At 34.3% G+C, this 125,514-nt stretch overlaps 3 protein-coding genes and 1 long non-coding RNA gene across 10 annotated transcripts; 2 read left to right on the forward strand and 2 right to left on the reverse strand.

Annotated features, from left to right (window-relative positions):
* Window positions 1-4,037: 4,037 nt before the first annotated feature.
* Window positions 4,038-31,741, reverse strand: LOC134236080 (chromodomain-helicase-DNA-binding protein 8-like). Its single transcript, XM_062718258.1, is given in 42 exon segments — window positions 4,038-6,610; window positions 6,936-7,040; window positions 7,202-7,315; window positions 7,572-7,729; window positions 7,848-7,986; window positions 8,165-8,230; window positions 9,181-9,314; window positions 9,446-9,509; window positions 9,956-10,153; window positions 10,360-10,464; window positions 10,635-11,407; window positions 11,626-11,741; window positions 11,983-12,196; window positions 12,530-12,741; window positions 13,273-13,290; window positions 14,854-14,963; window positions 15,347-15,602; window positions 15,919-16,027; window positions 16,218-16,318; window positions 16,461-16,553; window positions 16,783-16,957; window positions 17,141-17,331; window positions 17,763-18,031; window positions 18,203-18,313; window positions 18,443-18,622; window positions 18,979-19,140; window positions 19,291-19,486; window positions 20,852-21,059; window positions 21,242-21,401; window positions 21,725-21,805; window positions 21,964-22,125; window positions 22,487-22,718; window positions 23,531-23,847; window positions 24,077-24,298; window positions 24,479-24,599; window positions 24,713-24,795; window positions 24,922-24,996; window positions 25,100-25,231; window positions 26,842-26,959; window positions 27,052-27,677; window positions 27,785-29,956; window positions 31,657-31,741. Coding segments are annotated over 41 exon segments (10,107 nt in total). The 5' UTR covers window positions 29,852-29,956; window positions 31,657-31,741; the 3' UTR covers window positions 4,038-5,476.
* On the forward strand, window positions 25,795-26,546 carry LOC134236081 (uncharacterized). The gene is made up of 3 exons (XR_009985535.1): window positions 25,795-25,822; window positions 26,011-26,111; window positions 26,223-26,546. It is a non-coding gene; the product is annotated as an uncharacterized LOC134236081 (long non-coding RNA).
* Window positions 31,742-38,182: 6,441 nt separating the features above from the next.
* LOC134236082 (pleckstrin homology domain-containing family G member 4B-like) lies at window positions 38,183-81,943 on the reverse strand. 7 transcript variants are annotated; one of them, XM_062718261.1, is made up of 24 exons: window positions 81,542-81,943; window positions 75,120-75,302; window positions 64,219-64,669; window positions 57,628-57,810; window positions 52,985-53,108; window positions 52,504-52,603; window positions 52,229-52,333; window positions 52,021-52,137; window positions 51,602-51,852; window positions 51,039-51,177; window positions 47,821-47,943; window positions 44,679-44,873; window positions 43,544-44,427; window positions 42,303-42,461; window positions 41,817-42,066; window positions 41,586-41,675; window positions 41,304-41,447; window positions 41,062-41,139; window positions 40,776-40,949; window positions 40,350-40,524; window positions 40,129-40,248; window positions 39,682-39,858; window positions 39,214-39,353; window positions 38,183-39,121 (listed from the first exon to the last, which is right to left on the reverse strand). In XM_062718261.1, the coding sequence occupies exons 1-24, from the start codon at window positions 81,677-81,679 to the stop codon at window positions 39,116-39,118; spliced, it is 4,506 nt and encodes a 1,501-aa protein (XP_062574245.1). In that variant the 5' UTR covers window positions 81,680-81,943; the 3' UTR covers window positions 38,183-39,115. The 7 variants fall into 7 exon arrangements, with proteins under 7 accessions (XP_062574245.1, XP_062574246.1, XP_062574248.1 ...); XM_062718262.1 differs by lacking the exon at window positions 81,542-81,943 and adding an exon at window positions 78,874-79,050; XM_062718264.1 differs by lacking the exons at window positions 75,120-75,302; window positions 81,542-81,943 and adding an exon at window positions 71,669-71,683.
* Window positions 81,944-110,413: 28,470 nt separating this feature from the next.
* Window positions 110,414-112,664, forward strand: LOC134236083 (GTP-binding protein RAD-like). Its single transcript, XM_062718267.1, has 4 exons — window positions 110,414-110,934; window positions 111,055-111,140; window positions 111,775-111,958; window positions 112,077-112,664. The coding sequence occupies exons 1-4, from the start codon at window positions 110,493-110,495 to the stop codon at window positions 112,331-112,333; spliced, it is 969 nt and encodes a 322-aa protein (XP_062574251.1). The 5' UTR covers window positions 110,414-110,492; the 3' UTR covers window positions 112,334-112,664.
* Window positions 112,665-125,514: the final 12,850 nt, after the last annotated feature.

Below are 125,514 nucleotides of genomic sequence, written 5' to 3' on the forward strand. Positions count from 1 at the left end.
AATAATTTTTCATATCATAGGCGTCGGAACCGGGGGGCGGGGGGGGGGGGGGGGTTGTTAGCTCCCCCCACTTTTTTGCAAATATATACATTATATAGGCATTGAAAACAGGCTTTACCATTTTTTGTTGGTTAAGCCTCCCACCCCCACTTTCAATTAGCCCACCCCCACCCCCACCCCCACCCCCACCCCCGACCCACTTTCGATTTGCATCCGACGCCCATGCATATTCATCATAGACTTTTTTACATCGATAAATTCATTGGATGAGCAAATGCACTAAAATTTCTAGTTTAAAATATATTTTATTCATTGAATTGGATTGAACAGCAGGCATGATACCAAAATTTCTATCAAATTTTTAAAAATATTTATCTATTTATTTTGCTTTGAAGACGGCCTGAAATAAAAAATGATCACTATTTCAGCTTTGAATATCCTGTTCTTTTCTTGCATGAATGCTTTGAATTGTGAAATTTCTTTCTTGACAAGTTAAATATGTTAGCGGCCGATTTGATGCTTTGCATCAATTAACTTGTTATTACTGTACTCTTTATAGAGATCCTTTGCGATTTGGATCGTATCCAAATTGCGTGGCGGATCTATCCATTTTCAGATTATGGGGTGTGAAGGACGGTGTTCAGGGACGTAGCATCCGAGGGGCCAGGGCCCCCCCCCCACTTTTTTCCCCAACATAACCTTTACTATAGTAAATGTTCATTGATAGGATGGTTGCCCCCCCCCCCCCCCACTTTATAACCATGGTATAGTGATAGCAAGGATTATAAGGAAAAAATTGGAAGTGATAGTAAGTTGGCTTAGAAAAAGTTGGCCACTACCCCCTCCCCCCCCCCAACGAAATAGGATTTTCGAGTTTGGGCACCTTTACATTTTTTTTTTTTAGCTTGTCAACATTTTCAGGAAAGTAAAAAAAAAATTTTCTCGGGTTGGCCCCCCACTTTCAAAAACGATGCTACGTGCCTGGTGTTTTCAGTCTTTGATACATGTATGTCCATGGTGTCATACACTATATCACTATATAATTTTTAAAAATATTTCCCCTTATTGATAGTTCAATTACTATTTCGGGCACGTAGCATGAGGGGGGGTGTCCTGTCCCCTTTTTTCCAGACATTTGTTTTTAGATAGGAAAGGTTCATTGAAAGTTTATGCAGTGTATGAGTATAATTTAGTAACTAAATGAAACTTACCCCCCCCCCGGTACCCCCATCCACCACACGAAATAGGATTTTCTAATTATTTTCGAGTTTGGGCAATTCCCCTTTCACTTTTGCTTGCTTTTTTTTAAAGGCAAGTTAAAAAAGTGTGCAAGGGTTGCCCACTTTCAAAAACGATGCTACGTCACTGTATTTATAATTATTTATTAGTCTGTAATGATGATATTATAGTTTAAGTCTCCTTCCACTGGTAGCATCTTCTTTATCAATTTTGATCAGTGGTCCCGCCCTAGCATTGGGTATCGTAAAAAATTTCGTATTGTGATATATCACTACCCCCCCCCCCCCCAACCCCCCGATATTGTGATAAAATCACGATCTAGATTTTCACATTTTTTCTTAAAATAAGCTGAAAAACATTACTTCACTTTTTTAGGCCCCCGGATCGATCCCGGGGTATATTGTTTTTGTCCTGTCTGTTAGCTGTTTGACTGTCTCTTAAAACATATCTTGTTCACTTTTAATACTTTGTTAATCTGTCATTGACAATTTTTATGCGTCATGGTCGATAGATCGGGGGCGTGTATTGTTTTTGTCCTGTCTGCCTGTTTATCTGTTTTCTGTCTGTTGTCAACCTTAACCTTCGATCGCCCTAACTTTTGAACCGTGAGAGATGGAGACTTCATATTTGTTATGTATACTCCACTAAGTAAGCTCTTTCAAATAACAAGAGTTTGAACCACTTTTTAAAAACTTTAACCTTGGTCATAACTTTTGAACAGTTAGAACTAGAGCTTTCATATTACACAGGCTTATTCCTTGTAACAAGACCTTCCTTTGGGTACCAACACTTTTGACCTTGACCTTCGGAGTTTGACATACATTTGAGAGAATTCAGCTCTCGCCATAAGCTTCCACACGAGGGCATCAGTGTTTCACAAACACATCAAATGAAGATTGGAACTAATTAGATTCCGATAGTTACCGTTTAACAGAGGAAGACCCGGAGAGTTGTCGTTCTTTAATAGTGATCCTCTAATAAGAGAGACAACTCTAACAGTGATAAAACGTCATTCTTATCACAGGTACCAGATCAGTTTACCAAAATTTTTGGTAAATAAAATATTCATTATTATAGGTATGACGTATTTTTATGCCCCCGTAATCGAAGATTCGGGGGTATACGGTTTTTGCCTGCCCGTCTGTTTGTCTCTGTCTATTTGACCACACTGCCCATAACTTTGGAATGAGTGGCGTATTGGTATTCATATTTCACATGCGTATTCCTTGTGAAAGTCATTTCTTCGAGTACCACCAAATTTGTCCTCTTGACCTTGGAGTTTGATAACTTTTGAACAGTTGGTGCTAAGGCTTTCATACTTCATACGGTATTCATTGTCACAAGACCTTTCAATGGGTATAACTATTTCTGACATTTTGATCTTGCACTTAAGAGTTCAACCCACTTTTTAAGAATTTTAACCTTTGTCATAACTACTAGGGCGTTCATATTTCACAGGTAAGAACTTTCTCTGGATATCGACAACTTAATTTGACCTTGACCTTAGATTTTGACTCGCAGTTGAAAAACTTCAAATCTTCGGCATAAGCAGCCATATGGGGGCAGCCATCAGTTTCATAAACACATCTTGTTTTTATTTAGGCCTATCAAAAGTAGGTATGCAAACTCCTTTGGTATAAGTAATACTGAATATTTACATTTCCAATGTCTTTGTCCGAGATAAAATTACCAATTGTAAATGTAATTGATTTCCTCATGAATGTTTTGGCGCGGTTCCAAAAAAACCACGTGCAGGGCGGGACAACACCTAGAGAGAAGCAGGCTTGGAGCCCGTGGATTGGCGGAATCAAAGCATGTAAATATAAGGAATAACTGTCTTATTTTTCGAATTCATGAAGATGATCAATGGATTGGCTTGTGTGATAATTTTATGCATAAACGCCTTCGGCGTTTATGCAAATTATCACACAAGCCAATCCATTGATCACTTCATGAATTCGAAAAATAAGACAGTTATTCCTTAAATAAACACACACAGTTGGCTTAATATGCTTCTTGATCTTGCACCCAAAGGAACTTGTTTCGGAAATAAATTTTGAACCCGAAGTAATTATTATACTATGGGTTCATTTATTTCCGAAATAAGTGTCTGTGCTTGCACCGTATGACAAACGTTTTCAAACAAAATTACTCTGCATCAAAGTAGATCTTTATGATCATCGTACACCTAAATGCATTCTTTTTAACCTTTTAATTTTTTTTTTCTGAGGAAGTAAGATGGACTTGAAGAATTTAAGAAAGTGAGGAACTCTTAAATTGTAGGTGCAAAGAGGGAAGTTTTTTTTTTTTTAGATTAACCAATTCCAATGTCAAATATATGAACCTAACTAATGCTAACACCATTTAATGTTATCTACCTTAGTTAAGTTTACAGTCGAATCTCAATCTCTCTGGGAGTGAATAAGAGTTATCAGACAATTTGAGATAAAGAGGATTTAATACTTGAAGTGTTTTTGGACTTGCAAATCACTTCAATTTATCCATAGTATTTAATATGTGGGTGCACAAGATAGGGAAGTTCAACAGTACATACAGGGTCATAACTGTCAGACATGGAAGTGATGCATCTTTGAAAAAGTTTGAATGGATGTATCCCATTCAATATTATAGGTATTTTATTTTCATTTAATAAATGCCAAGTAAAGTTTGCAAAATGTAAATTAAAAACACGCATGCAAAATTTGCTAGTCCATGCTGTCATATGTCTTTTTGTCAACAAACTGCAATGTTCTAAAATTATTTAAGAGGTATATGTTAAAGACAAGGAAAAACTGCAGTTACTGAATTCATGTTTAATAAAAATAGTTTACATACAAAATTTCCTCAACAAATAAATACATACAATTCGTTATTTCACTAAACATCCACCCAACAAAATTATTCCGGGCAAGAAATCACCTGCAATTTCTTCTCTCTAAAGGAAAATGCCCCTACATTAAAGTGTAAAGAGCAATCATAATATTGGTGTAGACACCAGTTGCACCTAAATAATTGCCTGCCTTGCAGGAAAACTATTGATATGATAGAATAAAATGACCTTCTATCAATGTCATGGACAAAGAAAAATAGTTGAATTTCATTATTTGATCACCTCCAATTTTAACAAGATGAATTTGCACTACTATAAAATACATGGAGGCAATATCAACAAAACAAAGTGAACATAAATTCAAATGAAAAGCCTTTGAGGAATGTGCACTTTTTTCCCCACCCAGTTTAAGTATAAACACAATTTTTGTCAGATGAAGACACTTAATGTACATGTAGATAAGGACTTTGACGAAATCTCACCTTTCAGACCAATGGACCTGAGAAACATGTAAAGACATAGTAAAGCAGTATTTTCATCACAAATCACAAAAAGGTCATAATCAATGAACCAAAGCATAGGAAAGACAATATTCTGGTGCGTTTTGGAAACAGTCAATACTGTCATCAAGTCATTATTGCAGGTAAGTTATTTGATCTGACCTGGCTTTTTTTTTCTCAGAGAAATGCGATTCTTAAATTAAATTGCATATACACAACAGCAATGATAGCCTATGAAACTAATATCATGTGTAAAAAATGACAAGGAAATTCAAATCTACCATCCAATGTACAATTCTATCACAACCGTACTTGTCTTAACAAAGTATAACTTTGCTCGTTTGTGGCCTTATCACACATTAAAAAAAAATCAGTATTTCAGTGGTTTAGCCTGGTACATTTGAACTTCCGACAATGAATAAATTATATACAAACATGTGCGAGATGAATTGATTGTTACAATGCAAAAAAAAAAAAAATTGTTCCAACACATGTAATACTTGTTTTTTTTAACATTATTGCCCTGAGAACGAAAATGATGAGGTGTCTGCAGTGACTGTGCCCACCCCTCATCAGCAATCCGCCGAGGGGCGAGCAATCGGGGGAGATCTTTGTGAAACCATGGAAACCACACTTATCTCTATTTGGCAGACAAACATGACCTGGAATTTGTCAACACATGTACAGTACTTTATCATGAAGGCTATCCACTCACTCACAATGAATAAATTAAATCCACTAATAACAAACAAGTCACATTTTTTCTGGAACACATTCAACACAGCATTCCACTGTACAGTTTTCAAGTGGCCCTTCCAGATATGGACAGGTGACCTTTGATATGGTTTCACACACTGACGCACAGCAAAGTCTTGAAATGAACAGCGGTCACTCTTGATATTGATTATCATGACTGGTCCTCACTTTCGTTTGTCAACATTTCAGTTTCCTCTGATGAGGCTTCGCCCTCTTTCTTTCCCAATGATAGATCTGACCCTTCTGAACACTTGGTTTGGGATGTGTCTGAGACTGCCATAGAGTTCAATGTATTCACATCCACATCTTTCTCTTTGGCTATTTTCATTAAAATGCTATTCAACTTTGACTCTTTGTCTTTATCTTTTTTAACAGGTTTGTCTTCCATTTTGTTCACTTTGTCCTTTAGAGTGTCCAAAATTTTGTCCAATTTGAATGAACCCTGTATTTTGTTTTTGGTTTTTGAACTATCTTTTGGTGATTCTGAAGTAGAATGGGATCTACTTGACAAATCACTGGCTTTTGGTGAATCTTTTGGTTTTGATTTGATAGACAAGTCTAAACATGCTGCTTGGTCTTGATCGTCCCTAACACTTGCTGCTTCTGCCGGCCGAGACACTTCGTAACTTTTCCGTTTCCTATGGTGAGAATGGGCCTCTTTACGTCTGACGGACAGATCTTGGGCCATCTCCTGTTCACGGTGCTCTGCCTGGCTGTATCGTTTGATTTCTCCTTCTTCCAGATCAGAATCACCCTGTCCATTAACAAGACCTGACTGGGCCAGGGAGGCGAAAGACGAGGGCAGTGATGTGGGCAGTGAGAAGTTCAAGCCCTGGGCAGCCTGGGCTGCTAGGAGGGGGTTGAACAGAAGTGGATTATACAACATGGGGAATGAAGGGTGTGGAGTCTGAGAGCTGCTTGGGGACTTGGATTTGCTTGACTCCTTGCTACTGCTGGGGGACTTTTCTTTTCTGCTCTCACTTTCCATTGACTTGGCCATTGCAGATGGTGAAAGTCCTGGCATCAAGCCAGCAAATCCTGCCAGCATGGGATTTGTCAGTCCTAAATTAGGCAATGTGCCAAAGGGCATTCCCAGAGGCATTTTGCCAAAGCCTGACATGAGACCAAGGCCTGGAAATGCTGACATACTTGCAGCTAGAGAGGCAGCACTGTAGGGATTGTCTGATAGCAATGAAGTAGACAGGTCCCGCTCCCTTGGTCTGCCTCGTCGACGTTCTGATGATGGTGTGCTCACACGTGACAACAGAGTCTTTGGTAAATTGGCCTGCAAATAATACATACCATTTTACTGAAATCTTAAAAAGTTGATACCGTAAATCTGGAAAATTTTGCTGTAGATAAATTTTTAGCAAATTTGCGAGTGCATTGCATTCGCAAAAATATTTTTCTTAAAAATAAATCACCAATAAGAAAATGTAAACAAAGCAGTGGTCATTCGCAAAATTTTGAAACGTAAAAATTAATCAACAGCATTTTGACCCGAATTCGCAAAATAAAATCGACGTAAAAATTTCCAGATTTACGGTAAGGATTAAATGCATTTATCATTAGTTTGTAACTTGTAACACCAAAATAATAATAAGTCATACCTTGGATTTGACAATATCAATCCATTTGGGGTCTACATCATAAAGAGGATTTTGTTCTAACCATTCACTGAGATATCTCATAGGAGGAGCTTTAGCACCAGTAATCTGTAAAGGCAATCATATGAAAATATTCAACTTTTAACTTTTAATTTATGCTGAAACAGTAACAGATTCAAAACTTGCACCAAGACAGGCTACCACAACAATTTACAACCTGTACAAATACCACTCCTCTTGACAGAGATTGAAAAAATTCATGGTCTTACCCTCTTGCCAGTGATTCTATTGACCACAGCTACATTTTCCTCTCCTGTCAGTTTCATGGGGTCTAACATAGCTGGGTCTACTTTGGGTCTTCTTCCTCTTCTTCTATCTCCATGCTGACAAAAAGAAATCAACTATAAATATACATGTACATATAATTACACACATTTACATCCTCAATTAAATCATCTAAGCTTCGATGGTCAGCAAATATACAGCTTTTCAATCTCTAATTTCTACTTTGTTGGATGCATTTATACTGTACTAGTAAGAATTTAAAGTAATGCCCGGCTTCCCCCCCCCCCCCCCAAAAGAGTTTTCCTTTGCAAACAGACATTTTTAAATAGTATGCAATTCTAATACATTTTATACCTCTAGCATTTCTTCTTCCTCCATATACATTTCTGGAGGTCTGTCTACCATGTAACCTGGATGCTCATCCAACCATTTGTCGAGGTCACGCTTCAGTGGAGCCTCATCACCTGAAAGCCGGCTGCCATCCTCCAAGTTAATGACTGGAACACGGGACTCTGCAATTGGTTTAGAAATTTCCAAGCTCATGTAATAAACATCCTCAATTCAAGTTCTACAGAGGAGGGTGAATTATCTTCCTTTCAGAAAACTGGTTATTAAACCCTATAAATATACCAGGTTCAAAGCTGGCTGCTGCTCTGGCTGTGTTCCTCTTGGACAGTGCTTCAGCCATTGCAATCTCTGCCATTTTTTCTGCTTTCCTTTTGCGACCTCTTCTGCCCCTTCGGTCTCCAAAATAAAGTGCATGCTCCATCTGAATTATAAAGGAGAATATTTGTCATGATTCTTCCATCACATCAAACCATCCTTAGTCAAACAGGCAATTATACAGATTATTACTGTTTGTGAACTGACTTAATGTGGCCACAGAAACGATACATTGTGCATTTGAGAAGATTCCAAGTTAAAAAGATAGACTGTATGCAACTTACCATGCTTCTTCTTAGGAGCTCTGGGTCTAATTCTGGTCCAGCACCATTCAACAACTCAGCAGGAGTCTGAAATATTGACGTTCTGTTATTACTGGCTGTACAAGGATATTTAATTCAACTGCAAAAGGTTGTTCTTTTTTCAATTCTAATTTAGTAGTTAAGAAATTACATACAGTGTGTAAATTTTTTGAGAAAAAAACCTGCAAGTATTTATTTCACTTGCTATAAGATTATTGACAAAAATTTCCCATTTTCTTCCACAATATTTCATTACATTGAAATGGTCTACTTTTTTCCCAATGAAGATACATGTACAATACTTTCATCTAAACAACCAGTACCCCTTTTAAAAATGTACAGAAAGGAATCATACACAGTAGTTCATGCACACTCAAAGATTGAGTAGGTTTTGGTTAATAAATGTATCAACAACCTTGAACCTTAACATCAGAAATTACCAAAAATCACACAAGCATAGAACCCATTACCATTAAAAAGCGATTCACAAAGGTCATAATAATGTTATCAAAGTTAAATTCATGCTTAGAGAATCATTCAGGGGCTTGAACTCATGATGAAGAGATAGAAATTTATTTTAGAAAAAGTTAAGATAATTGATTCTCCGCACATGATTCAAGTCATTGCCAATGGTACCTACACAACTAGGCTACAAGAGCAAGATTTTCAATGTTTTAAATATATATCAAAAAAGGTGATATGTCCAAATAGAGTGATTGATAAGGAATTAGAAATTTTGCACATGTACAGTGTCCAACAAAATGTGCAAATAAAATTTTGAAATGTAATGTGATTTTTTCATAACATTTTTCACAACAAGCATGTACACTAACTATAAACATAGAGCATCGTTTTTCAATTCTTTCAATTATTTTTCAATTCAAAAAGCATCTTTGATCTAAATTTGACTTTATATTTTAATACTTTATTTCTTGCTTTAGGGGTGAGGGGTGGGGGTGAGGGAGGTGTAGGTGCCATGGCATGTGGGAGCCACAAACCTGTGAGAAGAGGTAGTGATGAGGGGAGTGTCTAGGAGACAGGTGACCAGGTACCTGAGATCGGGGGGTTTCAGACAGACTCTCATTGTCACTGGACGCCGCGCTGCGGCTCATCAGCTGCTGCATCCGACTGCCTGGAGAAGACAAAGTGACATGGACATTAATAACAGATTTCTAGGCTTAATCTCTAACTTAAATTTCTACAAATGATTGCAACATTTGAATATACAACTTGTGAATTTATTTCCAGAGGAAGTTGACAAACCTTCAAATTCATATTTACGACCTTGACCTCTTCTCTTGTGAAAGGTCATTTTCAATCCATCACCCTGGAAAAAAGATGATTTTGTTTCAAAACATGCATAATGTAAAAAAAAAAAAAATCAAGAAATCCTCAAAAATCACATTGACAGGACTCCACTGAACACAAAACTGCCAAATTCCAATTAAAAACTCACACAAAAAAATGCCTTTAATATAGTCATCTCAATGCATTTATTGCTTACCACCACCATCACCTTAGAAAAGTGTAAAACTTATAATTCTCCTCATATTTTAATGCAAAATCTCTGCTGAAAAAAGATCACCTATCCCTGACATATTACCACATTGTAAAACAAAACCCTTGCCATCACTAGTCAAACTGTCTGTCTGAACACACCCAGACCAAAATCTTCCTCAAACCATCAGCAGAAAACACAACAGCCCATTCAAACAATGGGTGTCCTACCTCAGATATCATAACTTCAAAGTCCTTATCTAAATCTGACATCACCTTGACACCATCGTACACCGAATCTCCAGCGTCTGATTGGCTGAGATCGGGGTCATCCTTAGGGGTCATGGATCCTACTGGTGTTCCACTGCGGGAGTCATAGTTCATTGGGATGTAGGACATTCTTTTAGGGAATGGCCATTCGTTGTGTTCTACACAGTAACAAATGTGCTCCAGTCGATGAAATAACACTCGGTCCTAAAATATAAACATGTGTACTAAAATAATAATGCACTGTTCGATAAAAACTCAAATATGATTTTCTCTAAGAAAAATATTTATTATTCCTTTCACAATTTATGAGGAAATTACAGATGCAATAAAAATACATTCAAAACTGAAACAAATGGTTAAACCATATACTTTTAGTTCAGTGTAATTTGTCTTGATCTACTATACAATACCTTTGGCCAGCTGATGGCTGCACTTAGTTGACTTTCAGGTAAGTAATCTGCTACCATCCCTTCTGCCTCCATCTCTTCTCTTCTGGCCAAAAATTTCTGGAGCTCCTGCATAGAACAAATTCTTTAGTATCTAAACAAGTAGCTTTATATACATGTAGTTACTGTTGAATACATGTAGTTACTGTAAATTGTTATCATACAAATTCATCAAAAATGAAATTTTAGTAAAAGTTTTTGTTTTCATGATACTGGACATAAATAAGACATAAGCATACCTCCTCCTCGTATGAACACTTGGTATCTTTTTCCCTCCGCCTCTCTAACTTGGCCATCTCCTCTGTTGTCTGTCTTTTAATGTCCTTCACTATATCCCTAACCTTCTGTTCAGTGTCATCCACATTTTTGATTTCTTCTTTCACCTCTTTATCACATTTTTCACCTTTGACCTTTTCTTTGATAGAGGTCAAGTCTTGGGGAACATCTTCTTCCTTCACTAATTCTGACAACTCCTTCTTCACAATGGCCTCCTCCTCTTCCTTCTTCACCTCCACCTCTTCCTCTTTCTTTTCTGATGACTCTTCTGCCTCTTTCTTGACTGGCGAGTCCCCAGTTTCCTTCTTCACCGAGGAATCTTCCACTTCCATTTTAACAACTGTCTCTTCATCTTCTTTCTTGACAGGTGATTTGTCACTGGTTTTACTGGGTGAAATTTCACTCGATTTACTTGGGGATTTTTCACCAGACTTACTTGGTGAATGTTCAGATTTCACAGCTGAAGTATCCATCTCAGTCTCCCCATTCACTTCTTTAGTTCTCTCACTTGATTTTTCTTCATCATGCCCCACAGATTTATCACCCTCTGTTTTGATGTCTTTGTCTTCCTCACTCAAGGTTACATTTTCTTTCGTTGGTGACTGGTCAGATTTACTCATGTCGTGTTCAGATTTTGAAGCATCCATTTCTTCTTTAATTTCTTCTTTTACTTTCTCTTTAACTTCCTTTTCTTTCTTCACAGGTTTTTCTTCGTCTTCATGTTTCACATCTTTATCTAAAAGATGCAAGTCATCAATTTCTTTACAAAGTAATATGACCATATTTCTAAGTTTATTTTTGCTTTTAAAATACATAATAGTCATTCTGCAATGGATTTTCGTTAGTTCCATGTATTGACAAATAATCAAGACCTCTAAATCCTTTACTTATTATGCTTAACATCAAATCAAACATTAAACACTAATTCCCTCTGTAAGGGGACATCACTGTTACCTTTGGTAGGCAAGGGAGAGCTGGAATGACTAGCTGTTTGTTTATTCTTAATGACATCAATAAAAGACAGAGTTGGATCAAACAAGATATGGTAGTCTGTCCTCACAACACCATGTCTGAAAGAGAGTGCAAGGTATTTATTTTACAGTGAAAATATAACTGTACATAATTCATACACCATGAAGTACCTGCATTCAAATTCTTCTTTTTTTCACTTTTGATGCTTTCATAAAAAGTATTTCAGACAAAAAATTGAGTTTACTTTACAATTAAAATAATCCATAATAAATGTACATCGGTACGACCATAATGTTTAGTTTACATTGTCAGCATCTGATACAGAATACTCATAAATACCTTGCTGCTCCTATAAGGAGGTCCTTGTCATGCTGACCACAGATCCACCAGGGTGGCAGGTCGTATGATGGCTGACACAGTTTAACTCTCTCATCCAGCTTGGGATGGTTCAGTGTCTCTGTGCGGATCTTGTTCAGCATGTCGATCCGAGCCAAACAACGGCTGGCTCTTTCTTCCGTGATGGGATCAACATAGATATTATTGGGTGGAAGAGCTGAAATGCATAACAAGAATTATGCCAAATATGATACAGCTACATGTACATCTTAACACAACTGTATTAAATGGACTAGTTAACAATCAGCATTGCCTTACATATATTTCAATTTACTTTAATTTGCATATTTGAGCAAAATTTATCCCCCCCCCCCACACACACACACGCAAAGTTTTAGTGCCAAAATGTGCTGGAAAAAAAAAATCATTGACAAAGATTTAAACTTCTCAAGTAAACTATGAACATCAAAACTTTTAGTACAAATGTTTGTGAGTCTTTGATTAGACAGAGTCCCACTACATACCCATATCAAGAATATCAAACTCTTACCATCGTCATCATTTTTAAACTTCTTGCACACCCTCATACACATGTGATAAAATGCTTGGAAGTACTCTGTCAGTGTGTCATCAAACTTCTTTTCTAGGTGTGCCAGCTGTCGGAATCGGTCCCATTTATAGCGGCCGGTAACGAGGTCAAACTCCACACCAAAGCTGGAAATGACCCTGTAGAAATCCTGTTCCTCCCGTCTGGACCAGCGGCTAGATATTCAGAGAAAATTAAAATTTGATTAGCATGCAAAAGCAACTGCACCCAAAGCAGATTTCCTTCAAATTAACACTGCACCCTTTTCCAATCAAACAAAAGCAGATAAAAAATCCGAGACAAATCAATCAAATGCAAGAAACTTTAACATTCAGTGTATAGAAAGAAATACAGCAATATACAAATTAAAATTTTTCAAGTGCTGATATTTTAATTTTCTTTCTAGAGCAATTTTAAAGTCTTTTATCTTCTAATAATTACACAGAATAGAAACAAGACATCACACAAACAAGCTTCATGCCGTTCTATTAATGACAGACAGGCAGAAGATGTAACAAGTATGACATTTAGCAGATAAAATAAAATTAAAAAAAAATAAAGTGTATCATTCACCCTCTACAGCAAGCCCACTAACATGCACAAGCTAGATGTTGTCATCATCACCAATGTCGAGGCAGCGCAGCAAAATTTCACATATATAGGTGTATATTAAAAGAAAAGGAGGTTTTTTTCCAGAAAAATCTTACCTTGTACTCTCTGACAAGCTAAACAACAGACAGGTATTCACATGAACAGCAATTCAATACTCAGAAACAGGCCCAAGGGCCACAACGCTCTCCTGACAAATGAATTTAACCATGAAAGTGTCCATAAATTCAAAGTCCATAGTTTAAAACTTTTTAGTGTACAGAAACACAATATTAAATTCATTAATTTAAATATCAATATTTAGAAGTAAATTTATATCTAATTGTAGCCCACCTGCATGAAAATATTTATTTCAATGCATGCTTTAACAAGATTTTTGTTTCAATAGGGGTCCTCAGAAATTTTCTGGATACCTGGGGTAGGTTAGATTTACAAGGATAATTTTGATCATCAAATTTTGGTCAGTCTGACAAGTTGACTCTCTAACCATCTCAAGCTGTGAAAATCTAGAGCAACTGCTTTCAGTTTGTTTTATGGCATATTGTTCAGAACTTTTAGCACTAATTAGAATATAGCATATTGTAGATATTACAAAATACACAGCTACATTTAAGAAAATTTGTAATGACCCAATTTCAACTCTACCACATTTGTCCAGACATGGAAATTTTTCACAGCTTATTTGTCTATCTTCTTTTTACCACATTTCTCCGATGACAATGACCCCCTATGCATCAGTGGGCAGAAAAAGTACATAAGTTTACCTACATTAAATTCTTATGTTCTTGTATGTAAAAAAAAAAATGAACGCTAATGGTGCCTTTCCTGGTCTAGAACTAATAGAAGGCAATAAAAAATGTGGATGCTAACGTTTGAAAATGACAACTAGAACTCTCACATGGAGCCCATTCTTGTGTCCTTATCAAAATAATCTCGTCCAGAAAGGTCAAATATACCCAATAATCATAACCAACCACCTTTTTTTTTTCTTTATCATTTTTTCCACTTATAAGGTAGCATTGTCCTTCATTGAACAATCTGACCTTTCCCCAAATTTGTCTTCTGTCTAATTTAGTTGAAATTGGCTCAAAAATTACTCAACCATTGAAGGTGTACAGACAACATACAACACAGACAGAACAGCCACTCTTTGATCATAAGAGCTCAAATGAGTTGAGCCTCTCGCTCAGGTGAGCTAAATAAAGTTGTAATCATGCAATTACTGACACAATAATGAAAGCAATATCAATATTCTGATTAAATCAAGCAGGTCTAAATGTATAATAAAATTAACCAGGTACATTGCATATAAATGTCTGATAACTAATATAGGTAAACCATCACCATGCCTAGGTTTATACTTTTATGCATGCAATCTTTTCTCTGTTTAAAAACATGTAAACTGAATACAAATATTGCATCCTTTTACAAAGAAAGGGTAAATTTTAACTTATATAGTCTATATATTCAATGTTAGTAGCTCATGAACTGAGCTTTTCCCCAATATAAGCCCCCACATAAACCCAAACCCTGACAGACATCAGTATTCAATCTGCACATCAATTATCTGATGCATTGACAGTAGGACGAGAATTTCTACAACATGACAGCACTACAGGGGAGGGGATGACAACACAGGCAGCACATGAAGCCGTAGCCTAGTGAAATAATGGGCTTACTGTTGGAGGGATAGACCATAGGGGTCTGGTACAGACCATTGCTGATACTGCATTCTCTGGCTCTCTCGCTCCTTAAGCACAGCTTCAAACCTTTCACGGCGCTCCATTCTCTGTAAAGATACAGAAAAACATCCAAGTCAGTCAAATGCATCTGAATTCAACAATAATGAAAAAGATACCAAAATAAGATATACACATATAAAGTATGCTACAAATAAAAGGGACCATTCTTAAATCATGAAGAACCACCAAGTATATTTTACAATAAATCATATTCATATGGACACCAATAACTAAACTACTGCTCATAACATAGTCAGATTTTGGTACCATGAAATTCTTCCAGAATCAAGCATGCATCAAAGATCAACTTGCTTCATGTTTGTGATTTACCCATAAAGTCTCTGCACTGAGATATTCTTTTATTTCAGCTGACACAAGTCAATAAGCACACTTAGTGATAATAATATTTCACAGCACTGTTTTTCAATACCTTGACTTTCTGGGCATTTTTAATCAGCATCCTCTTGTGATTACGCTGGAAGCCAGTGATGATTCTTCGTAGCCTCGTGTTGAGATCTGAGGATGATGGGAAGGGCATCTTGTCTTCCTCTGTACCCTCTCCGCCCTCCAACTTTTCAGGGGGTGGGGCACTAGTAGGGGTAGATTTTTTGCTGGACTCGGGTATTGAGCTCATTGATACATCTTCATCATCATCCTGTTTGATCTTAGACTCATCCAAATCATCACTGCAAAACAAGTTATACATGTACTTCTACAGTTTAATTCTTTATATTTGAAACAGAAAACCATGGAGACTTGATTTTCATACAAGAACTCTATCAGTTAGTGCTTTTTTCCACTCACAGAAACATACAACCAGCACATCTGGTCAAGGTATGCCCTCTGTATTAGCATGGCAAGTCATCATCAGTTCAATTTCAAATTAATCAAGTAGTTAAATCATTCAATAATTCATTGTACATGTATTTATGTATTGATTTACTTTAATTACAATAGGAAGTAATATACATGTTGTTCAAATCAACAGAACCGATCACTTACTCGTCATCATCGTTTTGTTCTGCTGCTAATGCAGCTCCATCTGGTGGTCCACATTTGCCCAGGAATATCAATGCAGGATCTTGTCTCATCATATTGTATTTCTCATAGCCTGAAATAAATACAGTAAAACAATCTTACACTAGATGTATAATAAACTAACATACTAATCTACAACAGTACCAAAAATTTTTGATTCAGATTTAAGAAAAAGTTAGCATTGCTTCAAGGATTAAAACATATATATATATATATGAAGTCTTGAATCAGGTCTGCATTAAAGTTCCAAGGCCTGTCCTTACCATGTTTATATACCCCTATTAGGAGGGATTTATCTGCCTCCTCGTCCCACCAGGCAGTGGGTGGGTCTCCATCTGGCTCAGCCTGGGGTATGTCAATATCACTGAAACAAACAGATGCAAAGTATAGACATTCAGTAATCATATTGTATTGTAGTTTAATTTTATTTCTTTCTTTTTTTTTTTTTTTTTTAAAAACATACTCATAAATTCTTTCATTACTTTTTTATTACAATATAGATGTACCTTGCATTTAATCCCTGAGTAACTTTTTCAGCAGCTTCAGGTCCAATGATTTCTTCTTTTAGATAGTACAGTAATCTAACCCTTAGTAGCACTCTGAAAAGAACAGCAATGTAAAAATTCAAGAGTGGTATAAAAATACATGTAAATACTTCCTTATTTGCATCTTTGCAGATGTTTCTAGTATGAAATCTTACTAATTAGCATGTGTACGTAGATGGTATAAAATTCTTCTTAATGGCATTTCTGTGTAGGTGTTTACAGTAAAATATCTAATCATGTATTAATGACATCTTTTTATAAGAAGATGTTTACAGTATCTTACTTGTTAGCATGTCTGTGTAGATGTTTGCGGTAGCCTGGATCTCGTAGCACTATTTCTGGATCACAGTTCTTCATTTTGTTGTACTTGAAAAGTTCACTACCACTGCCACCCTCCACTTTTCCTTCCTTCTTCTTGTTCTTGCCTTTCCTTCCTCGGGGAACAGGAGCAGACAACCCTGTCATTGACATGAAAATACCATTAATAGCAGAAATTATCATCCTTTGTGTGCATATTTTCAAAATCAATATCAAAGTTCAGTAGCATCTTCCATTTACATTTCTGCATATTAGCCCATTTTATTCAAGACATCTGTTACACGATTTTAAGTTATTTTCAGCAAGTCCAACATGGGACTCACCTGAGTGGTTTTTAAGAGACCCATCACTTGAAGGTGAAATTAAGTCCCATATAAATTCCTTAATCTTCTCATCTCCCTTGTACTGTTGCAATGAATAAATAAGCTGCAAAAAGAAAATTTAAATAATTAATCTCTCTTCTGAACAACTGAAATTCTCTTTTTCGATAATTCATATAAGTCAATTTCCATATCTTTTCAATTCTTTTTACGAGATAGTCATTGACTCTTGATTAGCGAGACAAAATTTTCACGAATTGTGGTTATTGGTTTATATAATCTTAAGGAATCCACATTTTCGCGAGCACCTTCTCCACCAGCGAATAAAAAGTGATTTCTAGAGCAATGACCATAACTTTCCATGGTCAATGACTAGGAGGTGTCGAAAATTAAGTGATCTACAGTAAGCCAATTTCCGTATCTTTTCAATTCCCACCTAGATATACAAACAGCATTTTCTTGGCAAATTTCCTATGTACCCCACCTACAAACAGAAAATTCTATGTTAACCAACAGCCATTAATCTAATGTCATATGAGAATATTGCTAATTTTAGCACTTCACTCATCATCACTATATTATTTTCTTTTTAATAACTCAATATGATATGAATTCCATTGCTTACCCGTAGACCAGAAGGTTTTTCTCCACTTTGAAGCAATCAGACCTTCCATAGCCCTCAGCATCATCAGCATCGTAATCATCGTCCGAGCCCCGTCTTTTCCTGCCTGGGCGTCCTCTCTTCTTCATCCCACCCCTGGTTTTCCTTGATTCATCGTCGTCATCGTCACTGTTACTAGAGGAGTCTAGGTCAGATATCTCCATCATGTTGTCGTCGTTCCCGTATCTTGTTGTTTGCTTCCTCTGTCTGGGCTCTTGTATAATCAACTCATTCTGCAGAACAAGATTTTCATTCACATTGTACATGTATATTTCATAAACAATATCTCCATTTCTTTTTATACATCTAATATACTAATTTTTTTTTATGTGATCTCTACTTGCCTGCAGTACAAGTGCAAAATTGTAATTAAGTAAATGTACATGAAGGAAACATCTATATACCTTGTGTTTCATTCCCTCCACATCTACATCTGCTTTTTTGGCCCACTTCTGCCAGAAATTTGGATCATTGATGTCGATATCCGTTCTGGTGCCTGACATTGAGAAACTTGCCTGCAAGATAAAAAGACATTCAATTGTGTTGATGCCCTGCTTAACTATAAACAATGTACATATATTTCATGAAATGTATTTGATTATATTAGCAAAGTTATCTATGATTTGTTATTTTGGAATAAATACCTTGGCAAAAGTTGATCCCTTTCCTTCGGATTCGATCTGGATGACCTGAGTACGGCGCTGGAGGATTTGGTCAATGTCCTCCTCACAGAATTCATCCCCAGCCTTATCATCATCCATCAGAGCTCCATAAGCTCCTTTACGTAACAGCTCCTCAATCTCCTTCTTAGTCATCTGAGCTTGCTACAAAGTAGGAAAGATGTGTTCATGAAACTTTGCAACTCATATTCCAAGTTAAGTCTTGTTAAAAATATTTGTCTATCAAACATTTAAATATTTTTGTGAATTTTGAAAATTCAAATAAATCAAGAGTAACCACTTTCTTTTTTTTAAATTTATTTATTTTAACAGAGGTTTTATTTTATCAGAATCCATATATTTTACAGTCTAATTTTAGTTATCAAAGGATTTTCAAAAGCATCTTCCCCATCAGTTTCACCAAAGTCAACACCCACTTAGCTTTTGAGCTAATGAGATTTCATCATTTGTTTGAGAATTCCCCCCCCCACCCTTCCTGGACCCATTCTTCCCAGACTTACCGGTGCTGCTTTATCTGAGCCCATGGACTGCAGGACAGCTTTGTCCAGACCCAGCTTGCGAGAAGCCTTGTCAAACATTTCACGCTCATATGAGTTTCTTGTCACGAGACGGTAAACTTTGACCTCCTTTGTTTGCCCTATTCTGTGACAACGGGCTTGAGCCTATGAAAAACAATAATGAAATTAATGAATCATTTACATTATCTAAGTTCTGATATTTTCAGGTTTACATGAATTGCAATTCTTGAACTGCATTTACTTGTTGATATATATATTTTTCAAATTTATGATTTTGGACATTCCCAACCTTACCTGTAGATCATTCTGAGGATTCCAGTCCGAGTCGTATATAATGACTGTGTCAGCAGCTGTCAGGTTGATTCCCAAACCACCAGCTCTGGTACACAGTAGGAAGACAAACCGATCCGACTCCGGCTTAGAAAACCTGTCTATGGCCTCTTGTCGCAACTTTCCACAAATCCTGCCATCAAGACGCTCAAACAGGTACCTGTTGACAAGCAAATATATGATTAAAATTCCGTTACTTAAAGCTCACATTTATTCATTCAAAATTCATATTTTGATAAAAGAAATCTTAGAACAATTTCTTAACAAGAAATCTGTGAGCCAATGCTCACTAGTAATACCCTAGCTCTGATGTAAATAAGCACTATCATGTTAATATACACAAGTTCAATTACAGGCAGATGCACAGAAAAATACGAAGTTGACATCAGATTCATATCAAAATTAATCCCACTATATGGTATGCCTCAACAAAGAGTGTAATAAAATTTCAAGCATCTGCTATGGAGAGCTAATGAGAAAACTGCGACAAAGATTTGTTATATAAAAAACGGACAGACGCACAGACACACAGAGAGTTGACATAAGATTTTAACAGAAATGTATCCCACCATATGGCATGCCTCAGAGAAGATTGTGTTAAAATTTCAAGCATATGCAATGAGTAGTTGCTGAGAACATTAAACTGCGACGAAATTTTTTATGTATGAAACGGACAGATGCACAAACAGGAAGTTGACATCGGATTTGAACAAAAATGCATCCCAATATATGGCATGCATCAGAGAAGATTGTGTTAAAATTTCAAGCATATGCAATGAGTAGTTGCTGAGAAAACTGTGACGAAAATTTGTTATGCATGAAAGGGACAGACGCACAGACAAACAGGAAGTTGACATCGGATTTGAGCAAAAATGTATCCCACCATATGGCATGCCTCAGAGAAGAGTGTGTTAAAATTTCAAGCATCTACGATGAGTAGTTGCTAAGAAAACTGCGATGAAAATTTGTTATGTATGAAACGGACAGACACACAGACAAAACAGGAAGTTGACATCGGATTCAAACAAAAATGTATCCCAACATATGGCATGCCTCAGAGAAGATTGTGTTAAAATTTCAAGCATATGCAATGAGTAGTTGCAGAGAAAACTGTGACGAAAACTAGTTATGTATGAAACGGACAGATGCACAGACAAACAGGAAGTTGACACTGGATTTGAGCTAAAATGTATCCCACCTTATGGAGAAGACTGTGTTAAAATTTCAAGCATCTATGATGAGTAGTTGCTGATATAACTGCGACGAAAATTTGTTTCGGACGGACACACGGACACACAGACAGACAGACACACTAGGGTAAAACAGTATATCCCCCTCTCCTTCGGAGTGGGGATATAATAATACGCATATAACAATTGTAATTTCAGACATGTACTGTGGAATCTGTATCAGTTTCACCATGGTCATCAAACATGCAATAAATTCAATGCATGTATGAGTTGGCTTGAAATTGTCATCATCTACAGAGATATTCAATCAAGAGAAGCTGGAGGTAGAGACTTACTGCCTATGTATGAGATAATCCTCCAAGATGTCCAGTACTCGGATCATCTGAGAGAAGATCAAGACTTTGTGTCCCCCCTGCTTCAGCTTGGGGAGGAGTTTGTCAAGTAGCACCATTTTACCACAGGACTGCACCATTGTACGGAACACAGATTCAGCATCATTTCCTTTGCTCTCCTTGCTCTCACTCAAAATCTTGTCTTCAGCACCTAGTCAATAAGGAAATACAAAATGTAAAATCTACATTTATATGCACATTTACATGTACTTGGATTTCATGCATCAAGGTTTATACATATCCTTGTACATAAATACACATTCCAACAAAACAACGTTATAGTCTTGTACTTATTGATATCTTCTAACAATAAACCACACTGTCTTTGCTTACCTTTAATAAGATAGGGGTGATTGCAGCATTTTCGCAACTCCATCATGGTATTAAGCAGATTTGGTACATTAGCTGAAGATCCTGTGCCTTTAGATAAAAATGTAAAGTTGCGCTCCAAAATGGCTCTATAATATTTCTTCTGGATGTTGGTTAATTCAACCTATAGAAAACAAAAAGCTTTTTATTATATATATATACATTTTCAAAATCACAATGCCTACCTCACTTGTTTTTTTTTCTGACCTTGACCTAAATAATGTCTATCTCCTCTGATTTAAACACTTTCGAGCTAACATACAAGAAGGCAACAATAATATCCTTCACAGAGTGAGAACAACTGTCTTATACTTTTATTTCAATCAGAAGCTGTGTACTCTAAATCTGGATGCATTTGTTTTAAATCAGAGGAAATGCAAGTTTTCATCAAGGATGTATTTGAAAGGGAACAAAAATCTCCTTTTAAGGTATGATGGAATATTTTACCTCAACTATGGTTTCTTCTTTGGCAGCTAGATTCTTTTCTACATCTTCCTTCAATCTTCTCAACATCATTGGCTTTAGAATCTGTAAAATTATCCATACTATATTCCTAAAACTTTTAGAGAAACATATATTATTGGTATCATTTCTGTTAAAAATATTTTCTTCAACTTTTTAAATATCCATAATAAATACTATCACTGTTAAAATATTTGATACAGTATTTTGCTGGATTGACATACAGCTTTAAGCTTCTCCACTTGAGCATCCGTTTTAAGATCCCCGAATTCTGCCATGAAGGCCTGGGTGGACTTGAATCTCTCCGGTTCCAGGAAGCTGAGAAGACTGTGCAGCTCTTCAGTGTTGTTCTGTAATGGTGTCCCTGACAGAAGGACATGGTGCTCCTGAATCAATATAGAGGATAATTAATAAGATGATAATTTATTATTAACAAGATGATAATGCTGGAGACTCAATGTAATAGACAACTGAAAATGGGCAAGTCATCAGTAACAGCAATATCAAAAGTACCATTCACTGTACTTTTAAAACCCCTCTCAAAGTTATCAACATATAAATAATAAGAAAGCTGTGAGCCTATGTTCACTGCAATTCCCCCTACTCTAGTGTATATATATATACTTCCATAAAAGGACAAGAAACAGAGATAAATAGCTGTCAATGAATGATAGTCAAAAATAATTCTTTTAAATACATTGACTTATTAAAGAGTGACTGAGTTTTGAAAGAAATGACAGTACTTACACAATCAAACATTTTTAATCCCTCCATTAGTTTACATTTGGCGTTCTTCAATCTATGAGCTTCGTCAATAATGAGGACTCTCCATTCAATGTCACTCAGCAACTCACAATCAGAAATAATCACTTCGTAAGTAGTAATCAGAGCATGGAATTTAAACTTGTTTGGAATTCGTTGTCCTTTTTCATCTTTGTAAAACATTTCATAGGCCTGGAGCATGTTACGGCTGGTAGAACTGCACAAAAGATAATGCCAAGAGTGAGTACAGAAAAATATAGTCAATATGACTTCGATATTTACTATTGTTCCCAAATCTTTCAGTTCAGTTAAAATGAATTCTTCAAGGTTTCTGTACAATGTCTAGAAAGTCTTTATATATCAACATAATGGGTGCGTTCACAGTTCTACCATTAGTACCAACTTTCAATATACCATTGGTGCAATAATTTGACAATGGTACCAACTGTACCAATAAACCCTGAACGGATATTGACATACAAATGTAATGATTTTACCAATGCTACCAATGGGAGTCCAATGGAAACATTGGTAATACTGAATTACAGATTTCTTTGTCTTCTATGTTATTGGCACATGCCAGAATCGCAAGAAAATCAAAGCAGACTCATAGCCAAGAAACAAACCACATCAGGATCACACTTCTTTAGTTGCCATATCTATGGGTTCTATATAATCCATTTAATGGATCATGTCTAAATCATACTTCAAAATCATGAATTTAAGTGTTTGATATGATTTTTTTGTGATTTTGGCATGATTTTTTAAAAAGGCTGAGAGAAAAAATCCTTTATATCATTGTGAATCCGGGATCCAAGTCTTTCTAGCTTGTTGCCATGTCGATAACCAGCTGTGACGTCATTTACCAACATTAACCACACTCTAGATTGTCTGCAGAAAAATATACCATTGGCAAAAAACATTGGTACCAGTGGCATGCCAATGGTAATTAATTTTACCAACGGCAACTTTTGTCTACCAACGGCAGAACTGTGAACGCACCCAATATTTAAAGTTGATGCCACATACCTTCCATGATACACGATAGCATTAATATCAGTCCAGGTTTCAAACTCTCTTTCCCAGTTTCCCAGGGTAGACAGAGGGACGACCACGAGGAATGGTCCCTTAATTCCGTACAACATGATTTCATTGAGGAAGGTGATACTCTGAATGGTTTTTCCCAGACCCATTTCATCAGCAAGAATACAATTCTGGTGGTTGTGCCAGCTGAACATCAGCCAATTCACTCCTTCTAGCTGGTAGTCTCTCAGGGAGTTGCCATTTTTATACTCTCGCGAGACTTCCTGTTTCACCCATTCTTCTGGTGTTCCTCTTGGTTTTATCTGTGAATTGATAATAAAATCTATATAGTTATAGTATAAAAAATCAGTAAAGCATGGGTTAAATCTATCATTACTATGAACCACTGAATTCTCACAATGCTATCACTCTGCCATTTTCTTTGAATTCGTCCAATTTTAAATTCACCTAATTGCGAAAATCTCCCTCTACACAGCATCCTAAATCAAATTTTTACTTAATCTGATGAAATAAATCAAATTTGATCTTAACCTCCTCATCTTCTGGTGGTTCCCTAAACTTGTAGAACTGCTCCACCTTGAGGGGGTCAACGTCCTGTTGTAGTTCCCAGGTGGCATCTTCGTAAGGCAGGCCCCGCCACTTGACCAGGAAGTGAGTAATATCGTCCCCACCATTGGGGTCACTTATGGTGGACACATCCAACACTCTGTGTACCTCGGTATAGTCAGGGTTAAAGAGTTCATCCTCATCCAACTACAATACAAGTAAGAAGATAAATTTTCAATCATTATAATCAAATGTTTTATTTGTATTCATTAGAAACTGACTGCAAGACAATATGTAGTTTGTGAACCTTATCTGATACCAGGTATATAGTTTGATTAAATGCAACTTTCATTTTTTCTTCTATGGCAAGATAACTTGTGACATTACCTCTGAGAACATACTCTGGTTCTGAGATTTCTTCATGAAGAAACGCTTGATTTTCTGATGGATCCTTTTATCTCCCTTCTCCAATTCCTCTGCAGTTTTCCACTCACAATGCAAGTAAGAGCTGGAAAATAATTTTATTTCTTAGTAAGCACATTGAGCACACACAAGAGATGCAGACTTAAGCATAAGCAATAAATGAATTGGACCAAAAATAAACTGTTAGCTTCTACTTACAAGTTTTTGAATTTGACAAAGAATTCCTCCACCTCCTCCTCAGTTGTAGCAGCTTGATCCTCATTTTCCCCGTCCACGTCAATCTGTAGATAAAAATATTTACATGTAGTCAGAGTTCAATAATGATTTCCAAAGTAAAATAAGACAATTTGATCAACTTCTGCTATGACTATCATCAGATTAGGTGGGCTAATATAACAATAACTTGCATCTTTGTCCATTTTTCTAGTTCTACTTCCCAAGATTTTGTCCACAATTAGGCTGTTGTCCTCCTCAACATTGTCCTAAAACAAAAATAACTCGAATTTTTAAAAGCATTCCACAATAATATATTAGCATATTACACAGTATCATACAATACTCATGTCACTTATATGGGTAACATACAATTTTGACGGCTGCTGCTGGGGTGTCAGCTAATGCTTCAGGTTCCACGTCTCGAGTATCGTCATCTGACAGATTCAAATCCACGTCATCCAAGTACTTCTTTCTTTTGGTGTTACGAGCAGAGCGACGCTTCTGAAAAATTAAGGAAAAAAATTGCAGGCCTGATAGGTCATTGTGAAAATTGATGTAATGCCAAATTTTTTTTATTAGTTGTTTTACGGATCCGCCGACCCCATTTTTGTAAGTTTTGGAAAAAAAATAAAAATTCCATTCCATCCTTTTTTTTATAATCGCCGATCGAACTTTACTTCAAACATATAAAATAAAATCCGGAAATGACCGTACATTGTTTGAATTCTACTTAGTTGTGATCAGAATCATGTAAACGCTTCTACTATAGACCCTTTTAATAAAAACTCTGCAAGCGTTTTATAGTCAGAGATGAAATAAGTATGACGGCCATGTGAAACAATTTAGGTTTTTTAAAACAGAATATAAATGTTTTAAGAAAAATATTAAATGTATAAATGTATGACGGTTTTTATGAGCTGATCAGGCTGGTGATTATTCTATATATGATGTTATCTGATCAGCGAATGGAGTGTGGTGGTTGAGGAAATTACAGTCAAAACCAACAAATCTGATGTCGTCACTTGCACTCCATCCGACACCCATAACTTTTCTTTGAGGGTTGGGCGAAGTTTTAAACAGTTATATCTAATGGTTAGTTAACAGTTCATATATTATTTATGACATTTTTAAAAGCACATGTTTGACTGTATTTTAAAAATCTGCAAGACGTGTTGTCAATTGTTAAAGCGTCAGAGAAACAAAAGATTTTTTTGTCACTGTACAGGTATGAATCTATCAAATGATGTGAAAGAAATGTTTCTTAAAGTTTTAAATTTTAGATTTGGAAAAGGAACTGACTCATCAGGATGTTCTAAGACAAAAAATGTTTGTATGAGAGTCATAGGAATGTGAAACCCTATGGGGATGACTTATCATTCTAGTAAGTTTATTTGTGTTCATTGATTGTGCACTGAATTTTAGTTTTATACTGTTTAATACTGTTTAAGAAAAGGTATTATCTGAATTTGATTAAACTTTTATTATTTTACAGGGGGTTGTGTAAAATTTGCTGAAGTGTGTTTTTCTGTGGCAATGTGGACGTAGCAGTGAGAGGACACCCGTATCCAGTCATAGACATACACAGAAAAGTTTAGCATTGTTCACATAATATGTCTCTCTGCTCGAAGAATCGTTCTCTTTTAGTGAGGAATGCCAAGAAAAAGACATTTCTGTGCAATGTTCTGAGGTTGATTTCCCCAACTGCTTTGATATGCTGCATATTAAAAGTTTTGAACATTGAACACTTCTTCTTCTTCTTCTTTTTTTTTTTTTTTTTTGTAGCCACCCAATGGACATTTTCCCCAAAAAAATCCGTAAAACAACTAATAAAAAAAAAATGGCCTAAGGATGTTTTTCAAGAATAAGTCCTTTTTTTTTTAAGTTACACTAGCAAAACAATATTAAGAACTTGTAATTTCTGCATTTTTTTTTCAGTGAATCCTAAAAAATTACAGATACAAACATTGTTTATTTAAGGGCTCAAACCACTATTAAAGAAAAACTTCCAATACAGAAACTACTTAATAAACTATAGATATGTTCTTCATTAACAAAAACACATTCACAAGACCTCCAATTAAATACAGCAGGGGACTGTAATAATTATCTACCTGAATAAGGTCATCATCTATTTCCTCAGTTTCTGCCACAGCATGCTTCAATTCAGTATCTGATTCCGATGACTCATGACGTTTCCTCTTTTTCTTTTTCAAAAATGTAGCAGGTGGTCTTAAATAAGGAAATAACACAATAAATTCATTTCCACGCACTAAACTTTTCTTTTTTTTAATTTCAAAATTAATTTCCTGTTTGACACTTACTTTTTCTTCTTTTTAATAGGAGTTTTCGCTTTTGGTTTGACCTTTTTCTTCTCAACCTTTTCTCCATCCATGGTGGATTCTCCCTGACTTTCCAGCTCTTGGGTCATTTCACCACTACTTAAATCTCCCTCTTTCTTCTCTTTTTTGGGAGTCTTTGGTTTTCGAACACGTTTTTTCTTCTTCTTAGAATCTTCCTCCTCATTATTTTGCACATCATTGACCGTGGCTGGAATATCTCCCGACATCAGCTTTGGCACCTCCCTCCCTTCTGCCTGAGCTCTCGCCACAGCTTCTGCTACGATCTTGTCTGCTTTTTCTTGTTGCTTTTTGGCTTTCTTGGCCTTCTTTGGTTTTTCCGCACTTCCAACCTTATTATCACTACCAAAGTCTTGTAACGGAGGAAAAGTGGTGCCTGGTGGTGGTTGGATAAGCTGGGGTGCAGGCTGAGTAACACCACCCATCTGAAGTTGCACGACACTTGATGGAATGTTTCCCTGCTGTGCCCCTACAGGTGGCATAGGGGCCATGACTTGAGCCACATTGGAAGGTATAGCATGAGGTAGATTGTTCACAGACTGAGGCACTTGAGGACTGATCATCTGAGGAGCAGCCTGGGTTCCCTGTGGCTAAAAGACAAAAAAAGATCAAATAAATGCTCTTTCATTCATTTCAATGGGAGTTTTGTCCAATATTAAAAAAAGTAATTTTGATACAACTTGAAATTTATACAAACCTGTAGAATGACTTGAATCTTTTGAGGAGAATTCATCACAGCATTTGGCATCTGTTGTTGCATCTGTGGTTGCAACAACCGCTGTTGATTAGAAGTCACTAAGAGGACATTTTGTGGGCGTTGGGGCTGATTGACAAACATCGGCTGTCCCATTTGAAACACTTGTTGTGGGTTTGAGGAAGGTTGCTGACTAGCAGGTTGCTGCTGCTGAACATTGGGCTGTGGTTGTTGCATGACAGGCTGTGTCTGTTGTATTTGGGGTTGTTGCTGTTGCAATGTGGGCTGTTGCATTGAAGCTTGGGGCTGCATTGTAGGTTGTGGTTGTACTGAAGTTTGTTGTGCTTGTTGGATGGTTTGCTGCTGTGGCACAGCAACCTGAGGTTTTGCCTGCATGCCGTCATTGCTAACTGGAGCAACACTGGTTGGTATTTGAGATGGTTGCTGTCTCTGTGGTTGCATTGGCCCATTTGTTGAATACCCACTCGGTTGACTTGCATGGGCTTTCTGTCTTTGTATTTCTTGAGATGCACGGAGAGAGCGGATTTTTTCCTGCACTTCTAACATTTTCTGTTGAGTTTGCTGGGTCTGTCCAGCTGCTTGCAGCTGATTTAACTGCTGCTGTAGGTATTGTATCTCACGTTCAGTATTTGTCATGGCTATTCTAGCATTCCCTGTATTCTTAACATTTGGACTAATGGGCCCTATACCATTGGAATTTGGGTGAGAAGTTGTTACTTGAATATCATTTGTGTGTTGGAAGTTAGGCCCACTATTTCCTACAGGTTGTTGATGGAATGGACTAGACACAGGTGTGGAGGCATTTGAACGTGGTCCTGGTGGCGATACAAGTTGCTCCATCTGCTGAATGGGAGCTGGTGTCCTAGGGTTGACTTGAGGGGTGGAAGGATGCTCAGGGGTAGTTGGAGGATGGGGTGAGGGGGTTGTTGCCCTTTGTGAGGGCATGCCTGGGTAAGGGCGATAGTTCTGGTTGGGACTAGTATTGAACTGTGCACCTGTTTCTCCTTGTTTATTAGGCGTATTGCTTGGTATCTGAGCATATGTAAACCTTTGATAACTACTTGTTTGAACATTATTCATAGGTTGTTGTTGTTGTTGTGGAAAACTGCCCTGAAATGGTATTCCATGTTGTTGAGGTACTGATTGAGAAGGGTTATTAAATCTTTGCATTCCTATGTTCTGCATTTGGAATGTTGGTTGATTTTGCATGGGCAGCTGTGATGGCTGTTGACCCATGGATTGCATGGTACTCTGCATGTGTCCCATGGTGCTATTAGGGCTTGATATTGGCACAGAGGGCATTTGATTTCTTTGACCCACATTCTGCATGTACATATTTTGTTGATTAGAAGATGGGTTACCTTGAAACTGTTGAAAAGAAGTTGAGGTGACAGGGCTGCTCTGAAAGAAATCTGAAGCATTGGAGGATGGCATTTGTGGGAAGTCACGATGAGAGAGATACTTTGTCTGCATGCTTTGTGATGTGGGCATCATCTGGGACTGCATCATATTCTGAGACTGGGGTAGGTAATGAGGGCGACTAGGACTAGACTGACCAGCATTCCACTGGGGCATACTCTGTTGAACTGGCATGTGCTGCTGGGGGTTAGGTAAACGTGGTCCAGCTTGCTGTGCCCCATAATTCCCATACCCACTCATGTTTGGACCCGCTCGGACAATGTTGGGTTGCGTGGGTCTGAACTGCTGTTGTCTATATGGGCTCATCATTGGCTGAGAAGAAGGCATGCCACTGTGAGATGTGTTCATATTCATTTGCTGTAACTTCTGGCTGGCATTAAACTGGCTGAAGCTGTCATTTGTATACTGTTCGGGAGCAGGACTGGCCTGTTGGTAAGGATTGAACTGATTCCCTGACATGTCGGACATCTGAACACCGTACCCTTGTGATTGTTGAAGCATTTGGTCACCCGTCATTCCCTGTCCCATGAAATTACTGTCCATAGTCTGTCCTCCTCCTGGACCGGTCAGGTCGTCCAGGAAGCTCCCACCGTCCGTGTCAAACAAACTCAGCATGGGGTCATCGGCCATGCCTGTCTTTTTTATGTTATACTTTGGTACAAACTACCTTAAGGAGAGGCATGCAATCCATTCTTGATTCATCTAATGGATATCATTTTCGGTATCATGATATTTCTACAAAAGAAAAACATATTTTAATTAAATATTTTATAGCATACCCGTGATAATACCAGGTGCATAAGTTAATGTCGGTAACAATGATGCCTTTGATCATTACATACTGTCATGAAAAATCCAGAAATATGGTAACATGAAACGTTAATCAGATTAACACTAATAAGGGTGTAATAATGATGTTATTAACATTTGGTCCACCAAAGTATGTGTATTACTTGCATAACAATATTAATGCATGCTGATGCAAAGGTATTCTGGAAACAAGGAGGGAAAAAAATCCATATTTTTTATTCATCATGTTTATGTACTAGATTCATCTGAATGTAAAATTCACATGAAACGAAAATGCATTATCCTCAACCTTTTTTAACCAAAAACTGATGCTTCAATTTTTGTCAATCTTACGATTCTACTTAATCTGAAAATGAATATAAATCCCCAATTTTTTACTGCATGCCTTGTACTTTTGAATGTAGTATTGGTTTATTTACGAATTAACAAGTAAATATTTAACATTTAATACAATACTTTGAGAGAAAACTCCGAATCTTAATTCTAATTATTTTGCAATATAAATTATCATAAAAAATAATCAAATTTTAAAAAAATCTAATGATTATGTTAATTTAAGTATTTCAAGCAGTGTGAAATTATTAAAAACAATTAATATTTCTTTTCTGCAGGACAGCATTATCATTTTATGCTAGATACATAATAAATCGTGTGTTTGTTGCCAAATAGATTTTCACCATTATTCTGTGTAAAATTTACATCACCACGAAGATGTTAAACTCATCAGTAGAATCAATATTTTCTGGCGTAAAAGTATCATGTAACATATTAATAATCAATATGTCAAGGTATATACATACATTATTAAAATTTTTCCATTTGAAGTTTACATCACAAAATAACAGTTTGAATACATATTTTAAAGAAACACATGTTAATAAGGGAGTAGGTTAGAAATATAACATAATTCATTGTAAAAAATCACACCCTTACATAAACAAAAATGTCTGATTAGTGGAATACATTCAATTTGGAAATAAAATTTTTTAAATGGTCTATTTTTTCCTCCAAAAATCTCATTTCTTATGGGGATTTCTATTTTTGTCGGAAGGGTTTTTCCTCGTTGTATTTTACAATTTCCTTTCCCCCTTTGGTGCCCCTTGCATAAATCACTCAGGCATGAAATACATCTCAAAAATGACAAAAATATCAAAATCTGCAATGCTATACAACACCATACTTTAAAAAGCCTTAAAACAATTATAATCATTCAAGCTTCCCCTCCATCGAAAACAATGTTTGATTAGTATGTTTCGGTCATGTACAAAGCACAAGGGCCCAAGGGAGGAGAAATTGAGAGGCAGAAATTTTTGTGATGGCACGTGCAACTCTTTTCTAGATAAAAACAAACGTACACTGGGCTTCAATGTTACTTACCATCGTCATATTTTAACATAACAAATACATATCAAACGCACTTTAAGTCCCAAATTACAAACTTGTCATGGAAAGTTTTGTTTGAACGCCATTTCTGTACGTAGTTTTTGTGAAATGAACTGCCGAAGTAATAACACTGGACGAGATCAGTCACTTGGGACAAATACAAAAAAATATACTCAAAATAGTACACAAGTGGCTGAGGAAACAAAATAACATAAAATTAATTAATAAATATAGCACATTACCTGTCCTTTTTTGAAAAAAATCAACAAAAAATCTTGCGGATAGTTTTGTTCAGTTAGACCGCTTATAACCTCAACATCATGCATCGTATGAATAGCGTTGTGGTTTTTCAAAGCGTGAATTTGATTGGCTAATCGCATCAAGGTGTATTAGAAAGTATTCAACTTTAGAAAAAAAATTACTGAACATATTTTAATCCAAGATACGCCATAATGTAAAACAAAACATTTAACAACTAATCTTTTTATTTAGAAACATAAAATATGTGTATTCATATGACTGTGTATCGTTCTTTCACTATCCACCTTGAAAGATTTCTGACCAATGAAAATGGCTCTACCTTTGTTCTTTGGAACAATAGATTATAACCTCGAAAATGAGAAGCCAATCAAATCCATTTCTCATGCACCAACTGCCCGGATGTGTGGATCAATCTCACTATTGATTAATTAATAAATCGCATAAGTTTTGAATTACAACATAGTTTTGAAGAATGAATCGATAATATGAAGTTTTTTTTTTTTAAATTCCTTTTGCTTAAAATGAATAATTGAAGGAAACAAAAATAAGTATGAAACACATATCACCCATATCATAGACAGATGATAGAAAGAAAGAGATATTCTTTTGACACAAAAATACAGTGGATCAGATTAATGCTTTTATTTAGTTATATTAAAGTTAGATTTAGTATCTGATACAACAACAAATTTGCACTTAAAAGAAATATCAAAACCCCGAAATCATTTGAAACCAAGGCACGTAGCATCGTTTTTTTTTTTGGGGGGGGGGGTAGTAGCCAGAGAAAATTTATTTTTTTTGCCCGTAAAGGTTGACAAGGAAAAAATAAGGAAAATTTCACTTCGAAAATCCTTTTTTTTTTTTTTTTTGCATACAATACTACATTTAGTTAATATCACTATTCCATGGTAAGAAGTGGGATGGGGGGGGGGGGGGACCAACCTTTCAACGGACATTTTCAATAGTAAAGGTCTTGTTGGGAAAAATGTGGGGGGGGGGGGGGCAGCCCCCCCCCCCCCCCCCTTGTTGCTACGTCCCTGAAACCTTTTAATTAATTTAATTTCTTTGCTAACTGAACTTTTTTTTCATTCATTAAAAATGCCAGTTAATAAAATAAGGAGCTCTATACTAATATACTTTCAAACAAAGTACACATGTGTATATAACGTTTAATAGTACCCCCTCTCATTTTGCAAGTGCTTGCCAGTGCAGAGCTCTGATCTGTGTGTGTGCACGGTAAAATATTAAGTTTATTTGAAAATAGGGTTTTCATTAAAGAAAAAAAAATCATAATGATGCCACAATGAATTTCACCAACATCACCGCTTTTTCAGTAGAATGTGTCGATGAAATAGTTGCAGACTTAAAGCCCCCTTTCCGTTATCAAAAGTATTTTCTGTTTAACACTGATTGAATACATGTTTTAAAAAAAAAATATGCACCGTAATCGAAGATTCGGGTATATATAGCCGTCCGTCTGTCTGTCTGCTTGTCTGTTAGTCCGCAAAAACTTTAACCATGCCCATAACGATTGATTTAGCACACTTGGAGCTGTGACTTTCTTATTTCGCATGTGTATTCCTGGTGACAAGACCTTTCTTTGGGTACCACCAAATTCGACTTTTGACCTTGACCTACTTTTACACAAAAATTCCAAACTTTTACTTTCGTCATAACTTTTGAACGGTAGATGCCAGGACTTTTGACCTTTCGACCTTTGAGTTTGACCTACCTTTCAAAATCTTATCCTTGAAAATAACTTTTGAACAGTAGTGGTAGGGCTTTCATATTTTACAGTTGTATTTCCAGTGAGAAGACCCTACTTTGGGTACCAATTTTTTAAAATTGCATTTAATAAAAGTTTATTCTTTGCTATATTGCCATACGGGGGCATCGGTGTTTCGCAAACACATCTTTTTTGTTTGTTTTTTTTTCTGCTGTACGGGGGCATCGGTGTGTCGGAAATACATCTTGTTTGGTCTTTTTTTAAATTTCTGCTACAAACGTCGGACTCGATTACATTGGATCTTTGCTTTTATTAGATATGAAGTATCGCATGCTAAAAGATGACAGAAACACTGGTGCCCCCATATGACAGCATCTAGCGATGGCTGAAGTTTCACAATTGCAATGTCAAACTTCAGGAGGGATTATGCACACACACAAAATTGACGATTCTCGAGTTATGCTTCTTTTAAAACAAAAGATGGTGAATTTTCGAGCTGTCGGATTGCAGAGGAACGACTACAAAATTGTATTATTATTCTTTATTAGCGTAAGACATACGTATAATCACAATTTTCTAATTCTAAAGAAATGCATAAGTTGATCAAGAGGGAAGTCAGAGTGGGGGCGTGGGGAGCCCCTCACTTGGAATTTTCAGAAGTATTAAATCGCCATGTAAAGGACACGATGTATGGTCTTCAAGCCCCCCTCTGCTCACACAACGAAACAGCAGTTTCATCTTTGGATAAATGGGGGGGGGTTGTCAAAAAAATTCAACTTTGACGTTTGTCGCACTTAATGTTGACTCTACCAAGAGGAATGAAAAAAAAGTCTTGGATATGCCCGCCTTTGCATTGCATGAAAACTTCAATTCATCTTTGGCATTTTTTAAAGCAAGTACATGAATTTTACTCCGTGGTATACGTGTACTTAAATATTTACAAACAAATGTTATTCTGACACCCATAAATTTTATAACTGCAGCAAAAGAACGTACACCGGACAAAGAGAATACTACGGAAGCCCATTGGTGCCACGTATGAAAATTATTTTATCTGGCGGCCGCCACTTATTAATTGGCGGCCGCCACATATATATCTGGCGGCCGCTACTTATTAATGTATTATTTGGCGGCCGACACTTAATTAATTGGCGGTCGCTAAATATTTATATGGCGGCCGCCACTTATATATCTGACGGCCGCCACATAAATTATTTTGCAAAATGTGAGTGTTATTGGATTCAGAGGATGGATGTTGACACAACCGCCTTATTGATAAAAAAGTAAATGATAAAAAACGAATGAAAAAACCATTCTTGGAAATCCAAAATGCAAAACTTCTCAACCAATCATAGCTTACAGCAAACACCATGATTTATGTCCGTGACCCATTTTTTAAAGCATAATTCAAATCAAATATTAATCTGCTCTATGCAAAAACATATCTATTAGAAGTGTGAATTTTACATAATAAATCTCTTACAAGTTTGGTTGATTGATGTTGCTATTATAATTTTTACACTGTAAACCACACATTAAAACATGCGCGCGATTCAGGAAATATATATAAAAACAAATGTAGCGGCCGCCAGATATATCTGGCACCCATAAATTTTATAACTGGCGGCCGCCAAATAATAACTGGCGGCCGCCAGAATTTATATAGCGGCCGCCAGAAAAATATGTGGCGGCCGCCAGATATTATATAGCGGCCGCCAGAAAAACTATGTGGCGGCCGCCATATAAATTATGTGGCGGCCGCTATATATTAAGTGGCTGCCGCCAGATATATAAGTGGCGGCCGCCAAATAATAAGTGGCGACCGCCACATAATTTTGTGGCGGCCGCCAGATATACAAGTGGCGGCCGCCACATAATTTTGTAGAAAATGGCGGATGTGGCGGGGGGGGCACCAATGGGCTTCAAATTATAACGACAAGAAGTGACCCACGTAGAAAATGGGGGGGGGGGTTCAAATTTCTACGGAGAAAAATGACCCTCGTCTATATTCCGAAGGGGTCATTTTTGGTCGTATATAACGGCCCCTTAGCAAGATGGTATCCAACAGAAAAGGGTGGTTGTTCAGCTTTCTTGCGAAACGGATATTAGTTTATTTGCGACGACTTTATTTCGCGATTTACCGAGAGTAAACTAGTTCGCGACGACTTTCGTGATCAAGCCTATATTGATAGACTGTTCTATCAATAGAGATTATATATTTTTCGAGAGAGCTATCGCGAAGAAAATTTCTCGCACGCGAATAAAAGTTGGTTTACAGTATTAGTTTATGACGTATCTTAAAATACTGTGTAACTTGTAGGAAATATCGACAAGATTTTAGTACTAATATCTTTTAAGCATGTGTGTGTGTGTGTTATGCCTCTGTAATGGAAGATTCGGGAATATATAGTTTTTGCCCTGTCCGTTCGTTTGCCTAGCTATTTGTCTGTTTGTTCGCAAAGCTCTAATCTTAACTTTTGAGTCTATGGCGCTTTGGCTTTCACAGTCGCCCGCGTGGCGCAGTGGTTAGAGCGTCTGCTCTACAGTAGCGAAGTAAGGAGTCAATTCTTACGTCGCGGGTTCGAATCCCACGGTGGGACGTGGAGACCAGTCCTTCGGATGATACCGTATAAACCGAGGTCCCGTGTCGGAGTAGGAGCTGGCACAAAAAAGATTCCTATAGCTGTTCAATGGCCCTGAGTGCCGAGTATAAGACAAAATTTGCAGCTCTCAAACGGCAAGTGAAGGCGTCTCCATATGAGTGAAAAATTCTCGAGAAGGACGTTAAACAACACACAATCAATCAATTTATAATATTTCACAGTCAGGTGTATTCCATGTAAGAAGACCTTTCTTTGGATACCAAGACCTCTTGACCATATGGCCATGGAGTTTTACCCATTATTGCAAAAAATAACCAAACTTTAATTTTTACCATAACTTTTGACTACTTCACATCATGAGTATTTACTGAGTCAAGACCTTTCAGTGGGTATAGATATTTTTGACCTATAGACCTTTACCTAGAGTTTGACCCACTTTTTGTCTACCGCTGAAAGTGGGGATATTAATTTCGGTTTGTCTGTCTATTTATCTGTAACCTTCCATTTCCACGCGATTTCGCGAGGCCTTTGAGCTTTTGCAATGAAAATTTTATACAATAACTACCTATGGCCTAAAGAAGATTCTTTTTGTCCTTGAGGTCATAAGGTCAAAGTCATAAATTAATTGTTTTTTAACACTTTCGTTTCCGCGCGACATCTGGAGAAGCCTTTGAGCTTTTGCTATGACATTTTATACCAGAGCTCTATGGCCTAAGGGAGACCCCTATATTGATTTTAAGGTCAAACGGTCAAAGGTCAAGGTCGTAAATTCATACATTGTGTGCGTGTGTGCAAAACTTTCATTTCCGGGAGATATTTCGGGAAGCTTTTGAGTTTTTTTTAAATGCAATCCCTATGCCCCTCTCGCCCTTCTTAAAGTGGCCAATCCCCACTCGACCCCCCCCCCTCCCCACCCCAGCAGGTCAGCACATTATCTTTTTTTCCTTCATCGGGGGACACAGGTTCACTGAATTAGATTGTTGAAAACTTTTACCTTCACCAGAACTTTTGAACAATACATAACAGAATTGTCAATTGTCATATTTCACAGGTATATTCCTTGTGACGTATTTCACAGGTATATTCCTTGCGACACGACCCTCCTTTGGATCTCAACAATTTTGACAGTTCGACTTCACTGTTGAGTTTGACCTACTTATAAAAAAAATAACCTTACCACAGCTTTTGAACAGTAGGCACTGGGGGTTATATATTTCACTGGTATATTTCATATTCAAGGTACATGGTGAATTTCCCTGGGTACCCACTTAAATAAAATATTAAGATTTTGGCATATAGTTGTATTATCATAAGTTTATCTTTTGTAGTCCTTCAGTGTATTTTTAAGGTATATGCTCCATGTTTTTTTTTAAATATATATTTTTAGCTACAGGACAATAAAGTGTAAATTTCAAACTTGCACTATCGTTTTTATTTGATTACTTTAAATTATTTCTAAAATAAGATGTTAAACTTACTCGCAAATTAATGTGATAACATTTTTCCAATAAAATGATTTATATGCTCCATGTTTTTTTTTAAATATATATTTTTACGCTTCTAGGTTTAATTAAAGTGTAATAGTCCGAGCATATGGTCATTATTTGATAGGGAAATTATTTCAATCTTTGTGAGACTTATGTAAAGTGTAGCAATTTTAAATAAAGTATATGTATGTTAATGTTGATGAAATAGAGAATTTTTGCCTTGACCTTTGAAATTAAATGCACAAAAACCATCCCAGGCTTATGTGCATCACCATCAAGAGACAATATGTAACAATTTATGATTTGTGCCTTGAGTTCAAGATTGTGTACTGATACTGTATACTGCTAAATGAGTCATTTATGTCAATGGCCTTGACCTATAAATGGAAGTCAGAGTGGTAAAAACTGTTACACATCCTTGAAAAATTTGCGATTGTGGTGTCAGAATCAAAATAATTCTTATTAATTGTAAGCCTTCATAACTGATCATAGGAAGTAGGTGTTTTTTTTACAGATATATCAGCAGACTTGTCAATGTGGTCATGTGGCTCAGTAGGTCAACCCAAAAAAGAGCAATTCAAATCACCTGGCCACTTTTCTTTGCAACTGAGACACCAACCACTCATTTAATAGCAGGTACATACTAGTAACCCACACATCCATCAATAAGATAAAAGTTAAAAGATGAATATATTGTACAAGTTTTTAAATATTTATTTGATATAATTTGTACAATTATTATTTTGGCAAATGCATAAGTATTGATTAAATAATGTTAATCTTGAAATATAAAATATTACATTGATAATAAATAACAACAACACTGTACAACTGCCATAATAAAGTATGTAATACACAAACAAGCAGTCATTATGGCCATACAAAATAAATGACAAATTGATTCCTTCAGTGTCTGTATGTCTGTCTATAAAATGGATGAGGTAGAAAAATAACGAGTGAATTTTCTGTTGAACTAGTGAAATTTGTTCAAACAAGCAAATAAAATGCTACTACAGATCTGTTCTCTTTGTTTTAAGTAATACAACCTAATCCTATAACAAAGATGATGAAAACAATGACAAATATAGCACCTTATTCAGCAGTATCAATGTACTTTTGTAGAGTTAGGACTCAACTGAGTTTTAAATCTTCCTATTTCCAATGGTCTTATGAAAACTCCAAAGAAATTTATTTGTTCCCATGTCAAATGAATGCTCCCACTAACTAACAGAATCTACAGCTTATAGAAGCCTCCAGTAAGCTGATGCATGTGCTTTTTTTTATGGATTCTATGCATGTTCATATTGGATCACCTTTAGCCACGACGAAAAAACGAAACTGACAAAAGAAAACCCTTCTTGTTATGCATTAAGTCCAAAATTAGCTATCGCAGTTCATACTGAAAATAGTATCTGATGTTTTAATTCAAAACCAACTGTATCAGTTTACACATGTAAAAGTCTCAACTGGTTCAGTTAGAGATGATTTTAGTCAGGAACTGTATCTTTTGGCACCAGTGTATTTCTCCATGGCTCTGTGCCTTTTTATTGCACAATTTATGCAATTTGGATTTTTAAGAATCTTCTTTCCTTTTGGTGAAAACTAAGAACAAATCCAGATTCCCTCACACCTGAAATGACAATAATGAGAATAAGTTTCAAATTATCCATTTTATAGAATTTGGAATTTCACAAGTGATTTTTATTAAAAATAAATTCTTACATCCGTGCTTATGGTGTCACTAAACAGTTCTGACTTATTGATCATTGGTTCTTTTGTAAGCATTATGCCTCTTTCTGATTGGTCATAATATTTAGCTCCATGGTCCTCTCCTGATGAAATATCTGTTCCTATCCCACTTTCTGAAAGTAAAAAGTTCAAAAAAATATCAATCTTGGAACAAAATTATACAAAGGCCACAAAAAAAAATCATTCAAACTAAAAGTATGAGCTTAGAATAATAAATCCACAATTTAAACATCCACTCTCTCCAATACACTGTACATTATAAGAATATTGTATAACAATAGCTAAAAGGCATTCAATATATATCCAGGATTTTCTCCCTTATGACAAGAATGCTGCTAATATGCATAACATGTACAAGAATATTGTATTACAATGCAAACAAATGCAATAAATATTCACGATTAATTATCTCCCTTTTGATAAGACTGTAGCTGAGTTTACCATTGGAGAGATAGTTGGTCCTGGAGCTGTCCTGGGTCAGGTGCTGGGGGTAGAAGGCCCCCGAGTGGCTACTACTAGAGGAGGAGGTACTGCTGACAGAGATGATGGAGTGGGGGCGTTTGTTGTTCTGGTACATGTGATCAAAGGAGGATACAGCTATGGAGTTCCTTGTACGTGCTGTAATAGTATATATACAGATGAATACATCTGAGGGTACCACATCAGAGGTATGCAAGGCAGATATTTTAAATACAATGCAAAAACATAATTCATATCAATAATGCATAGTTATTGAATCTTTATACAGAGACTTATGGAAAAAATTAAATAGTATATATCTTCAGATAACTTTTAGAAACATTTGATTATAGAAATATACATTATACAGAAAAAAAATACGCTAACAAATGATGATAGGAAAAAGTACATGCTAAGTTTGAAACTTACACTGGAAGTTGCCAGATGCCACATTAATAAATCGATCGTTAATCTGGTTTGCACTTGGTTTGATTTCCAAACATGGTTTGTTTCCTATTCCCATTGTAGCCATCTCAGACATATGCTTTTCTGAAAAAAAGAAAAGCAAATTGTTTTAACCTTTTTCAAACACATTTGAATTTAATATTTCTAAGAGTTTTTCCACACTCCACTGATCCTGTTCTACCTACCCCTGTTTTTAATGGCTTGATTCCACAATACTCTAGAGATTTCCTTCACCCAGTGATGCCTGACGTCAGAGCTCTGGGCCTGCAGGATGTAGCTCCCCCGTGACCTCTTACGGAACCAGATCTCAAACTTGTATCCTGTGTCCCCGTAATTCTCTGTCAGTCCCACTTCTGCCATCTGTCAAACAAAATCAACCAATATTTACATTTAATGAGGACACATGTATGTGATAAGTACTACCAGTAATAAAGGGCTTTAAAAAACCACCAAGGTGTAAAAGTTTTCAAAATAATAGGCACTCCCATCTAAAATTGGTAATTTTGTTTTAATAAATGCCAGTACATTGTATTTCACTATCATCTTAAACCACAAGTATCTGTCATTTCTTTGCATAAAATGTACATGTAGATATAACAAAATTTGCCTACCTTTAAGGAAAATTTGTAGAGATAGCTGTCTGGTCCCCCATTTCTACCCCTCCTTGTTTTACTGAACAGAATAAGATCTTCAAACAGGAAAACATGGCGTAAGGATTTCTTTCTCCCCTGCCAAACAATAAACTCATCTTGTCGCAGTAACCTCCCTTGCTCTTGCAGATTTACCTAATGATTCAAAAAGATTGAAAAATGACATTTTAATTTTTTTGTTTTAATCTTTTCTATTTTAAACTTTGATCTATGCATGAACAAATATCTGTATTCTTAAAGTTCTTACATCACATTCTCTCAGGGAGTCCATAGCTAGGAGATCATTTCCATGGCGTAGTTGGAACTTGACCATTTGTTCAGCTGCCTGTAATACAAATGTAAAAGGTCATTGAATATGTTCAAAGAGAAACATAGAAAATTTGCTTTCAAAATATTTTATTCCAGCAAAATAGAAAAATTTTCTGTTCATGCCTTTTAAATAAAAGAGGTGTTTAGTTTCTACTAGTGAATGCTTTAGTGAAAACTGACCCTGAGATCCTGGAATTCTTGGTCTGATGGGGGACATTCCTTCATGATCTGTTTCAGTAGGAGGGCATATTTCCCCATTCTCTGTACTGGCTTCAGCAGATAACTGCCTAGGTCCATCCTGTCCCCTAATTTTGCCTGTTTATCCTGTTATAAGAAACCAAAAATCCATGTACCCACAAGCACATAAACATAATAAATAAGTAAATATACAAAAAACGTACATTTCATAACAGTGAATTTTTTTTTTGTAATGTCTCTTAAAGAATGACAACAGTATCTTACCTTGAAGAAGTGTTTCCCATACTCTGCCATCAACATATCAGACTTTGGTTTGTTTTTGTTGTAGAGAGCATAGAGGTAAAATTGTGCCTCCTATAAAGATTAAAAGAAAATTTAGTTGTATGTAAATCAAGCATAGATATGTATATTAAAATCATCAGATCAATCAATTTTGATGTTTGACACAAGGTGAAAAAAGAAATCCACCTTGAATGAAACATTTTATAATCTTACATGCATGAGGAAGTAATGTGAGATTTGGAATGGGTTTCTCTCACACCGCTCCACCTCCCTCAGGAAGTACTGACGGTGGAACTGATAAATCTTCTCAATGTTCCCAAAAATGATGCTGCCCTTCCCCCTCAGAGCCTGTGGTACATCGGGCCGCTGAAGCTCGGGGATGTAGTTTTCGATGACGTACTGTAGGGAAAGGACATAATCCCTCTCGGTTTGTACCATCTCTCTCATGATGTGGCACAAAGTCCTATGTGAACAAAGAAAATTTGCACCTTAATTCATCTGGCATTAAAATGAAATTTTAAATGTACAGCCTTCTTGCATTAAACTTTAAATTTACACTAATATTAGACATCTTTAGTCAAAATTTTGAAAATTAAATTGCAATATGCAATGCACACTTGTTTGTGAACTTATCAGTTAGAAAAGAAGAAACTTAACAACTATTTACTTATATTCTAGCGCTGTTTATTTTGTCCCTACCTTTTACTTTTCTCCGTACTGGACAGCTTAAGTTCTGATACAGCTGGCATGGATGTGAGGTGTGTGTTGACAGGAACAGGGGCCCAGTGCTGGGGGAGAGGGGGGACAGGGGGTGGGTTGTCCCCCTCAGGGGCCTGGTTCTCTTCCTCCTCAGGGAGGCTAAAATTAGAAAGATACATATAACAACCTTGAGAGGAAAAAAATCATATAGGAATGCTGAAGGATTTTTATCAATAATAAAAAATTCTTTTGATGTGTGGAACAGACAAATTGTTTTTTGCTGCTTTTCTACCAAAAAAAAATTTGTATCAGGCAATAAAAAGAAACCACTGAAGACTCTGGTGAAAATGAACACTAATCACACCACATGAAGAGAATGTTATTCCCACTGGTTGGCCTACTTTGAGATAACACAAACTTCCTCTAACTCTTTAGCTTTGGTATACAGATCAATAGAAAGAAAACGCCTCTACTCCAATAGAGATGGAATTGTTATTATTTTATAGACAAGCAGCTCTGTCAGTATGCTATACTGGATTTAAGTGAGATTTAAGCCGTAATGATTTCCTCTGATAAAATCAGATGATTGGTTGTATAAGTTCATAAAAACACCAAGAAATATCCTGTTAGTTGCTTTCATATCATTTAATAATTATCTTAATATTTTTAATTGCACATTTTGTTGAACATGCTAATAACTTTGCCTGTGGTTCATAAAAACTTGGAGAAAATAACCTGTACGTTGATATCATTTAAAATGTTTTTGTTTTTATTAATTGCACAATGTTTACCAAACATTTTCATAACACAATAATCCTGATCAATTTATGATTCCACTTCACAAGGCTACCTCTGGCTAAGAATTAATGTGTTATAAGTAGTTTTATGAACTTTCCAAATGATTCCTCATATAATACCCCGGTAAATCCAATGTGTAAGAAATACATAGAATGTAATACTTAGCTGCCACCATAGCAAATGACATTGCATAGTATTTTTCACCATGAAACATGAAGTAATAGAGATCAGGCCATTATTAAACATATACTATGTATAAACCGAACCTCAATTGTAAAGTTGTGTAGATAGGTAAATGTTTTTTTCCCTATAGATTGGTCAGCTGGCCTTTCAACCATGAAAATCCATTCAAATAACTAAATAAAAATTTTTAACATTTCAGTTAGAGGAGAACGGTAATGAAATATTGTCCTAGTGGTGAGAATAACTTTAGGGGTTCTTACCTTGATAAGCTGTCAGAACTGGCAGTGATCATACTGATGGGGCGTGGATCCTGGCTTTTACTCCACAAAGGACGGTTTCGGTCCATGATGAGGTCTTCCTCCTCCATGATGACGTTACCTGGTAAGGGCACGGTGGGGGCGCGCTTGATGATCTTCTTCTGAGGTCTGTTATGTAAGGGCAGGGTCGAGGTAGAATTGGCCAAGATGGGGGACATTGAATGAATGGGGGATGATTTGTAGGTATGACTGGGGGAGGCATTAGCCATGTCACTCGCAGACTCACTGAGATCCTCCCTGGAGGACCCCAGTCGAGAATCAATCAGGGACTTAGGTAAAGCCGTCACTATACGGTCTGACATGTCCTGTGTGTAGAAATCTTCCCGGGGTAACTGAGACCTGAGGAAACGATCTGACACACTTTTGCGTAGTTCAGGGTGGGGTTTCACTTGTCTGAGGGGGGTACTAGAGGACTGAGGCTCCCACACTGACTCCTGGGGTACGGGAAATTTCCCAGAATTCACAGCACTACCTGCAGGAGATAGTTCCCTCACAGAGGATTTCCTGCTTTCAGAGGGAGTGTTCTCCCTTTCTTCCATTACAAGTTTCTCTCTTGCACGTTTTAATGTACACTGTCTTAACGTTAATAATTTTTGTGTTTCATCACAGCGCTCCTTGGCCACACGACACTGTTCCAGCATTTTTTCACTTTGTAGCTTCTCAGCTAAATCAAACATGTACGTGAATGTTTCTGGTTTCATAACAGGATGATCCCTCAGATACAGATCCAAGCTCCGTAGTAACTTATCCAGTCCGCTCAATGTTTCACAGTGTTCCATTTTCATACTTGCTACATACTTCATAGCATCTAAAGCCCACTCATATGTCTGAAAAATCCAACATGATAATTAAATTAACACTTTGGAGTATCAATCATTATCATTAATTAACATTATCAAAAAATGTGTAAATTCCAATTTCACTCTTTTCTTTTCCAATAATAATTCCTTTAAAATTAGATGTGAAATACCGATAATTAACCTTTTCATTCTTTTTCACGCTCCCTGTTTTGACCTGCCTTTTCATCTTTACTAAGGCAATCTATAAATTGCATCTCAGTAAGCTTTACTAGACTCACCCTATCCAGGAGCTGGTAACATTTAGAGGTCCGTTCAATCTGTTCCCGGGTGTCCTCCAGCCGTGAAGTAAAGGACTGTAGATGTTTTTTGAGCGTGCGGGCCAGCTCCTTGTAACCGGTGGCTTCGTCAAAGTTTCCAGACTGAGCCAGCATGCTAGCCTCGTCCAGAAGATCATTGCCCTTTTCTATGTGGGTCTGAAATCAATAAAAGAGCTCCTCAGAATCTGGCCAAGACTGTCCACAAATAGATAAAAATTGTACATTTTGTTAACTGCTATAGGCTTTACTTAATCAAGGAGTATGGCATAAAATCTCTAATTTTTATGGTCAATGAAGTCACATGGGAAGGAAGTGTATTAATGCTAAGAGTCTTTAATATCATCAAAAAAATTTGTCAGAAATTAATATGAAAGGTTTATTAATTTGAAAGGTTTAATAATTTTGACGATTTCAGTATTTGTGATATATATTTTCTCGACTTGAATAATTGATGGTTCACCAGATCTTAGCAGGAATGAGAATGTTAATTAGTTGTTATTTTGACAATTATTAATTATTTTTCTTAAAAATATGCTAGAAAAACAAAATTTCACTTTTTTGAAATGTTTAGGTACATAAAAAATCATTTTTTGAACTTGCTGACATCACCTTTTACAATTATATTTTTTGATTTTCTATAATTGTAATTTGAAAGATGAAACAAATAAATTAATTTTAAACTATATAATATGTTTAAATACCGGTATTTTTTTAAAATTATATATAAAAATCGTGATATACCGGTATACCTGATAAAATCGCACATCCCTAAAAATCAAGAAGAAAATGTAAGTTTTTAAAAAATACATTGTTTGTGGTACATGTACTTATTTATATAGGTCTGAACATCTTTTTCTAATAAGTCATATTTATGTTGGTGTCAATACCTGGATATTCAAATTGAACATTGGTGATGATTCACTAATCTGCTTTACTTAAAGAGAAAAAAAACCCCAATTACTTTAATTTTTTTTTAATTCTTGTTAAATCATAAGGGAACAACTTTTCAACAAATTTTCAAAACACACAACAAAATAAAAATTTATTATTATTATTATTTTTTTTTTTGAAAAGCAGTATGTAAAAGACATACATATAATCAACAAAGAAGAAAAAGTTTTTTCAACATAAAAAATATCTTACCATCCCCAGGAATAAAATCCTAACTTTACATAAGAAAAGCGGGAAAAAAGAGAAAGACTTTTTAAACTTCTTTGTAATCCAATGTACAGGGAATTTTCCCATGGCTCTTTAATTAAATTTTTCACAAGAACAGAATATTTCCACAACAGAGAAACAATGAAATTCAATGTAATGACACAACACCACACACTATAGAAGAAATGCTCATCAACTCTAATCCAAAGTGAGTTTCTCCAGTAATGCACCTCTCACTGCAAGCATCCCAATGACTAATACTAAACATGCCTCATAGCTCGGAGCATTAAAAAAACTTATGAAAGTCTTCAGAACTCCTTGTGTTTATCTGAGAGATAATCAGGAACAGATGGAATCAAGATCAAACATTAAACATCAGATGTCCCCACCCATAGAAATTAGCAAAACTGAAAATTCATATTTCACCACCAGAGGGCAGTGTTGTCAGGGGGGAGGGTCTGTAATGCCAGCATCATAATGTGACCCCATGTGGAGTAGCCAGAAAATGTAAGCAGCTCAGGAGATAAGTCCAATAAAAACAGAGGCTCAAGATGTGGCAGCTTCTTTACAAGATTAGTTTTCACTCACTAATTTTGTGCCATAACTGTTTATTTTTCTTTTATGTAAACTCCACTTGATTTCTGATGCAACCGTGCAACCGTGAGGGAAACTTTCCTGTCTTTGTGTTTATCTGAGATGCAGAGCCAGACCAAACAGAGATTGTAAACAAACAAAATAATGTGAAATCACTAGTTTTTGTGGGGGTTTAATTTTCATTGTTTTTTGGGGTATTGAAAGACCCATGAATTTATTACCACTGCGAAATGTAAAATTTCATATGCATTACATACTAAACATCTTCAACCACGAAATTAATTCCCCACATACCAATATTTTTTCCTAAAACCTTGAAAATTTGACCCTTCGAAAATATGTGATTTTATGGTTCATGGTTCTTTGTTTTTAGATATAGATTGACCCTCAGAAAGGATTTTGTGCTCACAACACAATTTTTTCCTCCAAAAACTCAAAAAATGCCCCCTACTGTTAATAGTTTAGCTGCACATTAATTACACAGTAGGGAATATAGTGAAAATAAAACCCAGTAATTATTGTATTGTTAGATAAGCATCGCTGTAATTATAACAGCTTGTTGTTTCCTGCAATGAGTTTTGCTGGACCCCACACTGGGAATGATACTGCAAGCTGTTTTCTTTGATCAGCAGAATTTGAAAGACAAAATATAAAACCTTCTAATCCTAGCATGTATCAAAATAAAAATCCACAGAAAACATATGTTTTATAATGTTTTATGATTACACAACTGTTAAGTTTTGCAAATAAAATCTGCTAGATAAATCAAAGAAATAAATGCATTTAAACATATGATTCATTGCAACTTTCAATCACATGTGATGTTGATGAAATGATGCAAGAGAGAAAACGATGCTCTGCTGTCAACAAAAACCAAGTTTGCAGTGAAGAATAAGATGAAAAAAAATTGCAAAAATATTGCCAAAATTAATTTCAGTTTATCTTTAGAGGGTATGTGAAAAAAATTACCCAATCAGATATCAATGTATATCAGGTATGTTGCCCAGATTGTACAATACACATTACAGTCGTCAGTGCATGATAATAAAACAAACCATACTGCTGCCATATATAACTGACAATTTTTTTTTTAGAATATATGTGATCAGAAAGGTAATGTGGGAAGGAAAAGCTATTCTATGCAAGATCAGGCCAAGCTGAACAAATGAACATTAATAATGAGCCTGTAGCAAAAGATTGTCATTTTTATATCTGCCACTAAATTTCCTTGATGTATGACAAATTCATTGAAAGATTGATCCAATAACTTAAATCATACACAAAGTTAGATCAATTCATATGCTTATAGACAACATACAGTGTATCATGCTTTATATTTTTGAAGTCTTACCATTGCAGAGAAGTAGAATTTGTCAAACTCTTTCTGCTGCCCACGGATGGCCTTGAGGTTGTCCCCGAGATGGGCGTGTCTCTGGAGGGATTCCTCACCGGTCCTCTCTGTCCAGGTTATAATCTATAAATAGAAACGTAGTACCCTGATAAGTCTCATTCTCATCAACAAGCAAAAAATCATGATACTTACAAAATGGAAATAGTTCATTGTGTCTGCTACTTGGTAGTACTTAAACAATTTTTGTTTCTGATGAGAATATACAACAAAGATTAAAACACACTTACTATATCTTACACAAAGATCTAAGCTGCTTGAATTCCTATCCAAATTATAAGTAATATTTCTTACCAAGCTCACCACCAAGCAATAAAATATCTAACTAACATTAACAGCATTACACAGGTGGTTGTGTGTTCTTGGCCATTAGCTATAAACACACTGAGAGGTTTCATGGGGTTTTCAACATCTTTTTAAGAACACCTCTGGTATGAAAAATTGTGGTGCAGGGTTTCATAATCCACAGCTGATCTGCTACAAAGAAATTATCAGTTTCTCATTTTCCTCATCTCTAGGTCTCTTGATAATACATTTTCAGAACTAGCCAATAATTCTACATACCCACAATAAACTTCAATGTCCCTCGTAATGAGTAATCACATTTCTACAGGTATGTCCCTTTTCCCATCAATACACAGATAACTGTCTCCCTTCTTGCATCATAACCAGACCTCCTAACATCTAAACCTTCTCACACAAAAAATTCCAGAACACTGTGTCCTCTGTCCACATTTCTGAGTGACACCTGTACCTGATGAATACCTGATACAGGTGTTTCACTTCAAAGAGAACAGACTCTGTTAACATACAGCCTGGTATATATAGGAGAGGTCTATGCTGTAAGTGGCAAGCAAGATGTGTAGCCTTTTTGTTTCATTATTTTGACCTTTGACCAGATTGTTTAGAGTAACACACCCATTATTTACTACATCAAAGATAAAAAATACACAAAATATTTCATCAGCATCAAGGCATGTTTATATACATTGTTTGAAATCTTAACATGCTCTCATAATTGTCAGGCAGACTGGTAAATATCAATAACAACTCAACAACATTTGGTAATTCCACTGTGCAAACTTCAATTCTTTTCCACACAATTTTTTTTTTTAGAATTTTTTATAGAGGTTTCCCATCCTTCACCCAAGCTATCATTAAATCACAGATGGATTCCCTCAGACAGGTACATGCAGTATGTGCATGTGAAATTAACTATCTGTTAGAGGCCATCATTAGCACTTCTTGGCTCCCCTTCAGACTGATTGGCCGTATCAATGGCCATGTGTCCGAGCCTCCATGTTGTGTGATAAATCACCAGATTCATTAACGCATTCCTCAGCTTTTTACCTCAGATAAGATTTACCTAATGAGGTCAGATAAATCAGGAATTGATATCCTCTCTCATCTAATATACATTACATGGTATATTAAAAAAAATTCTTAATAAGGTATTAAACAATTTACAATAAGAGCATATGGCATTAAATGATTTTTTTACAAGTAGCAATAGCATATTTATTATGTATAATTTTAATTATTTTGTAATACATGTACTTATTCATATAAAACCCTCACCTTGTTTTAATTAAAAATGCTCCTGGGGAATCTGTTCAAAACACTAATTAAAATCTATTTCTTTAATAATTAATTTACTTATTGCGTGTAGAAAACTGATATTATTTAGTGTAAATGTATTAAAATTTTTCTAATCTAAAAATGGGAACAAAATTAATCCTACTTTTTTTTTTTAATGTTCTTTTATTTTGTTAACTGAAAACAACCTAATCAAGATATGAAAATGCACTATCATGTCCTTTCATCAAGATATCTACTGCTAAATGACATAAATGATGATAACTTTTTCATAATTAATATTAAATTTTTCGAACTTCCAATCATACAAATTTCATATCAATACTTAATATCACAGCAATATGGAAATAAGTTTATTTGAGAAAAATATGATCTTAAAAAAATGCAACATGAGGTATCTAAAGTTGAAACTTTCCCCCCTCATTCATTAGAATAAATACAATGTAAATTGTACGTATAGTTTATCAATAAAGAATGATTTCTACCTTTAATCAACATAGTTCCAAATTCATCCTATTTACTATCTGAAATCCCACCATGGCAAAACACTAATTAACTTTCTACCTAGAATTTTCAGGTAAGTAAACCATTTAATAATCCCTCTGAGCTATCAATTCCCTTTCCTTTGAACTCCAAATGTTCATCATCACAGTGATATAATAACAACAATTATCACTTGGTGGGATACCTATCTATTGTTTGAGGTATCACTTCTCTGTATACACCTTCACTGCTGCAGGTGCTTTTAGCAGGTGCTTGTTACACTTATATTCAGTTATTTTCTCCACAATCTGCCTTCTTCTTCACTTCTCAACAATAAGCCTGTACAAAATTACATTAATTCCTTTCCAACAGCCTACAGGTATTGGTAAAAATTACCACATGTCCCATGAAATGCATCCTTTTATACAGAAGCCCAGTTTTTAGCAACAATCAATATTTCTCAGTTTTCTGCTCTGTCACTTGATTAGCTAAATTTCCCCTGCACTGTAACCAAAAGACAGCTATTTCTTGGTGCAGAATCTACAGAGAGCTAGTTCTTTGAAAGAAATTGACAAAATAATATAATCCTAAAAATATAATTTAATTTGTCAAATTAAATTTTCTTTCACTACTGACCCCAGTCTGTTTCCCTAATTCAAACTGACAAAAATATAAAATTTTCAAAAGCCCTCAGAGTTAAAAATAATTGTAAGACTTCTTTTTATGAGTGTAGTGTACTGAAAGTATAGATCATCTTGGTACACTAATTAGCATCAAAGTTAGACAGGTAGCTAGTAACAAGGCCAAAGAATCATCTAATTTAGGGTACCTTTTTAATCTATTAATAAGCATATGAAATGCTTTATTTCTTCTACTTTGAACTGCAGATGGAAGAAATATCATTTCTTCTAAGCTTAGAAATTAAATCATAACTGCACATAGAAGGTATATAATAAGATAAACTTGAGTCATCATTAAAGTACACTATACAGCCAAATCCACCCTTTGTATATTTATTTCAGTTTTTTCCCAAGGTTGAATGATGCACATCAAACATCCAAGCTACCCCAATATGTACTGACCTTTGTGCACTCTTCTTCAAACTCTCTGAGCTGCTGGCAATGTTCAAGCTTGGAGAGCCGGTTATCAGCGATGTGAACCAGCTTCACCATGGTGCTGTTCAGGTTATCATACAATCGGTTCACAGACTCCATCAGATCCCTGAAAGAGGAAGACATATTGCCCTGATTTCTGACATGCAGGTAACAGTGACCTAGCCGACCTGCAGCTGGGTCAATTAATTAGTGACATATTCTCTGTATGTTCCCAATACTCTATAATTAATTAATCCTTAGGTGTGATTCAATCATGTTCATACAAGTTCTACAGATAGATTGAAAAAAGTGTTGAATTATTCCTTATTGATAAAATAAAAATAAATAGATAAATAAATAATTTTTTAGCTATTTTATCTGAAACTCTAATCTATATTTTCCCCATGCAGGCAGTAAAGATTTTAATTTTGTGTTGATTCAGCTCAAATTAGAAAAAAAAAATCTCTTAAGATTGTCATAAAAATGTAACAATATGATTTAGAAAACAAATCTTTTAAGAATAAAAATAGTGTCTCTGATATTTAGCTTACCTGTAGTCTTCAGAATGTCCCATGTGAGCATCCATCCTCCTGAGGCAGTTGATGACCGACTCGCCCTCATTCTGGAGTGAGATCAGTCGCGGATCATTGAACGCCGTCCTCATGGTCTGCTCGTGATGCTCAATGAGATGTCGAGCTTCTTGTGTGGAGACTGGCATGACCTGAGGCTCGCTGAGATCTTGCATGGTGACCATCAGATATTTAGCTACATTTCTTATTTTGCTCATAAATGGATCCAATTCCTGTATAAATGAAATATACTTAGTTTTAAGCTGAAAACAATTTAATTAATAAGCTAATTATTTTAAGATCCACTTAACTTTTGGCTCCCTGCTGATAAAACTTTCTCACACTTATAAATAGGGAAATGTGATGTATATGTATTTTTTCTATACAATGAGAATTCATACCACATGAAATCGGATCCACTCCTCATGATTATACATGTAAAGACCATCTAAATCTAATGGAAGTTGGTCCAAGGGAATGAACTCTTGTAGTAACTCGGGGGCTAGAAGAACATCCAGCTTTAAGAAACAAAAAATATGAATGAACACAAAAAGTTACACAATGCTCACATGAATTGTCTTTCTTGATAAAAATTTAAAGGGTCTTTACCTTAAATGGTGTCTGGGAGTCAAATACAGGTGACATCTGAAGTAATGGTTGAGTATAGGCATCTGCCAGGAAATGTAACACAGCGATACCACCAGGACAGTTCCCCTGTCATATAAAACAGAAGCTATAAGATTGCATAAAAAGTATCAACTTTCATAGGAAGAAATAGCACAGGAAATGTGAAGAAAAATGCACAGTTATCTTAATACAAGATAATATTTACAAAATTACTTTAGCTCTATTAGTTTTGACCATCACATTTATCAATGTTTTACCTCAAATAAGTATAGACTCTCCAGTAAAGTATTGATAATGGAAGTAGTTGCACCCTGTATCACTGCTACAATGGTTACCCCTCTCATACGAATTTCCTCCCTGTAAAGATAAACAAACAATTAGTAAATAGAAAAACTTATTACCTCTTTGACCTTTCTCATCATTTTTCACCACAGATGTAGAGATTTGTCAGTGTGTCATGGAGTAATTTAACTGTATATAAAGAAAATTTTGATACCAATATGATTTTAATTATTTTCAGTCAACTCTATATTTTAATCAAACTTTCAAATGAAATTTGCTCCCTACATTGATCTTAAGATGTAATGTCCACACTGTGACACACCACTTATTCAGTTTTGGTGAGGAGTGATTTCTTCAAAACAGATACATGGGTATCACATATCTTTACATGTGCACTGATTCGCAAGAGAGGAAGAGGGGTTGAGTGAATGGAGGCAAGCTGCCTTCCTGACATACCTGGGTACAGTCCTGTAATACATCAAGAGTCTGGCTAACTCTGTACTGGGCACCTGTTGGTTCTGCCACAAGGAACTATTGGTAAAGATGAACACGACTGGACGCTCCTCCGTATCTCGACTCCCTGAAAAAGCAAAATTATAATTAAACTTAAAACCAAAATATATTCATTTTAATTTATACATTTACATTAGAATACTGTAATATACTAATTTGTAGAAAGAAAATAGGGCCTCACAAAACAAATGCACGTTTTAAAGGCTAGAGAAATAAGAAAGATTCTATATGCAGTAAATCTAAAATAATCTGTTTATTCATTTATTAATATACCATATTAAAATTATGATATATTGTATGCAAATGATGTGACAAATGTTCACTCATTATAAATATAGTTCTCACAGAGCAAATCAGGTGCTATCCATTCTAGGGAGGAGATAGATCTTTCCTGACAAAATCATGCTTTACTTTATACAATCTGACAGTAAAACATGAAATTGTTGACATGATTCATACAACTATGTTCAAATTGCTATCATTTTCGAAGGTTGAACTTCCGAAAAAATTGGACTGACTCACAAAATACCATGAATATAAGCATTAGAAATAAAAGTATTGCTCACTGAATCAGTTAAAAAAAAAACAATGAAAAAAATCTTTCTTGTAAAAGAAACTACAAAAATTCTTTCTCTCTCTTTCTTTCTCCGTCAGTCATGCCTCAGTGTAAGGTTAAATAGTTTTTCTAGGTCACCTATGAGCAATAAAAATCAACATGACTGTTGCGCATAATCTTTTTTGAATAAAATACACTAAGTTGTTTATCTTATCTTGTGTACATAATTCAGAAGACATTTTATTCTAAATATCAACAAAGAACAAGATCAAAGGACAATAATTAGGTAAATATTGACATAGCAGTCCAGCGGACAGTGTTATGTTCAATGACCCCGTAGTTCCTGGACAAGTCCTTTTATATTCCTATCAGTACATGTTGATGTTTTTTATCCCCCCTTTCTTTTCAAGGCAAGCAAACTGTACAAGACAATCTGGCATTACGTGAGACATGTTGACTAAAGGGGTTCCTGCATGATCCCAAAATGTCTTAACGTTGCCAAAAAATTTTAATCTAAATAAATCAATTAAATTGATATCGATGGATTACTTGATTTGAAAAGATAATCGTATGCATAGACTTTATGGCTGATAACGGTGAAACAATGTATACAGGTTTCTAAAGATAGAAGTCTGTACTATAGAAGGTCAGTTCATTGACAAGGAGATGCAGTGCATTCGTAGGACATTACGTAACCGGGATCCTCTTACAAATGTTTTCTTGACTAGAGCCAGGCATTTTGAATAAGCCAAAATTTAATACATGAAAAAACTGCGAAAGTAATTATAGCTCAGATCTGATATAATGCTCTAGCTATGCTCTCCTTTCTTGATTTTAAATTTTCCTATTCTGCATATTCCTATTCTGCAAATTACGTAAAGGACAGTAAAGCAAAGTGAGAAAGTGCTATGTTGACAGTTATGACATAAGTTTTGGTTGCTTATTTTGGAGAGTACCTGATATATATGGTGATGGTGCCTGTTTAAATCCCAATTTTGTCATATTTTTTGATAAATTTTCTGCTAAGTCTTCAAGAGGTAATGGGAGATTTGAAACTCTGCAATCTTGATAATGTAGCACTTAAGCAAAAAGAATAATGTCACAAATTGTTTTTATCTATTTTTCCATTGAATCAGACATGTCTTTGTTTAATCTGTTTTCTTTCCAAAGAGGAAGAAAACATGCTTGCTGTGAACTACAGCCAGCAATTTAGCAGTTACAACTTTCCATTAATACAAGACTTCTCTGACACAGCTCCATATAATCTTGTCACCGTCTGCCAGACTTCCCTTAAAATTAATCAAGACCTAGTGCTTCATCCAGAGGATAAAAGGAGACACACAATTTTCTACCTCAGCTGCCTCAATCAGCTAGAGGGAGACAGAAACCTCAGGGTGACCCCCCTGTATCCTGGATTGACCCTACGTGACCCCCCTGTATCCTCAATTGACCCTCCAAAGTCATGTGACCTATGGAGGAGTCAAGCAGACCTCTAGCTGTATCCCAGACCACCCTGTGCTATGACATATGGTTGACATGCACTGATTTCTGGAGTGCATACAAACCTGTTACAGCTGATAACCTTGGTGTATTGTATAATGTGGTTTACACTAATGGGTGTGTATTTAGAGTCCTGCTGTGTTATGAACTCCACCTTCATACTATTAAACCAGGAACAGGCTACATCTAATTCTGATACACTGTGCTTAGTATGAGTTCAACTGTAAATTAAATGAAGATTAACACCTGTACCCTACCTCCTTTAAAAAAAAAAAAAATCTTAACAGTCATGAATTCATCAATTAAGAGCATTCATTTGAGTAAAATTAACAGTAAAGAAAAATCTGCTATGAAAATGAATTTAATAAAAATAGCCTTTGACTGAGTAAATAAGGATATCAGAAATGATATTAATAGGCATATGGTCTAAATAAAGAAAATATTCAATTTTAAACAAAAACAGAGTCACAATCATCAAACAAAGTGTCAAAAATCTCCCTCAATTCTCTAATAATTTCATCCAATTTAGAATTCTCCAATAGTTAATACCTTGAGTTGGGTAATATTTGACATCTGGACAGTACAAATGCCAATATCAGTGGGTCAAAAGCTCTACTGTCAATACCCAGCCCCGCTAGAGCCAGCAGGGCTTTGTTTACCCTCTATATTGTTCTGTCCATTGTAACAAATATTTGTGATATTGAGAAATTCTTTACAATTATTAGCTATCATTACCAAGATAATTTCATGGAGTACAACATATTTGTACAACTTGTGGCAAAGTATTTATCTTCTCAATATTTACTTCTGTCTTTAAATGGTGTTGTCAATATATATTTACGTTACTTTACATTTATGAAGAAACGATATTGCTTCAACAATTTCTTAATTCCTTTACACATATTCTGTTCTAATATTTGGTGACCAAAGAGTGAACTCTGAACCAATGAACCCTAACCATGAAGTTCACCGAACAGCCAACAAAAAGTCAAGTCACATTTTTATGTAAAATTCTGTCATTTGTGGAGCTTGGAACAAATTGAAAATCCTTTTGATAGAAGGCTTTAGAAATTCAAATTGAGTAAACTATGAAATCACTGTTTAATGTTTGCAAACTTGTCCTCAAGGGAATTAACTTCAATTCAATTATTCTGTTTAGTACAGTCAATGTTAACTAATGACACCACAGCAGTACACAGTTGAATTACCTGTTTTAAAATAAATACTGTCAAGCAGGAGTTTGAGTGGTCAAAGGGTACATTTTTTTCACATGAATTTACTAAGTCTGAATTTTGATGTACGCAAAGAATAATCTTCACTTTTTCCTAACTCATAAAAATCCCCATAACTGAAATTCCAAACAGTAAATTACCTATAGATCCCCATCACTAGAATCCCAAAAGATACTACAATTACTTTAGACTCCCATCACTGAAATCCCTAACAGTTAATTACTTATAGATCCTGGAATTACTAGAACCCCAACAGTAACATGTAACTGCATTGGAATCCCAAACCTTGCTTTCTCTAGAATGTAGGCACATAATCAAATGTGAGTTTCTAGCAATGTTACCACACCCTTCTAGTAAAATTATCTATGTGTGTAGTGAGAGAAAATAAGCAAAAATTCATCATTGTAAATAAAAATAAATATCCAGGATCAGAATAAGTGTCAACTGTGTATAACACCATGTCTCTATTGACAGCCAATACTGCCACAGCTAAAGGAAGTGAGATTCATCCCCAAAAATTATACATCTAAATCTTCAATCAATCAAATCTGTCAATAAAAGGATCAACACATTATTTTCTCACATCTCTCATTCATAACTAGCAGTGTGATCCTGCCCAGTCAGAACTAGCCATCTGTTTTGTTAATTTTATACTTGTTGTCGACATGTATAATCCCTTATTTCTTTTGCATGTGGACCAATCATGGGTTAATAATTCCAGAAGGCAAAACAAAACACCTATCTGATCAGAATTTCTATTTTCAAATGCATCTATTGTTATCTGACTACTGCTTGATAATGCACAAAACTTGTAATTGTGCAAAACATCAAATTTTTTTAACTTTCATTTACATTTGATATTTGTCCTTATATAGTGTGTATATACATGTATCAATGGGTTGTAAAAGCATATAGCATCCTGATCAATTCGAGTGATGACGTATTGTCAAAGTCCTGAACATGTTCTATAGACGGCTGTGCATGTAAATGAAAGTGTTGATTAAGGAATGTGTCATTAATATTAAGGAAAGGGTTCATTCAGTGTAATGTAAGAGACTCCAGAAATACATACTGCTTGTCAAATCAAATCGTACCACAGATTTACTACAGTGTATGTGAACGCAGAATTTGCCAAAGTCATTTAAAAAACATTAAAAAGATTTAAACTACAGAATCCCTTTATCTTAATTAATTGTTCAACTTGACACCTGAACGATATTCAGATGTCAAAATTAACAATTTCATCATCAACATTAACATTTTTCTACTTCCGTAAATGTGAATCCTTACTGCCTTACCTGGAAGAACTGCTATTCCTGAATTAAGAAGTTTATAATCCACATCCATTATAGTTTTAGGGGCATCTAAATTTCGATGTTTGTAGAATCCTGGACTTCTAGGGCTATTTGGCCTTTGCCCTCCTCCTGGCCCCGGGCCTGAGGTGGCCCCACCACCATTGGAATTCATCCCTGATAAGCCCTCTGAAATAACATGAAAAACTTGATGAAATAGGAACATTGCAAAAATGCATATGTTTCATATGTACAACCTCTCTTTGGCTACGAAAAGAGTAAGAAGGTGGTATGTGAAAAAAATGCCGAAATGACAACAGCATGAGATGTTTGGAGATGTATGTGAATGTTTTCCACGTTTGATACATTGGAAAGGCTCCATACAATTGTAAATTGTCGGACCTCCTTGATATAAAACACCAGTTTGAAATACCTGACACCTATAATCAAATGCCTCCATCAAGACAACTTCTCAAGAGAAAAAAATTTAAGAAAAAAGAAAATTAGGATAATATATCAAATCTATTGTCTAGACTGACCATTGGAAGAAATGGGATTTCTTATCTGTAAATTAAGTATAGAGTTATGAGGCATATATCTTACTAGTTATAAAAAACATACCTGTAGTGTTAATTTATCCTGTCTGACCAATGACACAAGCTAACAAGTGCACATCTTATCTGATCAATCTATCCTGTTAGACTGCACACTGTTTAAAACTACTCATTACAACATGCACTGGTATTGTCATTCACTAATGCTGTTCAGTGTTTGGTACATTACGTCTACATAAGCAAAGTTTTTCACCAATGTCACATAGCTCAAAGACGGGGATGTAATATGTAAATTCAGGTCCCCTTGTGTATAAACACTGATATCGCACTGCTCTGCCTAACTGCAGGTATATTGTGACCAAAGTTTAAGTCTTTAGTTAAATAAAGACGTGACTCATCATAACAAAGAATACCGCCAAATTTCGATTTTTTTCCCACCTTACCTGTGAAAGCACCTCAGAAATTGTTCCCATTTAGTCACTAAGAGTCTCATTCAATAATTCCAATCTTAACCATAGATCTGTGCTATATAGGTGGTATTTTAAAAGGGTTAAAATGTTTAACATGAGTAAATTGTTTTAAATCTTTGTTAACATTCATTGATTTCTTCCTAATATAAACTCTACTTTTAAGAAAATCTTTTTCCTTTGTCTCTGGTACCTCTGCTCATAAAACCACCTTAGTAAAATGATTTCATGATTTTATACAGTGTGTTTTGCAGGTAAATGCTAGATGAGTTATTTTTTTTATTTAACCTCTCTCTTTTTCATTTAGCCAGAGGTAGAAAGGAAAATTCTCCTGTTGTCAAGGTTATTCACACCTCAGTTTTTGTATGATAGGCTTATTTTTTCTGAATGAAAGAACAGTGCTTTATTTGCATAAAATTGCCTGCCATTCATGAGATCATGATATTCGAAATATCATGCTCAACTACAAAATCTTAATAGCTACCTGTATTTACTTGGATTGTTTGAATTAGATATTGTAACCACCACTGATCATTATATCTATCCAACTTAGCTAAATTTTTCCTAATTGCTTACCATTAAGGGCATCTGTTTCCTGGTGATGAATTTCTAAAGCATTAAACAAATCCAATTTTGAACTACAGAACTGCTCATATTTTGTTAGTATATCCACAAATCTGAGATGGTTTTTAATAATATCCTGAACTATTTGTGGGTATTCATCTATGTTCTCTTTCACAATAGCATTAGAGAGCGGCTCATTCTCACCGGTTGGGGAATTTTGAATGGGTTTCATTAAGCCTTCTTTCTCCGTTTCTTGGTCACTTTGAACATTGACTAATTTTCCCTGGTCCACATTTTTACCCTGTCCTAATTTTCTGAAAACAGACGATTCTGACCTTTCAGGCTCGTATTCATTTTCTGGATAAATGTCATTGTTAACGTTCCCATGTTCACAATTAGATTCATCTTCATTGAAGTTCCCTTTGTCACATTGTGATTCAATCATAGAAGTTTTCGAGGATAATGTTCCCGTATTTTCATTTGGAGGAGACCTCCCATCCTCCATGATTATAGTCCTGTCCCACTGTATGTCACGGCCACTGGAACAGTCACGAGACGACAAATTCTCAGTATTAACTCTGACATCTGCCTCAGTACTGCACAACTTGTCATCAGCAACACTACCATCAGCATTCACAACCAAACCCTCGATCTTGTTAGTACTATTTCCCTGGCTTTGATCAGTAGGGGCATTGTTCTCATTACTACTCACATTTTTTCTCTGTGACTTTTCTGCTGAATTGCAATAACCACCACATGTATCATTCATAGTAGAGTTACCTCCCATGATGAGCTCTTCGGCAGGTTTTTTCCCCAATACTAACACTGAGGGTGAGTCCTGTTTATTTGGAGTATTGTCTGCATCTGAGACACTCTGGCTAGAGATATTTTCTATGGTAGGATCTGAGTCAGAACTAGCAGATGTTTTTGCATGTCCTTGTGTCTTATCCTGAGCAGATGTAGTGTCAAAGTCAAAATCACTGTCAAAATCGCTAACCTCTGACCCTGTGTTTGAAAGGTCATCAGGGTTTAAGTAATCATACATGTCCTCATGACACACTTGACAATTTTCAGGAACCTCCCCACTCATCTCAGATCCAGTACTGAACAGGTTCCCATTATTTCCCGCAGACTTATCCTCTACGCCATGTGACATCCCAAGATCCTCAGACTCAATATCACTCACATCCGAGTCTGTGAATGGAAAATGCTCAGAATTCCTAGCACTGTGATATTCAGTCGGAGATGACAAGTTAGACTCTGTATAATCCCTGGTGTCCACATAATTTTCCAGCGAGGAGCTCGGACTTACCCTTCTCGATACCTTGTCTATATCAGTCCCTTTGATCGCTGTTAGTTCACTTTCAACCTGTTGTATATCCCTTTCTTCAACCTCGTTGATTTCAAAGTCAGCTATGATATTTCCCATGGTGAATATCTATCTACTTTGCAGAAAATTGCCAAATGATGAATAGTATATAACTATAATTGAGACATTAGTCAATACTCCGGTAATTTGTTTTTTGCACAAATAACAGCTTCTCCTATTTCCTCCACAACAAAATACAGGATCAAAATATACTGAGAATCCTTGACATTATCTGTTACAACAAAAGATGATGTTCCTACAGGACAGTAGGTATTTCTGTCATAACACAGCAAGCTATAATATATCTCCTCACTTGACATCTGCATGATCTAGGCACTACAAGTTGCTGAATAATTCAGTGTGATTTAACCCCTTTCCAACTGTAAGATGGCAATTGCATGCACAATTAAGAAACAATCCAATTGACTTTTTCTTGGAACAAATGCAGCATCTCTACCTCATCATGATGTAACATGTGGGAAAATATGAAACACAGGAGCCATATTCTTCATATTCCGTCACGCTATTTCACGTAGAGTCATTACATGTAAAGTCCTCTCTCCTTTAGTATTCGCCAGTGTTTTTTTTTTTTTTTACATGCACACAACTGTCAGGTCAGAGTATCACATTCTCAGCCCCTGTTTACACTGTCTCCCTGAACTGAAATCTATGACCACAACCCCTGTGTATGTAAAACGTCAGCCAGATAGTTTTTTTTCTCTCCTGTCCATTACTCTCAATTCAGTGGTCAGATGACATCCCATTTGACCTGAGTTAAAAATCTTCTGTCTCTCTATTAAAAATGAGATGGTATACTCCTGATGTGAGAATGATAGTCAAGGTAGGGTAATGACCAAGCTCCACAGAACCTCTCCTAAATAAACACCCTATCTATCATAGATAATGGTGTAGCTAGTCCTCTTATGTAATATGAAATTGATGTCATTTAGAAATGATTCAGTACAATAGAATCATAATAACGGCAGGGGAATATTCCACCATTAAAAGCTGGCCTCAGGGAAAAATGGCCACATGAAGAAAAGAACACATCCTCTTTTAAAAAAATATGCATATAATTGTTTCCTGGCATTAAAAATCTAAGCTGCTGCAAATTGCAGAGAAATCTGCACAATTATTGGATCTGCAAACTGTTCCTCTGCAATTTTCCACTCTTCTGAATGCATTAATTAATATTGCATGAAATCCATTATGGTCACTGACACGGATGTATTATATTGCCTTGATTAAGTACTGGGCATCTCTTGTCTCTCTCTCTTGGTGGTGTGGACAGTGGAAGGGAACACCCCTTGATTTTATCCTCATAGAGTCTATATATAACCTACAGGAGACAGGCCGGAATCAATACGAGACTGAATCAATAGTCACATTGTGATGCTGCAGGGGTGGTAACTCAACGCTGTACACCAAGCAATGACGGAAACCATGCTCTGAATAATCTTTGCGACCAGGATAAGGGGATAAAATACTAATGGGATTATCTTGTGTGTTAATTGGCAATGTCTTGATGGGATATGGAACAGTACCAGTTATTTGTCTCAATTTGGTTTAAAGTTTATAAATACATTAAAAAAGAACAATGAAATTTTTGTAACTAAAGCTGTAGTTTAATCTGACCTCAAGGGCAACGGGGGGTGCCACCAATTCACATTTTTCTACGAGTTTAAATAATTACATTTCAAGTGCATAGATTAAGAGTAAATCTTTTAAAAGCAAGATGTCAAAAAACCTAATTCATGCTTATTTTCCAAAAAGAAAAAATGTAATAGGGACATCCACCTAAGATTATGTTATACTGAATTAATCTCTCCAAAAGTGCAGACTTAGTGCATAGGCAAACTTTTAATTCCATACCTGACAACACATTTTTCACAAGGTACAATTCAGCAGTACAGACAATATTTGACAGAGCAATCCTCAAACCATTTGACAGGCTAAGTCCAGCACATTGTCCAAAGACAGGAACAACGTTCTTGTTCTGACAGTATCAAACAATTTGTAATTCTGATACTTCAGGGGACAATGCTTTTGCTTAATCCAAGATTTGCCATCTTGATAAGACTAGATAATGGGCCTGATGGTATAACAAAGGAAAAACCTTTTGTTGGGATATTAAAACAGTTTGGGTAACAGTGAATCAACTTGAATTTCACAAGAGCAGTCTTTATTTTCTTTTATCTTCCTACTTGATCAAAATATGGCATTGCGATTGAAAAGGTAGATTATATAAAAATGAAATACCTGTGTTTCCTGAAGTATAATTAATTTGATAACAAACTATTTGACTTCCTCCTGTCTCAATATTTAACATACTGTTTCTTCATCATGTTCATACTGTCAAACTTTCTTTGAAGAATTAAGAAACCTAATTTTTTTAAATAAAGAAATATTTTTTTAAGATTGAAATGAGTATACATGTATATATCAATTCTTAAAAATTATATGTCTTGAAGGACCAATTTCTAGTTGTGGTCAAAAACACCACACAAGCATTAAATCCCAATGGTTTTAATAACAACCTATCCCTTCCTAGTGCAGACAATATACTGTAAACCAACTTTTATTCGCGTGCGAGAATTTTTCGCGAAGTTCGCGAGAACCTTGTAATCGCGAATATTTCTCGCCGAGAACCAGTCCTTAAGTCTATGTGTCTAAGAATAACAGATTAAAAAAAAAATTGATCGCGAAAATTAATCGTCGCAAAGTAGTTTACTACTGGTAAATCGCGAAATAAAGTCGTCGCGAATAAAAGTTGGTTTACAGTAATTGTCTCTTTCTTGACATAGCAGACATAAACCAACAGTGTGACCTTTCACGTTTCACATTCTACACAGGGGGTGTCCAATCAAACAGAACTATGGCCATAAGACATTGTCATCATGTACCTCTAATTGAAAGTTAATGAGAATCTTATTGATTTTACACAGATATTTTATGTACCTGAAGATGACACCCTTGGGTCAAATACTAAACACACCTGTTGACTTACTCTACATGTACCAGGTATAAATTGCAATTACCCTGGTAATACTGATATTTATAGATGATTGCCGAGTAATTATTTGACAAAACCAGGAGTCAATCAGACAAAGCAACAAATGGAAGGTGATAATGATATATTCATGTATACATGGATACTCTTCGCTTTGGTAGGTCTATCATTCCTAAGCCTCCTGCCGTGGTCACTGACTAAAAATGTGTCCTCAGCAGACTCTTATGATGTAATGTACACAATCAGCTGGTGTGTCTGGGTGTTTTAACACTAAAATCCACGACTACCAAACAGAAGTACCTAGCTACTGGGTCACAAGGTCCTACAGAAACTGACAGTTTCACAAGGCAGGGGGTAAGTTTTCCTAAGTAAAGGCAACACTTGCCACCTACCATCACATACCAACCATAGAACTTGTCATTGTTAGGAAATATTTCTCCCCTACTCATGCATATGCTTTCTTCCAATTATTGACAGTTTAGACATGCTTTTAACCTGTTTAAAATCCTTAAGCAACTTAATATTTAGTGAATAGTGTTCTTTTATTATGTAGATTTACTGGCATTCAACTTACCTCATTCTCAAGTTGCATACAGATACAAAAGGAAGTCTTACACAGAATTATGTACATACCTGTGAGACAGAGGTAATTTGGGCGACTTCCGTTCCACATCCCTGCCTGGTTTTTCAGTAAGTCTTCAATCATGCGATTTCTCTTACAGTCCTGGCAGCCTTGAGTTGTCTCATCCCACTTTAGGTGTTGCACACTGCCTTCAAACAGTACTAAACACCTCTGCAACATATGCCCCAGCTCTTCATCTGAACAAGAACTAGTCCTATTTAAAATTTCCATTGCAAAAAATCTGTCAATATCCCTGTCAGAGATTACTTGTTCTTTAATTCCAGAAGGTGTACTGTAACATACGTTGAGGCAAGGTTCATTGGAATTCAACACGGAAACATACACATAGAAATCACCTACATTTAGAGAGTGTTCGGATAGTTTTCTTAGGTGGATCACAATGTTTTCGTTAAAACATACTGGCCACAAGTCATGATTTCCACAGTTACACCATTCTTCATCCTATAAAAAGAAACCAAATTATCTCAATATTAAAATGTCATTGTAATCTTTGACATAAAAAGTTTTACTTCAAAGCCATACATCACTGATATGAAAACATGACATTATCAAAGCACAAAGCTTTTGACTTAAACCACCCAATAATTTTAGAAAGTATAAAATCCATCTCTGCTTAAGTCAACATTTGTACCCAATTTTCCACTGTTTATCCTAGACTTACTGAAATTCAAAAGATCTGAGAAAATATTACAGAACACTTAAATGAATGCTGCAACAGCCAAAAGCATACTAAGGGCCAGATATCCTTTTAAATTCCTGATGAATGAGTTTCGTATCATAATGTCAACAGCAAAGAAAATTGATGCATCTGTTATTGCATGGGATATCATTCTGAAACCTTGAGGTAAACAATTAGCTTAGCTGGACAGGTGAAACATTGGAACAGAGAAGTAATCTTGTCAATAGCTGGTATGCATCATAAAATTCCAAACCTATCTGCACAGTCAAATAAAATTATATCAAACCTCTGGAAACAAATAGTTATATTTCTCGGAACTTGTATATCCTACTGATATCTCACTAATTTCCTCAAAAAACAAAATGTGACTGTTATAGACAGATGTACACTATGACATGTCTGATATAAACATGCTATACTTTATTTTCAAAATACTCATCAGGTGAAACTGGTTCTCACTTAAAAAAAGTTTTCTACTTTTAAAAGTACACAAAACAAGAGGCCCACGGGCCTTATAGGTCACCTGAGTATCATGTAACAACTTTCCAGCGATTGTATTTGGTTCGTGTTTTAAGCCAAAAGCCATGAAATTCACAAATTTTGAAAGAGGCACCATTGCTTATCAAAGGGCAGATTTCAAAGCATTAATTTATTTTTATCAAACCTGGTACCCCTGACCCAGCAGCCTTGAAATTATCTATTTTGAAAGAGGCCCCTTTCTTCATTATAAAGCCAGCATTAGTTTTTAGCCGGGCTTATTTCTCAAAGAGCAATTACTGGCTTATGTGATCCTGTTCAAGGCAGGATGTTGACCCCATAGTCGCCATTTTAAAGTTACGTGCAAAAATATAGTTCTTACTCTCAACTGCTTTTGAGATAATACAAACGCTAAATAAAGCAACAAAAATAAAACGAAGTTTTATCTATATAAAATAAACATTAGTAGTAATGACTTTGAAAACTTCATAAGTCAAAGAACATAGTTCATTAGCGTAAGGATTTTTGATAATCAGTGTTTATTTTACACATACGAGGTAAAGGAGGAGAGGGAAACAGACTGGTCTGTTTGTTTACATTCAGCTGCGGTACCAGATTAATTCTGATTCTGACAAAATCGGACCGTGGTATTAGGATTGCAAAACTTACTGTCAGTGTCTTATCATTTATATTGATAGTTTTAAGATATTTTTTTCATCAGAATATAAAAGTGATTCATGTAAGAAATCCATTCTACTCTGTAAATGAGCCCGGCTCTCTGTACTTCTGAGTACTTTGATTATGTTTAGGTTTAGTTATGAACATGAGAATAAAAATGTTCCGAAGGAGAAGGAAATAAAATATTTTTTTTTTGATAAATCAATTATTAACATTTCTACATTCTTTTTTATGCTTTCCTACTAGGCTCCTTACCACTGGACACATAATGCTTACAAATAGGAAAGTAGAACATTTAATTGCTTATTTCATCATCTGCCAGTTTGGGCCAGTTATATAAATTTTGTGATGTTGATCAAAGTATATTTTAAAAAATCAATTCTTTAAAAGTCTTTCAATATATCTTCATTTTTTAATATGTGTTAGGTGAATGTGTAGACATTGTTCTAAAATTTACTTGATGCCTAAAATTATAATTCCTATCATAAAACAGACAGGGAGTATTGGGAAGTAGAGTCAACATTTTTTCAATTAAGTGTAAAATAATTTTTCTGGCTGATACAAATGATACTACATGCCTGTATATATTTGTATATTCTTGCCTTTTAATAGTTGATTTTTTTTTTAATTTCTTCAGGTTATTATTTCTTCCTCAAATGGACTTCACTTCTCCCATAGTTTTATTCATTATATCTGATGCATAAGCAACCCTTTTCTGAAGAATGATGCTTAGACTGTAAGCTATAACAGAGACCTAAACAATGTCCCTGGCAATATGCAATAGCTACCACGGGCAGTTTAAAACATGGGGGAGGGAAAAAAAAATTACAGTTACTTTTGAAACGAATACATAATTATCTCACCAGCATGTCATTGTGCAACAAAGTCGTCAGCATTTTATTTGTCCTTTGAACGGGGGAAACGTTTTGAATGGCACTCTTATCGATGAATTTTACACTAAACCAAGCTATCTAGATCTAGCTTTATTTACCCGCTGTTTCAGAAAACCGGAAGTGCGAGTTCGTAAATTTGATATCTCGATCCCGACTCAAATTTGACATCGGAAAGAAAAAAAATTTTATTTTTTTCTCTGAAAATTCAAAATCTTGAGCGGAGGGTTTGTAAAACTGAATATAGAATAAATCCTGGCCTTCAATATGTAATTAGATCATTAGCATATTAACCAGGAGCAAAGGATAAGATGTTCAAAGAATTCATGCATTTCACTATATAATCATTAGAGCCCCACCCTAAAACAAGAACCCCTGACCCTGGGGCCATATAATTCTCAATTTTGGTAGAGGCACTCTTGCTCATCATAGCTATGTACTTAGTTAGTTTATTTAATACCCAGGAGCAGAGAAGAAGATTTTCAAAGATTTCATGTATTTTCACTATATAACCAATAGAGCCCCGCCCTAACACCAGAACACCTGACCCTGGGTTCATAAAATTCACAATTTTGGTAGAGGCACTCTTGCTCATCATAACTATGTACTTAGTTGGTTTATTTAATACCCAGGAGCAGAGAAGAAGATTTTCAAAGAAATAATGCATTTTCACTACCTACTTATTTAGCCCCGCCCTAGCACTAGAACCCCTGACCCCAGGGCCATGAATTTCACAATTTTGGTAGAGGACTCATTGCTGATTACAATCATCCACACAGTTTGACTGCTTGATGTCCAGGAGTAAAGAAGAAGATTTTTGAAGATTGCATTAATTTTAGTGGTTTTGGCTCCACCCCTCAGGCCCCAGGGGGGTAGGGATCATGAAATTCACAATCACCCATAGATGCTTTGTATTGGTTAGTGGTTGCAGAGAAGAAGCTGAAAATGTTCAAATGTTAACGCACGACGAACGACGACAGACGAAAACGGATAGCAATAGGTCACCTGAGTTTACTCAGGTGACCTAAAAAGCAAATCGGTTTATAATCAAAGCAATCTAAAAAGTATGTTTATTCTGGAAGATTATTATCAAAAGGACCGTGATATAATTTATTCAGTAATAATCCAAAAGTTTATAAATGATTTAATGTAATCACAAAGTTATTACTTATATCTAGATTTAGGCTTCCAAATACCGATACACAATTTCTCATGTGAAAAAAAGAATTTCAATACACATGGTCAATATTTTCTCCATAATCAAATCTCCTTAAGGATAAAAACAATCAAAGTACTTTATTACGATTAAAACCAGGATAATCTAGATCCAATTTGTGAAAAGCTGCAAAATGGTTATGTCATCAAATATGAATGAAAAAAAAATCCTGTAAAACATATGTACATGTACATGTATGTTTAAAAACATTAAAAAAAAAACATCTATCAAAATTCCTGTACACCAGCATTGAATAAGAGCACAATAATTATGTTAATTCCAAAATCATCAAGCATATCCATCCATTATCCATCAATTCAAAAGAAGACTTTTCACTTGCTAACTCCAAAAAGAAGTTATCTCAATAAAAATATGGTTTATTATACAGTTTATCTACCACAGGTACAAATCTATTCACTGAGAATGAATTCAAAAAGGATCTTATGAATTGCAAGTCCATCTGAAGAATGTCAAAAATATGCTCACAATGCCACCCTGTCCATAGAGGCACTCCTATCAATATAATCCATCTGACCATGTCCAGTTCATACTGGGAATAGAAATTTGGAACTTATTACCTAATCTTACAAGTCGACCTACTGGCCCAAACAAAACACACACTTTTGTCCCTATATATACTTTCTTTACTTGCCAGGTATGTTCTAATCTTAACTGTGCAGTCACACTCGGTAGGAAAATCTTTCTTGGACCACCTATGTGTACAATTTTCCTAATCCTATGAAAGATCTTTACACAAGAGAGAAAGTAAACTGTTTGGTCACCAAACCCCTACATAAGTGCTAGCTAATTATGTGTGACTGGTTAAAAACAAAGAAACAAGAGATGAGAAGTGATAGATGGGTGTGGCCGATTGTTCTCAGGGTCTTTGTGTGTCCAAGCATTGTTTGTAGTCAGAAGTGAAAGTTGGGTGTTTCCTATACAAGACATTTTATCTAGATATATGATGATAATGTACACTCATTATTAAAGCCTAAAAAAAGTTTGCAAAGAAATAACAAAGAACATATACCCTGGTAGTGTATGCACATTATCTGATACTAGTGCCATATAACTTTTTTAGGGTTTTTTTTAAATTAAAGGCATATTTAAGTTTCCTTTTTTCTTATGCAGAAAAAAAGAAGGGTTAAGGTCTGTGACTTATAAGTTAAAATTTAAGCAAATAGACAATGTGCCAAATTTAATTCAAAATTAAGGTTTTTTGATTTTAAGCTTAAATCTGGGGAAAACAACTTACTTCACATTCCCTGTGTCTTCTGTAAAACTATATTAGAAACAAAACATGTCAAATGGATAACTGTGTTACTTTGTTGGTTAATTTTAAGCCACATTTATCATGCTACCTGTTGAACCAGATAAAAAGCCATTTCCAAATGTTTATGTACACTTCACATAGGTCATAACCTTTACCCAAAATTAAACACATTTCTTATAGTTCAGATAATTGCTACAATTCATGACGATTAGAATGCACAAAGCTTTAAAAAGCTTCAAAACTCACTTACAAAGTAAGATTGAAGTTACAAGTGCTAATATTACCAAAGAACAAGAAAGATCCATTCAAGCTATTGACAAAAGCAGTTTTTCTGTAATGGTGTAATGGGGTGACCCTATTAAAAACCTGAGAAAAGAGGTTTGCCCTCGAAAATACCTTTGAAGTCATATATAAACTTGGCGTACCTGTGCAGGTATGACAGGCCCCTTTCATATCTCTAACAACATTTACAGAGGAAGCCCTGAGTAAAACAAGACAGGGAAAGTGAACATTTATAGATGTCCCAATACACAATATTCCCAGGGCAGAAAGTGAAATAAACCTGTACACAGTTATATATCATAATGTAAAACTGTATCTATCGATCTCCAACATATCCCTAAGTAAGTTGTTTCTAATTATTCTTTACTTACAATAATCAAATACAGCGCCTTAATAGTAAAGCCCATCAATAGAGAGTTGTACATATTAAACAATTTGTACAACCAATAATTAATACAGCACCTTGTAATGTTAATATGACAGTGATTTAGACTGATAATATCAATCTTTATGTTAACACTTGTTTACAGTTACCGGGTACTTGACAAGTTCACAGGATATGCTTCTTAAAGACTCCCACCAACAGAAATTGGAAAATATTGTTTTTGAATATGCAAAGGTAAAAAAAAAAAAATGGAGACAAAAATCTTTTTGATACAAGAGGTCATTTTATATAAAATTAAAATTGACAACTTGCAGACTCAAACCCTAATACATGTATTACATGTAAGATGCTCAAACAAATTAATTTCACAAAATAATCTAAAAACAATTACAAAGGTAAGTAAACATATAATTACCTTTGCAAGAAAGATCACTAGCAAAAATCTATTCCAAAATATCAATGAATGTCTTGAGGGAAACTTGCCTGCTCTGTTCAATACCCTGGGTAACTGCGACGAATTAAATCTCCAAGACGGAGAATTTCTAGCCTTAGACTGAGTGCACCTGTCAATGACACTGACCACCCTCCACTAGTCATTCACTAATTCCACCTGTATCACTTACAGGACTTCTCAGTTTTTACTCATTGAACAATTTCAGCGTTGACTTTTTTTGGAGGTCCATACACTACCAAGTTTACAACAGATCCATTCAATGGAAATGGGTCACACTGTCAAAAACCTGTTCAAGCAGACAGCTTGACAAAGCAGGTCTGTCAATCAAGTATCAAAGCCTGTATCTTATCATTGGAAGCAGTAGGAGAATACCTGCCTTTATATTTCTTTCAAGCTACCATTCTTCAAAATATTCAAGTTTATGACCCTTGTGCAAGAAAGCTTGCACAAAATGTCATATACACATTAAAATCAACTCAACCATCAGTCAGTGATAAAAAGTTTAGTATGTATGAACAATTTTTAAGAAAGGTAGTAAAACTTTTTCTATATAATAATGAAAAAAAAAATTCAATAAAAGTTATCTCAAATGCCTGTTTTATGCACAATAAACTTACTCAAGTGAGATGTCTTTCATTCCAGCAAGAATTTTTTTTTTCAATATGGTCCCTTAATGTCTCTGAATGTCTATAAAACATTCTTGTACACTGTCTAATTCAGGGATAATAATACACATCCAATGATGGAAAGTCAGGAAGGTTTAACTGATTAAGTCCCTCGTTAATTAGTAGCTCACTGAACTCTTGTCTTTGCCCTCTTATGTAAATGTTCGGTACTAGTTTATGGAAATAAGTAATTTACCTGTTTTATAGTATACATACTACATACAGTAAATAAATGATATAAATTCTAACACATGCAGTTACATCCTGAGAAATCACCAAGTGCAAAATAAGAAGATATCAAAATGGGAATCTGAACCCAAATTTCATCAAATTTAAAAAGAAAAAAAAATCAAGAAACAAAAGAAATTTCAAACATGAAAAAAGGCTTGAAAGGTAAAGCAACTATATTTCAAAGCATTAAAAAAAAGTCAAAAAATATACCGAAACTAGCTGAAGACTCAAACTGGACTCTGCATGGATCAGAAAACTTTTCCCCTAACGGTCAACGAAACATGCGCAGTTCCAAGATCAGCTGCTGCCAAAATGACATCATGACAAAAGTATGTCTCTGGTGTAACAATAACAATGGTAAATATTTGACAACATTAGAACATAATCACTTTGAATTCCTATGTCAACATGCCTCTTTGACCTTCCCATAATAGATTAACTGAAAGAGACAGTGTATTCCAATGAACAAGGAAAGAGGGAAAGTATGTTTTCAGAATTACATAACACCTTGAAAAGAAAGCTAACATGACAATTAAACCATTTCCGAAATCGTTTATCCAGGACTGCACGTTTAAGCCTCTTTGTAGCTGGTCAATATAAGCTTATCAAAGGAATTTTGCCGCTTGACACCTTGAAAGGAAACAATCTATATTGCATAGATCTTCTTACTCAATATTTCAATAAACAAAATTATATCCCAACTAAAATATCACTAATACATACAATGTACATTTAAACAGATAATTCCTGAATTAAATAAACTTACAGTGTACGGCAGCTGGTACAAAGAAATTAATGAATAATTATTCTTAATTAATGACTTACTCTGATGTTTCATTATACTGATACATCTCAATTAACTTTCACTTGTCAACAAGCCACTAAATTTTAAATTTTGACAAAAACAAGACACATTTCTTTATCTAAGGTGAGGATCAAACCTGTCAACAGACATATCAACACGATAATGAAAATTAAAAACCTATAAAACTGTCATGAGAAATTAACCCTCCCCCAAAAAGAACCAAGCAATACACATTACCTATAGCCAACACCAGGAAACATCTTGTAATAATTCTGCAAAAAAATAAACCATTTAAGTTTTTTACCGTTTCATTAACATCCAAGCTTCTGAACTGGAATGAGAGATTTGTTTACTGGTCATCTTGGTAAACTAGCAGGATTGTTTACCTGTCTATAGATTAACAATAGAAGTTCCTGAGTGGACAAGGTGCCGGCTCTTTGTTACCTGGAGTGTGTACCTAGTAGTGAAGCGATACAGTCCAGGCCCAATCCAACCCTACCCCAATCTTATCAGAGATACCTAGCCAACCACTTCTGTTTATCAATCAACAGCTATAAAACTCCCTACTTATTACTTTATCTGTCTGAAGGACGGGGTGGGGGAGGGGGGGGGGGAATGAGTTAGCTCTCTCATTTTATCATGGGGAAAGAATGAGAGGTCTGAGGACTGATCAATGCTGCATATGAAGGATTTTTTAAATAAAAAATTATATGAAATTCTTCTTTCAAATGCCTTTATTTATTTATTCTTTTTTTTCTGGTTACTTTTATGAATAGATATTGTTTAAAACCATATACTCTTGCTGCTTATGCAAATATCAAAATCATTTAATACAATCCAAAAATTTTACCTTAAGCTATTAAAGTAAACCATAGTAAAATGGCTTATTTACAAAATCAGTTAAAAATCAAGTTATTTTTTTCTAGCATTTCACGGCTAAAACAAAAGCAATATATACATGTACCCCCGAATCTTCGATTAAGGGCCTGGGGTATAAAAATATATATTCACTGGTTTCACTACTGTACACTATAACAAATATACTACATAATTAAATTGTCTGAAAAATTACAAGATTTACTGAGAATTGATATTGGTGCTATTCTTTAAACTCAAATACCACTCCTTCATAGATATCTTGTATTGATATAAGGGTAAGTTCTAATTTGCTCTACTCCAAAACTGGCCACAAAAGAATACTCTCTTAATTGATAGTGTCTTTCCTCATTGATAACAAATCTCAATATTTTTATAGATGTACATAGTTTATTTTATTTGTGAGACTTGTCTTGAGTTGATCAGGTGTAAAGACATTCAGAAGGGGTTATTTTGATCAATTTAATTAAGGATTGTCCATCGAGATTTTTTGGGGGGAATGAAGTTTCAGTTGTTTTGAGATGAATTTATCTCCTGAAGTAGGTTAATAATGTATATGTTTGAAAAGTTGGTTAATGAAAAAAAAAATTGTAAAGCAAAGCATCTTGTATATAAGGAACAAGGTTTCACATATGATTAATTGGTTTATATAGATGTATAGAATTTATGTATAAAGTGACATAGATTAGTACTTTTGAGTTTTTGATTTGAGAGTGGCACAGCTATATATGAAATCAAACTGTTAAATCCTTCTTTTATTTTCAATTTTAAATACTGAAATACTTATTATTGAGAAATGAGTTTCTAACTGCTTGTAAAACCTGATCCAGGGCTTTTATTACTCAAAGGAAGTCATAAAACAGAATCAGTCTGCTCCAAAATCTTTCAACTTTACTTTTTTAAATAAAAAGGATAAAGTCTTCTACAAACTAAGCTAATTTTATATCTCACTCCAAACATCAAACATGTCTTATCGAATGCAGTAAAACTTCCCTCAGTTATAATAGCTATTTACTCACTTTCAATTTATTACCTCAATGCATACTACTTGTCTTTTACATGATAAGTGAAAAACTCTAACCCACAAAAAGACTTACGATATCTGTTTTGAAGATGTTATCATTTGAGCTAAGTATGCAAAAGGTGAATTCTTGTGCAACGCGAAACCAAATAAAATGACCCAAAATTATATTTTTAGCTAAAAGAATGATTTAAAATACAAAGCTACTATCAAGAGCAGTGACACAGTCATGGAAAGGGATATCTAATACACAGAAGTATTTAAAGGCACAAAGTTTCTCCATGTAAAAGGCTTCATATCATTTCACTGGGTCAAATATTTCTGTTTGCCCCATTTTATGCATCCTTCACACAATATATGTTGGATACACAATCTGGGGTGCCATGACAAAGCTGAAGTGTGTAGGGGATATGGACAGAAGAGTTATCTTTCTTTGTACCAAGATCTTAAAACGGATGTTCTTTAAAAATTCTTTAACTTGTTGTATTCCCTACTTTAAATGTACATGTACTGGAATAGTGTATTCTATGAGATTTAGGTCAAACCCCAATAAAAATTTTCAATCAATTCAAAATTATGATATCATTCTTTTGATACATGAAATGTGAAACAGAAAGCAATGACTTGCCTTCTCTTTTCTTCTTTGTTTTTTTTTTATTCTTAACTCTGGTAATAACAGAAAACATGAAAAGTTCAGAAACGGAAAGAACACTAGGTATTATTAGTAATTATTTTTTTTTTTTTTGAATACATGAAAATGGATATGTTCAACTTTTTTATGCCCTTTACAACCCGATTCTACTCAATTACACTATTCAATCACTCTCCTCACATGATTCTATTTTGGGGGAGGGTAGGGGTGGGTAATAGGGCCTTTCTTTCAACTGTTGGAATTTGCTTTTCTTTACTTTTTAGCCCAGGAATTTATTTTACCTGATTTTCAACAAATTATTTCATACCTTTTTAAGTGCTTGAAACATATTGCACACTGGTGATATAAATGAAGATAGAAACTGTGTGCTGTTGTCATGGTATTCTTCTTTACACACAGTTTTAGCTTCATTGATGGCTGCCACAGTGCAGGTTTGATAAAAGACCTCCAGATGTCCTTGAAGAATATTGTCAAGGTCAACCTCTTCATCCTTAAAAAGAAAAAATAATAAGGCGAGAGAAATTTAATTTTTAGTTTTACGGATTTTTTTTCAAAAAAATTGGGTAGGAGGAGGGAAAAAAAAAAAAAAAAAGAGCGAAAGAGACTGCAAGTTTTTTATCATTCAATTAAGATGTGATCTTAATGTCTTTAGCCATTCGTTGCAATTTGTGTTGCTGGATGACACATGGAACTCATCATAAGCATTGAAGATTGACTTGTAAAAAATATCACATACAAGTGTCAATTTCTCTGACATGCCAATTTACAATTTTTCAGACACTCAAAATATAATGTAACTTTAGCTATTGACATATTTTCCAACACAGCATAGGTACATTTCTCAAAGATCACAAGTCTCTAGGGTCTTATTATCATCCGAGTAATAAACTAACTATCAAGCTGGTGACAGAAATTACTTTTGAAGAAACAAAATGAAGGATATCAGCTAAGTCTTTCAAAATCCCCAAATACCTGGTACTTTTTATCAAGCTGAAATTACAATTGTACCGACCAAATTATTTGCTGGAGACAAATATGATAAAATATTTAGATTAAATCACTTTCAGTAAGTATCTCCATTTTTAGTTAAAGTATTGCCTGTATCTAATCTCCTTGAAAGTCCTAGGGTATGAACAGAATAAATCAGGAATTGAACCAGTGTATGCAAGAAACTAGCTATTTTTGAAAATGGAAAGGATCATGAAAAAAAAAGAATATGATTTTTAAAACAGCAATAACCATACAATGATAAAAAAATCATTTAATGTCATCCATGTTTCAGGACTAAAATGAACAATATGTTTTATTTCAATTACAATATATGTAAAAATGGCAGGGTGATCAAGTAAGGCTTACTATTATTCACAAGTTCTGGATTAAATGTTTATCATGTTTATGCAGTAAACAAGCCTAACAACTTAAATAATCTGGTCTTCAAATCAAAATTCCATCAAACTAATCCCAAAGAGAATACAGAGATTAATTGAAGACTGTGCATAAGTGGGACTCATTATGAAAGAAGCCTTACTACATACCTTTCTAAAATAACACTATAGACGAAACTCTCTTTACTTTTAATGAGGCCTAGTTGAAATGCAATGCCAACTGGCCAAAAACCTCATTGAGAGTGTAGGGCTCATATAAATTAGGACATTTGTGACTGCTGAAGATGCTTTTAATTTACAAATATCTTCAGAATAACACTGATAAACAAACCAAGCATGGCTTGTGTCTCCATGTTAGTTAATATTCTGTGTGAATAAGACGCTTTAAATCACATAGGTAGCTAAACACAGTTTCGTATAAAATCCAGGGGGTTTTTCCCAGAGAGAAGCATGCTGGGTAGGGATTTTCCTGCTATTTATAGGAGTCTAGATGAAAACTGCATCTTTTTTGTTTTTATTCGCATAAAGTAGAGTCTTATCTTAATATTTAAAGAAAAAAATGTGCATTCATTTTTAGAAAAAAAAATTGTGAGACTTTTTAATAGGGGGAGATAACTCCCAAAACATCCAGTTTTCACATGTGCAGAATTGCATGAGTCAATTAGCAGGTAATGTAGCTCTTTCAAGAGGTGGAAAATGTACCCTGAAAGCACACTAAAAGAAAACCTTAAGACTTGTTCTGTGAAATGCATGCAACTTATTTTGTCTGATTTTTTCTGTTTTTGTTGAGCAGGGGGGTTAAAAATGCATAGGTGCACTGAAAATGGATGCATAAACAACCCAATATCCCCCATATTTCAGGTGTCAAATACCCCCCAGTAGTAATTGATAAATGTATTATAGTTGAATATTTACAAAATTCACAATTTTATCTTTCCATTGATATGCAGAAGTCTATGTAACAAGCCTCCATTTTATTTTTTTATAGGGGTCAGTTTTGCGTGTCCCTCACAAAGTAACGTCCTGATAACGTCATACATAAAACTGTGTTTTGCACCCATATTCAGTGCTGCCATTGTCAAACGTTTTGAAGATTTTATTTGATAAATATAATTTTAAAACCAAACTTTGGTGGATATGAAAATTCCGGATTTTTTTTTTTTTTTAGAAATCGGAAAAAATCGGGTCGGCGGATCCGTAAAACGAAAATTATAATTTCTCTCGCCTAATCAGTTTAAACAGTGGTTTAACTTTGAGATAAGATCTTATCAGACAAATCTCTTCCGTCTTTTTATTTCAATTAGCAAAAAAAAAAATAACAGTTTGAAAGAAAATGACTGAGGGTCAAAACATAATACAAATACACAGAGGTGTCAGAAAACATTACTTTTCATCACAAAAAAAAAAGACTGCCATAAATATTAATCATTTCTTACTTTACTTATGCCTTAACTTGCGAGATTGTTGATACTATCAATGGCCGCAAGATTTAAAACTTTTAAAACTTGAAACATGAAAATAATGTTGGCAAAACAACAATGTTGTTTACCTAATATAATGGTCCTTATTCAGCTTTCACTGACATTATCATACATCATCATTAACAAAGTTTACACTATGTGCATGCAACCATGTTAAATTCCATTAGCGTTAAAGCCACCAGCATTACAGAAATATTTATAATGTTTAAAGTCCATTCCGTTGATTCAATATACTTATACCTATATATTAATTTTCAGTTTTCTTACATAAATTTATGATTAGCATGAACAATCTCATTAGCTGACAAAAAGTAAAAAAAAATCTTTCATTAATGAATGCACTACATTTCAAGAATCATGAACCAGATATTTTAGAGTATATACATCATATATAAAACAGACTTATTGACTTAGCATTTTCACATTTAGCTGTGTTTTTCTCTCGTGTCTTTAGCTAAAAACAACTTCCACTAATTAAAAGTACATCTTGTACATGTAGATAAAAATAGGAACATAAATAAATGTGCTAAATCAAATCTTGGCTATCAAGTTAAAAATGAATCAATTTTCACCAAATATCTCACATGCTAATAACAGGATCCAGAGGATCACATTATTTTTAAATATGTTGTCTGATTTAGGAATTGTCTCAATAGTCTGTCAGTGTGATTTTAAAATTACTTTTTAACAGAATTGACTAATATGCTGTGCATAAATTTCCTATCCTGGAAGAAAATGAAAAGGGCGGCCTTTATGATGCTTTAAAGCATTGAGGGGGTTGAAATGGAGGCATGGGGGATATCTTAATTAGTAAAATTTTTAAAGACATTTGCTAAGAAAATTTTTCATTTTTTGGGGGTGGTTGAGGGTTACAAAATTACAGTTATTATTTATATTACAAGATATTTCTTTCAAAGGGAGAGGGGAAGAAATGCATGTTGAATAACATTCTTTAATCCTCATTCATTTTTTTACTGCTTTGTTCTTGTATCATCTCAGCAGCTTGCAGATAATAATTTTGATAGAAACATTCTGGATCTAGTTTCAGAATGAGCAAATACAATTAAGCGTATACATTGAACCACTTGTATATGCAAATCAAAAAAAAAAAAAAGAATCTTGTAACTCATAGATTCATAAATTAATGTTAAGTTGCAACAATGAGAAATATTTACAACAATCATTTTTTTTCAACCTCTCACACCAGTGGGAATGCAGAAGCAACAGTGTGTAACTTCGAGTTCACGTAGTCATGGTAGTTGATATTGCCTTATTGGCCCGCTGGAAGCTTTACAATAGTTTTATGTAGCTATTCTTCAATATGAATTTGGATGTTTTAACTCTAGGCCCAATACTTGCTACTTATTTCAGTGGTAAATCATCATGCCACACCAACTGTCCTCTTTTTCGGAATTTCCTTTTCGAACTTCGCAGACTCTGCTAAGATAAAGTAGCGTATCCCGAGCCCGACCAATATTTTTTCACATAGTACCCCCCTTTCCCCATTTTAGATGTATGAAGTAAGTGATGAGCATGCGTGGATCTAGAGGGGGGTCGGGGGGTCAGGACCGCCCCCCTGGAATTTACCAGGTTAAAAAATGTATATACTAAAACAAGAAAAAAGTTACCCCTGGACCCCCCTGGAAAACGCTGACCCCCCCTGGTAAACACGAATATGTGTGAAATGGGTATGAGTGAAAGATTTGAGGATGGAAGATTTGAGGTAATAGAAGTCACCACTACACCCCCCCCCCCCCCACGAAATAGGTTTTTGACGTTTGGGCGAGTTTGTTTGTGTTTTTTTTTTTTTGCTTGTCAAGAAATTTCTGGGATTGGATTTTTTTTTTTGTGACTGGGGTGGACCCCCCCCCCCCCTGGAAAAATTTCTGGATCCGCGCCTGATGAGTCCCACCACATAATTTCCTGCGTAAAAATACTTAATATTATATGAAAAAAAACCCAACGTGCTGTTTCCAGGGTACTACATGTAAATTCCTAAGTTTCTTTATTCCAATTTTGTAAAAGTTATTTCAGTTTTAATAATATGCAACTGTCACATGTTTCCACAATTTTAAATTTGCCTTGGATCACAATTTTAAGGTAAACACTGGCATAACTGTTGTCATTGAGAGGTCGGGGTATCCTAACCCTGCTTGGCAAACGTGTAAATATGAGGGTTAATCTGCATCAACACAAAAGCTAATTTGCATCAGCACAATATCATCAATTGTCAATTTAAATGGAATATCTCTATCGCATTTTATGTCATGACACGATAGTTTTGTGATATTATTTACAGAAAATAGAACCGAGAATAATACAAGTATATGTGTATATATATAGCTGCAGAACTGTAGCTCTTCGAAAAAAAATATTTTGACAGACTAGAGAGCTATGTACAGTTCCTGTACTCATTGAAAAAAAAACCTGTATATATTCATTGCGCACAAAAATTTGCGCTCTTTCTCGATTTATTTCCCCATGTTTTTCAATTTGTCACATCAAAATATTACTAACCGTGTATTCCTAACATATTCTTTCACTGATTCCACAACAAAACATTCCTTATAATTGTTGTTAATAGCCCTCCTGGCCCTGAAATTGAGATGATCGAAAATTTCGTCCATTTACATTGCCATTTTTGTTTGCAAGATAATTCGGTCTAACGCGCTTCGTACAGATGTCAGCTACGAGAGTACTTGATAGAAAAGTAAGGACTTTTTTATGATTAAGCTTTTTTGCAATTGAGGTACTTTGGAAGAATTAATCCAGAATCAAGTGCAAATTTTTGTGCGCAATAAATATACAGATTTTTCAATGGGTGGCACAGAGAGAGCTACAGTTCTGCAGTAAGTGTATATAAAGAAAGTACAATTTTATTTTATTAGTTCCTCTATTGTCTAGATAATACAAATCAGTTGTTTTTAGTGGCAAGCAAAACGCTCTATAAATTTTATGCTACATTGCAACCAAATGAATTTAAATGATATATGCAAGTGATGCACAAAATTAATGCAGTCTTAGTTTTAGCATTAAAATATGAACAGACACGTATATGTATTGTGTAGGAAAGCAGGAAGACAGGAAAAAGACGTTAAATATTCAATGCATGGCGAGAGAGAGAGAGAGAGAGAGAGAGAGAGAGAGAGAGAGAGAGAGAGAGAGAGAGAGAGAGAGAGAGAGAATCAGTTTAATTTGAGGGGGGCGTCGTTCGGTATAGTGGTGTGTTAGTTTCCAATTTTTATTCAAAAATATTTTTTATTTAAATTAATACATCCTTTTATTCATATCATAACAACATTTGACGGAGACAATCAACTTTTAATGTCTATTTTCACTTTTCAGCAGCAATAAATGATTGCGTTTGGAAAAAAAGTGGGGGCCCCAGACACCCATCCCCCGATGCTACGTACTTGATGAATAACAATATCATTAATGTTCAGGATTACGTGTTGAGTTTTCATTTCTTAAACATTAATTTTTGGGTTGAAAATCTCATTTTCATTATCTGGGGATTTTTTTTTTCGTAGCAAAGACAGCGGAGGTGGGTAAATGTCAATACCCGGTTTAAAAAAAACATCATAAATATTTAGCACATGAAATAAAATTGACAAATACTGTATGGAAGAAAGACGAAGCCGTCTCTTTTCCTATATATGAGCATGACTAGCATATATAATTAACAAGACGGCATAATTACCCCCCACCCCATCATATGACTTCATTACGCAGTGCACAATGATTCCGAGGAGCAAATCTATGTTATATATTTTTCCCCCTAAAATTTCAGAAAACCCTTAACTCCCTGATGAACCAGAATCACCAAGAAATTTAAAATTAGCCAGATATTTTTTCCAATATACCTGCAGCTGTTGTGGATTAGGTCTCCCGAAAAGACGATTGACTGTGTTCGATACTCCATTTGAAAAATTTTGAATAATTCCACTGGAACCAAAAATTTTCGATCGAATTGATGCCATTGTTTTTCGACCCTGCGGCATGACAGATGAACTTTCAGTTTACTCCCTTCTTCTTCACACCACACACCTTAATTCACATTTTTTTTTATTGCATCCCCATGTAATGTCGGTTACGAGGACATCCTTTGATCCAGCACAGTCGAGTTGTTGCAACGCATTTTAATTCCCCTTTTCCGGTCTACGAAGTTTAAGGTGACAGGGTAATGGTCCCAGATAATAATACTGTACACTCAGAAACGAGTTCATATATATCATGCAATTTTAAAGAGCCTCACCACCTCTCTCTCACCTGTTGGAATCTGCGCAACCTTAACGCAACCTTAACATTTGGTAATATCGTTCAGAACAAAGTTGTTTAAAAAAAATGATAACATTTTCAATTTCTTAGATCTTATGAAGAATTTAAATCTCAAATTGCAGATAGAATTCCTTGTGAAATAATTCAATGAATCGTCAGAAGGATTATGTCCCTAATTTGCTCGAAACAACCGGGCATTAAAACGCATAGTATGAAGGAACGAAAAAAGGGAATATACAATGTATCTTTGTGTTGAATACCTGCCCCCAGGCATACATATGTATTACCACACCGTTTACAAAAATCTTAATCCACTTGATTAAAAAAGAGGGAGGTGCGTTAAGTATACAGAAAGAGAAAAGTCACATGTAAAAATATATATTTTAGTAAGAAAATATAAATTTCTCACGACACTCTTGTCCGTTCATCCAAAACCTCGTGTAGAATTTCATAGCTAACTCTGCATGTAGCGTGTCAAATTCATCCAAGTTAAGAATTGCTCAATGACAAACGAGAATATGTTTTTCCCCATATAATTACAAAATGATTGCAATCTTTAAAAGTATTAAATTTCTCTAAATACCATAAAAGATGTATGATTTTCATGCATTTTTATTTTTCTAAATATGCAAATGTCGGCAAGAACCACTACTTTACGCTGTATGATGGATGTTTTGCTGATCAGTTAACAGATAGATGAACACAGTGTCAAAATAATCTCTCTTCAGTGTGTTTACGTACATTTTCTGATTTATATTAAAGTAAGAACGTATAAGACATAAAAGAAAATTAGATGTTAAGTTTCTCTTACGAAAAATGTATAAGTACACATTTCCTATAAAGTGGGCGCTTCATATTAATAAAACTTTGCGAAAATTTGAACATTGCAACCTTTTCCCATTGACAGGTGCGTCTTTCTCCCTTATATGACACACAAGTCCTGTGGGAGTGTAGGTGTAGCACTCAAAAGTGTTAAGTATTTTTATTTAATTTAAACAATATTTTATTAAGTATAAACATAACAGGATTGGGAGGCAGGCACTGTCTATGAATATTTTTTATTGATAAATAGAAAACATGTCAGAAAGACATCGTCCGTTGTTATAGAGATATAATGTTTTAATTTCTGATACAAAGTTTCTATGTCTGGTGGTTGTTATATGTATCCTTACCATTTATGATATATTTAGATAATAAAGAAACATTCAGAAATATTAGAAGTTTAATTATTATGCTATTTTTTTCACATTAAGTATCCACACCTGAGCGATATCGCCATGGATGAAATGGGGGGGGGTGCATAGTCTGATTAAATTATGATAGTCAATCGATGGGACGATGGTTGATTCACAATTTGAATATGTCGTATTATTAAAAAAAAGTTCAGTAATACATTATAAAAAGGAATCTTATACAAAACCAGCTTATTAATAATAAAAAAGTATTGAAAGAAAACGCGGATTAAAATTTGAATAAAGATAAATCATAAAAATATTTCGACCTAAATTTTTGCAAGAAAAGAGACGTATATGCATTGTTTCATGTCGGCATCAGTTTTAAGATTAGTCGTATTTTAAGATTAATATATTTTCAATCTTTGTTAAAATGGTTTTATTCAGCCTCATTATCTGCTACTTTCAAGGTTCTTTTTATCAAATTTTAAGGACGAAGGACGAAGAGACGCCGTCTGATAATATATTAAGTATATCTTTGCAGAAATTTTAATTTGCAGTGAAATAGTTTTTAAAAATTTAACAATCCCAAAGTATGAGAGAGAGAGAGAGAGAGAGAGAGAGAGAGAGAGATTCATATCATTATACAGATTAGAGGTGTAACCAACAACCTTTTCTTTACAAAAAACTTACCATTAAATCCTGCGCTGTTACGATTAGACCTCAGTAACAATGGTGACTATGGAGGACTCTCTTCCCCGGTACAAATAAACGACAGAGGCCGGAAGATAGCCCACATATCACGCATTCAATGGTTGTCCAGCGAAGGTGTTTAAGATATTTCTGAATCCATCAAGTTAATGACAACAATTGGGACTGAAATTCTTCCAGATTTACAAAAGGATTGAGAAAGCTCATCTGCATTACTAGGACAGTTTGGAGAATTCAAAAACATTTTCCCCAAGGCAACGTTGGTCATCTTTTCTCTTAAGTTTACAATAAACACTAAATCGTATATCTGAGGAAAAACATTAAATTACATTTTAAAGAAAACGTTATTGCTATTCACACGTTAACAATGTTTTATTTATTGTAACAATAAACCTTCAATTGATGGTGACCAGCCACTGTGCCAAAAAGTAATTGCTTACAAGCACACTTCATTCCTTATAAGCCTTTGAAATATTTGCCATAATTTTTTTTCCGACTGTGAGTCGAACATACTGGTATGTAGATTTTTATTACATAGGATTATTGTACAATGTTTGGATAAGACAAATGCACCTGCCCTCTTTGAAAAAATATATAATATTGAATTGTCCTCTACCGATTTTGATTTTTTTAAATTTATCAAATTTGTTGTGAAAATTATTGAGTTAAAAAAATTCAAAATTTATATCTATAATGGAGGACACTTTCTTTATCAGTTTGTAGCAATGCTATCAATGACTAAGTAATGTTCTTGTATCGCTGTTGTCGTTCTTAGATCCCCTTGTGTATTGTGAAAAGATAATTGTTTGGACAAGACATCCTGTTTGTTTTTCTATGTTAAGATGAGAAGGAACCAAACATTGACATTTGAAACATATTTACCATAAGTGAGCCTATCCTTGAAGTAGATAATAATAAAACGCATAACACAATGCCTCTTTTCAATCATTGACATTTCTTTAAATATGATCTTGGTTTAACACAAAGACTATATGTATATCTATATACTTTCTAGGAAGGCCCACCATAGGCACCTGAAGTGTGGATACCCCCGGCCCCTCCCCTCGAATTAATTAAAAATATATAAAAGCCTAAAATTTCTCAAAAATAAAAGATTTACCCATCTATGATCTCTATATGTCGTTCTATGAATGCAGATTGTACTTTTTCTTACGTTTGGAGATTGGCCATGTACGGTATAATAAAAATACTAATAAAATGTATTTTTATTTTACCGTACATGGCCAATCTCCAATCTTTTTCTCTAAGAAAAAGTACAATCTGCTTTCATAGAACGACATATAGAGATCATAGATGGTAAATCTTTTATTTTTGCGAAATTTGAGGTTTTTATATATTTTTTAATTCGAAGGGGGGTATCCACTTTTCAGGTGCCTGTGGGCCCACCTGCTTGTTAGGATTATCAAAAAAAAAAAAAAAAAAAAAACAACCGATCACTCACGTCACGTGATACAAGAGGAATTGTATAATTCTGTCAACCTTATTTGTTTGACAAGTTGATCGCACACCTTGTTTATGAATGAAATTCTAAGAATAGTTAATTAATTCCAGTGTTGACATCTGTGGTCAGTTTATATAAACTGTAAATTTGTGTTTCTGATATATCAATTTATAACGACCGAACCATTCATTAAATCTATGTCTTCTTTGACCACAATGAAATTTAAGGGAATATTGACCCTTTGCAAGGAGGGATAACTCAAATTAGTAATTTGAAAATTTCAGTTGTTTCCACTTTAATGCTTTCTCTCCAATTTTGCGTTTTAAGATACACATATTATAATCGAACTTAAAAAAAATGATAGGAAAAATTGACAACAGTAACTTCTTACTTCTCTAAACACCACTATAATGTAATATTTTTACATTTTGTAAAGCAGACTTTTGGACTTTAGAATACTGCTAAGAAATCCAACCAAGTGATATAAAATTATTGTGGATATCACAGTTAGAAATGGTAGTAAAAAGTCTGGACTATGTCGTGTCCAGAGTTAGATGTCGTACTGTTTATGGTATTAAAGGGCTTTTACCATTAAAATGTACTACAAAACTAGTATAACCTTATTATATATAGTTTGTTATTCAATTTTGAGGACAAATGGTCAACCAGTGAAGAGCAAATGAGTTGTCCTGATGGAGAGCCAATAAGATACAAACCAACGTTGGCCCAAAAATGATCTTTGCCTAATATTAAAAGAATAAGTGGCCCAACAATGGCTCAATAATATCCGTTCGTTGGTCCAACAATAAGCCAACAAGTTGGTCTGATTAAGGGCCGATGAGCAAATTACCGCATGCCCAACATTAATTGCTTACAATGGCCCAAATGTACAAAAATGACGTTTGCCCAATATTGAAAGAGTACACTGGCTCAACAATGGCCCAATATTAACTGTTATATTGGCCAAACAATAAGCCAACAAGTTGGTTTGATTAAGGGCCGATGAGCAAATTACCGATGGCCCAATGTTGAATGCATACGCCATTACGGTGGCCCAACATAAGGAGCATTGTTGTCCCAACAAAGGTCCAATAACATCCTGCTATCTGGGTATGGTTGGGAATTGAAAAGTTAAAAATAAAGAAACTGTTTTTGATAAAGTTATGATTATAAATACACTCGCTATAAAATTTCTTTGACATGCAGTTCTAAAAATATTCATTTATAAAACACCAAGGATGACAGTTTTAGATTCTATATGATACATGCACGTACTAAAATATATTGTTTTGATTTTCACTCAAGTTTATTGCCAAAGTCTAAAAAAAATTATTAGATTTCATGACAGGTACAATGAAAAAAAATACCTCAATTTAATATCAATTGAAATTTATAAAAGTATAATTATATGACCCCCCCCCCCCAAAAAAAAAAAATCCAATTGGCAGCTAAAGACGAGGGTTGAATTTTCTATAATGCATGTCAATCTCCAAAGTTCAAGGTCAAAGAGTCAAAATTGATGGTACCAGAGGGAAGGTCTTGTCACAAGGAATACAACTGTGAAATATGAAAACCCTAGTTCTAACTGTTCAAAAGTTATGGCCAAGGTTAAAATTGGTCAAGGTCAAATTTTTTTATACCCACTGAAAGGTCTTGTCACAATGAATACACACGCCCTAGCACCAACTGTTCAAAAGTTATGACTGAGGTTAAAGTGTGATGATTTTTTGAAAAAAATAGGGTCAAACTCCAAGGTCAAGTTCAAGAGGTCAACTTTTGTGATACCCAAAAAGGTCTTGTCATAAGGAATACAGGGCAAAAACTATAACCCCCGAATCTTCGATTACGGGGGCATAAAAATCATACAAAGTTAACCATTGGAATCTAAAATATTGGATGGTTACGGTAATGTAAGAAACAAAATTTCATAGACTGTCACAAGTCTGTAGACGGCTTTGAATAAACACTGTATTTTTGTCTGTTCCTGACTGGCTAGACCGTTCACACGTGCCCATCCTTACTTCCTGTCTGTATCCAGGGCAGACGACACTTTCCTCAAATGTCTGATTTGTATTTTTTCGTAATGTATTAAAAATATTTACAATCGCCATTCTAGTGTAATTTCTAAATCGTTTTCAGAATGTCTTGAAAAACAATGTACACAACAAAAATTGTGGTATGAAAGATTAAAAAAATTATCTAAAGGATATTGGAAACTGTTATACTCTCTGGTATCTTGCACAAATGCTTAGTAAGATACCTCAATGTTTTTGAGTGGAAACGTGTTAAAAGTAGCAGTAAATCGGATGTGATCGTAGAATTTGGGTAGAAAGATTACTCAAACAATTTGGTATGGTTACAGCTGACATCGTTTGTAACAATATGGTCTTTGTTTGCAAGGCTCATTTTTGTAGCTGTATTACAAAAGAACTTATTTTTTTAAATTCTACTTCTGGAAATACAACTTATACTCGGTTCGCTTTTTAAAGATGAAATTTTTCAAAATAATATTTTTTCACTCTTGGTGAGTTTGATCAATCCAACCTATATTGGATTCTTAAACTTCATAAAAATCCCAACGAACAAAGATACATTGTATGGACAAGCAAATGCTCTTCTAAGCCCTTATTCTTACTCCTTACAAAAATATTCTTTCGTTTCTTTTAAGAAATAACTTCAAACGCATCACAATTAATTCAAAAAGTAAACTATAACGTATTTGATATCTCTGTCTTTTCAATAAAAATCATCAAATTTCTTTGTTAAAGATCCCTCTGATTCTACATACAAGTTCTCTGAATGAAATATATGAAGGTAAAGAACAGTATTCAAGCTAAAAAGTCATTAAACAATACAAAATAGGAGCAGAACAAACACGGACCTCCAAAACATCGAAGGCGGGATCAGGTGGCATAAGAAATTTAAGAAAAATAGAACGTCTATGGACGTTAATCAAAGGTGTGGCCGCTTTTTGGGATGTTTATCCCCGTATATGAATTAAAAGCGTTAACGGACGTTGTCGGCTGACGTACTATTCTTCACATTGCTACTGAAATTCTAAAATCATATGGAAAGATGGGGAGTTTTTTGAAATATGAGTGAAAATGAAGATAAGTTGGTGCGAGAGGATACCCAGATTTTTCTTGAGAAAAAAAATAGCGAAAAAGGGCAGCATTTGTAGAATTACATATTTGAATTGTACATTAGGGTGAGATGCTTCTATAACGTGACGTGACATATCAAACTTATCGTAACGTCAATGTCTCCCCCGGGTTTCACAACAATCCATTTTCAGAAAGCTCGTGTGACCGTCGACAGTTCAGTGTGTAAATAAATGGCGTAACAATTCGTATGAAAAACGCCAGTCAGCATTTGACTCACTGATAATTTTATTTACTGAAAAAGATCTCTGTATCTGAACCACAGAACTTACAAAACGATGACTTAAAAAGAGACTGATGATAATCTTGTTTTAACAACTTCATTGTAAATAACTTACCCTGTTTTAGAATATGTGAAAATCATTTCCAGCGTATTTAAATGAAATCCCAGAGTATATCTCTCTTCCTTTATCAATTACAGTCTGTATAAGTGCAAACAAGGAAAGTTCAGAAACTTCTACTTAAAAAAAAATTGATTTATCAAAGATGCAGTTTGGGAGGCAAACATAATTATATAGCAAAAGAAGTTACTTTTCCTTGTAAATGACATACCTTTAATTTTACCCTTAAAAGTAATGAGACCGTGCAAATGGAACTAAGACTCAGTAGTTGCATTTTATGATCACAGTAACAAGTGTCAAATGTAAACTTTCAAATACCAGGTCATCTTTATGTATCTTTTGTCAACTAATTGCTCAAGTCACTATGTACACTTTCAGGGTCCCCAGATGTGAAGAAGCAAAAATACAAGGACTGAATGTGTTTATAAACATTTGATAGGATATTGACCTGTAGATTTTGATTCGAATCTTTTGTAAGTAATGCAGAACAAATGGACTTAGTAAATATTTTTCTTGCTCGAGCGATCTTTCACATATAAAATCAGATTTTTAGCATGAAAAATACTACTCTTTTTTCATATTATTAATCCCGCTCTTCTATATGAAAGTGAAATTTAAAGTTTATCAATACTAATCATTACATTTATGAACTTTATGTAATAATTAAATAATCTAGATAAAATATATTCTAAAAAAAAGTATTAAAAACTTTATATTTTTGCAGATATTTCCCGTGAGAGCACGAGAAAAGCTCAAAATGAAGTTCTTACTGAAGGATATTGAGATAACGAGCAGAATTCAATATCAAAGTCCATTAAACAATACAAAAAAGGAGCAGAGCAAACATGGACCTTCAAAACATCAGAGGTGGGATCAGGTGTCTTTGAGGAGTGTTCATCCCCTGCCGACCGGTCACACCCGTCGTGTGCTCCTTGTTATAATAGGAAAACAATGGAAAAATCCGTCTTCAGTTCAGTGTATAAATAATGGACTAACAATTAGTATGAAAAACGTCAGTCAGCATTTGACCCAATAATAGATTGTATTTGCTGACAAGGTCATTGTATATTGTTTTACGGTAACGGTAACGTGTAAAGAGGAATAACTGTATTATAAAAGAACTTATTTCTTTCAATTCTACTTCTGGAAATACAACTTATACTCGGTTCACATTTTAAAGATGAAATTTTTCAAAATAATATTTTTTCACTCTTGGTGAGTTTGATCAATCCAACCTATATTGGATTCTTAAACTTCATAAAAATCCTAACGAACAAAGATATATTGTATGGACAAGCAATTGCTCTCCTAAGCCCTTATTCTTACTCCTTACAAAAATATTATTTCATTTCTTTTAAGAAATAACTTCGGACGCGCATCACAATTAATTATGTGTATTTGATATCTCTGTTTTTCAATAAAAATCAACAAATTTCTTTGTTAAAGATCCCTCTGATTCTACATACAAGTTCTCTGAATGAAATATATGGAGGTAAAGAACAGTATTCAAGCTAAAAAGTCATTAAAACAATACAAAATAGGAGCAGAACAAACACGGACCTCCATAACATCGAAGGCGGGATCAGGTGGCATGGAGGAGTGAGCATCCCTTGCCGACCGGTCACACCCGCCGGTGCTCCTGTGATGGGAAATAACGGAAAGATTCGTCGTCAATTCAGAGCGGCCATAGATCTTACAAAGTGATGACTTTTAACGAGACTGCCGATATTCTTGTTTCATTAATTTTTTTGTCAAGTTACCTCGTTTTAGAAATTGTACATACGTAGAGCACGCTCTTGCGTATCGAATCAACTGAGATATATAAACTCCGTATATGCAGGTGATGAAGGAATATTGCTGCATAAGTAAGGGTAGTTGACGATTGAAAAGTTAAAGTCATCACGTTCATCATAAAGCTTGGTTGTTAGATTACCTTTAACGTCTGAAGTTAATGAATGAATGAATGAAATGTATAGAGATAACGAAAAGTATTTCAGCTCAAAGGTCCATAAAACACTACGAAATACAAGTAGATGCGTCGAAAAAAAAAAAAACACGGACAACCAAAACATCGAAGGCTGGATCGAGTGCGATATAGGAGTGAGCATCCCCCGCCTGACCTTTATGCCTAAGAAACAGATTTTATTAAAAAAAAACTTCTACATGAGAAGAAAAACACTTGTTGTGGCCCAACTATATCAATTATATCGACGGTATATTTTCAATTAAGGACAGATAATATAAAAAATTCTTTGGAGGAGACTTAATATCATCTCACAGGTTTAGAAAAAGTGAACAATTCGTAGAATTTTTTTCCTAAGGTTTGGAAAAAGAAATACTAGTAGACTCGGACAATATTAGTTAATACTTCAGTAAAAACAAATTACACTCAGTAAAGATTTACAGATGAAAACAAAGTTCAGAAAATGTTAGCATAGTGCTAAAAGTGTGATATAAACTTTAAAAAATATACCAAGCCAGGTGAATTTTATGAGGTAAAACAAAATGATAAAAAATTAGAAAAATCACATACTCTGGTGTTTACCATTTTGCTTTTCCCCTTAAAATGGGTTATTAAAATCAGATCCTCAATGCTTTTTAACGGTATGTCGCTTAGAGCGGTTATTTTCATATGTCGATTCATATACACATGTACATGTTTCCCAGTGAACATGAAATGAAATACTTTACAGTGTCTGCAACAATTATTATTTGAGTGCCTTTTTTTTACTATAGACGATAAGTGCAAACAACAACTAAATCTTATGACAAGCAAGATGATTTTGTCTTTTATTACTAGTAATTACTAGCAATTATATTTTGTCATGTAATCATTTTCAATTTCAGATTGAAAATTAATAACAGACAATATCAACCTTTCGTTGTCAATTTCCTTATTTCTGTACTATATATGTATTTCCACCCCAGTATCACCTGCGTCCCCGAACATATTCGAAACTCAAGAGTATGTCCCAAGTAACTGAGGGAGTCTACTGACAAGTAAGTACAGGGATGCCAGCACCCTCATTTCAAATCAGCAATTCGTAAATTCTAAGGTCGTTATAAAGATTTATGTTCGGCTATAAGTAAAACATAGCTGAACATTTGGTCGTATTTTGCTGACTTGTTTTATACAAATTGTTACGCCTTTGTTTTTTATGGTGAATTTGACTACAGAATGTTGAATCTACCTGATCAGCAAATAGGGGTAATAGCGGATATGACCGGTCAATATAGGGTAATAGCGGATATGACCGGTCAATATAGGGTAATAGCGGAAATAACCGGTCAATATAGGATACTTATTCCTCCTGGGCACCTGATCCCACCTTTGGATTTCCCAGGGTCTGTGTTTATGTCCTCGTCACAGATTTGTATATATTGTTTACAGAAATTTAGAGATTGATCACTGTCTGTTATCTTCATATGTAAATTATTCAAGTTTTAAAGTCCATTAAATGATTAAACAATACAGATTATAGAACCTCTAAAACATTAAGTGATATCAGGTGACGTGGAAGAGTGAGCATCCCCTACCGACAGGTCACACTCGCCTTGTGCTCCTTCTCATAATCTGGAAATAACGGCGAAATCCATCGACAATTCAGTGTGTAAATAAATGGCATAACAATTCGTTTGAAAAACGCCAGTCAGCGTTTAATTCACTGATAATTTGTATTTACTGAAAAAGATCTCTGTATCTGAACCATAGAACTTACAAAACGATGACTTAAAAAGAGACTGATGATAATATTGTTTTAACAACTTCTTTGTAAATAACTTACCCTGTTTTAGAATATGTGAAAATTATTTCCAGCGTATTTAAATGAAATCCCAGAGCTACATCTCTATTCGTTTATCAATTACAGTCTGTATAAGTGCAAACAAGCAAAGTTCAGATACTTCTAGTTAAAAAAAAAAACTTGCATTTATCAAAGATGCAGTTTGGGAGGCAAACATAATTATATAGCAAAAGGAGTTACTTTTCCTTGTAAATGACATACCTTTAATTTTACCCTTAAAAAGTAATGAGACCGTGCAAATGGAACTAAAACCCAGTAGTTGCATTTTATGATCACAGTAACAAGTGTCAAATGTAAACATTCAAAATACCAGGTCATCTTTATGTATCTTTTGTCAACTAATTGCTCATGTCACTATGTACACTTTCAGGGTCCCCAGATGTGAAGAAGCAAAAATACAAGGACTGAATGTGTTTATAAACATTTGATAGTATATTGACCTGTAGATTTTGATTCGAATCTTTTGTAAGTAATGCAGAACAAATGGACTTAGTAAATGTTTATCTTGCTCGAGCGATCTTTCACATATAAAATAGGATTTTTAACATGAAAAATACTATTCTTTTTTCATATTATTAATCCCGCTCTTCTATATGAAAGTGAAATTTAAAGTTTATCAATACTAATCATTGCATTTATGAACTTTATGTAATAATTAAATAATCTAGTTAAAATATATTCTAAAAAAAAGTATTAAAAACTTTATATTTTTGCAGATATTTCCTGTGAGAGCACGAGAAAAGCTCAAAATGAAGTTCTTACTGAAGGATATTGAGATAATGAGCAGTATTCAATATCAAAGTCCATTAAACAATACAAAAAAGGAGCAGAGCAAACATGGACCTCCAAAACATCAGAGGTGGGATCAGGTGCCTTTGAGGAGTGTTCATCCCCTGCCGACCGGTCACACCCGCCGTGTGCTCCTTGTTATAATAGGAAAACAATGGAAAAACCCGTCTTCAGTTCAATGTATAAATAATGGACTAACAATTAGTATGAAAAACGTCAGTCAGCATTTGACCCAATAATAGATTGTATTTGCTGACAAGGTCATTGTATATTGTTTTACGGTAACGGTAACGTGTAAAGAGGAATAACTGTATTATAAAAGAACTTATTTCTTTTAATTCTACTTCTGGAAATACAACTTATACTCGGTTCACATTTTAAAGATGAAATTTTTCAAAATAATATTTTTTCACTCTTGGTGAGTTTGATCAATCCAACCTATATTGGATTCTTAAACTTCATAAAAATCCTAACGAACAAAGATACCTTGTCTAGACAAGCAATTGCTCTCCTAAGCCCTTATTCTTACTCCTTACAAAAATATTATTTCATTTCTTTTAAGAAATAACTTCAGACGCGCATCACAATTAATTATGTGTATTTGATATCTCTGTCTTTTCAATAAAAATCATAAAATTTCTTTGTTAAAGATCCCTCTGATTCTACATACAAGTTCTCTGAATGAAATATATGGAGGTAAAGAACAGTATTCAAGCTAAAAAGTCATTAAAACAATACAAAATAGGAGCAGAACAAACATGGACCTCCATAACATCGAAGGCGGGATCAGGTGGCATGGAGGAGTGAGCATCCCTTGCCGACCGGTCACACCCGCCGGTGCTCCTGTGATGGGAAATAACGGAAAGAGTGGTCGTCAATTCAGAGCGACCATAGATCTTACAAAATGATGACTTTTAACGAGACTGCCGATATCCTTGTTTCATTAATTTTTAGCTCACCTGAGCCGAAGGCTCAAGTGAGCTTTTCTGATCACATTTTGTCCGGCGTCCGTCTGTCCGTCTGTCTGTCCGTCTGTCTGTCTGTCCGTAAACTTTTCACATTTTCGACTTCTTCTTAAGAACTGCTGGGCCAATTTCGACCAAACTTGCCACAAAGCATCCTTGGGTGAAGGGGATTCAAGTTTGTTCAAATGAAGGGCCATGCCCTTATTCAAGGGGAGATAATTGAGAATTAGTGAAAATTTGGTGGTATGTTTTAAAAATCTTCTTCTTAAGAACCACTGTGCCAGGAAAGTTGAATTTTATGGAGAAACATCCTCAGGTAGTTTAGATTCAAGTTTGTTCAAATCATGTCCCCCGGGGGTAGGGCGGGGCCACAATGGCCGACCAAAGTTTTATATAGAAATATATAGGAGAATTCTTTAAAAATCTTCTTCTCAAGAATAGCAGAGCCATAATTGCTCACATTTATATGGAAGCATCCCCAGGTAGTGTAGATTCAAGTTTGTTCAAATCATGACCCCCGGGGGTAGGGCGGGGCCACAATGGCCGACCAAAGTTTTACATAGAAATATATAGGAAAATTCTTTAAAAATCTTCTTCTCAAGAACAGCAGAGCCATAATAGCTCATATTTATATGGAAGCATCCCCAGGTAATGTAGAATTAAGTTTGTTCAAATCATGACCCCCGGGGGTGGGGCGGGGCCAAAATGGCCAACCAAAGTTTTATATAGAAATATATAGGAAAATTCTTTAAAAATCTTCTCAAGAATAGCAAAGCCATAATTGCTCATATTTATATGGAAGCATCCTCAGGTAGTGTAGATTCAAGTTTGTTCAAATCATGACCCCCGGGGTAGAGCGGGGCCAAACTTTTGGATTCAAACTTTTCAATAGTAAACCAATTACTACTTTTTCCTAGCCACAATGCTCGGGTGAGCGATGTGGCCCATGGGCCTCTTGTTTTGTCAAGTTACCTCGTTTTAGAAATTGTACATACGTAGAGCACGCTCTTGCGTATCGAATCAACTGAGATATATAAACTCCGTATATGCAGGTGATGAAGGAATTACTGCATAAGTAAGGGTAGTTGACGATTGAAAAGTTAAAGTCATCACGTTCATCATAAAGCTTGGTTGTTAGATTACCTTTAACGTCTGAAGTTAATGAATGAATAAATGAAATATATAGAGATAACGAAAAGTATTCCAGCTCAAAAGTCCATAAAACACTACAAAATACAAGTAGATGCGTCGAAAAAAAACACGGATAACCAAAACATCGAAGGCTGGATCGAGTGCCATATAGGAGTGAGCATCCCCTGCCTGACCTTTATGCCTAAGAAACAGAATTTATTAAAAAAAAACTTCTACATGAGAAGAAGAAAAACACTTGTTGTGGCCCAACTATATCAATTATATCGACGGTATATTTTCAATTAAGGACAGATAATATAAAAAATTCTTTGGAGGAGACTTAATATCATCTCACAGGTTTAGAAAAAGTGAATAATTCGTAGAATTTTTTTCCTAAGGTTTGGAAAAAGAAATAATAGTAGACTTGGACAATATTAGTTAATACTTCAGTAAAAACAAATTACACTCAGTAAAGATTTACAGATGAAAACAAAATTCAGAAAATGTTAGCATAGTGCTAAAAGTGTGATATAAACTTTAAAAAATATACCAAGCCAGGTGAATTTTATGAGGAAAAACAAAATGATAAAAAATTAGAAAAATCACATACTCTGGTGTTTACTATTTTGCTTTTCCCCTTAAAATCAGATCCTCAATGCTTTTTAACGGTATGTCGCTTAGAGTGGTTACTTTCATATGTCGATTCATATACAAATGTACATGTTTCCCAGTGAACATGAAATGAAATACTTTACAGTGTCTGCAACAATTATTATTTGAGTGCCTTTTTTTTTTACTATAGACGATAAGTGCAAACAACAATTAAATCTTATGACAAGCAAGATGATTTTGTCTTTTATTACTAGTAATTACTAGTAATTATATTTTGTCATGTAATCACTTTCAATTTCAGATTGAAAATTAATAACAGACAATATCAACCTTTTCATCGTCAATTTCCTTATTTCTGTACTATACGATATGTAGTTCTATCCCACTATCATCCGCGTCCCCAACATATGCAAAACTCAAGAGTATGTCCCAAGTAACTGAGGTAGTCTACTGACAAGTAAGTACATGGATGCCAACACCCTCATTTCAAATCAGCAATTCGTAAATTCTATGGTCGTTATATATAATAACCATATAAGTAAACATAGCCGAGCATTGGGACGTATTTGGCTGACTTGTTTCATACAAATTGTTAGGCCTTTGTTTTTTGCTGAATTTGACTACAGAATGTTGAATCTACCTGTTCACCAAATAGGGGTAATAGCGGATATGACCTGTCAATATAGGGTAATAGCGGATATGACCGGTCAATATAGGCTAATAGCGGATATGACCGGTCAATATAGGCTAATAGCGGATATGACCGGTCAATATAGGCTAATAGCGGAAATAACCGGTCAATATCGGATACTTATTCCTCCTCGGCACCTGATCCCACCTTTGGAATTCCCAGGGGTCTGTGTTTATGTCCTCTTCACAGATTTGTATACATTGTTTATACTTGATAGAAATTTCGAGATCGAACACTGTTTGATATATTCACACGAAAATTATTAAAGCTTTAAAGTCCATTAAATGATTAAACAATACAGATTAAGAGCATAGGTAAAAATCGAACCTCTAAAACATCACTAAGTGATATCAGGTGCCGTGGAAGAGTGAGCGTCCCCTACTGACAGGTCACACCCATCATGTGCTCCTCATAATCGGGAAATAACGGAGAAATCCGTCGACAATTCAGTGTGTAAATAAATGGCGTAACAATTCGTATGAAAAACGCCTGACTCACTGATAGTTTGTATTAAGTGAAAAAGATCTTTGTATCTGAACCATAGAACTTTCAAAACGATGACTTAAAAATAGACTGCTGATAATCTTGTTTTAACAACTTCTTTGTCAATAACTTACCCTGTTTTAGAATAAGTGAAAGTCATTTCCAGCGTATTTAAAAAAAAATCTTGACACTAGTTTAAAATATCTCTGGAAATGTAAAATGAAATCCCAGAGCTACATCTCTCTTCCTTTATCAATTACAGTCTGTATAAGTGCAAACAAGCAAAGTTCAGATACTTCTAGTTTAAAAAAAAACTTGCACTTATCAAAGATGCAGTTTGGGAGGCAAACATAATTATATAGCAAAAGGAGTTACCTTTCCTTGTTAATGAAATACCTTTAATTTTACCCTTAAAAAGTAATGAGACCATGCAAATGGAACTAGAACCGTACCCAGTAGTTGCATTTTATGATCACAGTAACAAGTGTCAAATGTAAACTTGCAAATGTAAACAGGTCATCTTTATGTATCTTTTGTCAACTAATTGCTCAAGTCACTATGTACACTTTCAGGGTCCCCAGATAATAAGAAGAAGCAAAAGTACAAGGACTGAATGTGTTTATAAACATTTGATAGTATATTGACCTGTAGATTTTGATTCGAATCTTTTGTAAGGAATGCAGAACAAATGGACTTGGTAAATGTTTTTCTTGCTCGAGCGATCTTTCACATGTAAAATCGGATTTTAAGATGAAAAATACTAAGTACTCTTTTTTCATATTATTAATCCCGTTCTTCTATATGAATGTGAAATTTAAAGTTTATCAATACTAATCATTACGTTTATGAACTTTATGTAATAATTAAATAATCTAGATGAAATATATTCTAAAAAATTGTATTAAAAACTTTATATTTATATTTCCTGTGAGTGGACGAGAAAAGCTCAAAATGAAGTTCTTACTGAAGGATATTGAGATAACGAGCAGTATTCAATATCGAAGTCCATTAAACAATACAAAATAGGAGCAGAGCAAACATGGACCTCCAAAACATCAGAGGTGGGATCAGGTGCCTTGGAGGAGTGAACATCCCGTACCGAGCGGGCACACCCGCCGTGTGCCCCTTGTCATGATCGGGAAATACCGGAAAAAATCCGTCGTCAGTTCAATGTATAAATAATGGACTAACAATTAGTATGAAAAACGTCAGTCAGCATTTGACCCAATAATAGATTGTATTTGCTGACAAGGTCATTGTATCGACCATAGAACTTACGAAATGATGACTTTAAATGATGAATAGGAAGATTTACCTTCGGTTTTAAAATAATACCTGTTTAAGGATAGACATCGATAATAAAACCTAGATCAACCATTTCTATGTACTTTACAAGACACCAATGACATAATTTATTTTCTTTTTATACTGTTACATTCACTATATGTGTTGCATAAATGTTATTTTGTAAAAAGTATAAGTACAATAAGTTTACTAACTTTTTGCTCATTATTTTTTTCAAATTGTGAATCTAATTATTGTAATATATTAATATACCAACTGAACAATGTGTTAACTTTTAGTTAAAAGTTGATTTTACTCCAGAATTATCCATCACTCTAATGATGGATGCTGCAGGAATTATCCTTTTCTCTCTCCTTGTGTTTCAAGACATTACTTTATGCACATGCATGTTCAAGAAGAGCAAAAATCAATTGCTTGTATACTTTTATTAAACAAACAGAATACAAAATCAAGTATATAACCCAAGCACATAAACAATTGGATAAAAAATGTTATAAAACCATTTTGAACAATTACATGTAGATATATAATAAACTAGGTAGGTTATCAACGAGAAAAAAACCCTTCGTATTATTTTCACAATAAATGATTAACAAATAAAAACTTATATCATATAATTAAAAACAGAACAAAAACAAAATGATTTATAAAATAATTTAAAAATAATTATAGAGCTGCTATCACATTGATTTTAACACTAAATGATAAAAACAACTTTAAACATAACAAGGTCAATCATTTTGTGATGTCTAGACATGAAAGTAGCTACCAAGCCTTTACTCTTAAAATAGGACTTTTTTGACCTCAAAATAAAACTTAGAGGCATAATAACTTGATTTTTTTATGATTTTTTTATTCATATATCGATGAAAGTAAAAAGAAATTGAGTAAAAATTAAACTTTTCAAGTTCTAAGTCCGAGTTCTTTTTAAATTAATGTTGAAAGAGATAGAACGTGCTTAGAAACTTTATAAGTTTCATTGCTATACTATTGGTCTTCATCACAGACTAGAAACTCTAATTTTGTGTATTGAAAGAAAATCATATACACACGCAAAATCGTTTTAACATTTCTAAATTTTAAGGGACTCTTTTAAAAATTACCCAGTAGACGTACTAAGAGCATCGATCTCACTAGATGATACCCCAACACCCATAAGATTGAAATGTCCAAGTCCATGTTTTGCTCCGGGAGACCCGAAGTGTGTCAGATCAAAAAGTAAAATAGGAGGTGCACAATGACATTATTTAATAAAGAATCTGTGAAAGTATCATTCAATTTTATTCAGTGGTAAAGGCGGAGTTGCAGATAAGTGATGGGTACCCTTCAATATTATAGAAAGAATGGCAGTGTTCCATGTTTGGCTATGGGAAACCCAAAATATATGTGTCGGATCAGAAAGTAAAATAGGAGGTGCACAATGGTTTTCCGTTGATTTCTATAGTGAAAAACACGTTTTACCAAAATTTTAGAGTTATCTCTCTTTGTTTTCACATATAAGTAATGTTTTATGAAAATCCATATACATGTGATTATCTATAAAAAAAATATTTAAAATCATCGAATATGTTAACTTTTGAAAATTGACTTGGAGGTAGGCGGGAGAACAATAATATCGTTCGCAGTTCTTTATGAGTTGAATTAGACACATATGAGAGAATTCTTTTATACTTGACATCAACGAAGTTCACATTACTAAGACTTCATGGTGACTAAAAAGCTCTTCGCTCACTGAATGACCTAATTTCTTCCGATGTTTCTTGCAACAGGGTGAGCAAAAGTGAGTAAATGAAAGAGAAAGTAAATGTCAGTTGTGCAAATTGATACTGAGTCAGATAGCATTAAGTTATCGCTGAACATGATGACGCATGGTGACGAGAAATTCCAGTCTGAAAGTCAATGAAGTACGGTAAAAAAGAATACAGTTACCTTTTATCGTACAAGATCTTGCGAGGTCCTGCGAGAGATCTTTTACAAGACAACCCCATTATAAGCATTTGTTTACGTAGCATCTTCTTCCTTAGCTTATTTATTTACTAGTATACAAAATTTTATTCACAAATAAAAGTGAATGAGATTGGGCAGCAGGCAAAGCCTATTTTAGTTCTCTTCCTTAGCTTAGTGAAGTATACTTTTAATATAATATCTTTTATTCAATATATAATTTTTGGGGGATTTCAATTGAAAAAGATAAATTGATTAACAACGAAAAATAAAAATTAATTCAATGATTGATTTTTAGCAATCTAATTTTGCAAATGACCATTGATAAGTTAGGTTTATTTAAGAGTTTAATTTTTAAATTGAAAAAGAAAAAACAACAGCCGTCTACGATGTCAAAAAGCTTCAACTTTAAGTTGTCACGGGGATGGTTGCATAAAATGTTGAAAAGTCACAGTGCGTTTTGATGTTATAGTATTCACATCTGATATGTACCACTACTTCTCCAATATACTGCTGTACAATACTCCTTAAGTTTCCCCATAAGGAGTAAAGAAAGAGAGAACAATTACTGGAACTCGCCATATATCTCTGTTTTTTTGTTTTGAGTCTTGAATCTAGAAACAGAGAAGGTATTTCAAGCTCATTTTGATTGTGGGAATATAAAAAATTATTTTAACTGAAGTAATTATGTTTGAAGAATTTCCTCCTTAGAAAGGGCGCTAATGGTATAGGTGGGATTACCACTTGCATATACTAATATATTATTAAATCCTATTTCCTCTAAAATGAGTCTAAAAAACAAAGACAATGATATTTCTGCTTTGTCAGCTGGACCAATACATATAGATAGTGTAATCAATCTTGTTCTTGTTTCACTTAAATCAAACAATGACTTAATTTAAAAGAAAAGTCAAAAACTTAATTCAACATTCGTTAAACGAACGTAAGCTTTCCACGGAGCCGTTGCAAGCAACAATATACATTGGATCCTAAGTGTAAAAAGAATACCAATATAAACCCTTATTGCACTCCATTTTTTTGGCCCCAGTCATCAAAGTTCAGCAAAAACTTACACTTTACAATAACTTTTTTTTACATTTGGTAATAAGGCTTTTGTATTTCATTTATGTTTTGTTTGTGACAAGGCTATATTTTGAAGTACCATCATTTTGACCTTATCACCGTGTATTCCTTTTCTGGGTTGCTACATTTTTAACTTTTTGAACTGTGAGGCTGACCCACTTAAAAAAAATATCCAAGACCTCTATAAACATTTGTTACTAAGTCGGCTTTCGAGATTCACACGTGAACAGAACTTACATTAGGTAATCATTCTTACTTCATAATCCCGACCTTGGAGTTTGGCTACCTTTGAAAGACCTAAAACTAAGCAATGAGTTGCCATACGGGGCATCAGCGTTTCACAAACATTTCTGTATTTATTTTGCCTTTGGTTAGTTTGGTAATTAAAATTAACCAGAACGGAAGGGGTGTTTCTGTCTGCATCGTAGTCTCTACGTAGCCCCTCCCAACATCCTTTTAACTCACGTACGTCGCCCTTTTTAATTCACTGTTTTTCCTTCTCTACCCTTCTCCCACCTGCCTCTGCCGGCATACTCTAAAACCTGGCCTGGCCCCTTTGGCCTGGCCTGGCCTCTAAGTTGGCCTGGCCTCTATTTTGGCCTCTAATTTGGCTTCAAACCAAATTTTGGCCTGGCCTCAAAAGTTGGCCTGGCCTCAAATTTGGCCTCTGTAAAAATTTTTGGCCTCAATTTTGGCCTCACTCAAATAATTTCTTTTTCAGAATTTGATTGATTTTATTGATTTTTTATTGATTTCATTTTTTTCACAGATTAAGCAGGTGATTAATATATTTCTGTTGGTATGTAAATATGAACATTAAAAATAATCATGTACTACCACCAACATGATTTATTTTATTGATTATCAATTGATCAGTGTACACTTATTTTATTTTATTATTTACATGTATTTCATACAGACACGCTACCGATACTCTTGCTTATAATTATTTAGAAAAAAAGTATCAGAGTTTATTTTGTGTTTTCGAAATTGTGAACATTGAAAAAAAAATCTGTAGTAATAATTCATGTGAATTTAAATGTCATTAATAGCCTTGAAAAATTCCCACTTGTTAAGTAGATGAATCATCATCTTTCACACACTGTGGAGTGTTGTGTTACTGTTATGCCTGCATCATCTGTGTGATATATGAATACAGGCACCTAAGATTTTTTTTTTTCAAATAAATATACCAAGACAGATACCAAAATATTTATATTATACTGATTTGATTACTCTGTTAAAAATTCATGTTCACTTTAATCTAAGAACAGTTGGTATTTAAAAAGAATTGAGATAAATAACTTTATCAGATAATTTATAACTTTCTGTTCCTGTGCCGTAACACTGTAATTGGATATCAAATGACAAAAAATTCTGCAGCACGGTTCTTGACAGGGAGTTTAAAGGTTGAAGTTAATCAGTAATGACATGTATATGTGCATAGGCTGTTAAGCCACCCATGATTTATAAAGAATCTCCTGCTTCAACTTTCACTACCTACAATTATCAAAACAAAAGTTGAGTTTGATGATAGTTTATTAACATTTGTGCTGTAGAACCACCAGACCATTAGAACCCTATCATATAAAATGTGGTCAATTACATGCATATCATAGTATTGACTCTTTTTTCTATCAGTTTGTAAAAGTAGTCAACATCATCAAACAGATTTTTTTTATTCTAAATTTTTAAAAGACAGTTTAAAAAAACTTGTATTAAACAAGTAATACTTAAAATGGCAAATTTAAAATTCTTTTTAGTTCTTAGTTAAGTACTACTCATTTGCATCTCTTTGTTGTCTTGATAATTTAATTGTGATGTTTCTAAATGTTTTACTCTGTAAAAATTATCATTCCTACCATGAAAATTAAAAAAAAATAAAGGCACATTTAATAAATCATTAAGAGAGTGTCTTATTGAAAGTAAAATTATATGCTCTGTGTTATAGTCTTCAGAATTGCAACAGATCAATTGATAATCAATAAAAATAAATCAGATTGGAAGTAATGTATAATTATTTTAATTTTCGCATTTACATATCAACAGAAATATTAATTACCTGCTTAATCTATGAAAAAATGAAACCAATAAAAAATCAATAAAATCAATCAAATTCTGAAAAAGAAATTATTTTTGAGTGAGGCCAAAATTGAGGCCAAAAATTTTTACAGAGGCCAAATTTGAGGCCAGGCCAAAATTTGGTTTGAAGCCAAATTAGAGGTCAAAATAGAGGCCAGGCCAACTTAGAGGCCAGGCCAGGCCAAAGGGGCCAGGCCAGGTTTTAGAGTATGCCCCTTCTGCCACACCGTATTCTCTCCTACTCACAGAAATAAAAAATGGAAATTTTCAGTTAAAGGTCAATTGATCAACAGAATTCAATTTCAATGATTATTGAAGCATAAAAAATAAACAAATGCATTGCAGTGGGTGGAAAGGAGACATGTCGTCTAGACGTTCTGATTGTCTTATATAAACGTAATGATTAAACATTCTTATATGTTTTTGAAGATTTTCTGCAAAATACAATTTATTGATTTTTAAATATTTCAATTATATAGAAATTGGTTTTGAACTTTACTGATGATTCATGTCATTAAATGTATATCGAAGCAGTCATGAATTATTGCTGAAATTAATGCATGTTGTTGACATTTGAAATAAGCTCAAGGATTTGACATATTCATGTTTCAAAAAATGGTTCCTAGAATCTCCCAACAATCTGAAAAATCAAACCACACAAGCACATGCATATCCCCTAATACACTAATGTCGATTTTTAAAGAAAGAGCAACCTTTTTTGGTAAGAAAAGTGCTTCTGGGGGAAATAACTGCATATTTTCCCTTTTGAAATCAGTTGTACGTCAGACATAAATTGTATGCCATAGGGGACGTGGCTTGGCCTTGATCTCTCTTTGAATATTTGGGTGAAATATTTGCTTCACGTCTTTTTAATCTGAAAATAAAAATGAAACTTAACATTTTAGGTCTTTTTCTAAGTAATTCGTTTGACTTTTACTACGCGTTTTATCTCAGAGGTCAAGAATATGAATATTTTTTTAAAAAAATGACCTGATGCATACTTACATGCATCAGAATACACTAATAAATCAGGCTTTATTCCATGCCATTTAATTTTCTTTGAAGATTGATGCTGTTATAGTATGACAAATGTAATGATGCCAAGAAAAACCGTTGATTTTAATCATCTGCATGAAAAGTAAAAAAGAGATGGATGAATTTTAAAAGTGTAAATCAATTACTGATAATTATACAATTCAAAGGTTTAAAGTGTTATATGAATCACAAACAGCAAATCATGAGAGTCAATGCAAGTATCTAATATATATTTGTGCATATCTTATTATATACGGAGTTCATCAACTAATTTTGTGTCCCATCCTCCAAACTTTAAGAAATTTTTATCAGTAAATTGATTTTTACATTTTTATGCCCCCGTAATCGAAGATTCAGGAGTATATAGTTTTTGCATCGTCCGTCTGTTTGTCTTTTTTTTTTTCAAAAACTTTTAACTTGTCCATAAATTCTAACTGGATGGGGCTATGGCTTTCATATTTCAAAGGTTATTCCATGTGACGCGACCTTTTTTTTCGGAACCACGAAATTGGACCTTTGGGCCTTGACTTGGAGTTTGAACCACTTAAAAATACCTTTGACCTTGGGTTTTGACTGTTGGTGCTATGGCTTTCATACTTCACAGGTGAATTCATTGTGACAAGACCTTTCAATCAGTGTAAATACTTTTCATCTTGACCTTAGAGTTTGACCCACCGTGTCCAGAAAAAAATTAACCTTGATCATAATTTTTTAACGGTTAGTACTAAAACTTTCATTTCTCACAGGTGTTATTCCTTGTGAAAAGACTTTCCTCCTTATACCAACAATTTTGACCTTTTAACCTTGACCATGGACTTGACTTGCATTTGAGAGACTTCAACCTTCGCCAATTTCTGTCATACGGGGGCATCATTTTTACAAACACATCTTGTTTAAAATAAAAACAAAAGGATCCATTAAACAATTTTTATTTATCATTTACAGGCAGGATCAGTATATCTGTATGTAAGATCTTTGTTTCCATGAAGTGCTAGAATCATAAATTAAGTATTAAATCAATTAAGAAAATTAATATATTTTAAAAATCATGAGTAGATTGTTTCTGGATGACCTCAAATACATGTACTTACATTATTTGTCCTATTAGGTAAATGTCCTTAAGATATCATTTAGCCAGTGTTACAATATTACTAGGAAATAATTAGAATAAAAGCCAAGTTTACATGTTTTCCTCTTTCTAAAAACATGTGTACAATGTATTGGACTACAAATTCAGCAAAGTTTTTAAAGAGTTTATGTTTTCTTTGGCCTCAAAATTTAGTATTTCTGCTGTTTGAAGTGAGACAAACTGTTTTTATAATTATAATCTTAATCAACTATATAATAAATTACACAAAGAGGTTTGCTATTATTTTGAATTAAATTTAAGATTTGCTAAGATTGAAGAATAGACCACATTAAAAAAAATAATTGCACCGTATCTGTTTATTACGAAATATTTTTAAACCAGATTTGAAATTATGTAAAATAACAACCAAAAATCTATTTTCAAAAAAAAAAAAAAAAAAAAAAAAAAAATAAAAAAAAAAAAAAAAAAAAATAAAAATAAATAAATAAAAATAAATAAATAAATAAATTTTCCTGTAATTCTGTAAGAAAAATAAACAGTCCGTCCACCAATATCAACAAGATAACAGCTCAACACAACCTTATAATGTTTTTGATATAAACAAAACTGACATGCGTATTTTAAGTACATGTACTAGTACTTGACCTCTCTCCGTCTCCTGCTGTTGAACATTTTCGGAATCTCGGACACCTGACAACTTACAGCGGACTGCGGACTTTTCACTTTAGTAAGCATGTCAAAAAAGTAATTAGAATGTTATGTATATATTTCATTGAACTCGATAATAATATTTCGTTTTCATTTGCACGAGTTATAACAACAAATACATTGTGTGGAATGTATCACCTCTCTCCTTGAAGAAAAGTCTAGTAGTGTAAAATCGTATACCGAGAATAAATTATCTGTACGATAAACATGTTTTAAAACGTATTTCTATACGCTCCCCGAAAGTCGCCTATTGTTTGCAGTCCGCTGTCTGTAGTACGATGTCAGGTGTCTGAGATTCCGAAAATGTTCATTACTCAAGGTATGCAGAGGTATGCTTCATTATGATTTCTATGTCGACCCTTTGTTTTGTTAGAAGTACATGTATAAAAAATGCATGCAGGTAAACAACCGTCCTAAAACCCCAAAACTGTTACATAAAGGAGCTAAAATGATATCTATATCTGGGTCAAATTGTGAGAATGGTGGCCAATTTATTGTTGATCATTGACATACAAAGCTAAATAAACTGCTAAACAGGTATGAATTAATCAGGTATCTAGGTTTCTGATACTTGTTTTTCCTACATCATGATATTTTTCTTTTACCAATTCATAACTTCACATATTAGGGAATAATAACATAACTAGACTTGTAAACAGGATAGAAAAACTGCAAAACACATCGACTCTTCCTGTGTTAATTACGTACTCTTTGCACGGTTATCAAACGACTAATTACCTTATGTAGGAGGACAAAAACAGTTCCAATATTTCTCTGTCGAGCGACCATTCTCCGATAGCAAACCAATCTTCGGCTGCAGGAATAGGTCAATATCATTATCAATTTTTTACCTCAAGACCTGACAGTTATTATACCTTGTTGATATAAAATCTTGTCTTAAAATCTCATTAATCGTTTGATGTGAACACTTTGTAGAACAGTACGCAAAACATTCGAAATTAGGTTCACTTAAGAAAAGTGCCCAATGGAATTGAAGAAAAATCTTTACTTGTGAATGCATGTCACATGTTAAATGCCAAATCCTGAATTGGTTTAAATACTGGTTTTTGTAAAGCAAAACATCACCCATAACAAATAAACCTCCAGATAAATTGCTATAAAAAGCAAAGTCTTCCTTATGGGGGAATTTATGTTGCAAAATTCTGCATAACAGATCTTCCTTAAGCTGGTGCAATTCAAGGGACATAGCTAGACTCCTTTAATCAAAGATTCATAAGATTTATTAAAAAATTTCAGTTTAAATTTTCATTATTTAAAATGGCAGTTTATTGGATATTTCCAACAAAACCAATCTTAATGGTAGATATCCATTGAAGTCCATGTAATAGATCTTACAATTCTTTATCATGTCAGTCAAATCAATTAAGATTTATATGCATTTTTTTACAGGTAAACAAATAATGATTTAACGAAGTATTGTGATTCGAGTCACTAGTTAGAAAAATTCTCTCTTTTATTTTCAGCAACCAAATCTTCCGTATTTGTTAGAATTCAAAGGATTCTCTGAAAGGGAACAAAAGATGATCACGTGACAATATAGTGGTTGCTGACCAGTTCGCACATGGTTTGGACATTTCTTTGTCGTCTGAAGTGATATTTAGAAACATCTTTTCTTGACAGGTTGTGTCTATATCGAGAACTCTATTTTCGCACATTTTACTTTGACCAAACATAGCACAAGAAATCAAGAAACACATTGTCTGAATGTAAAATTAATTTTTGGATAAACAAGATAAATTTGTGAAATATTGATGTCCCCATACTGCAACCTAGCGAAGGTTAAACTTTCTAAACTGTAAATCAAATATGTTGGTACCTAAAGTAAGGCTTTCTCACAAGAAAAACAATAATGAATTATGAAAGCCCTAGCATCACCCGTTCATCAATCATGACCAAGGATAAAGTTTTTTTAGAGGTAGGGTCAAAGGGTCAAAGTTGTTGGTTTCTAAAGAAAGGTCTTGTCACAACGATTATATATGTGAACTATGAAAGCCCTAGTCCTAACTGTTCAAATGTTATGGTCAAGTTTAAAGGTTTTATTAAAAGTAGGTCAATCTCCAAGGTCAAAGTCAAAAGTAAAAATTGTTGGTATCCAGTGGAAGGTCTTGTCACAAAGAATACATCATGTGAAGTATGAAAGTCCTAGCACAAACCGTTCAAAAGTCATGGCCAAAGTAATACTTTTGGTATTTTTATGTAAAAGTGTGTTAAACTCCAAGGTCAACCTCAAAAGGTCAAATTTGTTGGTTCCCTAAGAAAGGTATTGTCACAAAGAATACACATGTGAAATATTAATGCCATAGCCCAATCCAGTCAAAAGTTATGGGCAAAGTTAAATTTTTTACGGACAAACAGACATACGGACAGCCAGACAGAATTGCGGAAAGGGCAAAAACTTCGATTACGGGGGCCGAATCTTCGATTGCGTTGGCACACAAATATAACAAACGTAGATCTGTATAACAATACAGTAAGTTGTCTAACTTGTCACTACAACCTTATCCCTGTTGTCGCTCTTTCTCGTTGTTTTGTTTTTTGATGTTTACCATTATTTTAGAAATGCAAAAGGTAAAAAGAAAATTCAAACTTTAAGTAAAGCTGTAAATACTAGTATGCGTTTAGGCATACATGTTTAAGAATTCATATTCATTGATCGATGTAAACAGGAAAGATGAATTTTCCAATATCTGAGAAATTACGTATTTGATCAGTAATCGTGAAAGCAAAAACGATTAGAGGTTAGTAGTAAACAAGATATAAAATTTATGCCTTTTTATGGACCAACCAACGATTGTAAAAGCCTTGACTGCTGGACTGTGACCGCAATGTTATCTTCCGCTTTTGTTGCCTTGCGCGATTACTTCCGATCATAGAACTTCCTTCCGGCTACAAGTTAACATCAAAGTCCGCTTTTTCTGATATGAAAAAAATTAAACTGATTTTATATAAACTATGCAATAAAATCATTAAATTTTTCGAGATTTCTCTGAGAACAACTTTCTAGAATAATAAATGGAACAAAATACCGTAAAGCTAAGCACTGTTACTATGTATTCATCAGCAATGTCTTAAAGTATTATTAAATTATGAAATAAACACAGAGCACAAATGTGATTTTGTTTCACTTACTTTGTTAAGAAGGTAAACGTAAATAAAACAAAATTTTCAATCAGACAGCAGTTAGAATTTCAAAAACTTTAAAAACTAGCAATATTTGATTGTCTCAATATAAAAATGCAGTTTAAAGTTCCAAAATACTTCTTTGTCTATAAGACACAAATCAAAATTCACTGTTTTAAAAATATTGTGATTAAAACTTGCTAGTAATTGATAACACACAAGCCATATAAAGGTGCAACTGTGTAAAGCTCAAAAACTAAATTAAATAAGTAACCATTCTACAAATACATCGATAATGTTTATCATTAAGATATTTATTTAAAATAGGTCGTGTTTTTTGTTTTGTTGCCAAACTGTTAAAAAACATAACGATGGACTGTGAAAACTTCAATGTTTACGGAGAAATTATAATAAATAAACAATAAACTTGAAACCATTGACATCACTTCCATTCGAGCGATTTGTAATATTGTACAGGTGTTGCATAAGGACTGTGATTCTGACGCGTTTTACACGGAGTACTACAGTACCGATCAGAAATCTGAGATAACGTGCCTTCTGTCAACGAATACGCTGTCCTTGGAGAGCCGATATAGCCGTTGCTATGATAAGCTGTCAATGAGGTACAGAAGCTGCATCAAAGAAAGGGGCGGAAACCTTTTATCTGATTGGCTGTCTATAAAAAGATGCAATGTTTACGTTATCATCGCCCGATGACTCACTGCAAACGTGTATATAGGTTCTAACAGCATAGCGTGAGTAGCATACAACGAATTGACTCGTAGAGGACAGTAGTTATTTTTTTAAAAGGACAAAACACTTGCAATATGGAAGCAAACTTTTTATCTGTGACCAGAGGAAACGGTGTTGAACGGGCATCTTCATTTAGCATGGAGAAGCCAAGCATTTTACAAGTACCCATAGAAGTTAGAAGAAGAAACAGTGTCCCAACTTCAGCTTTTATGACTGACTTTTCAGAAGCTCCACTAGAACGTGTTAGGTCTTTTAGTATTACACCAAAAGGACTGCGAAATCGTGGAGACAAAATAAGAAGAAAAAGCACCCTAAGTATTGAGACAAATTCAAGTTACCAAAGCAATACGAGTCTGCAAGAGATTGAATCGAGAAACACGGGGTGCAACAATTCAAACGACAGTCTTCACCCCATGGAGCGATTTACGGTGGCGGTCATAGGATCAGATGGAGTGGGAATGAATACACTGAAAAGACAGTTCACAACTTCTGAGGAACTGTGCATCAATAACTGTGGTAAGTTTTCATTCAGATATTTAATTAAGAACCTAAATTGTTCTAATTAGTAGCAGAAGCGTATGGAGCAAATTTTGTAAATGATTGAAAACTAATTCATGGAATTTCTGAAATTTTTAGACTCGGTTGATAACGAGGAGGAAGTTTGTGTTTGTTTGGATGGGGAAGAATGTTTGTTGTCCTTTGTCAAAGAGGAAGATTTCATGGTGAGTATATTTTTTTAATGACACATTTTTCCAGAAATAACATTAAAAATGTAAATGAAAACTTGTTTTAAGTATTAATCTCTGTTATGATCTCTATTCAATGTTATCAAGATTCCTGCAGATTCTTAATGTTGTGGCTGCCGAATTTTCAAAATTTCCCATGGATTTATCTTAAATATGCGATAGTAGCTCGTACGTCATTACTCCTGAGTCACATTTTGTGACTCAGACATCTGTTTCCATAAAGAAAATCGAATGACATGAGCAACAAGTTAATAAAAATCTGTGTCACTAAATTAATCGATAGGGAGAAAATCAATTTTTCTAAACTTATTAATGAATATTGTCTAGCTTCATTGACGTGTCGCCAGCGAGACGGCACCGTCGTCTGCAATGCTTTTGAAAGCAGTTTTCGTACATTAAAAGACAAAAGGCAGATCGATCTAGTAATTGAAAAGATATGATTTAGTTTAGGCAGCTAGGAGGTTTCTAAAGGTCAATGAATTGCAGCAAATTACTCTTTATATCGATAATTCTTTCTAAGCGGATGCTGAGATAACATTTTTGTCGGCTGGTTATTAACAAAAGTTCAAAGAAAGCCACGTATTAATGATTGTCCTTCTTTTGTTTATAGATTCCAGGGTTCCAGTCTGCAGTTGACACAGTTCTGGTTATCTTTTCGGTCATTGACGCCCAGTCCTACAAAAGCGCCTCCCGAAAGCTGCAGTCCATTCGTCAAGAACTCCACTTTGATAGGCCAGTGTTCTTAGTAGCAAACAAAGTCGACTTAGCAAGAACAAGGGTCGTGTCAGAAAAAGGTGGGTGTCAGTCGTGGTTGTTGTTAAATGTTTATCGAAAATCGATTCTTGTTTTTTCAAAACAGATTCCGTTCTTATGAATTAAGTATTGTATTAACCTTTTAAATCTATTTTACAGAGGCCAGAAAACTTGCAGACAAATATAAATGCAAATATGTGGAGACTTCTGTGGTGTTAAATCACAACATTGATGAACTTCTGGTCGGTATTGTTCGACAAGTTCGATATCAACAAGAAGGGTGTTCGATTTCCAGCTCAACTGAAAGCATATCGAAGAATCGAAACAAAGTAGCCAAGTTCACCAACATTCTACTGGACAAAATCATGAACATCGGACATAAGGAAATCCCATGCACAAATCTGTTCGATGTTTGAACTTAAATAAATGATAAATTGTTGTGGACTGCCAAAGTCGACGAATTTTGACATTGCTCAAAAGTTTGCAAGATGGAAGGCGGTATGAGGCCGCGTTTGAATAGTTGTCTTAGGAAGAGATGAACTTGGTTCATGCCAAATCAAAGAGAAAGCCAAATGTGATGGTGCTATTGACCATGCAGTATTGTGCCTAAATATATGTTTAGGGTTTTGTTGAGTATGTTTCATAGAATCCTTTACAATGAACTTATAGACTTCTGTGATATATCATAATGTATTATATTTTCATACGCATTTGATATTCAATTTATAAATAAATCAAAGAAAATAATCTTAGCCAGTTTTCATTTTTTGTGAGTAATTACCAAACTCTCAAACGTAAGATTTCGAATATGATGAAACGTGTATAAAGGTTATGGACATATAAGAAGTGTGGATGAACTTCTAGTATTTTGTGGTATGCAGTTGTAAGGACTTTTACAAGAGAAATGACTCGTAATAATTAACTCTTTTGCTCGTATATATTTTATAAATTAATTATATAATTGTAATTAGTTTATTCTAATTATATTCTCCATATATTTCATAATTACACGAAATAAAAAGATATTGTTGGTAATTGATTTTCTTTAATTTTAAAATTAAAATATGTATCTTTATATATGACCTTAAATTTGAAATTTTAGATCTGTAAACAAAAATGCAAGAATCGGGAAAATGATAATTCAATAAAAATTCTTTCAGCTGCATGGCTAGAAATACACAAACTGCTCCTTAATGTTATTCTCCAACAGGCCACTAGGAAAGCTTATTCCAGAATAAACAACGAAGAAATTAACTTGAACATATAATTTCTGAAGAATTCAAGGAAAATTTAATTAACACTTTCCTATTTAAAAAAATCAGTACTGATGAACTTTGCCAAGAATTTTCTATGAACAGTTAATTTCAAACAAATCACAACATTGTACTTTACAGGGGTTAAATAGTTCATCTTTAAACTTTTTGAGATGAAAGAATGTACGGACTGCGTTAAAATTGAACAAACGGGTTTACATATATAGTTCTCATTGGCTTTAAATAAAACTTTTTTACTTGTAATGTACCAAATAGTTATAGTTCAGATTAAACTGTGAAGAACATTTGAGGAATTAGAGGTATTTTACTCGATAATTAAAGAGTACATCGAAAGAATTAATAGTTGTCTTCTACAGATAAAAATGTGAATCCGTACTTCATATATCCTCTTACCAAATCTTTCGTATATTTCGTATCCTCTTTTAAACAACGAATTTAATAATAACACAACACTCACCGAAAAATGTACTTTAATTCTTTGTGATTTGTGCGGTAAAAAAATGAAAGTAGAGGCGTTACGGTGTTGTTCTATTATATGTCTGTGAATTTTTATATAATGTGATAAATAAATTTTAATGTAGAGGTGTTACGGTCTTTGCATACGGAAACATCTGGATGTAATTTGCGATTTTTTTCTCCTGCATCAGATAAAAGATAACCCATTTATATTTACAGCTCAAATCTTACGTAAAAAGCTCTCTAATATAAACTTCTGTATAATCTTCGCGTAAACGTAAATATATATAATAAACCTTTATACTAATGCTTATTCTGAAAACAAACATACATGAAAGACACAACTGCAAAAAGCAACAGCTGTATATTTCACAGATGTGTATTAAAGACACCCACCAAAAAGATAAACGTAATAAAACAAGGAACTTTACGTGAACACCATGCCTGAAAATCAATGGTTTAATGCAACATATGCTTTATTCAATAAAATTGTAGGATTTATAGTTTGTAGGGATAGTTTCGATGTTTTGTTTTCAGTAAAAAGGTTTTCCCCAGGATTTCAGTAAAAATCTGTTTGCCGAGAAATGATTGCACTGCTAGCCTAGTTATATTCGTTTTCCACGACACCATACACCCTCTATGAGTCACTGGAAACCCCTAATCATAATCGCGATTTGCATCGAATCATGTAAAAAAAATATCTAAGAATTCTTATAATGTGAAAAATCGTTCATATATATATACAACAAAGTAGAATTTTTAGCGAGGATTTAATTTTGGCATTATTAGCGATGGTGCCGAGATCGCTAAAATTGATTATTAAAAATTAATTGCGTTTTTTTATTTGTAATAGCTTCTTTAATGTGCATTTTAAAATCACTAAAATAACATCTCGCTAAAAATAAATTACCCGTTTTTAAGGACAAATCGCTAGATTTGCGTCTCGCTAAAATTTCCACTTATATGGTATTTGTTTTTAGTTTAAAAAAATAGTTAATACAAGTATTCAATATTTTACATCCCTGGTACCTTGATTTTAAGTCTGTAGACCGCATCGATTGACATTTGTATATGTTGACAGAAATCGTTCTATAACATTACCGTAAATCTGGAAATTTTTACTACAAATAATTAGTTTAAGGTGCCTACATATAAATGGAACTTATTTTTTTTAATTGACACAATATCGTCAATACATTTAAATGGTGATTGAATGCCAAAGCTTTTCTCTTCGCATGAAGAAGCTTTTGTATTCATTCAGCTTCAAAAGAATATATAAGCAGGTCGGCTAATATAGGAGCACAATTTGTGCTCATTGAGTTTTCTAGAAGATTGTTGAAAGACCTTGTCTTCAAAACGCAAAAAAATATTGTTTCAGAGTATTTATTTGCAACATCAGAATGATTAAAGAATAACTCAGGCTCTCTAATTCGTCGTAAGAATGACTGTATTAAGTTGAAATTTTGAGAAGTACTGGAATGTGAAAGGCATTAAATTAAATGTGAATGCCATTGAAAACAATGTGACAATGGGTTTATCCATTCGATAATAAAGATTAAAAATACATTAGAAAGACGAAATAATTACTTGAATGCCAAAGAACTCTTTTGGATTAAAGTACCGGTATTAAAAATAGAATTATTAGTGAAGTGATTTGTTTAAAGTCCCTTCCAAATGTTACATGTTAAAACTGTTAAAGTACAAAATCTCATTTTCAAATTCTAAGAGATGGTGATATTTACTTCAGTTAATACTAAATAAACATTTGTGTATCAGTGTTTTAAAGATATTAAGGATTTTCCCCCTACCTATGTTCGTAAACAGTATCTTTCCATAATTGGATAAAATATTGGAGTATCACTTAAAACAGTGTAGGATTTGTCGAGATTTTCTATTTTAATTTCTAACCTCGGTTGTACAAAATACTACGCAATCAGTCCGAGTTTCTTTAAAACATCATGACACCTTAACAGGAACACGATACATTTTCTCTGTTTAAAACTACAAGATGACATCATGAACATCAAACAATGCCATTAAATACGAGTTTTGTTGATACATGATAGGAGTCATGAGATATTCTCCCTCAATTTCACAGGACCAAGAAGTCGTATCAGACAGACAACCACACTGTAAATCAGCGTGCATTCGTGAAACACGTTACTACGTTTGATTTGCGAAATTCTACTTACGCAAATCGTTTGCCCACATTTTTACATTAATATTTTTTGTGCGGTCAGCAAAAGACATAAGTAGAATATAAAGGAAGGGATTCTTTCTTATGAATATTGATTACGGTATCAAATCATGTAATTTACATTTGAAAAGACATTAATGTAACATTTTGCAAAGAGCAAAGTGAGATTAGACGTGAATAGTGCGGAAGATGTCCAATGGCTCCGCTGCTCTGTCAAATGTCATCGTTAATTCGATCTAAAGACATTATTAAAAGCGGATGTCTATAAGGTTCATGTCGATAAGGGATCCAATCTTTTTTAAAACGAAAAAAAGTAACAAGTGACATTTCCATTGGTTGTCAGCTATGCCATACATAGATACTGGTGAAATCTTATAGTATTCATTTGATAAATAGACAATCAAGTAGAGCACGTTGAGAAAGAAGAAGCATCAAAGCCAAGTTTTAGATACGAGGTATTTCAATTTTGCAAAATATAAATCTGATCTATTTTTTTTTATTCTGCATGATGAAAAGAACATTCCATTTATTTAGATTTCCAACCTTTGGATTGTATTTTGTGCTGTAATTTTGAATGTTAAATCTTTTAAACATGTAAAAAAAAATAATTATGTTTTTAAACACTAACGCTATTCACTTAATTTTATTGTCTGATGATCTTGTTGCTCGAAATGGACGGTTTGCATCATTGCAAATATCACGTATGTGCACACATTAAAAAATAAGACCCTGAAAATACTATAGCTACGTGTTACTGCGATTTTCATCAAATATGACACAAAACGTTCTCAAAAATATTCCACCATTGATTAAATTCATGAAACTAAAGACATATCAAGCTGTGGCTATAACCAGCGACAGATTTCAAGATAAAAGGTGAGCAAAAATAGAATAGGGGAAGGTTAAAGGTTCAGTCCCCAAGAGCAATATGGCATAACTGATAATGCAGAGTTTACGAAAGGGAGCAATACCATATATAATTTGTAAACATTGATAAGTTGTTATCGCAGTAAAACAGCAATTTTTACAACTGAAGATACATAAATACATGAACACACACTGTGAAAATAAACTGAGTTGTAATATTTTATTCTTCGACAAACAAGATAAGAATAAAAAGTATAAAAAACGGCAAGGTTTAAGTACCGGACATTTAATAATTTATGTGAATAATAACTCGAAAAGTTTGGTCGTTCACCTTGAGGGATGTAAAATCCAATGATTTTAAAACAAACCTCAATATGATATTCATGTTAAACATAATGCCAAAGTTTAAAAAAAATGAATATCAGTAAAAAATAATTGGCATGAAACAGAAAGAAAATGTATTACTTCGATACTGTCTAAATTCTATTAAATACAAGTACATGCATCAGTAACATGCAAACATGATTCGAAGGATAAAGAAAAACATTCAACTACATGGCGAAGAATAATGCAAATCAAATAGCAAAAAAAAAAAAAAAAAAAAAATTGTTGAGTGATCCCAGGTACAGTACCTTCAAAAAATCTGAAACAGACAAAAGTGTATCCAATTATTTTCTTTTAAGATTCGTTGTACATGTTATAAAAGAAAATAAAGTATTTTGTTTCTGAATATGAAAAGCAGTGAACCTTCTTGGCAAAGATATTGTGCAAGTCAGATGCCTTTGTTATCTTCATGAAAATCACAGTGCATATGCCTAAAGAACTGCAAGGTATAGTATTGTAATACCCATATTGCTTGATTCAGAAAGTGCACAAGGAATATTAACTTTATTCATGTATTAATTTTGCTGCAGCAACTGTTATGCAGATCAGTTGCACGAAAGGAATTAAGATAAAGATAGTTATGAATTTAAGGAAAGAACGAGTCCCAATGTTTTTCTACCTGTCTGCATAACACGTAAATATTGTTTAGATCCCCCTCTCTCAAGGCACCCAACTCTATTTTGTATTCTCTGTCTTTCTCAAAGCACTCAACTCCATTGTGTATTTTTTCTCAACACCCACCTCCAATTTATATACTGAGTATCTCCATCTCTCCTTCTCTCTGTCTCTCTCTCTGATTTCATACTTTGCCTGAAATAATTTTTCTAAGATGAAGAATATACTGATGACAACAACAACCCCCCCCCAAAAAACATAACACAATTGAATCAAAATATGCACACAATGCCAAATATGACGCATATCAATATAAAGTTAATTACCTTATCTTCTTGAACATCTTCTCTTTGATATCATTTACTTGTACGGAGTTCTTATAGACTTCTACATCATGAATTTCATTTTGCACCTAAATATAAGATTAACACCAGCTGATTATCATTTAGTCTCTTAATAAATACACGTTTTCATTGTCCATCAAAGCATTTGTTCATCCTTGGAACAACTTTGATGTAATTTGCAATTAAGCGGTAGATAGAAAGATAACCGCTTTAGATTAATTTTATCTCTTTAGTGAATGAATCAGCAGTTTGTTAAAGGTTAAACAACACTCACACTAAATCACCTAACGTTAACATTGATGAAGTAACAAAGAAAATCAATAAATATAGTGTTTTAGTCAACATGGTTAGGATTAAAGTGTGTCATACTTTCACAATGAGCAAAATATGACATCATATTGTGACAAATATTTGTATTTACCATATGTTGTTTATAAAAAGGGTTAAAAAATTAAAGGTTTTCCGCCCATGAATAAAAAATTGATTAGTTTTTACTGAATTTGAAAAAAAAAATCGTCTGTCATTAAGTGCAATTATTGCATCATTTTGTAATGAAAACTTTTATTACCATGTGTTTTTATGAAGTTTTAGAAATGACGCGTTCCAAAACTGATTTTTTGAAAAAGATTTTTAATGCTCTCTGATGTTGTTTCAGGTTAAATAAGTTAAATTTTATATTCATTCAATTTGAATTGAGGAATTTTTTTAAGTTATACATTATTTAATATAATTTAATTATTTAACGATATAATTTTAAAAATATTCCTACATTCATTTTCAGTTGTAACTGACCTTTTGAATATATAGTTTTTATGCTTATGAAGTTACTAATTTTGTATTAACTGGGTGAGGAAAATGGAAATAATAAGTTGCAAATTTTGTAAATTAGCACGCTTCCATCTAAAAAGACCTCAAAGTGGTGCAGTCTGTCTGATAATGCAATAATTAAAATCTGCATGGAAAATTAATTAACTTTAAGAATCAGGATTATATAGCAGTGAGGCGAAGATAGAAAGAAAAAGTTTTGTACAGAACATACAGTTACAAGTAAATTGGATTAGAAAATTAAACAGATACCCAAGATACACTTATTTAAAAATAAATGCCAGAAACTTCCAACACCTAAATCAAAAATAATTCAGAACATTATTTCATTCTCTACTGACATGCAAATAATTTAACATGAAAATAAAGATCAAAGACCCTGCAACAAAAACATCAACAGTTTGATTATTTCTATTCAAGGACATGGCTGCTTTCTGTGTCTCTGTGGCTTTTGCTCCTTGTCATCTCTCTACTGTAGTATCTTGTTTTGTTTCGCCACAGATGACAAGCATTTTAAACATTAGTGCTTCTTTTCGTCCTGTTTACTTCTTGGAATCCAAAAATAACCCTAATTGTTATCAGTGTACGCGCTATCTCGTTAATGGATTGAAATTTTAGCGCCGATAATTCAAAACACAACATACGGTAATCATTCTTCACGGTGGTTTACAAGTCCTTCAACCCTGCAGTAGGCTGGGGGTGAACAAAGATCCCTGGGAGATCCTCAAGAACTCATTAGCGGGAACATCAAGGCAATTAATTCAACCAACCTGTTCCAATGTCTCAAGCGTTTGCACTATGCTATTCCAGGAGTATTTTAGTAGGGCTTGATTAACTCTGGAGTTGGCAGATCTCTTGTGGTATTGACAACAGGTTTGTTAATAGAATCCTAAGTAACCTAATTTGTCTGCAAATGTTTGAGAGATCAAAGAAGGTCATGGTTAAAAGAAAATACACAACAAATCAAGAATGCTACGTGAAATGTCTTTTTTGTATTCAATCGGTGTAAAAATGGAGCATGGCCCAGATTTAAAAATAGGTTTGAGCTGAAAATAAAAAAATACATGTACCAATTAAACCTTCATTTATATAAACAATATTTCTTCTACTATGTGCGGAATCGGAAAGTATGGATCTGTTGTACAACGCAGGATCAGTTTCAGGTTCTTGTCTTGAAAAATAGATGTTGGATAATTCTTGAATAAAGACCTAAACACATTGTCAAATGGGTAAAGGATTTTAGAAATACAACGTCAAAATACGAACTATCTGTTTATTCTTTTCAGTAACCCGGAAATTGCAAACGAATTATAAATTCTATGGATATACATATATTATGTTTCCAACTTTAAAAGTTTCTAACACTATACATGTATGTTTTGTTTGTATTTCTCAGTGCAAATTAGAATAGCTTGATTTTTTATGTTCACAACTAGTAATTCATTTTTACTCACATTCCCTTTGTGAAGGGTTAGAATTTTTAAAATCACGATTCATTTCTGAACAACTTTAATATTAGAGCCAATGGGAATGAATTTATCTCTATATTGGATTCCAGAACTGTATATAAATCTTTAAAACAAAGATTTATTGCAAGCGCCAGTAAATATCAAATTAAGATACTCCTCCCTGGCAGCTTATCCCATCTCTGATGTTGTGGAGGTCCGTGTTTGCTCTACTCCTTATTTGTATTGTTTGAATTGACCTTCGAGCTTGAATAATTTTTATTATCTCCATTAACTACACATATTCAATAAATGGTGTAAATCAACATTTGATTTTCAGTAAAAAAGAACTCTTTGAAAAATCAAAATTCCAGTGATATAGAAAATTGACAAGGATAAAGAATAAACAAAAATTGAAAGAAAAGCCTTGTCTTTATTAATTTTATCCTATTGATATGAATATAACATGTAATTCGATTTATCCATTTCTTATGTTAGGGATCATATATAGAAAGGGTTCTTATTTCATTACTAAATATATTGAAAACTATCCAAAGTCATTGATATTAGATATATGCAAAAACGATATCCACGGTGTCTTTTAATCAGCATGCATAAAACAAGACGCTATCACCTTAAAAATACTTCGATGTTTCTATTCTGGTTGTAATGTAATAGTCAAAGTTTATCTCTATCGAATCATAGTGATATTTTTAGATAATTATATTACAAAAAAGCCAGTTGTGTGCAAAACAGTGTCATAAAATATACTTCACTGAATGAACAAAATGTTTTCGTACAATATTGTTTTCATAATCATTGTAATAAGAAAAGCTTTTCAAAGTCGTTTTGGTGAATACAAAAGGGACTTTATCGGGAAAGTAATACTAGTATACTATTCAATAAAAATACCCGTTTTACTGAAAAAGATAGTTAGTATTCTAAAGGTATGATATTGTTGGTATGTTCCACAAAAGAGAAAATGATTGATAAAAATAATGTAGATAATACACGCGTATTAATCTATTGAGACATTTTTATGTTAGCTCTATTATAGAACAAACGCCATAAAGCATAAAAATATTATTTTCTTGTCTCAGTGGATTATGACAATTCGCTCTGTTGTCTAAAAATGGTCTTTTTCGAAGATTGAAAGGGGAAAGTATATTATAAGTGTTAGAACTCATTTTCTTTATGTTTAATGATAATGTAGCAGAAAATGAAAAGTTCAATGCTTTCTAGTTTATGCGACTACACCAAAGGATAACAACCAGAGCTAAATGGCCGGGCTCTTCTCATGCAAGTAAATCTCGGACGAAGAGGCGGAAAATGTTTGATCATTTGTCCAATATCCGATGTCTTCTCCGCCATCAAATCGGTGCACAATGACCTCTTTGATAGAGCGGACTCGACAGGAGATCACCGTGAAATTAATGACATGAGCAAGATCTGTAATTGATTTCTATGACGTAATAATAGGCAAGAAATATTCAAGCTAAATATGGATCTCTATGTTATTATTGTGCACAAAAATGGATGTCACTAAATCCTAAAGGATAATGTTCAGTCCTTGAGCTTTTGACCTTATCTCCTGAAGAAAATATTATTTTCTTTTAACATTCACGCCCACATGTAGCAAATCTTTCTTGAATATTTGCAAAGAAAAGCTCTGGATTTCTCTGTGGGACACAAGGGAGTCTGAAAATAGTGGTTTTGTTGAATATAAATATTTTTACTCCTTTCAGATTTCCAGATCGCTGTCAAAGAGTAAATATACCCTACGATTTTTTTAGACAACCCAATCAGATATACAAACACATAGAAAAGGGCATTTCGAATGTCGAGAGAATATTCCTAATATAAAAAGTATATTTCTACAGTAAAATACGATTATACCCAGTGTCTGGATTGATTATATGTTGTTTTACGTCCCATGAGAATTTTCAATGATATACAGACGTTATACAACATACCTATGAGGGCTTCAACATACACGTAAAACACACCAGGAATGAAAATCACTTCGCTATGAGCGTTAACTTATTATAAGCGTGTTTGCATGTTTTTTTCAGTAACAGTATTCTAAATTGAATTAAGAGCAAATGTAATACTTTGTACATTCAGCATAATATAATATAGAACATATTATTTGTACATAAGTTCCAGATAATGCCATTCAGAATAGAAATTCTATATAGATTATTTCCATTTCAATATCTCACATGTATTTTAGGAGCGTATTGCATAAAGTAAACCTTCATTTCTGTCGGTGCAAACACGAAATGATAAAGGATCAGTCAAATTAATTAGCTCAATAGTCATGATAAACTAAATATAGGAAACACAATATCACGATTATTGATCTAGATACAGGTACAGAACCAACACAGTACAAGATAACAAAATATTTCAGGAAGAAGTGTATGAAGTTCTCCTAAAGTACGTTTTTCAAAATCTCAATATGCTGAATTAAATAAAAAGAGATAGGGTTATACACAATTTCCATTATGAGCGTGAGTTAAATAAAAAAATTCTATAATTGTCATCTTTTTAAATTTAACATTGTGGATGGGTTGTAAAAACGAATATTATAATAAATATTTATGATTTATTAAAGTGCATTTTAATATGTACAATCGTATCATTATGATGAGAACTAACTAGATGTAATTTGAATGCTAAATTTAACTAGAGGTACTGTAAGCAATGAGCTGACTACTAGTATATGATCCCCCTATATCCCATATGGTTATAATGGCAAAGTCCATGTTTTGCTCTGGGAGACCCGAAATGCATGTAAATGTGAAATCAAAAAGTAAAATAGGAGGTGCACTATGGCATTATATAATAAAGGATCTGTGAAATTATCATTAAATTTTTTTTAGTGGCATAGGAGGAGTTGTGGATAATAGATGGGTATCCCAGAGCATAACAGACGGACATACTGATCACTATATACCCTCACATTTTCAAGCATGATCTAGGGTGTTTGCATCATATTGTTTGCTTTTACCAAATATATGTGCTTTAAATGGTAAAGTCCAATGGAAGGAACAGTGACTAATCTGTAAACATTACAGACTAATCAATTCTGTGAACACGGGATAACCAAGGATTCCCTGAAATTCCAGATATTGGATCAGGTGCCTAAAAGGAATAAGCATCCCCTGATGACTGGTCACTCGAGCCTTGACTACTATGTATTGATCAGGTAGACATAACATTCCATAGTCAACATTATTGCCGAAACTAAAACCCCAGTCACATTTCCAAAAATGACCAACGGCCGACGGGTTTTGAAGCAAAAATGGGATTCTTTGGGTGACAGTCGTCAGATCATCGGCCGTTGTCTTGCCCGATTTTACCCTCTTTTTTTTGTCGGCCGACCAATTTTGTGTCCATCGGTCCAAGTTATAATTTTTTATGCGTCGGTGGCCGATTCCTTCAATTGAAGTTATCCGTCGACCAACCTTCGATCATCGTCCGACCATCGGCGGTCAGTTTATTAAGTCGGTCGTCCGTCGTTGGACAATAAGGGTGTTTAAAATTTAGGCCGACGCTTAAAATCAAACTGTAGCTCAGAGCTCGATGATCGAACGACGATTGGCCGACTTGTGAATATTTAACCTAGTAAGGATACATAACACAAACAAAATTTTGATGCATGGATTGATATAAATTTTTTGAACGGAAATAACATAGATAATTAATCCGCAAGATATAAAGAAATCTTAAGTATTCTTTGCTGCTTAGATATGAACCATTTGTCGTTTTTATGCAATTCCATACAAAATTTTGCACACATTTTCAACATTGAGTCACAATTTTATAAGATTCTGCCACTTTGTCTACAAACGTTACTCACGTCACCTATCAGAATATAGATCTATGAAAAAATATTGCTGAATTCTAAAGAAAAAAGATTTTTTGTATTATATATCCAAGTCATCGGTGTCCCTAGGAATTAATGTGACAGCTCGGTGTCGCCCGATACTGTGTCGGCCGATCATGTTCTTTCAGCCAACAAGACCAGAAAAATTTAGTCGCCCGACCATCGGCTTAAATGTGACCTAGGCAAAAGGGCTAACAATTGAAATGAAACAAGTCAACCAAAATACAACACAGTGATAGGTTATACACGTACATGTATATTGCTAATAAGCTCATTATAAAGACCATGCCAAATCTTTAAATGAGGTTTTTGAAATTCCTGTACCATCAAACCTATGTTTCCGTAACTCCCTCGGTTTAAAGACTGATTGTACTAAGAGCTTGCTCTTGAGTACCAAATAACTTGGGAAACACAAATCGTATACAGGTGAGAACGGTATATTACAATAAAAAGAAGAAAAGTTGACGATGAAAAAGTTGAAGTACTATTTATATAGACTGTCATATGGTTTAGATGACGTCTATAGTGAGTAAAAAATTCAAAATTGAACCAGGTCTTGTTTCTGTGGTGTCTTACCTAAAGTTCGTTGGGGGTATGTCGAGTCTATATGGAATTTAAAGAGGCATTGATCTCACTCAAATACCCTCTAATCCTTAAAAGATATAATGAGGGGTGATTATCTCAATATTCATAACAAGCCTTACCCATTAATTCACACAAGGGATGTACATTTTCTATCCAATTTGTTGCAAACATACACAATACAATGAGAGTTCGAGTATATGTATGTATTTTGACGTCATAGAATATATGTGTCTTTATTCGTTTTAATGAAACAGATCTAGACACCTTTTCTAAATAAGGGTAGACTATGATAGCTAACAATGTATTTTGACGTGAAAAAGATGAAAATAACAAACAGTATCTCGCCTCGATTTAAACATTTATCGTGCATTGGTGGGTAACTCATCCTCGAATTACATCCTCTCGAACTATTATTTTTTCAATATATTAATTCACTTAATCGTCTGAATATTTTAGCTACCCAGGAAATTATGTCCACACAAACCAATAATATTTACCCACGAACATTGGCCCTCACGAATTAAAATAAACCCATATTTTACTTTTGTGCAACTAAAGTGTTACAATTTAGAAACCAAGTTTCTATCGAAAAACGTAGTTTTCAACCAAAATAGGTTCCTTGGACAACTATGGAAACTAACCTGATCGAACCTAATCTACATGTTGACCAACATGACGTACCAAAATGAGTGATGTCCGCTGGGTTCAATTGT

Source organism: Saccostrea cucullata, unplaced genomic scaffold (assembly GCF_032062105.1).
Source record: "Saccostrea cucullata isolate Sc308-1 unplaced genomic scaffold, CSIRO_AGI_Scuc_v1 ctg525, whole genome shotgun sequence".
Classification (NCBI taxonomy): Eukaryota; Metazoa; Mollusca; class Bivalvia; order Ostreida; family Ostreidae; genus Saccostrea; species Saccostrea cuccullata.

Coding starts and splice junctions, on each gene's coding strand:
- LOC134236082 (XM_062718260.1), bottom strand. CDS start 60,635: ATGGGAAATATCATAGCTGACTTTGAAATCAACGAGGTTGAAGAAAGG. Junction 41,676..41,816: donor CACATTACTTCCTCATGCAT/GTAAGATTATAA, acceptor TAATCTTTATAG/GAGGCACAATTTTACCTCTA. Junction 40,249..40,349: donor TCAAGCCATTAAAAACAGGG/GTAGGTAGAACA, acceptor TCTTTTTTTCAG/AAAAGCATATGTCTGAGATG.
- LOC134236083 (XM_062718267.1), top strand. CDS start 110,493: ATGGAAGCAAACTTTTTATCTGTGACCAGAGGAAACGGTGTTGAACGG. Junction 110,935..111,054: donor ACTGTGCATCAATAACTGTG/GTAAGTTTTCAT, acceptor TGAAATTTTTAG/ACTCGGTTGATAACGAGGAG. Junction 111,959..112,076: donor AAGGGTCGTGTCAGAAAAAG/GTGGGTGTCAGT, acceptor TCTATTTTACAG/AGGCCAGAAAACTTGCAGAC.